The sequence below is a fragment of the Haemorhous mexicanus genome, chromosome 4 (assembly GCF_027477595.1).
Source record: "Haemorhous mexicanus isolate bHaeMex1 chromosome 4, bHaeMex1.pri, whole genome shotgun sequence".
Lineage (NCBI taxonomy): Eukaryota > Metazoa > Chordata > Aves > Passeriformes > Fringillidae > Haemorhous > Haemorhous mexicanus.
The window spans coordinates 821504-942881 of record NC_082344.1 but is presented as its reverse complement, the minus strand read 5'-3'; the positions used below and the strand labels follow the sequence as shown (position 1 = coordinate 942881).

The 121378-nt window shown below is 45.7% G+C and overlaps 7 protein-coding genes across 25 annotated transcripts in view; 1 reads left to right on the top strand and 6 right to left on the bottom strand.

Annotated features, from left to right (window-relative positions):
• Window positions 1-8247: 8247 nt before the first annotated feature.
• On the bottom strand, window positions 8248-16789 carry EPGN (epithelial mitogen). 4 transcript variants are annotated; one of them, XM_059843493.1, is made up of 5 exons: window positions 16648-16789; window positions 16056-16145; window positions 10987-11107; window positions 10114-10266; window positions 8248-9842 (listed from the first exon to the last, which is right to left on the bottom strand). In XM_059843493.1, the coding sequence occupies exons 1-5, from the start codon at window positions 16682-16684 to the stop codon at window positions 9788-9790; spliced, it is 456 nt and encodes a 151-aa protein (XP_059699476.1). In that variant the 5' UTR covers window positions 16685-16789; the 3' UTR covers window positions 8248-9787. The 4 variants fall into 4 exon arrangements, with proteins under 4 accessions (XP_059699476.1, XP_059699477.1, XP_059699474.1 ...); XM_059843494.1 differs by having other exon boundaries at window positions 10987-11104; XM_059843491.1 differs by having other exon boundaries at window positions 16056-16169; window positions 16648-16780.
• Window positions 16762-45040, bottom strand: MTHFD2L (methylenetetrahydrofolate dehydrogenase (NADP+ dependent) 2 like). Of its 11 annotated transcripts, none has more exons than XR_009486094.1 (9): window positions 43845-44032; window positions 41390-41574; window positions 40954-41076; window positions 36443-36595; window positions 35609-35716; window positions 31849-31941; window positions 27722-27847; window positions 20139-20469; window positions 16762-16798 (listed from the first exon to the last, which is right to left on the bottom strand). XR_009486094.1 is itself a non-coding variant. In XM_059843489.1 (8 exons), exons 1-7 carry the CDS (start codon window positions 43982-43984, stop codon window positions 20172-20174), a joined length of 870 nt encoding a protein of 289 aa, XP_059699472.1. In that variant the 5' UTR covers window positions 43985-44033; the 3' UTR covers window positions 16762-16798; window positions 20139-20171. The 11 variants fall into 11 exon arrangements, 9 of the variants coding, with proteins under 9 accessions (XP_059699472.1, XP_059699470.1, XP_059699465.1 ...); XR_009486093.1 differs by lacking the exon at window positions 16762-16798 and adding an exon at window positions 17883-18675; XM_059843489.1 differs by lacking the exon at window positions 27722-27847 and having other exon boundaries at window positions 20139-20239; window positions 43845-44033.
• A 4260-nt stretch (window positions 45041-49300) lies between these two features.
• LOC132325945 (interleukin-8-like) lies at window positions 49301-51275 on the bottom strand. Its single transcript, XM_059843480.1, has 4 exons — window positions 51063-51275; window positions 50797-50923; window positions 50636-50719; window positions 49301-50275 (listed from the first exon to the last, which is right to left on the bottom strand). The coding sequence occupies exons 1-4, from the start codon at window positions 51115-51117 to the stop codon at window positions 50257-50259; spliced, it is 285 nt and encodes a 94-aa protein (XP_059699463.1). The 5' UTR covers window positions 51118-51275; the 3' UTR covers window positions 49301-50256.
• Window positions 51276-60906: 9631 nt separating this feature from the next.
• Window positions 60907-64232, bottom strand: LOC132325944 (interleukin-8-like). The gene is made up of 4 exons (XM_059843479.1): window positions 64053-64232; window positions 63129-63264; window positions 62300-62383; window positions 60907-61735 (listed from the first exon to the last, which is right to left on the bottom strand). The coding sequence occupies exons 1-4, from the start codon at window positions 64111-64113 to the stop codon at window positions 61705-61707; spliced, it is 312 nt and encodes a 103-aa protein (XP_059699462.1). The 5' UTR covers window positions 64114-64232; the 3' UTR covers window positions 60907-61704.
• A 5638-nt stretch (window positions 64233-69870) lies between these two features.
• LOC132326893 (interleukin-8-like) lies at window positions 69871-72754 on the bottom strand. Its single transcript, XM_059845615.1, has 4 exons — window positions 72645-72754; window positions 71858-71996; window positions 70825-70908; window positions 69871-70254 (listed from the first exon to the last, which is right to left on the bottom strand). The coding sequence occupies exons 1-4, from the start codon at window positions 72706-72708 to the stop codon at window positions 70179-70181; spliced, it is 363 nt and encodes a 120-aa protein (XP_059701598.1). The 5' UTR covers window positions 72709-72754; the 3' UTR covers window positions 69871-70178.
• A 2928-nt stretch (window positions 72755-75682) lies between these two features.
• Window positions 75683-77641, bottom strand: LOC132325943 (interleukin-8-like). Its single transcript, XM_059843477.1, has 4 exons — window positions 77503-77641; window positions 77193-77328; window positions 76327-76410; window positions 75683-75728 (listed from the first exon to the last, which is right to left on the bottom strand). Exons 1-4 carry the CDS (start codon window positions 77564-77566, stop codon window positions 75698-75700), a joined length of 315 nt encoding a protein of 104 aa, XP_059699460.1. The 5' UTR covers window positions 77567-77641; the 3' UTR covers window positions 75683-75697.
• Window positions 77642-98271: 20630 nt separating this feature from the next.
• LOC132325940 (ras association domain-containing protein 6-like) overlaps window positions 98272-121378 on the top strand; it is a 47457-nt gene continuing 24350 nt past the window's right edge. For 3 of the 6 annotated variants that reach the window (XM_059843471.1, XM_059843472.1, XM_059843470.1), the window contains exons 1-13: window positions 98274-98493; window positions 107094-107172; window positions 107535-107686; window positions 109478-109569; window positions 109990-110174; window positions 110278-110379; window positions 111396-111447; window positions 111955-112073; window positions 112160-112257; window positions 118548-118672; window positions 119816-119893; window positions 119996-120121; window positions 121340-121378. The exon at window positions 121340-121378 is cut by the window's right edge and continues 136 nt beyond it. In XM_059843471.1, coding sequence (XP_059699454.1) covers window positions 98420-98493; window positions 107094-107172; window positions 107535-107686; window positions 109478-109569; window positions 109990-110174; window positions 110278-110379; window positions 111396-111447; window positions 111955-112073; window positions 112160-112257; window positions 118548-118672; window positions 119816-119893; window positions 119996-120121; window positions 121340-121378 — 1321 coding nt within the window. In that variant the 5' untranslated portion in view covers window positions 98274-98419. Of the gene's footprint in view, window positions 98494-107093; window positions 107173-107534; window positions 107687-109477; window positions 109570-109989; window positions 110175-110277; window positions 110380-111395; window positions 111448-111954; window positions 112074-112159; window positions 112258-118547; window positions 118673-119815; window positions 119894-119995; window positions 120122-120694; window positions 120932-121339 lie in introns of all 6 variants that reach the window. The other 3 variants (XM_059843474.1, XM_059843473.1, XM_059843468.1) reach the window with 3 other exon arrangements.

Below are 121378 nucleotides of genomic sequence, written 5' to 3'. Positions count from 1 at the left end.
ACCGCATGCTAAGGGAGGGTGGGAGCAATTTGCTTTACTGCTCCTGCCAAAAGCCTCTATTACTCCATGTTATGAAAGCTCTGGAGAGGCAAAACATTCCTAAAACCACTTTATTAAAATTAGTAACACCCGAAACTCCCCCCAGTTGTTTATGGACGGCAGGGCTGAAGGAGGCAAAGCAGAGGCAGAGAAGGCTCTGCTTCCTCTGCAGCGTGACAGGCCGAGGGAGGCTTTGGATAGCTTCAGCTGGACAATTCCAGCTGGCTACTGAAACATGGTCTGCTTCCCCCAGAGGTCACGCTGGGAGCAATACTGCTTTTCCACCTACAGATGCAAAGTGTTACGTATGGACTAAGAGCTGGTTTACCATACCCCAGCATCTCTGAACTACCTCCAAAGGCTGTAACACTTCCAGCCCTGTGGCATCCTCGTAGCTATTTGCATATTTGTGCCATCGCAGCAAGGAGGCAAGCACAGGGCCTGCAACTTATTGAACATGTGCAGAGGCAGGGACTCGTACCTCTGTCTCTGCGCTCCTGCTCCTGCTCTTTACAGGGATCACTTCCTCTGTGGATGCTGAGCCAGAGCAGGGCTGCTGGCTCCCAGGCTCCTGTTCCTGATGCTGCAGTCCTGATAGGTACTGCAGGAGATGGGAAATTTAAATGTGACCACAGAGAGAGATTTAAGAGTGGAAAACCACTGATTTCTAACCAAAAAAATGAAAATCAGGTTATAATATTCCCATGCCATGACTGCTGTCCCCCGGGCCTCCTTCCCCCGGGACACATCAGACCCCGTGCATGGCAGGCTCAGCCCTGCAATCCGTGCTATTCCCTTTGCTCACTCTTAGCACAGGCTAAATCAGTGTTTGCTCCTGCCTGGCACCCAGCTAGCTTGTTGCTTTACAGGAGACAGGAGCCACGTTCAAGCTCCAGCCTCTGAACGAACAGGCCACCTGAAGCAGATCGAGCTGCTTTTGCACCATCTCACTCTTGGTGACACGTGGAAACCTCTGCTTGGACTTCTCAGGCAGTGACTTGCATTAAATGCTATGCAACTGTAATTTGTCTTATTTACATTAATTGAAATTTCTATCAATGATCATTTTTGCATTCTGCACAGGACCCTAGACCCCAGGGGAATGTCTGTGTGGAAAGGACAAAAGCTCTGGTGCAGAATAAGAAGACTAAGCAGGCCCTGATCTGCACCTTTTGCATACAGACCTGCCCCTGTGCCAGGGCAGAGCCCCCCACTCCAAACCCTCCACAGGGCACAGGGGGTCCAACTCTCCCCCACAGTGGTGGGCTTTAGGTTTCCCTGAGTTCTCTAAAGGATAATGGAACATTTTCTGCAGGGCTTTCTGCCCATGTACTGATCTGCATGAACCCAAGCTCTGGGTCAACAAAGATTATTTTTATGAGAAATAAAGACAAACTTGCTGTTCAACATTACAAAAGAACCTGATATCTAGGGCAGAGCCTCAGCTCTTCATCAGCACAAGGCATGGTATGCACGTTAAAGTCTGAGATTTTTTATCAGACACAGGGCATTTCTGTCAATATTTGACTGTGTTTTTCCATGTCACCTGGACACTGATCACAGAAAATATCCTTTGGCGTAATAGGAATTCAGCAGACAGCTTAAGCGCTGAAGGAAGGATGTGCAAATAATGAAGCAATGCACAATACTAAACAAATGTATTCCAAGGTTTGGAAGACAAAGGGAACTCGTCTGCCATCTGTGCAGTGTTTTCTTTCAATGCACATACACAGAACTACTTGTATTGACAGAAGCAGTCTCGCTTCAATTCACTGAAATTATGGACAAGGCACAGTCCCCACAAACCCGGGGCAGCCCAGGACTGCAACAGGCTTCACCCAAAATGTGCCTATGTACACACACACACACCGGGGCCAAGTGCCCCTGAATTTCCTCCTCCACCCAGGGTTTTTAACTTTCAAGTAGCATTTCAAGTACATGCTGTTACTGTTGTCTTACTGTTGTCACCTGGGCTTGTATCTCTCACCTTGTTCTTCTTGATTACCACGGTGCTTCTCACTCAAGAAACCAGCACAAACAAATAGGAATTTTCAAGAATCCCACAGCACTCAAAAGCCATAAACACCTCAATACCCATGGACTGAAGGCAGTGCAAGTAGCCTGACTCTGCACCCTCTGAAGGCAACAGAAGCTTTATTACAGCCTGCAGCAGGGCTTGGAGTTAGGCCAGAGCTGACTGGGAAAATCACAGAGCCCTACTTCATGATTAATTGTCTTGAAAAGCCTTCAGTGGAGACCTTCCACCAGTACATTTCACAAATGCTTAATGGTTTAAAAAAGAATTAAACTAACCCTTACTTGGAATCATCTTAAAAACCCTTTTGAAGTCCTTTCAGGCTGCAGTTTGGATGTGGCACCTGAATTACACGAGGGCACCTGCCCCTGCCTGGGAGGCACCGCTTTCAGGCAGGCCAGAAGGATGAAAGGAACTCTGCTGGGCCAGAAGGAAGAGGTCAGGGAAGAAGGCAGGGGGGCACCCAACTGGGTCAGAGCACCCCAAATTCCTCACTGTTGTGCTGAGGTCACGGACACTTCTGTGCAGGTCTTGGAGTGTGTGTCTTGGTGGAAGGTCGTGCCCTCCCCCTGCGTCACTCTCCATTCTTCCTGGGAACAATCAGGAAGAAACTCCGGGTGTTTCTTGGCTCCTGCACACACTTTTCACGCACAGGGGAGCACCTAGCCCATAGAGAACATTTTTTTCCAGCTGTAATCTTGATGGAAAACGTCGTTGGTGATGGAGAAAGGAACTCAGGAGATGGCTGAGAAGTTCCTGAGGGAGAACTTTCATATCTATTTGCACAAGACACGTCGTGAACATGCCACCAAAGAAGTCAAGAGAAGCATTAACAAGGGGAAAGGGCAGGAGCATTTCCTCTTTCAGCTCCTCGGGAGCCCTGCCCGTGTTTCAGGGCATCGGTTTGCTCTGGCAAACCGGAGCAGCCTGAAAGGGCACTGCAGCAGTCACCCATCCTGAGACACAAGGCAGATTAAGCTACCACAGTACCGTGTCAGAACTATAAGACTTACACCCAAAAACTTGTCACCTGAGATGCTGAGTTCCCAAAAGCCACAAAGACAAGGCCAGTTGGAAGCCTTGAGTTTGCCTGCCTGAAGAGCATCCCTCCAAGAAAAGCCTGTGAACATGCAATGCCCTAGCCATTTAAAAAGGTGAGGAAAAGCACAAAATTCTCAGCCACATCTTGCATGTTCTGGCACGGCCTGTAACCGAAGGTCCCCCTCCCAGCCCGTGTCACTGACTCACCCCGCCCTGCTTCCCCCGCCCAGGGGCGGCAGCCCAGGGATGCGCTCAGGGGAAGCGCTCGGGTCCTCCCTGTGGTGAGGCTGCCACAGCTCCCTGCGAGGCCCAGCTGCTGCCGCACGGCCTTGGAATTCGCCGTTGGCATCTACTAAGGCAGCTCCAGGAACAGCGCTCCCGGCCAAAGCCGCTGCCGGGCTCTGCCGAACGGCCGGCACGAGTCAGTAACATTCCATCCATCGCGGCATTTGCCCTAGCAATGGGACACAGACATGGCCTTACCTACTGAAATGGTGCCAAACAAATCCGCTTTGCTCAAGTTACTCAGACATTCCTGCAAAGTTCGGCCCTGTCCTCTCGTGGCTCGAGCCTGGCTGTGCTGTTTGCCAGAGGGAGCTCTGCAGAGGCCTCTCTGCACAACAGCCTTGGACAAGGAGGAGAAAGGAAGGGTTCTTGCATTCCCTGTGCCCCCCCCAACAAAAAAACCTGAATAACAATTAAAAAAAAGGCAAAGGGCATAACAGATTTAGAGTGCCAGGGCCCATGCTGTAAGTGAATTGTAATGCTGCCCTTGGCTTGGGAAGCTGCAGGTGATGGCAGCTAAACTGGCACACAGCAATAGTGCTCCAAAACTGGGCTTCCAGGAGCAAGTCAGGCCTGAGGCAGCAGGGGGGGACACCCAGCTCTGGGCTCACAGGCTGGAAGCCTTCCTAGGGCTCTGCCTAGGAAGCTGCCCCACGCTGGGCACCTCAGGCTGGCTTCTCCATCAGCCTGGCTCCCATCAGCCAGGGACAATGCTGCCATGCACATTTTGGTCAGTCCCGGCCAGGAAACACAGTTGGCATTTGAATATCAGGTATTGCGAATGCAGTAAACTGTGTTTCTCCTTATTAAAGGCCAACATACCTTCACAAAGAAATGCTGCTAGGGAATCTATACGAGGAAACTTCCTTGCCAATATTCACCAGACAAATTCAGCAAGAAGTTTTGATTAGAAATTAGCATTTAAGTGACTCAGTCTTACACATGAAATCCAAACCTCACCTTTGGATACCTTTAACGTTTTTATGAATTAGAAAACTGAGCCCAGAGCTAAGGCATGTGACCATTCGCAAGTGGCCCTTATTCCACAACCCCAAACCATCAAATGGAAAATTCAGAATGGCTATGCAAGACATGCCTCGACTACCAAGTTCATGCCATCCCAAACTGCTCCAGAGAATAAGCATTTAAAGCTCTTTTAACCAATTTGTCTGTTGAAACTGTGTCTCATGGGCTGTTTTTATGTTTATACTTATGAAAAATGGAATTACAATTTTAATTTGACTTGAGCAACCTCTCATTTAGAGGTTTGCTTGCCCACAGGCCATGGGCTTCATACCAAGTCAAACCCTGCTCCCAACCAAACCCAGCCTGTGCCCCAGCTCCCAACCCTGGCAGCCACAGAGAGGGAGCTCTTCCCATGGGCACAGCCAAGAGGCAAAGGGCCTGGAATAGCAGAGCTCCCAAAGCAGCCCAGTGAACAGTTCCCTCTCCGGCACACCTCCTGCAGTTCACCCAGGTCTGCTGCTCACAGAACCTGCTCTCGCTTCCACTCAGTTCAGCGAGAGTAGGAGCAGCCCCAAGTCTAGTCATAGTACAAGATTTTATTGCTGTCATGATAATTAACGGCTACTTACACTGAGATTTTAATGAGTACCTGCACTTTTTTTTCGTTTGTTCCTCAACTGGGTCAGAAAGGAGGAGACCCGAGCGGTTTCCTGCATTTGCAGTACAATAGGGACCTCTACAGGCGTTTCCCTGCTCCGAGCAAGGCTCAGGACAGGTAAGAGCAGCCACACCAGAGCTCTGTGACACACAGATCACGGAGCAGCCAGCACTAGGCTCCGTGCCAGCACTCACTGAGATCAGCAGGGCTATGCAGACCCTGCCTAGAACAAGGCTGGAGCTGACTGAACCCAGCTCTGACTGAACCTGAATCCTTCAGATTATTTATCAAGCAAATGGTCTGCTCTCAAACACTTATGCTTTGCCACAATACTTGTCAGGATAGCTCTAAAAGTTAAAACAAACAGTAAATCTCCACTCATATCACACAAGAGAGAACTGAAATGAATACTCAAACAGAAACTCTTGCTGTTTGCCATCACACTCACGTGTTACCAAATCTGAGCCATTTTTCCCCTCTCTCAACACTTACTGTGTTACTGGTCTACCCAAGCACCAGTTCTGAAAAGAACTCACCGAAGAAGGATCTACTTTTTAAAAAGGTTTGAAGTCTGGCATCTCTCCATCATGTGGGTTTAATCCCTCTTTGCTTTACTTCTCCACAGAACATCATTCTTAAAGCCTTGCTTCCTAGGGATGGTCTAAAGGCAATCCATTAAGAACTGCAACCTCCAGGGGTGACAGGAGTTATTCTGAACTTAATTATGAACTCAATTGCATTACCAAATTAACCTTCTCCGTGTGGGACACTACCATGTATTTCATGGACCAGAAATGAAACAAAACATAACAGGTGTACAGAACTATAAAGGTCTAAAATCTTGCTGAGAAGAATATTATTTTTTGGGTTCGAGTTTTGGGGTTTTGCTGGAGGTGGTTGGGAGAGTCGGGGTGAGCTGTTTTTGGGGGTCTTTTTTGGTTTCTTTTTTCTGCACGAAGTTGAGAGTCACTAGAAAGTGACCAGTTCCACAGCTAGTTCTTAGTACACAAGCACAAGGCAGGACTGCGCTGCTGCAGCAGCACAAACCAGATTTGTACTTGTACTGTAAGTGGGGTGGAGAAGAAACCTGGTGTGTCATTATCTAAATACACTGTGGGTTACTAGGAAGAACAGAAAACCTCCAAGGAAAAACTGTCTCTTACCTGCGTGCCAGCCAACAGTGTGCCCCAGGTGGGACAGGGACACTGTGCACTCAGAGCATCAATCCAGTCCCCACACTTCCCTCCAAAGCCAAATCAAGTGTCTTTAAAGCCATCTTGTGCCAGGCTTGCATCTCACTGTTTGCAAGAGACCTTGCTGGGACCAGGCAAACTGCCAGCCACCCACAGAGCTGAGCAGAAAACGGGAGTTGAATTCAGGGAAGACGTTCCAGGGGCAGCCCAGCACACCAGCACAGTGGCAGCACATGCCAGTGGAGCAGGTTTAGGGCTGGGTGGCTTAAGGGCAACCCAGCTTGAGAGATGTGCTGCAGGAAAAGCCAGGGTGGTTCCACCAGCCTGGATCATTCACAGGGCAAGTGCCCTGTCCTTCAGAAAGGAAGATCCTGGTCTTTGAGGTCTCTGGCTTGCCCTTGCTGAGCTGCTGCCTCCCACAGCTGAGGCAGCCCTGCCTCAAAGTCACACAAACACAGAGGCTCCTCTTGAAATGACAGTTTTTGGCACATGCAGCTGGAAAGGGAAGGAGAAGCTTATGACTCTCTTAATTATGCCACTACAGAAAGAGTCTGAGCCTGATAAATGAGCTAGGAAAGATGATCCTGATCCTCTGACAGGCCAGTTCTGCAGGAAATTCAGCACCGTAAGCAGCAACACTCCATTCCAGGCTGGCAGCATCTGTCACTTATCAAGGAAGGGCTCAGCAGGGCTGACTCCCTGAAGCAATCTGAGGCCATGCAGACTGCCTCAGCCCAACTGCACCGTGAATCAGTCATGCAAGCCATGCCTCACACACAGCTGGAGCCTGCTCTGAGGCTGTGCTTCTGCAGGGTAGGCACACAGCACCCAGGTGGTGGGAACCCTGCGCTGGAAGCTGTGACTCCACTTGGAAAAAGAGAACTAAAATAAAGCAACCAACTTCTTTTCCTTCCTGCCTTGCCTTCTTCCCATCTTCTTCATTCTATTTTATTCTCATGCTGTCCTGACACCAAGTTTCATTTTGCATAGCACAGGCTTACCTGGTGCTCCTCTCCCCACTTTTTCTTCCACTGGCAAAAAAAATACCATCCAACTCTCACTTCCACAGCCACCTTGAGCCTGAAAGCCAGCTAGAAAAACATATTTCACTATGTAGTCTTCTGCTAAATTGTGGCTCCTAAGCAGACCTCCCTTTTCACTTACGTGTCACCAAACTTGAAAACATCAAGTCAGTGTATGCTGCTGCAGGTACAGAATGGCTCACTGCCATGAGTAAATACCACTGAAAAGGCACTTGCAAATCCTGCAGGGCACCTGCTTGGCCTCTGGTATGCAAAGGGTGTAAAAAACATCAGTAAGAGGACATGCAAACACAATGCATCTCTGTCCAACAGTTCTCCTTGGGCTAGGTCAAGTCCAGATGTTCCAACTCATGCCCTTAGAACTTGTGTGACAAGTGCACAGACCCCCTGAGCCAGTTGTGTAGGGTGTGTGTCTGCTCCAAGACAGGCTGGTCCTTGGGAAGTGAATCCAAGACCAGCAGTGTGAGCACACCAGACAGCTCGCCGGGGAGAGGAAGATTCACTCACGTGACAGAAACCCTAAGGCTTTTCATCCTTTGGGTATTCAGCTCCACCATTTTCTCCCAAGACCAGCGAGCAGGATCTCTCACCTGTGTTTTCCTAATGACACGCACATCTTCCATTTCCATGTGAGATGGGTGAAGATGTTTTTCATTTGTGAGCATGTGCAGACTGTCATTTATACCTAACTGCCCTCTCACCACATATGTGTGACAGAAAATGATAGGGCCACTACTGAAAGCTGACTTGAAGATAGTCAAGAGCACAAGTTAGCCAGCAGTGGAACCTAAGAAAAGGTCAAAAGAATGGAAAAAAGCTAGCAGTGCAAAGATTTGAAGGTTTGACTGGAGATGAAGACACAAAGTCTGAGGGATGAAAACACTGGTGTCAGCGTGCAGAGAGTGGTGCCATCCACTGCTCTCCAGCAATCCTTTTTGTGTGTGCATGTGCTGCTCGCCCCCTGTGTTACACAGGATTCCAAGCATGTGTGATGTGCTGTTTTATTTACTGCTATCACAGAGCCACGATGGCTCAGCTACTGATCAGGATGTCCCCATGGGAAGCCCCCTGAACTTCACACCATTGAAGTGCCACATGCACCTTTGCCCTTTCGGACACATTTCAGCATTGTCACCACAGACTCAGAAATACAGTTTTTTCAACAAACAACATGCATCCTTGCTGTCAAAATTAACTCAACCAAGAAACTGAGCTTTCAGCGGGGCACCTGAATGTAGGAGCCAATATTACTCCAAAAGACCTCAAAGTACCAATTGCCTTTCTCTGGAAGATGGCTGAGCACAGCAGATGAGTCTACAATGTGCAACAGCTGAAATGCAAATCTGAGAGCCATCTCTAGTCACATCAGCACTGGCAAACACTCCAGCTGTCAGTGAGACATCCCAGTTAGTGCCATCATCTTCAGAACCAATTTTCTTCCCTTTTCCTTGAACGAAATTTTTGTACCTTCCCAATTCTTTGTAGTTAAGATGAATGGAACCAAGCATCCAATATGCAATCTGTTAGTCCAGGGTGGAACTGAAGCCCTAAAATAATTTCTTTCTTATTTGAGTGGTCACATTGTCCCCATACTGTGCAAATGGAATAGAGAAAGTCTGTTTCCTGGGAAAAACTGTAGTGACGTTTCATAACAAAATTGCATCTTCTCCGGCAATTCAAGTCTTGTGCAGAAATCTGGGTGCAGCAAGGCAATGTTCTGCCTGAAATTCCATGGAACTAAGGAGCTGCTGCAGGATGTTTGGGAAGAGGAGAGTTCTTGGTCACAAGCACACTCCATAATCCATTTTGAGAAAGGTGTCTGGTTGCTTTGCTTATGAAAACAATAAGAACATGCCATGCCCGGAGGTGCCATGGTCTCATTTTCAGGAATTGCCTACTGTCTGTATTCTAATTAAAGGATGGTTTTGAGAACCAGACATTTTCCTCAGTCCAAAGCATTTGTTGTCCTTTATGGCACCACAAGCCCATACTTGGCATCACACCAAGGGTAAAACCATTGGGTTGGGAGAGGTCTGTTGATCCACACACACAGCCAGCAGACAACAAAATCAAAACCCAAATGGTCAGTGGTCAGTGCACGATGTCCAGAACACAGCTCCACTCTGAGGGAGGCGGCGCTTATCCTCCAGAGGAGTAAAAAAAAAGGAAAGCAAAACCAAACAAAACACACAAAAGACCAAAGCAGAACACTGTACGAGTGCTTGAAATGACTGAAAACAGCTAAAACCAACCAGTCCTCCCCACGGCCGACACCAGGCACAGGGCAGTGCCCAGAGGCCTGCCAGTGTCCTCAGCTGCTTGGACCTGGGGACCATCCACCCTCACCCAAGAGAGGAATTCTTTCTTCAACCACACACAGAGCTGTGGGTGCTGCGGGGCTGCCTTGGCGCGCTGCTGTGCCGCTCCCTGGAGCTCATCTCCTCGGCGAGGCCGGGGTGCCCGTCCCACGGCGCGGGGGGCCCTCCTCCTCAGCAGGCAAACCGGTGAGTGTTCCAGCGCCAGGGCCTCACAACGCCGTCTCACCCACACACACCTTGTAGGGGGACTGCAGTTTCCTGCATCTAAAGCAGACACCGGCACGTGATTTGCATCAGCCAAACCTGAAACTGCACAGAACCAAAATCTAGCCCCCTAACTCAGGCAGCCCAGAGGAGCCCCACGGTTCAGACAACTGCACCACTGGCCACACCAGAAATCAGAGGTATAGAGTGTTAGTTCCTTTAAGATCTCACCACAGATGAGTAGCAGGCAAAATCACAATCCCAGCGCCCCTTAAACTCTGCCCACTGAAATTCAGATCAAGGTAATCAGAAGGTTCCAGATTTCCCATACCTCTTTCTTACATAGCAGTAGATGATGGCGAGTATTCCGCTGGTCAGTATTCCTATCCCAATGCCCACAGCAATGTAGCGCTCATAAGAGTTATGTGCATATGAATTTAGTGTTAAATGTTCACACCTCTCTCCATTATAACCTGCGAGGCACCTACAAAATAAATACACATCATGCAAAAATCATTCAGAGCTTGTTTTGCTTTCTATTTTGAGCATACATTAGTTTTCAGCAGCTTCAAACAGATCACAACAAGTCTCAACCAAGAGGGGCTGAACCTGGTGCTCACTCAGAACCTCTTCCCTCCACCAAGACTACCAGTTGTCCCAGTTTATCTAGGTTAAAGCTAGCTTGAGTACCCTGCAGTCACAGCAGCAACGCAGTCTAAACATCCCCTGGTTGTGCAGGGTGTGGACCAAGAGCATTGTGCTCTGCTGATCCTCAGCTGCTGTACTGTCTCCAGAGGCCAAGGCTGCCCACTAAGCATCCTAGAGAACTGTAAGGTTCTGATTGGTAGGCAGCTATGGAGTAAGGCAGTTGGAGCTGATATTTTGGAAGCTGCTGTTCCCTTCTTAATACTCACTTGAACATCTATTGATTCCTCTACTGCTTACTCCAATACCAGCTGTGATTGGAGTTGGCACTGTGGCAATGACCTACAAAGCTGGGAACTCCCCCTCTCCCTTCCTTGGTTTTACACTAGCACAACACTGCAGCCTTGTTAGCAGTCCTGAGGCGCCACAGCACTCAGGTCTGTGACAAAGCATAATCCTGCAAATATCTGACAGACACTGTGAAGCTGCACATGCAGCACACAGAGAATCAAAGCCAGTGCCATTTTTGAAGAAGGATATAACAGAAAGCATTCCTTACTTGCATATGGGCTTCCTCAGTTCGCTGTGGAAGGCGCAGAGCCCATTGATACAATAGCTGTGGTGCTCCTCAAGGCAGGTCTGCATCAGCTTCAAGAGCTTTGGCTGCTCGGTATAATCTACTGTGAAACAGAACAAAGCCATGTTACTTTTAGGACAAAACATTGTTTGAATGTATTTTCACACCTGGAGCAGAATAGACACTGTGCAGCAAACACTCTGTATGTCATTTTACTGTGTGGTGTCCCCTGAGCTGGTTCAGTCAGCACTGAACTGAGCAAGCTTCCCAGACACTCCAGCACAGCTTGGAGAAAGCACTAACTGTAAATAAATCATCTGCTCTGGAGGAACATGCACAGAAATGACTATAAGATATTAACATGGGGCAACACCAGCACTATCCAATCTGCAATCCAATCAGAAAAACTACCCCAGCAATAACAGGGGTTTAGGTCACAAGGAGAGCACTGCATTATTTCTGTATCCTTCCCAGTCTCGATTCAATTTATAGTTCATTTTTTCTTTTCCTTGTCCCAAGACAAACTATTGCACTTCTAGTGCTCCTGCCTGCCAGCTCTGCAGCCATGGGTGAGGATGAATGGTGGGACTCTTCCCTCCCTTCTCCATGGTTCAGTGGTAGCTGAGTGTGCCATGACAGTTTTAAGCTGCCAAGACTGCCTGGATGGTTTCTGCTGTGCAAAAGCACAGTCCATGGCCAGCAATGTTAGAACTTGTGCTGAATTCTCTACCACCGGGTCAGCAAGCACACTTCTCACACAGAAAATGCTACCTTATTCCCCTGTTCATGGTGGTTCAAATGGGAATAAAGAAGTCACAGGAACAGGGGCACAGCAGGTGAGGAGAAAGCTCCAAAGCTTTGCCATCACTGCAGGCATCTGTTCCAACTGGTCTCTCTACCCAGTTCCAGAAATCACTGATGGGGTGCAGTGTCCAAGAAATGACTTGCTATTTCAGGGGACTGCCTCCAGTGACAGCTGAAGGTGATTTCCTAACAGAGGGCATGTCAACAGCAGCTTTCAGTTATGACCACAAGAAAAATAACATCTTGCAGCAAGGTGACAAGGTCTGCCCAACAAAGGTGACTCAACAAAGGTAGGCAAGCAAAACCCTTCCTGACTAAGTGCTGAATCAAGGTCTGGAGATGGTACTATCATGGAACCATTGCCACGCACACAAGCCTCGAGCCTCCTTTAGGGCAACTTGTGATCCCATCACACACTTTTCAGGATTAACAGCACCAACCCCCTAAATTCCCAACCAAATTCCAGTCTGAGCCATTTAACAGCAGGAGCCTCCTTTGTGTGCTCTCCTGATGAATTTTGGGGTTTTTTTCCTTCCTCCTCTCTGCAGCTTTATCTGAGGTGACAAGCAATGGCAAACAGCTGCTCTTGGTAGAGCAGCTCTCAACTTGAGCTGTGAACCATGTGGTTTGGACACCCAAAAGGCCTGATGCTACCACTGACACTCAGATCAAACCATTCCTTTGAGAACAAGGTCTCTCAAATCTGACAGAGTAACCAGACTCCCAGCTAAGCATGAGACTTGGAATAAGTGACAGTTCAGGTCTGCTTGAAAAAATAACATGCTGGCTTACTGCACTTCCTGAGAAAAGCTAGAGAGGTGGGAGAAGCAAATCTTGTTTTAGAATGACCTTCTAATGGCTGAGAAAAGGGCACCTCTCCTTCCACAGAGAAGTTACCCACAAGTTTCTCTTCACACTGCAGGGCCTAGAAGCACAATGCAAGGGAGGAAGTTGGTGCTGGCTAAATAGGAGCTCTAGCATCCAGCTCTGGCTCTTTGTGGCTGCCTCTGGGAAGGCTGCTGAAAAAACCTCTGGAGACAGACTTGTTAGCTAAGAGCACAGTCAGCAAAGGACCAGGCCTCGGAGGGACAGACTTCAGGAAGAAGTTAAAAAAGGGCAGTTCCCATGAGGAAAAGACAGATTTTGGGACAAGAAATGGATGACCTTACTGGCAGCACAGGAGAACTGCATGCTGTTCTCTGATGAGGAAAGCACAATGGAAAGCATGTGGCCAGCAGAGGTGCAGGGCTCAGCATGCCAAGGAGATCCAGGGCGACAGGGACTCACAAAAGCCCACTCTGGTTAGGTCTAAAGTATCTGCAGAACAGCTACCTAAGCTCTGCAGGGAAGAGTTTCAAAAACCAGGCAATGGCACATGCACACTTTTCCCAGGAGCCTCCTCAAGCACTTGGGCACCAACTGTTTTGAATCGCCATTTCAGCACAAAGTGCACTAGAAAATCACTGAAAATACCCTTCAATGGGAGACCTCAGGCAGCATTTCCCACAGCCCAAAGCACCACTCTCCTGCTAGGCCCTGAGAAGGTGTCTATTGCACAGGTTTAGTTTTTCATTTCCATCTCTTCCACGAGGGGAAGAAAGAAAATAGGTACAAACTCACCCCCCAGAGGCACAAAATCCCCAGCCACCTCTACCCCAACTTTAACCAGATGGATTGCCACATCCCAAAATCCCGCCTGGCTCACACCACCTCTGCCGAAAGGTGGCAGACTTCCCCCTATCGCCATCCGCAGGAAACCTGCCTTTGCGCAGGCACAGGCGCCCCTTCCCTGAGTGCCGGCGTCATTAGAAACCCAGGTCCTGCCTAGAAAGCACTTGAGACAAACCAGCACATTCCTTTGTCCCGTCAGGAGGAACAGCTTGGTGGGTAAGATCAGCTATTAAGTCTACACACAAAAATTCCATGTGCTAATTATTTTGACATTGCAAAAGTACAAATTACCTCTGAAAGAATGAGTCTCAAAAACAAAAAGGATGATTTCCTAGCCTGCCCCAGAGCATTATGTTAATTCCTATCATACTGCCCGCCTAGACACTAAACAAGCTGTTGAATAAACAGGTCCATGTGCCCTTTCATGTCACGTGAGGAGAGAGAAACATGCCATGTAAGCACTTGACAGCTGCCTGCAACTGAGTCATTCATATAGATACACCTGGCAAGATCTGACATGAAATCAGGGTTACAGGTACTTGGAAGCCTGGGCTTGCCAAAACTAACAGACTGGCAACAAAAGGAGCCAGCCAGTAAGACCATGACAGCTCAGTCTACAAGTATGGTGCATCACGGAGGAAAGGCAGTGGGAAAGAGGAGGCAAGAAGGGCTCAGTCCCAGCTCCAGGGCCTCCTTTACAGGCTGCATGGAACCAGCTGGTGGCAAGAGATGCCATGTTTTTCCCAGTGCAACCAATGACTTTCCCTACCCCTAGCTGCCCATTTTGCCATGAAGGCCATGCCATGCCAGCTCCCAGCTCCTCTCCATGACCTTTCTGCCTCTCAGCTAATCGCTGCACCCAAAATTCCCCGGCCCCAGCACTGGTGACAAGTAAAGCCAATGCAACATAAAGGGGGAGATAGGATCAGATCCTGCATTGGAAATAGCAGGCAAAGAGATTGAGCAGAAACACATGGTTTTCCACAAACAGCCCCTCAGTCCCCAGAGGGCTTGAATCCCACAAGAAACCGCCAGTTTCTCCAGTGATACTGAACCAGGAATTCATGTTCTTAGAACCCAGTGTGACTGAACCCTGGCAAGTAAATCTTACCACAAACTCAGGAGTGCACAGGAATAGAAGGTATCAGGAAACTGGAGAGATTCAGAGTGTTTCTCTGGTATGTTTTTAAGAATTTCTTTTCAATTGTCTTTCAGAAAAGGCTGTTTATTAACTTTTCACTGGCTTCGTAAGAGGTCCACCAAAAGATAATTTTAACTCCTTGTGTAAACGTGTGCTTGAATGTTCGTGAATTTGATTCTACCTTTGAATGGAAGTCTCAAAGGAAAACGCTGGTGTCCAGTTGACTACCACAGGTCCAGCTGCCACAAAGGTTCACAGACTACTGCAGACATGGCTGTGACCCTGTAAATAAGCCTCCTCTTTGTTGAAACATGACCTACTGCTCCTGCTTTCTAGAAACAACACTAACAGGGCACTTAACGAGCCACAAGGTATTTCCACTTCATTATCCTCCTGTATGCAGCTCTGCAAGAATCGTGTCACTGACTAACCAAACCAGACCACAGTGCTGCACTGATAAAACAAAGTACTGCGGTCAAAAATCAACACCTGACCGACTTCACATGCATACAAGTGTGTGTATACACATTTTATGTGTATACATGTAAGGAGCCCACACATAGAGCATGTGTATGAATCAATGTATATATAACACTGCCACTACGAGAGATCAGAAATGAAAACAAAACAGCTGGACTTGTTATGAGAAAATAATAAAAAACTTATGGATCTACTAAAAAAGGCTTGGAAGAGATCCTGTGACCACTTAGAATTGACAGAAGATTACTTGTATGCAGGCTTATACGCCTTTCCAAGTACAGAGACACTAAGTAGTATTGCAGTTGGATTCCTCTCCTCCTTTACTGACCTGCCAAAACCTCATTCCCAGATGGCACAGCTCTCCGAAAGCAATGACATCACCAGCATCTCAGCTAACATCAAGAATGCAGCTGGCAGGATAAACACAGCTCTGCTCTCAGAGGTTGGCAGGTAAAAGAGCCTGAGTTCACATTTCAGTCAGGAAACAAAGGAAGAAGGGAGAGAGCCAGCACTCCGAGGAGGGCTGTGAAAGCCCAGACAGCCAAAACCAAAACTGCAACAAAACCAGAAACTACTGAGTAACAACTCACGACAGGCATCGCTCGAAGTTGTGCCTGTTGATTCTCACCTCTGCGCACTGAGGTGTGTGCTGAGGACAGACAGAAACCAAGCACCAGGTGAAAGTAACAGAAACTGGCATCAGACTGAACTTGAGTCAAATGATCCTTCAGCTGCTCATTGCTGAGCCTAGCCCAGCTGGGTGGCAGCCCTTACTCCGGAGAGGCTTTGAAGGCTCCATGAAGAAATCAGCTCGTCTCACAAATCCCACAGTGTCCAAGGGACAGAGCATCACAGCAGCTAGCATCACAGATTTTGGTAATGTTTTGGTTTGTTGGTTGGGTTTTTTCCCCCTAATTGACATATTAACAGAGACAAACAGAACAAAAACAAATACCTTCAGCGTTGTTTTTTGTCCAATTATTCCGTAAGTCAGTGCTGAGGGATGAAGCAGTAATAGCTGACTCTTCACTCAGTGCCCCCATTGCTGTGTAATGCAAATAGATGCTTACTGGAACAGAAAAGCTCAGTATATCTATTCAAGGTTCACTTCATACAAGATGCACTTCAAACAAACCCCAGAGAAGGCAGTAATACAATTCATTTAAAACACCCTCGCCTCCAACTTCCTTTTGACACAGCGTCATTACGATTGTGGGACAACAAACGATGCCTTGCAAGTTTCCCAAAATACAAATCCATCCTATTTTCCAGTCTATCATCTTGCACAATTTACAGCATAGATACATGTCACATAGTACAACCTTACACCTATTTACCAGTTTAAGACTCTTTGCAAGTAAGCTACTTAATTACACCCCATCAGTTAAAATTTCATCCAGGTTTCAAATGGCTAAAGCAGCTCTGCTTCCTACGTCTCTGCACGCCTACCACCCCACCCCACCGCCTAGTTCAGAAGGAGAAAGGCTTTGTTTCTGTTTAACAAACCCTGGCACCTCACAACACAGAAAAGCTTCTTCCAAACCTACCTTTCAGCAAAATATAGATTAGCATTCCAAATGCCATGGCAGGCAGCTGCTTTAACACCTTCTCAGGTCTTCTTTCCAGGTGGCTTGCTTGCTCTGCTTATCTGTGCTCCCGTGTTTTCTCTTGCACTTATACGCCAGGAAGCGTCATCTCCTGTTCTCACCAATCAAGAAAAGGTGCATCTGGTAACAACCTAACCCCCAGGGCAACCACACATTTATTTAGGAAACTGCTATTATCTAGCAATGGCATCAGGTTTTCTTTTGAAACCCTGGTTTCCTATTACCTGTGGGCATAAAGGTGCAGTTTTAGAGCGAGACCCAGAATCTGACAGTGCACAAGAACAAGAAAACAGCCAAACAAAGGCAAGCCAAACAAAACACAACAAGAAAAGGTGGTGTTTCCTTCTCTTCACAATGTAGGTCTCGTATTACTTCCAGCAGGATATTCACCCTCAGGATGCTACACTGGAGTTCAAGTGCAGAGACCTGTCCCTGCTCTGCTGATATTCCTCCCCTGGTCCTCCCTGTCTCTCAGTCCCTGCCATCCAGAAGAGGAACTGCACTGCGGGAACAGCTAGTGCCAAGATTAGGAAGTGATCAGGCACAAAGATAATGGATGGTGTTCTTCATCAGCGGCAGGCCTTTGATCCCAGGCCCTGCAAGCCTGAGGGCTGTGCTAATCACTTTCCATTCAGCGAGGCTGGGCACAGCCCGGGAAGCCAGGTAGCCCACTGGCCGGTGCCAGGCCCAGGACTGCTGGCTAGAGCTGCGGGGCACAAGTCCAGACCTGGCCAGGTACAAGCAGTGACAAAACACAGACTGAAAGAGCAGGTAAGCTGTTGCCTCCTACAGCAGAAAACCCCTTCACTTCTGCCAGCAAAGCCCATCTCGGCCTCTCCAAGAAGTGACTGTGATTAATGCCAACACTCATGCTTGTTACACGGTGTTTGCAGGGTCTCTAGAACAGACCTGCCAAACGTTCTTCTCGTACTAACCCACTCTCCACAGCTCCAAACACTGTCCAGCTTCCTTGGTCACAGGCAGCTTGGAACAAGTAGGACTGGTCTCTCTGAAAGGTACTGATGTGCCCAGACTAGAGCAGTTCATTGGAAAATCCCGGTTCAGTAACACACCAAGACATCAACAACCTGACTGACCAAAGGAGAGCTACACGGTTCACCTCAGCAACAACTCTCACTCAACTGTGAGCTCCAAGCGACAAAAACATTTCCCAGTTTTCAGATTTTAAAACCCAAAGTCTTTTAATAACTGCCCTGCTAACTCCAATGGGCTCATGTCCTCCCTCTCCAAGGCATTCTCCTCAGTGATCTGTAGGATTACATCTAACCACTTCACGTGTTAAGGGAAAAAAAAACAAGCTAGTTATGCATATTTTAATTATGCCTTTTGCTGCTCATGGACTGCATTCCAGGAGGCTTTTCCCTTCCTTTGCTATCCCGAATTACTGCATGCCTGCATACTGATTGAGTGCGACTTGCACACTCCCTGGACGGACAGGAGTGTTTATGCCTACCCGGATAACCTCTGCTATCAGTCCCAAGCAGGGATGAGGTTGGTGAGCCTTGCTTTCAACACTCAGCTGCACAATGGCAGTTTAATCTGGCCTGAATCCGAGGGCAGGCTTTGTCATGAGGCGGCACAAGGGGTGCGGTAGGCCTGGGACAAGGCTGCAGTGGGCAAGGCCGCGCTCCGTCTGCCCTAGGGCATTTGGCCTTGGACAAACCTTGACCAGGTCGGGCACACCAGCGTGCTTTCTGCGTTGTCTCATGGGCCCTTGCCTCTGGACGTTCCTTCTCCCAGCAGAGATCACTCTCGTGGACGCCTCCAGCAACTCTGCAGACAGCATGCGGCGGAGCCAAGCCCGCGCCTCACAGGCTGGGCTGTAATGCTAACCCAGCCAGCGCAGGATAAAGGGAAAAGGCTTGCCACGCACAATGAGCTGCTTGGAGGGCATGACACAGGCAGGCTTGCTCAAGGAACACAAGCACACTGCCTTACGTGGTTACTCTGCCAAAAATCACAGAGATGATCAGAGTTAAACCAGAGAAAACAAACAGCAGTGCAAACAGATGGACACAGCAATGACTGCGCAACACGCAATAAACAAAGGAAGAGCACGGCCATGCCCCAAACCACATCAACACCCTCCAGCAAGACCAAGGTAAGAGCGAACAAGTTTTATTCCATCTTTCAGTCATGGGTTGATGAGTCCAAGTACAGTCTCCATAGGTACCTTCATCCTCCTAACACTTACATTACCACATAAATTTATATTACCACCTGCATTTAAAAAGACAAGCAAGCGTCTGCATCATTGGCACCGTATATTTAGTAATAATCCTGTCAAACTTCTGCTAACACCGTGCTAAAGGAAACTCAAAATCCATCACAAGAACAGTCAGCACGGAAATGATGCTCCACCTTGACTTCTTTATCACAGTAAGGGCATTTTTCCCTTAACAGCAAGAGAACTTATCCACAGTCTTTTTCCTTCCCCTTCCAAGTTCACTATAGCCCAGTACCAAACACCTATGGCTCCAGATGAAAATAAACTAATAATCCTGACTCAGATAAAAACACGTAGCAGTCCAAACTGTCTGCAACTGCCTTCAGTGGGAATGTCACCCGTGCACACACTCAGCTGAACTGGCATCCCAGCAGTAGCTGTTACAGATCCCTCCAGGAAACAGCTTGGGGAATAGAAGCATACTCATCCCATATGCTCTTCTCTAGCCAGCAAAGTACTGTGGCCATTGAAGCCAAGGCTTACAACGTTGACTAAAAAAAGCCCTCTTGAAGCAGTTTTGAAAAATAAGAGAATAATTAAATGGCTTAAAGTTCAACACAAATATTTCATGAGGGATAAAGCTTTGGTTTTCTCCTCCTCTTGATCTCCTGCCACACTACATATGTGGTACGTGTAGAGTAGTTTTAACTACGTTCCACTCAATTCCAATCAATTTCATTCCATTCCATTCCATTTCAATCAAATTCAGCCCAATCAGCCAGTCAGGTTTGGGAGGTTTTTGTGAGATGGCATTATTAAGCACCAAAGCAATTTGCCCAGACATGGAAAAAAATTAACTGCAGTCTCAATTCTAGCTACTTATTCATGCTTACCTCTTGCAGCTGCTTCAAGTCAGAATTTCACCAGTGTTCAAGCTTATTTGACTCTCTCAAAACATTTACTGAACAACTGCATTCATGTCAACATTATGCCTGGCCACTGCTGGGTCTATTTGTTCAAAAAATGTATTTAAAGACCCTGAACTACATCCAGAGTGCTTAGTGACCTCAGAACCCAAACCATGTATTTGAAAGATAGCTAGCATGTCTTAGTTTTTATGTTGTTTGAACAGGTCCCAGGTGTTTACAAGACCTTGACAACTGCCCCAATACATAGGTAAAGTTGTAATTTACACTTCATTCTTCAGTCTCAAACACATAATTGGCCACCACCACCAACATACCTGTGTAGGCTGCATTCTCCAAGTCGATTTTGCTCACAATAAGTCAGTAGGAGGTAAGACAAAGTATCTGAACATCTTATAAACCATCAGATTTAACATACCTGACATGAAAAAATAAATACAATGTAGAAATAAATATATTTACAGTAAAAAATAAGTGTTTTGTGTATCAATAAATAGAACAACTCAGATTCTTCTTCCAAGGTAACCCATTTGCTCTAGTAAATGAGCTTTTTAGCAACCAGGAGTGTGTTCTTCAGAAGCATTGCAACAGTCATAGGTCCTACCCCTCCCGGCACCGGAGTGATAAAGGCAGCCTTCTTCTTCACTTCTAAGAGAAAAGAGAAAAAGGCATTGAATAAGAACGCTTCCAAACCTTTTTTCCCCACATATGCATCAAGGGCTGTGACTGGCAGGTACTGCTGGGAAGGGACCAGCCAAGGCAGAAGCTTTAGTGCAGCCAGGGCAGAGATGGAATGTGGCCAGCACCGGGGCTGCAAGGTACTTCTCCTAATCTGAATGCATCACCCAGGGCTAGTTCTGGGCCAAGGCTGCACAACCTGTTCAGCTGATCTACCTGCAGCACCTTGCCCTTTCCCCACGGCAGCACAGGCACTCACACAGCCCGCACTCCGACAGATGGAAGGCTAATCCCAAGGAACTCTTATGGTAAGGGAAAACATTCACACATGTGACGCAGCTGACCAGCTGTCCCAGGAACATCTGTGTGACACGAGGTCAGGACAGGCCCAGGAGAGCAGCACGGATGTACATCACCCCCATCTGTCAGCTGGGACACCACACCAGCAATATCCAGGAGAGCTATGGAAGCTGGGGATGCCATTCAGTGGGTAAGGAGGTGACACCCCCCAGCTCTGTGTTCCTGAGGAGCAACACACAGAGCAGGAGGCTGCTGGCACTACTGCCATTGACAGCACAGCACCAGCAGCTAAGTCACCTAGTCAGCCTCTGCTCCCCACGTGACAGAGGACACATAGCTGACACCATGAATGGTTTCAAGCCTCAGCACTTTTTGGTTCCCCACTACAACCTTTTCTACCTGGCTTCTCACATGCATGCCACCTGTGGGGCCTTGTACTCTTCTGTGATTGGTCAAAGCACCTCAGCATTCCGTGCTCATTTCCCTTCAACCATGTTCACCTGTTTTACACAGCTGCACCCATTAGGGATGAGGCTCAGCCACAGCCCCATTCCCTCTGTCCCATAATCTGTTCTCCTACAACACAAGCTATAAAGACACTCTGAGATCATAGAAAGAAATATAAAAATGGAGAGGGAGAGAGTACAATTCTGTTTCATTTGTTTTTCTGCTTCACACTAGAAGCAACAAAGGAGTTCACTTCAAGAAAAAATACAATTCTACTTGCAAAATTCCCACAGCAATTTCAGCCATAAACACCCAGTTCCTCCAGAAAAGAATTCTTTTTTAGATTGTTTTCACTAGGGTGCCTAGATTAAACCAGGATGCAAAGGGGCAGGTCCTCCCAAAGTACCACAAAGGAAAATCTTACTGATGAATTAGGTCCAACCATTAGCCATGTTAGACTACTCAAATTCAGTATACACCTTAAGTGCATTTAAATTAAGGTGTTTGTATGAGGAAATTATATAACACAGCAATAAACCCTGGCTTGATCTTCTTACCTACTGCACAAAATGCCATTGATCAGAATTACAGGCTGTCTGCAAAGGAATTCTGCTCAACTTTGTAGGGACTCACCTCGTTAATACTGAGAGTCAGGGTTTTTTAAGGGCACCTCCATGAGAGGTTTTTTTGTTTGTTAGTTTGGAGCTTTTTTTGGCTTGCTTAGTAATAACTTCTTGGTAAATCATTCCCCACTTACAGAAGCTTTGCCTTTTCAAAGGCATACACAGAGGAGACGACTGAGCAAGCACAAGTGACACAAACACATTCAATTCCACTGAAGTCCCTACAGAGCAGACTCTGCCTGGCTATGAGAAGAGATTAAGAGACTGAAAACTAGGCTTTGGAACAAACAGGATTGTTTGTTGCTTGCTACTGCTTTAAGTGTATTTTTCTTCAGTCTCTGGAATCTACATGGTGCTTACCTGTCAGGAATAAGGAGGCCTCAAAAAAAAATATTACAAAAGAATTTGAAAAATTGGACATTGGGGGTTTTGGGAAATGAGATTCACTAGATTTGAGGAGCCAGACATAAATTCATAAAATGCTGTCTGAACCTCTCCCATGGCAGGAAACTCACGAGAGCATTTGCAAAGTTAACAGCAAATACCTCACCGAACTAAAGATCAACCCTCATTGAGGAGAGCTGGTAAATACAACCAGGAGGGTTTTAATTATCCTGCTGACTGGCACCACCAGATATACTGCTAAAATACATGGAAAGGAAGTCAGGGTACAACGCGGTTTTTCTTCAGATGTAAAATTCAACAAATTAATTCAGATGTCATATGACAATTGTTTCTCAATATTCTGAAACACAAACAATTAACCTTTTCAATAGTCATATTATTTTGAAGTACCTACCACTTCAAAACGGTGCCTAGATTTAATACAGTTACTATGAATTGTCAGATTAGTGTCATAACTACTGAAATGTACCCACATGTGAAGAAAACACAGCCATTCACACAGAAAATACTGTAGGCACTTCAAACTGAAATATATTTGTTTCCATGGCAATGTTACCTACCTCCTTTTTGTGGTGTTATTCAAACTACTCCCACCTTGCCTACAAGGAGGACAGCCCACAACCAGACCATGCCTTTCCATAGATTTCCTCAAGAAAGCCTTCCAGTGCCTGTCAGGTCACTGTCAGGTACAGCCCGCATTGCCTGTGGTGTTAGTAACCCTACCCAGCAGGAAACACACAGTGCACTGCTTTCCCAAGTTGTTGGGGAATTCCTCTGCCCATATTCTACCATTATGGAAATCCCTGTGGCTAAGCATGGTAGAAGCCAAATTTCTTGTCAGTTAGCATAAAACCACCCAGATAGCTTATGCACAAAAGCTGATCCAGAGTCTTGAACACACAGCAGGCGTCTGTGCTGGGGAAATCACCATCTGATAAGTTCCCATTGGTAAGAGTAAACACAGATATGGTGAGTGCAATTTTCCAAGATGAATGCCAGTGACCAAAGGGGGAAGATAGCCTGGCCTCAAAAACATCAATAGACTTTCCTGGTCATGTGAAATAGGCCAAAGCACAGTTCTCGGACACCCTGTCAATGTGTGACTGATCTCATGTAGGCAGGCGAGGTGCTGTGCTGTCCGTTCCATCAGGTCCTGCTTCTGCTTCTCAGGAATGAAGTAACTTAGTCCACAGCTCTCCTCCTGCTTTCTCCAGATGGGTACTGGTCTCTCAGACCTTCCCCTGACAATCTGGAAAATGCAAATTAGATGCCTATGGGGGAGGAGCTGCTATTTTGCAGCTCCTGTAGAACCTTGAAATCTTCCTTTGATTCTTCAGAAGAAATGAAATGTAGATTGTTTCCTTGAAAAACAGGATCCACTGCTTTGGAGACAGCCCTTCATTCCTAGGTTCCTTTAAAGCTGAGGACATCACACACCTAATAGGGTTAATCACACAAACCAATGGCAAGTCTCAACCTGAAGGCAGTCTTGTGCATCTGCATTAAGTGATGCAGAGTAATTCCTGCCTAAGCACTGTTTCCATATGGCTTTACAAGTCCCTGTAAAGATACACCAGATTGCTGCATCCCTGCAGCGCTACCCAAGTGTGAAACAACGTGCTCAGCTGCCACACTAGATATCCCATCTTCTGCCCCACACATTCGGGGATTCTTCTCACTTTGCACTGCGGGATACCAAGCAGCAAGCATCTACCCCACTTCTCAGAGTTCCTCCTTTTTCTCATCCTTGCTCCTCATATCGCAGCTATTTTAACTGCAATACAAAGGAATTTTGGTGCAGTGCTGTAATTCAAACAGCGTGTGTATCAGTAACACCCCTGAACAACACCCTCTTCTGTGCAGGACAATCTTGACTGGCCACGCAGCAGCTCACTGACCCCAGTTAGGCAGCAGCCTTCTGGCTTCAGTCACAGCCTAACACCAACCTTGTGATTCATTCCTTGCAGTCATGGAGCACAACAGGCAATGAACAGGCAATAAGGTCTGCAGGGCAGCAATATGGCAACGTGATCACACAGACTGGGCCCTTCTTCACAGCAAAATAAAAGCCAGCTCTTTGAAATAAACTGACCAAGGAATTCACTAGGGCTACAGCAAAAACACCTGGAACATCCACATTCTGTTTTCGTGACTGCTGTTTGGGAAAGCTGCACAGGGAGCTAATTTGGAAAGGACTCAAGGAGTGAGGAGCAGCCTATAGCCAGGCAGGTATCACAACGAACGCGGAGAGGCAGCAAACAGCAAGAGATGCAGCGGCTGTCACAGAGGCCAGGCTTCCTGCACACTGCTGCCCAGGCACAGCTGAAGGATCACCACTTCCACTAATTAATTAGATTTGAAGATTGTGGTGGGCAACCGCAGTCAGAGAAAAAGCATAATATAGGCCCATCACCTTGGACCACAATCAGTTGTTGGGGCTCTCTTCTGCTCTTCAGCACTGGGAATCCCTTCCGGCTCATGGTGGCACCAATTCTCCACAATCTCTTTCACACTGTCCAGTCAGAAAGAACAGTTCTCATGTGTGAAGCCACTCATACCACAACTATGTCACCTAACAAATATCTCACAAAAAGGATTTCTTTTCTACATAGGCATCTAATGAAAATTCAACAATCAGCACTGCTGTTTGTCAAAAATCTGGAAGGAATCGTAAAGAAATACAAGCAACCTTGCTTCCATTGGTATTTCCAGTTCCACTTGCAAAGGTGAGCTACTACTGCGGCGTGTTACTACCCTGCTCTACCAGTTACTCCTGGAAATGATGCTCCACCCAAAAGAGCTGTTTCAGCTAAATGTTCCTCCCTTGGCATTACAGTTGTGCCAACAAAAGCGTATAAAACAGGGCCGAGCACACCCACACGTGCACTACACGGCTCAGAGAAACACATCTCCCTTTCTGCCGCTGAAACCGGCTGCCCCAAACCAGCTGAAATGGCACCGGGGATCACACAGGGATGCCACTGCTTCTCCTCCTTCCTAGCACTTCACTCTTCCTCATGAGGCTTCCAGAAGGCAGGACAGCCACTCCCGAGAGTGCAGAACTCTGAACATGAACAGGGACTCGCCACGTGCTGTGGTGGTTTTACACGGAGAGCTGCACAAACAGTTGAATATATCCCTGCAGTACCAGGCTGGGTATCTCAGTGCTTGGCAGCTGACCTCCACATGCACAGTGTTCTCCTGTCTTGCTCTTTTAGATACCTTGGAACTGCACAGTCAACCACTCCAGACCAAGCCATTACTGGTTTCTGATGTGGATGCAGTTTGGAGTGTCAAAAAGAGGACATGTGGAGAAATGGGAAATCACAAATACTGCTTACTAAAGGCATTCTGTTATTTTCACAAATTTGTACGCTGAATTTAACAACGAAAGACACAAATAAGCAGAGTTGAGATGCATTCTTTTGTTGTTAAAGAGATACAAATAACCTCTGCTCCCTCACTTAGCTCGCAGAGATTAGAAGATGGGATCCAGCAAGATAAGCAACTGAATCACAACACCTTCCATCCACCTAATAAAATTAATTTCCACTACAGCAATGTTTCAGCCAGATGACCTAGTGAAGGAAGACATTTGCATCTATTTTTGTAAATGCAATTTGAACTCTGATTGCACACTTAAACCCCTCTCTCTCCACAGCTGGATTTTTCTCCTAAAGAAGTGGATGAAGAGACAAAAGATACTGGTGGGCTGTGTGATGCTACACAGGTGCCACATGTCAAGCCAGCCATTTACGTGCCTGGCTTCAATCTGCAAAAACCATTTTCATTCCGGCTTAAATATAGATTCAGCCAAGTGATCAAAGAGGGGAAAAGGATAAAGTTATTTGCTACACAAACATGCAGGCTTGTTCCACTTCCTAACTGCCAGATCAAGTACTTGCCAAGGGTGGTTTACTTGCTAGTCTTCAGAACTGTATACACTGGGATGTTTTTTGTTGTTGTTAAAGATTTAGTGAAACTTTCACCGATACCAATGAACCAACAACAACTTCCCTTTGGCAATGCACAGAGAAATGCTACTTGTAACTCCAGTGGCATAATCCAAGCTCAAGTTCCTCCCTCTTTTTTGGATCTTCCCTCCCCCCAGGTGAAATCTCAAGAACAACCCACAGCAGACATGATGAGACAGATACAGTGCATTGCTGAAACTCTGAATCACTCCTGCCACTGAATCTACACCTTTATTGCAGACACAAGGTCCCGTGTTTGAGGAGAAACAAACAAGAAGGATGCAGGTTCACCTTTCTCAAAGTTACAGCTTCTGTACTCCCCTACCTGCTAAAGCTAACCAAACACCTGGAAATTCTCTGTACTTTAGTTCAGCTCTGAAAACAGAAAATAGAACCTTTTATTTGTGATACCACAAATCCAGGCAGAAAAAGAAAAAAAAAAATTTCAAGCTGTCCTCCGAAAGATTTGTTTTCCTGGAGCTCTGTTTCACACATCCAGTTGCACATTTCCCAACACATTCCAAGACAGTCGCTCAGCTACACTCATGCAGCTAATTTCACAGACTTTAACAGACAGGTAACAGGCATGATGAATAAAAGCAGCAGGGAACTTAAGGGAGTGATGTAATTAGAAATACACACAGCTGGCTCAAACCATTCTGAATATAATTAGGCTTTGAAACATTATGCCAGCCAAGATGTTAATAACTGTGAAAAAAAACCTGTGGGTGATTTTCATACTTATCAAAACAAGGAACTGTTGAGAACCATTAATAATGCGGGTAAATGCTGCCTAAGCTTCCCACACTCAACACTGCCAATAGGTGCAACCATCCTGCTATTCCTGTCTGGAGCTCCTCCAGAGCAGTTACATTGTGAACTTGCTCTGCAACAAGTTAAACATAAAAAGATCAATGTAACAACAATTTTTATCTGCTACGCTTGCCTGGACCAAGATATTAAACACTTTGAGATGAACCCTCATTCAACTTAGCATAAAGGGTATTTCTACAGCCAAGTTAACATTTTCACAGACAAGTGTAGAGGAAGAGCACAAAAGGAGGCTTTGAGAAGCTATGGTTTAATAACAGTTGCTATGAACAGCAGGAGACCCTATGCTTGAGAAAGAGCAGACATTGTTTCCATTGATGACTTTTCAAACATGTCACAAACACAAAAGATTAAAGGAACTGGACACAAGCACCTTCTACACCACTGCCAGAAGAGCTCATCTGTATCTCTTAGAGTTTGCTGGTGCCTGTAATTAAAAGTAGCATAGCACTTGATCTCCTAAGTAACACCCATTTTTAATAGCAGATACCCGTGTTCTTATTTAAGTAAATAAGTTACAAAACATTCCTGAAAACATGGTCTCATTTGAGACACTGCCTAGTCCAAAAATCTATCATGAGTGAATCCTATGAACTTCAATATATTTATACAACAGATTTATATGAAGAGTGTTTCACTGACCTTCAAAGTCCACATCCCCAACTAATTTGGTTTTTCCTGTAAGAGGATCATGGATATGGTTGATGCCTACATCAATCACAGCTGCACCTTCTTTGACCATATCGGCTGTAATCAACTTGGGGATACCTGGAACCATAAACACATTTCATTACCCTGGCCAGGTAACCTGAGGTTATCGCTTTTGAGTGATATCAAGGGGTGTGCATGCACAGCTCTGCATGCACAAAACAGAATTCTACAACGTTGAATGTTTCTTGATACACCCCACACTGAACACAACCATTTCTCCATTGCACACAGTTTGTTACTACTACTTGAGAAAGGAGAAAAAAAAACCACAAAAAAACATCCCACCAGAAGTTGTGCCATGGGATTGGTTTGGGGTCAACAAACACACTCAACCAGTAAGCAATTTGAACTGTTACAGTAATCCCAGCAGACCACTCTGATCTTCCACAGGGACAACACACCATGTCTTGCTCTTGACAACAATTTGGGAGACCTCCGCCCTTGACCTGGGAGGCCCAGCCTGGGCATTGCACATCTTGTGGGCTTCATCTCTGGGGTGTCCTGGAGTAGGAATTTTTTGCTATTAAGAAATTCCGGCTCAAACAGGCACCAAAAGCCACCACAGCTTTTTCACACGTGCCTTATTTCTCCAGCACATTTAAATGTGAAGCTTCTTGATACTCATCATGAATATGTGCTTCAGTCAGGACCCAGAAAACCTAAAAGGTCACCTCAAAGTCTAGCTAATGAAACACAACCATGGCCCTGTGACTCCTGTCAAGAATTACTTCCCTACCATGCAACCTCCAGCTTTCAGTAGCGGAAATTTCCAAACTAAATATTACAACTCACCTTGCTTCTTGAGCAACTCCATCACCTTTTTGTTCTGAGAGGAACGTTAGAGTACCTCCAAAAAGGGAGTCTGAACTCACCCCTCCCCACCAAAGCAGCTTTCTCTCCGGTGGGGAGAAGGCAAAAAGGAAAAGAAACCAAATCCATACGGGTTGAAACTGCAGTATTTTGGAGGGAAGCGCTGGTGTAAAATGCTCTGGCTCCATGTGCAGTGCTGGAGCACTGAGACACAGTCACTTGGATACAGACAGTACCAGGGCACTCCTTGCTCTCCATTTCTCACCCCCCTATAAGACACCCGCTTGAAACTCTGCTTCTCATGTTGAGCAAGCCAAGATCTCAAACTCCTCAAACTCTTTCCTAGCCCGAATGATAACATCTGACTGCATCTCCTTCATCCCCCTCTGATGTAATCCATGGCAACCTGGCTGGTAATTGGATAATGCCTCAGCCTTATGGGGGTAAATGATCTGTGTGTGATAGGGCTGGAAGCATATTAATGGAAGCTGCACAGTTACACGCTTTGTAACATGGTTTGAGAGTAAGCCAAATACCTAATAGCAACAAATGAACTAACCCCCAAACCAAAGGAGCATATCTAGCTACTTAAGCCTACTTTACATACCGAGTAGGAAGGGATAAACATTGGGGTAGGTTTTCCTAAAATGCACTGACTGAAGAAAATGGAAAAACCTTTCACTGGCAATTTCTGCAGAAAATGATTAATGACATTTCAAACAAAGGAAAAACAAGGCCCTACCTAATCTGAGTTTAGGTGCAAGAATTGTGCATTTCCAAGGAAGCCTACCAGCATAAAGGGTCTGATCAACCAGCACTTCCTACACAAGAAGGCCACAGATCATGTCCTGAGGGACACAGCAAGCAGTCCAAGCAGAAGTTCATCTGGCATTTGGCACAGTCACTACTTTTCCTCTTTATCCCCTCTCCAAAGGTAGCAGGCAGATGAGCCCTGTTTCTCTCAGCAGGCTGGAATTCCCAGACAGCAGGAGCAGAAAGCTGGCTGGTTCAAGAGTGCTGCTGCTTCCATCACAGCCCTGCCTGTGCTGAGGTGGCTCTAGGAGCGCCGCTGGGTAAAGCTGCACTTACTGCCATGGGGCTGGGCTGATAGCAAAATGAACAGACTGCATGGGATGCCTGTACAGGCAGGGATTGCAGGCCAAGAGGGGTAACCCCTCCAGTGACATACAAAGTGTCAGGTGTGCTTAACAGCAAGCAATGCCTTACAGAGAAACTCAAAAGCTGTGGGGTATTGAAAGAGATTTTAGGGAGGGGTAGGCTGGACAGAGCAGCACTGTTGGAACTTAAAATTCAAGGAGTCAAGATTCAAGGAGTCAAGTAGGAACAAGAAGAAGGGAATAAATTGCATAGATAGTTGCAATCCAAATAATCAGGAAAATTGGTGCCCTAAGCCTGGGGGCAAATGAGAGACAGCACACAGAGCCAATCCTTCTCACATTCAGGAGTAATAGAGAAAAGAAGCACCTGATCTGAAGTGCTCCCAAAAGTATGAATGCAAGTGAACAGGAAAGCACTCAGAGGTGGAGCACCAGATCAGAAGGGACTCACTGCAACAAGTCACCAATCAGGAGGCAGATGGCTCTAGTAAAAGTCACACACAGGAAAAGGAACCTTGGTCTTCCATGAAGGCACATGCAAAAAAAGCTCTTTTCCATTTGCACATCCTCTGCAGTGGCCTGTAAAAGCAGCTGTTCCAACCTGGCAAGGCACAAGTTGCAAGAAAGGTAACACTCACTGAACAGATCACCCATTTCCGGGGAGTGTGTGATCCCAGAGGTAAAATGCACACAGTTCTCATGTAACAAATGGAAGCTTGGAGTGAATCCACCTTTGTAAAACACAACTTTCCCCAGAGCAATACACCGGGGCAGGGCTGTGTGCTGTTTGCACAACCTAGCCCTGGGTTTTTTCATCATTCCAAGTATATCTCAAGTTGTGTAATGAGCGTTGTATCACGCTCCTGTTACAAATCATACAAGGAAAATAATGGGAAAGGTAAACATGGCTAAATGGTTACTGGACCATTTAACTCCAAGCACAATGACAAACCATGTTCAGCACAGAAATCAGAAGAAATGATTAAACTGGAAGCAGTGAAATTGGATGAAAAGTTACTGGTTTATTTCCAGTTAGCATACCATTGCTGTCTTTTATTCACAGTGGTGAATTCTGGTCAGGCCCACAGTTGAACAATTAGATGTCGGACAAATAAGTTGTTTCTTGATCCTGGCCTGCCTTAGTAAAGAGGCAGTGAAGTCAAACCCTGAAGGAAAGGGCATCTCACTTCAACAGGAAGTGACAAGCTTTAGACAGGTACCTGTCCATCTTCAACTAGAAAATACATCAAGTCTTGGGTATTGAGGATGAGAAAGAGGGGGAAAGGAAGCAGAGCAGAGGAAAGACACAATCCTCTTGTAGTCCTACAAAGAGGTACAAAAGAAGGATGATATCCCTGAGCCACAAAGGGACTCAGAATTTCACCAAGGTTATACTAAGTTGGATCACTCGATTTTTAAAAATTAATTGGTATTTCTATATGTATTACCTGTAAACAAATAACAAAGGCTGCTTAGAAGCAGAGTTCTGCTTGTTTCCTTGGGATAGATTAGTTAAACTCCAAGTATTTCAGTTAACATTGCTTTAAGAGTACAGACACTGATCTTTCAGTCCCCTTTCTCTAGGCAGTCAGCATTGTCTTTCTCTTGACACGATAATGGCAAAAGAGAAAAAACACCAGCCATTACTAACATAGGGCATCCAAACCTCCAGTTAATTTGGCAAGGTCGGCCTTAATTCTAACAGCGGGAGAATGATACCGTGGTTTTATGAATGTAGGCTGCAGCTGATGTAAAGAAATCCTCCTGTCAAAATTTAAATGACTCATGATTTTTCCATGGCACAGAGAAGGTTTTAATTTACATAATTACACCTGTATAAACGGTGCACAGACTGGTTCCCAATCTTGAGTTCACTCCGAAGTCTCCCTAAGGGAAAGGTGTCGCATGTGATGAGAACCAGTTTATGAGTCTGCAAATGTGAAGGGCAAGAACAAGGAGCCAAATCACTTGCCCTTCCTACAGTGAGAAATCCTACCCACTGCAACATCCTCGGTGAGTACTGATTATTCAGGGAAATGTGAAACAGCCAGTGCCACAGACACAGACTGCAAAGCCCTCTTCTTAGGTTTGCAACGCTGCAATTGGAGCATTAACACCAAGCAGTATTACCTGCAGCAACTATTACTATGTCAGCAAGCTGTGTATGGATCTTGAGCTGCTCTTTCGGGGTGTATCTGTGAGTAATGGTCACTGTAGCATCACCTGAAACAGAAGAGAAAAACCATTATTGTCAGATAAAGGATGCCATAAAAAGCCCAGAATTTACCTTCAGGCACATTATTGGTACATTACCAACAGAACAGATGATCAGATATGTCTTGGGATGTGACTTTTAAATCAGCATAGGCAGAACAGTCACAACACTTGCTGCTCACACATATGAAAAAACATTTGTTATTAAAAATTCTCCCAGGATTAATTCATTTACATTCTGTGGACTCAACTCCCTTCCATGGGAAGGGAAAACCCTCCATAGCTTCGTTACATTCAGTGGAACTCCACAAAGCAAACCCAGCACAGAACCCAGTGTCTGTTTTCTCAAGCCCAGTGTGTAGAGGGTGCCACAAGACTCAGCTGTTGGCCACACACAAAAGCTTCAATACAAGACCACCAGCAGAAGCCCAAGAAGCACACATCCCTTCTGCCCCTGCAGAATGAACTCTCCTGCTAAGACATGAAAAACCCTTATGCTGTTTGATGGAGATACAGAGGAGAGGCCACAACATGAGCAGTCACGGGGAAAGGGTCTGAAGCCTCCTAGTGCATCCAACAGCAGGTGTGGTACTCCCTCAAAGGCTGCCCAAGCAAGCAGCAAAAAGAGCAGCTCTCCAAGACGAGTCCTTTGAACCCTCTCCGCAATTATTTGTACCGCACGGCACTCAGGTGTTATGTACCCCATCTCTGCCTTCCACTCAGACACCCAGGCCATGTTACTTGCAATTGAACTAAAATCCTTTGTCTCCTCAGACATTACCATCACATCAGCTTCCTTTGCAATGTGTCTGACTGGTCTCATCTGTGCCTCTCATCTTATTAACTGTCTCAGGCATCTCATCTTCAACCTTTCTGTGCCCTGGCTTCACTGCTCTCTCCCTCTTTTTTTAATCCCTCTTCTTCAGGCTCCACAGTACACATCACCTCCCCAAAGACAAGCAGATGAAAACATTTGCAGATAATGAAAACAGAAAAGTACAGGCTAAAAAAATAATCCTCCAACATGTGCTTTAAGCAAAAGAAGTACGTCTTGCCCAAAATCACAACCATTACTCAGCATAAAGGTTGAGAAAAACCAATGGATACAATCCAAAGTTACAAGGTTATCTCTGAGGGAAAAAAAGAGGCGCTCACTTGCTTCTAAGATTTTACTGAGGAATGTGTCTGTAGTCAGCTCCTGAAACCATGTAATCGCTTTCACTACCAAAAAGGAAAGGAGAAAACAAGGGGGGGAAGTACCCCTACCTTGAAAATAGCAACCCAGAAGCTTACAGACACCTCAGAAAGGGGAGGTTTTTCCATTGATTTGTGATCATGCCCAAACAGAAAATAAATAACTATTTTTATACTGCTACTTCTGCTGAAAGAATAGGAATATATTTAACAATTAAGATCCGACATCATACTCCAAAGCCAATTCCCTACCTTACAAAACAGATAATCTCTTGACCTGCCTACACAGAACATTATTTATTTTGGAAAGGGTTCTCATAGCTTTTCCATCTGATCAGACATTGCCACCTGGAGGACATGAGTGTATCTACATATGAAACGTCACAAATTATGACAGTCCCCAACTTTTAATTTTTGTTCATAATCTAGAAAGAAAACCAACAAAATGCACAACAAAAAAAGGAAGAGTAGTACCATATACACCCACCCCCTGCATGATTTCTCAATCTAGAAAAATTTAATCAAATCAGCCCAGATGATGAAAAAACTCTTTCATGACTGATAACCTGAGGGTTTTTTTAGCATCTCACTGCAGGTCTTCTCTGGTCCCTATCCTGCTGAGGTCAAAAAACAAAGAAAACTGAAACGATGGCCTGGTCTCCATTTCTTTCCATGTGCCATCCAGGCCAATCTCTTGCTGCTCACAGCAGAAGCAGAAATTGAACTCAAGTGCAGAAGCTGAAGCAGATCTTCAGGGAGAGCCCCATCTGAGAGTCAGGCAGTCCAACTCCACCAGATCACACCAATACAGAAGTACTCGCATCATGTCCACAGCACTTAGACAATCCCAGCTCATGATCAGAGAAGTACGTGTTCCTTCGTTTTCTCATTGCCAGCTGCTTTATTCTGTGTGCCAACACTCAGTATTAGAGTTTTCCAGTCTGCTACCTGAGAAATTAATCCGTTCCTTCAGATTAGGCAAAGAGAACTTCAGTGAGTTACCTCTTTCTGTATCTAGGCTCCAGTGTCAGCAAGGGCCTAACTGACCATTCTTCTGTCCCTACACCACATGTAAGACATACTTAGAAGCATTGGCAATGCCAGCAAGCAGGCTTTCAAGGGAAGTTTTTGACATGCCCGGAACCAAAACATTAGGAGAAGACCATGAAGCACCACAAAAATCTCAGGGACTGGCCCCCCAAAACAAACTGCACTACCAGACAGTCAAACAGGAACTAGAAACCCAGGATACAAGACAAACTGAGTTGTGGATCCAATCCACTCAAAAGCTGGAAGCTGCAAAGAGTATTTAGTTACAGCTAAAAAGTGCCCATGCAGCTGCTGAGGGTTTTGCAACAAGCTGCTGAAAGCATCACAGGTCACTAGGTCTCCTCATTTCCAGGTGGAAAACTTGTAAGTAGCTCCTAACATGACCTTGTGTTCCACCAAGCCTACTTCAAACATCAGCTGCACTGCCAATAACAAATGTCACCCAATAATTGCAGCAAATGGCAAAAATGCCACTAATTTCCGTGGGAATGAGGATGAGACCAGAACTATGCACCAATGGTAATTACAATCCAGGCACAGAGAAGTTCCACATAGCAACTTTCCCACAGAGGCTGAATGGAAAAACCAACTCTATGATTAGTATAAAGCTTTTAGTGTTTTAGTATAATAATAACAGATTTCACTCTGCTCCAATTAAACAGGCCTGGGATTAAACGTCCACGTTTACCTCATTTGTGCACGCCACCACAGCAGTTCCTAACATCAAAATGAAGTTGCAAAAGGGCAGCATTCTATCTGAATTACATTTGTTTTAATTTCTACAGCACAATTACAGCAGCACACGTAGGCTTCAGTAATTCGAATTACTTAAAAAGATTTCCACCACAGCACTCCATTTCCAGGGGGATATAAACTGCACTGCAGAAACACCCCCCAGGCCAACAAGTTATCGCGGTACTCACGCTGAAGAATTCCTCGCTTGGTCGTTCAGGGATTTTCATAAGCAACACCTCACAGACATAGCACAACTCAAGGGTCATGCCACACCTCGTTTATTCATACATAAATGTGTGTGTGCATGTAAAAATACATGTGTGCTCACCTACGTATGACAACAAAATCCCAGCTGAACAAGCGCGAGGGTAAGGCATACAAACAGCTACACTGTAAAACCATCACCAGAGCCTCTGCAGCTCTTCAAGGCCTCACTGCCAGTACTACCCTCAAGGACCAGTTGAAATCGTAGCTGTTTCAAATGGAGGAGGAAGTGATGACTTAACACCAGAAAAAGTCAAGTCCAGAAACTGCCCTCCTGAGAATAAGGCAGGAAATGTGTTAGCAAATTTATTTTCTTGGTCTGGCTGCAAGTGTTCACAAGTGTCAAAAGTTTCTCTTTAATCTGAGTCCTCTAGCCAGCCTTATTTTCAGGACTCCACAAATGGAAACATTGTGACAACATTCCTGGACTTACCTCCAGGCCTTTCGTGCTCTCCATCAGTATGTAAAAGCATTGAAATAGGCATTCCAACATTTTTGGATCTCCCGGCTACAAGAACATTTTTTCCAAATGTTTGTATTCCTTGCAGGAAAAAAAAGAAATAACAAGTTAATTTCCAGTATTTTGATATATCTAAACCTTTCTTCTCAATCCCCACGACACACCACAATTATTTGCGGTTGTGGACTGCTGACATCAACATGACTTGGAAATTCACAAGGCTGAACTTGAGGGATGGATCTAGAAAACAACTTTCAGCTTTCACCTCGGAGAAAGAAAACTGACAGCTCATTCGGGGTACCTGAATCACCCTTACTAAGAAGCCTTAATTTCCTTGCTCCAGTCAAAAAGGGAAGCACTTATGTCTACGAGTAAGAACACGTCCAATCTAAATAAAAAATTACAACTATTGAACACATGCATTTTTTTATCCCCTTCCAGTACTGAATTAAGTGCTCCCATTTTTTGTTCTTGCTTTTCCCCCTTCTCTACAAGAACTGATGCACCTCATCTTCTATTTGACAAATAGAACAACAACAGCACAGAAAATTTCCTGCAAAACTGTGAAATCCAGAAAGTTACTGAAGTGTTCCAGCAAATACTACTGTCTACACTTAAATAATAGCTGTGCTAATGGCACAAGAGCCTGTCTACTTGGCAGCTCCTTGTTCAGATTAATGCTCTAAGTGCTTGTTCTTCAATCAGCCCAAAGCACTTAGAGAACCCTGACCTCCTAGGTCACATCTGATTTCATCCCTTGTTCACCTCCCAGGATAGGAGGAGCTCCAGGAGAGCAGAGTCTCTCACCTGTCCGTTTGATGATCTCCCAGACGGCAGCAGCGGTGGCGGGGATTATGGAAGGCTGATCGAGACACAGCCGCCCGATGTTCATGATATGGAACCCATCCACATCCTTCTCAGGGGCGATGGCGTTGCACACCGTCCGCTCGTCGATGTGACCTAGGAGACACACAGCCCTCAGCTACAGCTCCTTCCCTTCTCAGGGGCCATCAATGCATCATCCCACAGCCCAGACCTGGCCAGGGCCATCCACTACTGCTCTTGATCGAACCAACTGCACTCCCCCTTAAAGGCAGCTTCACCTTTCCAAACAGTTCACTGAAGATTAGGTTAAGGCATTTGTCACAGTGTTGATACAGCACATTCTGTCAAAATATGAGAGCCCAGTACACAGCTGAGAATGAGGACAGTAACTAAGAAATATTTCAGGAAGCCACTTCTGCAACATATAATTCTTAAACACGAAGTGGCTCAAAAACCCCAGCAAACCACAGAGGAACAGTTATATGCATTTCCCTGGTTTCTAAGGCCACAGAGGATACAGGAGGTAATTTTTAAACAAACTGATGGAAATCTCAAGCTGTAGTAACTTTGAAGGTCTTTCCTTTTCCAACAACACTCTTTTTTAGTCAACTGTTAATCAGTAGGACCAAAACATATCCTGCCTCATTGGAAAACCAAGAATACACCAAACTGTTTGATATTTGTGATCTTAAAACACTGAATACGGCTTAGATGGCATTGCCCACACTTAATTTCATATTCATATGTACTCATACTGAATATTTTTCACATGCACTAAAGACACAGGACAGCTCTGAAACTGCTTCAAGCTTATACTGCAGAAACATTAGTACTGATCACAAAAAAATGTGTTTGCCAGACCTCCCCCTGCAGAGTTACAAATCCAAGCGTAAACCTGGAATAGATAACTCCCCAGAGGAACACCTCCACAAAACATCCCATACTAACCCAAAAAGCAAACTGTGTTCAATTACTGACCCACAGCCTGCTGAGAGCCTCAAAATGGCACTGACTGACCCACAGCCTGCATAAGCCAGGCCTGTTGAAAGGTTTTGTCTGGGAGAAAGCCAAGCTCACCCCCAAATTGGGTAAACAGGGAGAGAGCCACTGACCCTCTGTGGGTTAAGGAGCAGTTTGTTACTTAACCTCCTGGGAATTCGGTTGTTCCTCCCCAGCACAACTAAGAGTGAAAAAAAGTACCTTCCCTAACCCTGACGAGTAGGCTGGGGGTTTATCATTTCCATCTCACAGCAATTGCTTTTTGCATCCCTTCCAGGACCCATTCTAGCCACAACCTGAACACAATTGTGCAATCGTGTGCTAAGATGTCCCAGTGTCTGAGTCAGAGCACTACAGGAGATTTAAAAAAACCAAATAAAGGAAAATAAGCATCAATAAGGAAATTCAGACATTGCCAGTAAAATATTTTAGAGCTATAAACAGGATGTTTTAATGTAGTAGGTTTCTGTGGTTTTCCATTAAAAGGAACTAGATAATTAAAAGATAAGCATGCTGTAAAACTAAAAGCATGGTTATCTCCTGTTAAAAGATTTCCAATTAGAAAACCCCTAGAGTTAAACCAGGCTGCCATGATTTACAGTTTATTTCTCCATTTTATCATGAGAACAAGTTTACTTTTGAATCCTAATGAGAAAACACTGCAGAAATTAAGATATTAAGTACATTGATGAACAAGTCTGTCAGAACTGAAACTTGCCTCACAGAGACTGAAAGCAACCATAACCCTTTTTCTATGTCAACCTGGGAATTAAAGAAAACAAAGCCAAGGAAGAAATTTGGAGTAACCTATTAAATGGCTTTTGCAAAAGAGAGCTTGTTACCCTTAGGCAAGTTAGCTGTTCTTCCAACACAAACTTGGCAGCCATGCTTTGCCTTGCGCCTGGGATGAGCAGAACTCTACTCTGAAAAACACCTCCTCCACAGTCTTTAGCTTCCCAAAACCAGACAGCGGACACAATTATGATAAAGGAAACAACAAAAAAACCATAGTGCTTCACATGGATATTTTCAACATTCAAAACTGATTTGCAGAATTCCAGAACAGGGTTTACAGTAGTGGGAGGAAATGCAGCTGCACCGCTGGGGACAAGTAAGCTGTGAGCCAGAGAAGAAGCTCCCACACACCTTAATTTCCAGAGGAACAAAATAATTCCTTAATTATCTTACTGTCAGTCTCATAGAACATGAGCTGATAGCCATACCAAATTGCTTGCTGTCATTACAAGCCACTCTTCAGGCCAAGTTAGTCTCTGCACTCCTCTCTTTTTTCAGCTGAAGTTGCAGGACCACATTGGGCACCACTGGCCAAGCATTTGCCCACAGAGAAGCTCCTATTAACACAACAACTGCCTCTGGTGCTGGCACACGGAAAATAAAGACTCCTCTTCAAAAGGGAGTACTATCGAAAATAATAGTGTAGCACAAAAGCATTTGAAAAAAATACTGCATGGTTTTTCATTTTTTGTCTCAAATACATTCATATTTTGTGGCCCTCTCCCAGGCAATTCAAACCAACACAAAGGAAAAGCTGTAGAAAACAAATCACACGAAATGCACTCAAAAGGTGCACAGAAAATAACTTCTCCTGAGACAAAGACTACAATCCTCAAAGTTAAGTTGCCCCATCTTACAACAGTGCAACAGAACAGAGCTATTTCTGATTCCCTTTTTAACCCAATGTTAAACAAAAGCTACACTTTGTGTGGTTTACTGTCAAAAAGCCCCCAAGCCCACACAACAAGCTCAATTCTGGAATAAGGAGCCTCCACTGATGGAGTTTTCACAACTTCTGGGCTTGGTCTCTCTCCTAAAAGTCAAATAAAATGTGGAAAATGAGCTAACTTAGCTTTTGGCCATTTTGTTTATTAAGTTCCTTCAAGGAAAAAAAAAAAATCACTTATCTGAGTTATGTTGTTAGAGAATTACATTATAACTCATGGAAAGCACTTACTGAATATTTCCAGCTCATGACATTGCACATTTTACTTTACTATACAGACACTGCAATATTGACAAAGTGCTGCTATGGATTAAATTGCTGTAAAGCTTTTCCTAACAAAAGCAACAGTCATGCCTGTCTGATAGGTTGGAGGGAGGCTAATTAGTCTTCATGTAGTTATTGTGACAGGTGTGTCACTTCTTGGGAGCAATCTCCAACCAATTTTAGGACTAACCCTTACTTAAGGACTGAAGCATTTCAGTGCAGAAGCATCAAACATTTCAGCTGACACAGCTAGAATTACCATCAGGCTTTTTTTCTTTCCTCATGTTGTCCAGGTTCAAATTGCCTACATTTTGAGACCAAAAGCTCTGAACTGTGCACTGATGAAAGCAGACTTTAGTGACCTGATATCCTCCTCATAAAAGCATTTCTATGAGTGGTACCCGCACCATTCCCCTGACTACCCTCACCAGCAAGACCTCCCATTTTTGGGGAACACTGGGAGTCCAGGGTATGAGCCTGCTTCCTTTGCTACAGGCTTCAGACAGGATGATTCCCATCCCCAGGCTGCAGGTGCTCCACCTTCTGCAGTTCTCATGGCTGCAATTAAACCTGATGATAGTTACATCACCTGCTGCTGCAAACCTCTGTCATTGGGAGAGATGTTCCTCCAAAGGAAACCATCCACATTCCATCAGCTCCCACCTTGAAGGCCAGGACGTGGCTCCAGACTTGTGTTATACTTCCACCTTGTGGCAATTTTATTTCAGTACACAGCCCGTATCGGGCAGCTTTCATGTATCACCAAGTGCAAACCCTCCTCACCATGAGCACTGCTGCTTATTACAATACAACCAAAGCATTTTTTCCTCCATAACTCCCAGTTTGGCTGGGTTTATAGATAAAAAAAATTTCAGTTTAGTTCTTTATTCCTCTGCAAGCTTTATCACTGCAAAAATACCACTTGGCCTGCTACCCTCCCGGTGATATTTCAGTGAGATTTTATTATAAATTAAGGGAAGGTAAATAAAACTCCTAAAAATTTAGTTAAGGCTTTTAGGACCTTCACACAAACACCACCCGGAACATTAGGGCCAACAACGAAAACATAAATGTTTAATGTTTAAGGCAAAACCTGGAATCACTATGAGAAAGACTACAGCAGCACCTGCTACATATCATAATGTTGCATGATATAGAGGATGAAAGCAGGGATTCAAGGCAAACCAGTGCAACAACCCCAAAAATTAAAGAAGATGAAACTGGATACATTATGTTAAATGCCTTGAAACACCACTGTGACAGATCATTAAAAAAGGCAAGTTTTACATATGCAATTATTCTCAGGATTTGTTATTTTCTTTAAAACTAACTGCATATTCAACAAAAATACACCTCAGCTAACCCTCCATTATGCAGTCCTCTTTCAGGAGTTTCTTTTGGCCTTAAGGTACACTTGCAGCACAAAACTGTTAAACTCTTTCCTCTTACATGGACAGTATAGGAGGAGTGGGACCAAGATGTCACACACCTGGGAGAGGTAGCTGAACTAATAAACCACTAACTCTGGAATCCTTGTTGAGTTTTGCTGTCATATCCAAGAGCTCTTCCTGTGAAATGTCTTTAGGCCTCAGTATGATCTCACTAGAAATGCCTGATAAAAACAAAAGACAGAAGACATATCAGAATAAGGCTACAGAGTGATGAGCTTAGTTATTTAGTCCAAAAATCTGTCTGAGTCTTAAGAACCATTTCCAAACACTATTTTAAGACGCAAAACCAAACTTACAGCTCCCATTCAAATAACATTAAAAATACTTTCTTCCTACATCTATGCAATTCCTTAGTTCCATCAGAGAAAACATGGAAGAAACCAGTGCAAAATTTAATTGAGACACTAAGGGGATCCCTCCTGCTTTATTTTTTTTCTCCTTAAAGCTCACCAAAGGAACACTCGTATGACATACCCACAGCTGCAGCTGCCTTTATCTTGTTCCTGACATAGATGTGACTGGCTGAATTGTCTCCTACCAATATGACAGCAAGGTGAGGCCTCTGGTTCCCAGCAGATATCCACGACTCCACATCCCTCCGAACTTCTTTCAACACCTGGTGCGCCAGCTTCGTCCCTGAGATAACAGTTGCTTCATCACTATAAAGATAAAAAGACACAATATTTAGGGCTAAAATTGCACTGGGAAGAAGACACCTTCAAGTGTGTAATCTACCACTTGGAACACTGCCAAATGTTTGGATTTAAGTGGTGGTATTTTAAACATTGCTTCAAAAACATTAACACACTACAAATCTACATGGGAAGAGAAGCGCTTTCCCACTTGTCACAGTTGAGACGGCCACAACACACAAAGTACCACTACACAAGTTCAGAAGGCTTTAAGCATTCACCCATACAGAGTAACACCACAGCTCTTCACAAAGCTGCAAGGGTCTGCTCCTTCTTTTTCAACCTTTTATACCCTCACGGTTCATGCACGGCACCTGTGTGCCCTCTGCTCCCTGTGGTGATTGGTCAGTGCCCCTGGCACTCCATGGCTCCTTACCTTCAACAAGGGTCACCTGCTGCTCACAGCTGTAGCTAGTCAGGGATGAGGCTCAGCAGCTCCACTCCCAATTACCACAAACTGTGTGCCTACATCCACCCTGTTACCTGAAGAGCGTGGATGTGCCATCAGTGCCCTTGGAAGAGGAGCTCACCGGAGGAGCCACAACTCACTTCCCAACACCCACAGCCAGCCATGTAAACATACATGAACCCCTGCAGTTAGGAATAAAATATGAGGGTGTTCTTACACCGTTAGGTTTTACTGGTTTAAGGAAAGTTACTCACTTCCCTCTGCAAATTTCCCTAAAAATTGATTTGACGTAGCGCTATTTACACTATTTTTTGTCCAAGCCTCAATGATACCTTTCTCCTATTTCCTAGCTGATGGGAAGGGAGTCGGTAAATAGCGCTTCTCACCTCTGTAAAATATAAAAATAGCAAATACTGAAATCTGTTGATGCTTCTTAGGTTTAGAACCTAAATAAGTCCTTTGATGGATATGTCACACAAGAACTGCATGAACAAATAAATCACTGCCTGTACAGAAAGCTAACACTGCAGCAGGCTCTTCAAGGCATTGAAACAAAGTCATGAATAATTATTATTGTAAATTTTACACACATAAAAACATTGACCAGGCACTGGTCAATGACAGGTTTAATGATAGATTTGTGACAGATTTCATGACCAAGTTAAATGACAGACTTAATATGTGTTACTGCACCATCCTGTCCCACGGTTATCCCACCCACCCAGGGATGCTCTTACTCGGAACCCAGCATGGATTTACCACAGAAAATTCTTCTTGTTCATGGACCTGGTGACTTGCAGGCCATGACACAAAGCAAGATCTGCACTGTTATTTTAGATCAATTTGTACTCTAAAAGCCTGAGATCACATCCAGCATCACAAGAGGACATGTCCCACGCCCCTTAAAAACCTCTGGAAAATTATTGGTGCAGGGACATGGACGTTTTGCAGAACTGGAAAAAACAGTTACTAGCAACGCGGCGCAGAAGCAGGATAGGCACTGGTCCAGAAATACAGCTCTTTCTCCCAAAACTGGCAGAATCAATTCTCAATACACAGAACATCCAAGGGGTCAGATGCTTATTTCAATGGCTGTCCAGCTCACTCACATCTTTTCAATCTTGAAATCACAAAGATAGTGCTCTCAGCATTGGCACTTGAGATGTGCTGAATCTCTGTAGTCAGCTTTCAGCCAGGTCTTAACACAATTACATGTAAATGAAAAGGTTCATAAGCAGGAGCTCAGAGAGACCCTCCCATGCACACCCAGCCAAGAGCTCAGAGCTGCAGTGCTGCAAAACCAACACCACAATCCCTTTGCAAACAGTGCAATAAATTAAACACAGGGGTGATTATTGTCAGGACACTGATCCCTAGTGCACCAAGCATGCCCTGTTTGCCAACAAACAATGAATATACACAGTAATTCTGTATAAATCCCCTGACAGGCTCTTTAAGGTACCAGGAGCAAGCAAACTCGCAGATTCCCCTCAGGGAGGGGGCAGGAAGGTCACATTGCGAGAGTTTCGTCAATTCCAAGGGCACCGCTTAAATCCCCGATGGATCACCAAGGCCAGGGCCACGGCCCGCTCGCCCTGCGCTCTCCCGCTGGTTCTTCCCCGTTAGCCCGGGAAGAACCGCGGAACTCAGCGGGGATCGGAGGGCATCCACCCCGAAGGGCGTTAGCGGGGGACCCGAGCCCGCCGATCCCTCAGGCGTTTCCCGCCCTTGGACCCGCCGCGCCATGAGGGGTACGAGGATGAGGAGGAGGACGAGAAGGAGGGAGGAGGAGAATGACGAGGAAAAAGCTCCGATCGGCGCAAGGTACCTGGCGGCGCTGCGAGGGAAGCTGCTGGCGCTGCGAGCGAGGGTTCGCCACCGCCTCAGGGGCGCCCAACCCGGGCGCAGCAGCGCGGCAGACGAGGAGGAGGCGGAGGAGAGGGACAAGGCTGTGGTGGCCGCCGCCATTTCGGTCGGTCCCCACCGACGGAAGCGGCGCCGCAACCAAGCGACGGCAGGCGGGGCCACCGCCGGCCCCGGGATCGCGGCCAGGGCGGGCGGAGCTCAGGGACGGGCGGAGCTGAGGCAGGGCAGGGCGGATGCCGGAGCGCGGTCGGCGTGACGGGGATTTGGAGCCTCAGGTCACCCCTGTCGGCGGGACAGGGACAGCAGGAGCCGCGCAAACGATGCCCCAAGCACGGGCTTGCTGGCTTCCGACAGCTGCTGTTCCCGTGGCAATTTGGGGTGGGCAGACACAGAGAGCCACGGACAGGCATCGCGGCTGCCCCTCCGAGTTATTCCCCGCACCCCCGGCTTTTCTGAGGGGGAAGCCTCAGGGAACCGCTTGCAGCTTGCATATTGGTGACTTCTGTCACCTTCAATGGCTGATTTTATAGTAAAAAATCGTCTGTGCACAGAGGAAGGAGAAAACAAACCAAGATCTGAAATAGCGTATAAAAAGTATGCCAAAATAATAACAGCACCCTCGCCAGCCTACTGACAGCGGGAAAATTCCTTTATAAAGTTGGGAAAAGCTCTGGAAATATGTGTCAACTTAGTGAGGCTTCATGTTCGGCTATGATCCTGGCAAAGTTTTTGACGAATTAAATGTTTCCAAAAGCAATGTGGCTCAGGTGCTTCCACAGACAGTGCGCATGCTGCGTTTTAATGGCTTGCCCTTTCTAAAACACTATTCATATCAAATTATACCCTAGATAAAAACACCCCATTGTCCCCCCGCCCCTCAGCACCGCCCGTCCCTCAGAATCTCACCCGGTCCTGTTCCTTGTCCCTGCCCTTCCCCTCGTCGCTTGATTGAGACACCGCTGCCACCTGTGCGGTCCGGCCGACATGGCTGCGGCCACCTCAGGGCTCTTCTCCTAAGGCTCCGCGCCGCTGCTCCCGGCTGAGGGGCTGGCCAACCTTCCTTCGCCTTCCTCCCGGCGCCCCGGGCCGCCTGCAGCGCCAGCAGCGCCCCTCGCAGCGCCGCCAGCTTGGCGGTGCCCACCGGGGGGTTCTCCTCCTCGCTCCTTCCTCCTCACCCTCCTCACCCTCCCCGTCCCCCTCACGCTGAGGCGGGAAGCGCGCGGCGGGCGAAAAGGGCGGGAAACGCCTGAGGGGACGGCGAGGAGCATCGGATCGGGCCTTGGTGAGGCACCGAACGGGGCACAAAGGTTCTGGAACTGCTTTAAAAGGTAATAACAGTGAAATTGGCAGAAGAAAAGTAATGATTTTAGAAAGTAATAACGGGAAAAACAGTGATAAACATTTGTAATGCCATTCACAAATATTACTGGATCGTTTAGATCCAGTTTTCATGCATGTTTTCAAGTAGAAGCAATCTGATTTATCTGAAATGGCAGTTTCCGTATTACAAAATAAGTGATAGATAATAATAACTATTCCTACTAGAAGTAGTAACAATTCTTTCTATATAGTGACAGTCTCCAAATTCTGTCAGATATTTGCAGAAGTGTGTGCTATTTAGACTTTTCCACTGTTTTTCATCATTAGGCAAGAGAACAGAGATTTTCAGCTTCTCTTAAACTGGATTGACATATCTTAATTTGGTTTAACTTGTCTTTTGGGTTATTCTGAAAGAATGATTAAGAATTACAGATGTTGCCAAGAATTCTAGTGTGTAGTCTAACCACACATTATAAATTCTGTGTGATAAGGGGATCTTCCTGTGGCTCTTACCTTAAAGCTTATTCTATTAAAGGGGAAAAAAAAAAAAAGAAAATCACAAATCAAAATTATTTTTTTCTGATAAGAAATTGTCAAAACAAACCCAGCACGTTATGTTGCTTTTACTTGGGTATGCAGATGAAATTAGCACTGCTACTGAAGTCAACAAAAGATGTCTATATCAATTTAAACCAAATCAGTCCCACACTGAAGTTCCCAGCAATCCTCATACCTTTTACGTCTGTCCTCTCGTCACTTGCCAAACCGTTCTTCAGCTGACTTGGGTTCTGATAGATCGACTCACCAGATGATTTAAAGATTTGGGATAACACTCATCTATAGGCAACCCCAGAAACTGACTTCACTCCGTGTCAGTCACATAACTAAAAAAAGCCCCAGAAATTTTATGTCAGGTTACAATTTTCAATGTGCTTTTCAAATTAAAAGTTCAGCAAAGTGTTGCATTGCCGATTTTATCTATATAAGCCTCTGTAAGATCGTGGCTTCAATACACTTATTGAAAGTGTATTTTTCCAAAGCGTCTTGAAAATTGTGTAATCTCCAAAGAGATTACGCTGGTATTGGTTGTTATTCCCTTCTATATCTTCGCAATGTTACCATATTCTTCGTGGGGAATTAGACACGCTGTAGCATTAATGTCCCACAGCGACAGAGTTCCCGACTCTTCGAATCTGATTGGTTTTTTGGTTTTGGGGTTTTTTTAAACGCACAAAGTTTGTGCCTGAAATTTGAAAGTCTCTACCTTTCCCTTGCTGAACTTTTGTGTCTTCTGAAAGCAGTTCCAGAACCTTTGTGCCCCGTTCGGTGCCTCACCAAGGCCCGATCCGATGCTCCTCGCCGTCCCCTCAGGCGTTTCCCGCCCTTTTCGCCCGCCGCGCGCTTCCCGCCTCAGCGTGAGGGGGACGGGGAGGGTGAGGAGGGTGAGGAGGAAGGAGCGAGGAGGAGAACCCCCCGGTGGGCACCGCCAAGCTGGCGGCGCTGCGAGGGGCGCTGCTGGCGCTGCAGGCGGCCCGGGACGCCGGGAGGAAGGCGAAGGAAGGTTGGCCAGCCCCTCAGCCGGGAGCAGCGGCGCGGAGCCTTAGGAGAAGAGCCCTGAGGTGGCCGCAGCCATGTCGGCCGGACCGCACGGGTGGAAGGGGAGTCGCCTGGGGACACACCGAGAGATCCAGGCGGCGGCGATGCTGAGGGGCTGAGGGCGGGAGAAGCTCATCCTTAAGGTAAATCTCCCCAGTCCGTGGGGGAACTTTAAGAAAACCTGCCTCCTATTTATTTTTCGTGCCAAGCCGTTTCTGCAGAAGGCATAAGAACTTGCTTTTTATTTCTGTGGAAACACCTTTAGGTGTAGTGCCTTCATTTGAAATGTGTTGAGCTACTTTAGTCAAATAGTAGTGGTGAAAACCCCCAAACTCTTTAATAATTGTTGCTGTCTTGGAGGGTGATAGCTTTTGGGTGTACTCTTTCTGTATGGAAGAGGATAGTGAGCTCAGGACCACGGAGCAAGGTGTTTGGCTGGGTTTTTGCAGAAGCAGGTATTCCTCTATTTATGGTGTTAAACGGAATATGTTTTTCCAGGACTTTTCGTGCCTTCCTAGACAGGTCTTTACAAAGGACTGACATGTTATTCAAATGCTGACAGTCATAATTTTTGAGCACCCTTGTAGAGTAAGCATGTTTATTTTCTCCAAGAAAGCATGGTCTGCAGCTTAGGAGAATGAAGCAACTTCCCAGTCATTCCTCCAAATATTTTATGAACGTTTTCAGTTCATCAAGTTCATTACAATTTGGCACAATGTAAGCTAATTACTCAGAGCTGGAACTTTACATGGAAACCAAACTCTCTTTTCAATTCCAGAGGGAAAACAAACAAACAACAAAACAACAAAAGCAAACAACCAACCAAAACAAAACAGAAACCCAAACCAAACCAAAACACCCAAACAATTTCAAGCGTTAAACGTGGTTTTAAGGTGCAATGAGAGGCTTACTGTGACTTTGTACATCTGACTTATGTACAGGAGCTTTTGTGAATCCCTTAGGGTGCTATGAAGATTAACTTTATTCATGCTCAATACCTTGAGAATTGCAAAGAACAGATGATAACAATTCCTGAGCCCCATGAGGACTTTAAAAACCTGGGAGGCTTTTGATGTGTCCTGTTTTACCAGCATTTTTTCTTGGGCAATGTCCTTTCCTGCTGAAAATTGGGTGGGAGGCGAAAATCCAGAGTTGCACAAGATATTCCCATTGCTGTTTTAGTCAATTAACTTGCATCTGAAGAAAAACATATGACAGAGAACAGAATGGAAGAACTGTAGAAGTTTTTACTGAGCCATGGTTTTCAAAAACAGCATATTCAATAGGCTTCTATTGCTGCTGGTAAATTATACCTTTCGGCTTCTGAAAAAATCTGGTTATTGTTAGTGTTTTAGTCACAGCCTTTGGTGTGTACTAGGCAGGGAGAGTGAAAAATCTGTCTTGGGATTTTGCAAATATCTGCTGCTCTGGTAAAGTGAAGCTGGATGTAGCTCTCTCTGGGCTGCTCCTGAGGCAGACATGGTGTGACAGGGCAATGTGGTCATTTCAGACAGACACCAGTCCCAGGGGGAAAGCCATTATGTGTGCAGACACGCTGGAGCTTGTTGAGAGGTGGCCAGTGCAGGCAGGACTTTCTCATTGTTCTGAAGAGGGAGCAACAGTCTCAGGTCACCCTTAAGTGGCAGGAGAAAAAAAATGACCATTTTTTTTACAAGGAAAAAAATGTACAAGGAAATTCACAAGGAAACGGAAGAACTTATCGTACTCCCTACCCATGGGTGTGTAAAGGAGACAGATTTCCATATTACCTTCATTTGTCTGTCACACGTTCTGGGGATGAGCCAGCTTTCCTCAGGTGTCACAGGAGAGCACTCATGACTCCCCCATGTCAGCAAGGCCAGGCTGTGGGTGTGCTTTCAGATAAGGTTTTGTCGGATTTCCTGTGGATTTCATTTCTTTTCAGTAGATTTGTCTGTCACTAACAAGTACCGTGTACCTAGTGACAGAAGAGATGGTTTGTCCTAGAAACATGTGCTGAGGAATCCCAACATGGGGATTCTTGGCTTTCAGAAGTGCCAGAGATCCTTGCTACAGCTGGGGCCTGAACCATTTTTCTTCTGGAAACAAAGTTACTGTTGCAAACTTTTACTGTTTCCTACCTTAGCAAACACTGTTACTCCTTCCCACCCAGCAGAGTGCGTTTAACTTGAAACACAGCCCACTTCCAGGTGGGCTGAAGAACAGTAAGAGTAGAAATTCCTGCAGATTGCAGGGCTGTGCCTGGATTCAGTAGATCCATCCTGGGCTTAATCTCTCTTCATACCAGCAGTTCAGACCAGCTTCACATCAGAGGGTTTAAGTAATGTGCCTCTGAATATAGAAACACGTTTGCTTGGCACAAAGTGCCCCTGACACTTCAGAGAGAACTGATCTGCAGGTGTGTCCAGGAATCCCTGGGTACACAGAGGTGGCTGCTTCCCTGCATCCCACTAGCCCACAGGTACACAGCTCCATTTAACATGGAATTCACAAATCCCAGGATGTTTTTCGACAGGAAAACATTTTTATTGCATCGTATATTTCATTACATTATCATGAGAAATCCACCTCTTTGCATACAATTTTCCAAAGCAGAATAATGAAAATTAGTAATTCTTTATGAGTTATGACACTATGTCATACAAGTAGACAAAAAATGTCTAAGTCTCTCCAGAACATTTACTGTTCCTTTACATCTTGTGCACAAATACCAAATCTTGTAATGTAAACTCATTTAAAAACCAACAAATAACCAACCTCAACATTATCTGGTTAAAAACCAAACCAGTCATGGCACAAACCCCCACAATTTCATAGAAATTATTAAACCCTTCTAGGTATTGAATAGGGGCAAAAAGACTTCAGGGGCAAAATTTGTGATTTCATTGGACATTACATTGTGCAAAAGGGTCCGAGGTATTCTGCATTAGAGGCTGGAGAGTTGGAGTAAGAAAAAGAGATTCAGCAAAACATTCTTGCCTGAACCAGGTTTTATTCCCGTGTAATCCTGGACAGGCACTGAAATGTTAAGTGACAGCCAGCACTCTCATTATTCCTGATGGAAGGGTTACCCCCAAACATCGGCACAATCCATTCATCATCTTCAGGATGGGCCCATCTTCTTTTCAGATATTCATGCTGTTTTATAGGAACATACTGGCAAACAGAATTTGGCAGGAAGGAGTTTGCACAAAGGTGGAGCAAGTTCTGAGAAGGTTGCTGAGAGGTGTCCAGCAAAGCTTCCACTGTCTTATCAGATGATTCGATCACTTTATCTCAGTCAATACAACCATGCATAGGATTGGGCAATAACAAATAGGAGAGAGAATGAAACATGCAACACCTGATCTACAAACCCATCAGCACTAGAGAGTTGAGCTATTGTGTTCTCATAGCATCTGTTTCCTGGGATCTTGTGGCGAACAGGTAACTTCATTCTGAGGTGTTCCTTCCCTCACTCACAGCGCGTTGGGTGAACTGCAATAGGCAGAATTCAAATCATAAAGCCAGTCAGGAAAATTTTCCGTAAGTTTTCTTGCATAGACCAGATAATAAATCCCATAGAGGGTGTGGAAATGATGCCTGATGGTGATGACGGAATGTACTGAGGCTAGATTTGCAATTAATCAGGCATTTGTTGTGGATCCTCTCCCTGACAATCTGCTGGGTTGTCTCTTCCCCAGCAAAGAAGCCACTTTCTGGACACATTTTTGGTGTAACTAACCAGATTTCCCTACAGGAATCAATAACAGAATGTGGCTCGTTATTCTTGGGTTTGAACCCCTCCAAGAGGTAATTCTGGCCCCAAGCGCTGGCCACAGCTGGCCCGGCAGGTACCTGCGGAGGATCCTGGTGACCAGGAGCTTGACCCAGGGAGCGACGGGGTCCAGGCAGATCATCTGTCCCTGCTTCGTCGTGGCTCTGCGGGGGAGACAGGGAGGGGGTGAGGCCGGGGCCGGTTCGGCTGGCCGGGGCCGAGGCCGGGGCCGGGCACTTACATGACCTCGGGCACAGCGCAGTGCGGTCCCTCGGCGAGGAACTCCAGGCGGGCCAGGCGCCGCGGCGGGATCATCTCGGACACGGTCCGCACGCAGCGGCAGCGCAGCTCGCCGGCGAGCGGCGCGCCTGGCAGGGGAGAAGAGCCTTCTGAGCCTCGGCTCCGGGGTCCCCCGAAACCCCCCGGCCCCCGGACGGGCTCGGCCCCCCTCGCAGCCCTGCCGAGGCCCGGCCGCGGACGGATGATAACCCCGGCTCGGTCGCTTACCCTGGCAAAGAGCGGCGGCGGCCAGGAGGAGGAGGAGGCGGAGGTGCGGGTTCATGGCTAGTGCTGGCGACGGAGAGGGTGCAGGAGCCGGCGAGGTGGCCCCCTTTCCCTCTCCTGTTTTTATTCCCTACCGGGAGCTGCCGGGGAATTTCCCGGAGTGGAGCCGGGGGGCAGTACCCCGTTGGCCCCTTTCCACCAGTGGGTGTGTGCCGCTAAAGGAGCAGGGCGGAGAGAGAAGAGCGGCTGCTCCCGGCACAGCGGCTCCTTCAGGTCCGGGAGCGAGGGAAGCCTGGCACTGCACCGTCCCGAGAACCGCCCAGGGTCTGCTGGGACCCCATTCTCCCAAAGGAGCGGCGGCTTTTTGTGGGCGCTCTCCGTTGGCTTTCAGGGGGCAGGGTGCTGAGCCAAAGGGGAATTTGGGTTCTGGAGCTTGCCTTGCTGCCCAGCCGCGTGCAACCACGCACTCTTACTCAGTGGGCATTGCTCTCCTGAGCACCCCTTCATTCACCTTGATTTTGAAACCGGAAATCTTTTTTTCCCTCAGATTTCCATACCTACACTCCACTACTGAAAGCCTTCTGTTCCACGCCTTTGCACACAGCGGTCACTCTCTTTCTTCATTCCTCTCAAGGCATCTTGCTAAGTTCAGTTATAAAGAAGCAAAATAGCAGTTTTCTATGAGCTTTCAATGCAAATGAGATGCAGGTTTTCTAAATTTTTTTTACACATAGGTTTAGATCAGTTATGCTCAGCACACTTTCTTTTGTAATGAGTTTTAGTACAAAATAGAATGTTGCACTTTATTTGTCTTGGTTTTTGGTTCGGATTTTTTTGGGTTTGGTTTTTTTTTTTTAGCAAATCTGTTTTCTTGCACAGACTTTTGTGAACGTGAGTGGGGTTCAGCAAATCAATTTGTTCCAGGGTCAGGCTGCCATATGTCTTGCCCCATCTGCCTGATTGCCTCAGTTTAGATGTACTGTCTGAGAACAAAACCGAGTCAGGATCCAAAACAGATAAGATACAGCGTGTAAAGCAGTCCTAAAAAGGGATTAAGGAGATAGCAGCAAAGACTCTCATTCCTGGGCTCAATCATCTGCAGCTCAGCTGCTTCCTACAGCTGCTGGCTTTGTCCCTCAGGAGATCAGCCCTGCAGGAAGATTGTATGTCACAAGCAAATGGTGATTGCCCCATGTTATCAGGAAATATCTAATGACTAATTTGGACCCCTTTCCAGATGCAGCTTGGTAAGACATCCTTGGGAGCATCTGGCTTTTAGGTTGGTCTTAAAAGGAAGCTACGTGGTCAGCTTAGGTGCAGCCACTAATCAGAAACCTTCTCTGAGATCCCTTGAGATCCCTTGAGATCATGGAGGTGGAATCACCATTCCCTCCAGGTTATAGCCACACAAGCCTGGGACTGCGAGTTCCCGGTACGGCTGTCCCAAGGAAGTGCCATGTTCTTTGCAGGAAGAAGGATTTGCCCAGCCACAGCAAACTGAGGCAACAAGCAGGTAGGATGGTGCACACTCTGCTTCGGGGCATTGCAGTTATGGTTGGCAGATCCAGCTCGGAGTGATGTGGGGAGCAGATCACTCATCGTCACTCGTGTCAGCCAGATTACACACTGCTCTCGGACAGGACACATGAGTAAGGACAGCTTACGTGACAGCACTTGGCTTTATGCTTGCATGCCTGCTCACAAGAACTGACCCATCAGACTCATTCCACAGTGGTTACTGCTGAGGAAATTCCAGATGTCTCCCAGGGTCTGGAGTGTGAGGCTGTTTTTAGCCATGGAGCAGCAATGTGTGAAACTCTGCAGCCAGCTCTGCCTCAAAGCCCTGTGCCAAGAGCAGCAGCAGTCAGGTCATGGACATGCTGCAGTGCAGCAGATGGTACAGAGCCTGGTCCTCTGAGTCAGGGCTTGCACAAACAGGCCTGGAACAAGGGAAATGGATGTCTCTGGGACTATTTCAACATGCAAGACCATCTGCCTGAGCAAGGCTTTGTACCTGCAGACTTCAGATTGCTTCTAGCTCCCTTCTCTGGGAATGTCAATAAGGTCTCTTCAGTCCAGATGACAGCAGCAACAAGGCTGAGCTGTGGAGTGACTCTCTTCAATTGTGCCCTGTTTCCCTTCAGCACCTTTGGCAAAATGCCTTTAGCAAGTACAGAAAAGATAGGGAGCAGACAGCATCACTTCAGAAAGCTGAGTTTTTCCCTGCCTACTGCCCTCTTTCATTATAGATAAGTTTGCCATGCACTGAGTGCAGGTGGAACAGCTGGAATCATGAAATGACTTGGATTGGAGGGGGACCTTGAAGGTCATTTTGAATTAAGTTTAAATTAGTTATTGTGAGGGATGGTGTCAGTGTAGCTGGGACAGAACTCACCACAAGGTTTGTATTTGCCTTACTGAAGCTCCCATTCAAGTCACCCAGCTCTTTAGCAGAAGCTGCTGTGTGAAGACACACCAGGATTCCGTGATTCTGAGAAATCTCTCAGTGTCCTTAGCCTGGGTCTCGGGGTTACTGGGACACAGGAAGCAGTCCCAGCTCAGGCAGGCCCTGAATAAGTGCATAAAGACAACAAACCTCATGGCTCAGTTGCTTTCACATTATCCAGTCCTTAATTCATACATGCAGGAAGTGATTTGGCTCCTTTGTTTCAGACTTTGGCTGTGTGCCTTTCCACAGCAGGTATTTATTTGGCTTGGCACCTGTAGTGGGAGCCATTCACTGGCAGCAGGCCCAGGAGAGCTACAAGACAATTAAACAAGGGATGTCTCACTTCAACAAGTGAGGACTTCTCCTAAGTGCACGAGAATTACTTTGGAGGATGTGTCCCAGATACAAGTGTAAGGTGAACTTTCATCATGGCCTAAAAACCATTTAACATGGCCAATCTCTGAAGGAGCAGTCATATTTCCTCCAGGGTTTTTATTAGGAATTATTTATGTTCTGATCTGTAAAATGTTGAGTCACTGCTACCTAGTACAGACTAAAGTCAGAGGGTATGGACTGCTGATATCCTCTCATGTTCATTATGTTACCTTTTTTACCTATACCAGTATGTTCCATTGTATTCCCTGGCTATGATGAGGTGCTGCTCCCTAGCACCTATGATTCCTCCTGTGGATCCAGCTCTGTCATGAAGTACAAACATATTTGCTGGAGGCAGAAAGCAAATTTCAAGCTACAGTTTCGTGCAAGATAAGTTTTATGTCTATCAGATATTTCATTTCCTTCAATTTCTCGGTGTGTTTCTCGAGTTTTGAAGTGTTTCCAGTCCGTATGCCCTTGAAAATAATAGCAGAAGATGTAAGAGATGGAAGTGTCCTGGTGTTCACCTCGTGTCATGGAGAATCCCAGCTCCATTTTGCCAGCTGCACCATGGCACACGTCACACATTGTTGTGTGCTTATTTCTGTAATACCTTTTGAGATAGGAAAATTCACATTTAAAATGATGACCTATAGCAAATGATGCTCAGTATCTTCCTGCCTGCCTCCCTGCATCTTCACCTAACTTTAACCTTCAGGAGCCCTCGGGGTTTTTTTTGTTTCCCTTCCCCAGAGTTAGAGGTTTTTCACCCATGCCCACTGCTGGGAATCAGAGCGTGAACATACACACACACACACACACTGTTGATTGCTGAAAGGAATGTGTTTGTATTACTCAGGCATTACCTTGGCAAATAGAAGCTGTTGGCTCTGAAATCCCTGTGTTTGGCCATCATTTCTCTGTTTTTCAGTTTCAGGTGCCAACTGACCTTTTCTGAGATCACTGATGGGACTGCAGAGACTGTGGTTTCACTGTCACCTTACTAAGTGGGACTCCTGGACACACAACAATTCCCAAAAAGTGAGTGACTGGTGGTGGATTCACTGGTTCTGGTATTTTACACCAAACATACAAGGAGATAGGAGGGGCTTTATTTTGAGTTTGGGACCCAACTCTTCAAGTAATTTGCTCTTTCTGCTGAGGGATAAGAATCTCCCGGCTTTTTAGTGGCAGGCATGATCCTGGACAAAGATTCCAGCCGTGTGACTCCTTCCACCCCCACAGAGTTGTTCAGTTGATAAGCCTTCGAGGTCATCACAGCTTCTGAAAGGCAGAAAGAGCTCCTCTTGGCCTTACCAGCAGCAGAAAATGCTCTTCATCCTGCAAATTGCCTGCAGGCTTTTGTCTTTGGGTCTGTGTGAACTTCGTAACAAAGATTTCAGTCAACTTGGAAATGAGCTGTTTGGAAATAAATACATAAAAATTTGTTCCATCTGCAGGTAGCTGGAAGTAAAGAAAATACGAGTCTCTTAAAGAGTAAACTATTCACCCCAAAAAAACCCCAGTCCAGGGCCCCAAAATCAACGTGTCCCCCAACATGGCTTAAGGCAATTTCAGATTTCAGACTCAGTGGAGCTGAGTAATTTTTGGGAGTGTGCTTTGAATAGTTGTGGTCTTTTGGTTAAAGTGATGGCATCACTTGGGAAAACAGTGACACGAGACATCTGACCACAAGAAAATGGGAACACTCTTTGGAATAATCACAAAATCTTTGAAGTCTTCTCTCATGGCACCCAGACTTGAGTCCTGTCTGTTACTTTCATTGCTTGTGTTGCAATGAGGGAAAAATGAAGAAGTCATACTTGACTTACACCCTAGGAGACACCGAAGCTGCCATCACAGGGAATGCTTCCTTACAGCCCTTTGGGTGCCATGTGCAGGCTCAGTCTCCAGTGTACTTGGACTCTGTAGCAAAATGAATGGGATTGTTCCTGGCAGCAAAAAATGGCTGCTGTTTTTTGGAAGGGAGGAAAATAATACAATGATTTTTCTTAATTGTTACTGAATTATCCAAAATATCCTACAAAGCAGCAAGAGGGACAAGTATCCTTTCAACTTGTTATAGGGAGGTGTTTAGAGAAGGAGCTGTTTGGAGGAAACACACTGATAACATTTTTGGTAATTGTGATCACTGCTGAGTTTACTGTCAATGGTTTTCTTCCCCATTATCTCATATTTCTTTCTTTTTTCCCTTCCTTTTTTTAAATATCCAGATAGTGGGACTCCAAATTTCTTCAATACATGCAGAGTACTGGACCATGCCAAGACATTGTGCTAAAAGCTGTGGCAAAAAAAACCTGAGCAAAGCATTTTTTCTTTCTTAAGAACTAAGAAATTGAAATTGCTAGTCTGTGCTGTTGTCAGGAGTATACTGAGGTGGCAGGAGAGTATGCAAGCTTGGAGCATTCCATGGAAAACAGGCTACTGAAAAAGGGCCACATTTGATTTAATTGAAATTCTGCTTTTTTACCTTTGGTTGTCATCTAAACAGTGAAAGTCCCCATAAAATGAAATTGATCAGGACATTGACTGAAAAGAATAATTTCACTTAGCTCCAAATATTATTTTGCTGTGAGCTAAGATTAGTTTAATTTAGATGAACTTTGCCCTTAGTGCTTGAATTTTACAAAATCATTGCTTTCTAGTGAGGATTTTTTTGGTTTGTTCAAATCCACATTTTTCTAGGGGAGCACTGTTCTGCCAGCAGCCTTTCCATCTGGATGGCCCTGGATTGTATTCCTGGTACACATCATTTGAAACAAACTGTACAGGGTACTTTTCATGCATTTTTTTCTTTTTTTAATGGTCATTTTAGTATCAGAAGACATTGCATGCACTCCCTCCTCCTTTCCTCCAAGCAGGAATAGTATTGTGAGAATTTTTTAACATGGAAATGACTCAATGACTCCAGCATTTGGCCTGCCAACAGGTCAGGTGTGTGCAGGTGGATTGACAGCTCTTTCCCACGTTCCTTCCTCAGCTGAGTCTCCTGCTGACCTCGGTGAAAGATTTGTGTATGCAAAAACCACTCGGGTTTTCCTTGGTGGTAACGAGGAGTGGGTGAAGCTGCAGCGTTCAACATGAAGCAGCTACAACAGAGCCTGTTTTCTTTGGCTCTCCTCGTTGACATTGTGCTCAGGCTGAGCGGTGCTTACGTCAATTGCTTCTCTTTTGCAGGATGGTGGGCTTTGCTCTCAGAGGTGAAGCACCAAACAGAGAAGAAAGCAGAAGAAGAGGAGCTGATGGAATTTTTGACTGCAGGGATGCAGTAAGTCAGCAAACCTAGATTTATTGGCTTTATTGTTGGTCTGCTGCTGGCAATGTCTGGCTCAGCAGTGAAGCAGCTGGGTGGCTGTGCATTCCTTTACTGGCTATTGATAAGTCAAACACAAAGCTTTCAAAGAGTTGGGATTTTTGACAAGTCACTTGCTCTTCACTGTTTGAATTGAGTGACTTTCACATAAAGGTCTGACACCTGCATGGACAAACTCTCACTTTTCAGTAAGAGCAATAGAATGCAGGGGGTCTTCCAAGTTCTGCTCTTTGGTCCTTTTCTGGGCTTAGTATATCTTGCTTCTCCTGTGCTTTCTACTTTTGCAAAAGCCTGACCAAAGGGAGAACAAGAGTCACTCTTCTGTTGCTCATGATGATCTGCTGCTATGGCAGGTGGCTGTTCTTTTCTGAGTGCCTGTGAATAGCTACTGGGTTTCAGCTAGAAACCTTGCCTTTTAACTGCACTGAAATTGTTTCCTCTGTGCCTGTGCTTTTGCCCCACACACATTCTCACACGTTCTTATTCCTTCGAGAAGTTCTGCATCAAGTAAAAAAGAAGTCCATGTGGTCCATGCTCTCATTCACATGTCCTGTCTCACTCTTCATGAAATCTGCCACAGATGCTTTAGACACACTTCACACAGAAACGGTATTTCAAGCTTTTGCAGTTTTATTGGCATTTTGGCTTTAGCACAATTCAGCTGAATTCTGATTCTCCCGTCTGCCTGCAGACTTGTAAAAAGTGTGACCTTGAAAACAGAGGGGGAAAAGAATTGTCAGTGTTTTGGAAGTCTCCTTATTTCAGTGCAAGCATGTTATATATGTCTTTAATAAAAGAATCAGGGCCAAGGGAGTGGACTTATTCATTTGCTTCTCTTATGAGCTATGAAGCTTTCATCATTCTGGAAAATTATTTCAAGGAAAAAGCTAGAAATCGTCAATCTTAGGAGTGCAGCAAGAATGTTACTTCATGCTTAAAAGTTACTTTTGTATTTAGCTGAGTCAGAAAAGCTGCCTAACTCTCCTTTTCAAAAACTGAAGGCTCCTTTGGAGGTAAGTTGATTAACTGGGTCCAAATATGCTCTCAAGCTACATGCCTAACGACTTCTTATTTCCACAGATTTTTGTAAGGTGACTATGTATGAAAAAGTTTTCTGTAAAAGGTAAAAATATTAGAATTTCCCCCGGTTCATCTGTCCTCTAGCACGGAATAGGAGAAATCAACAGACTGATACTGGAGTTGCCAATGTGCACTTTGGGAGGTGCAGTCTTACCTCACTTTTCTGCTAGCGTCATTGGCTGAGTCGGTGGAGATGGGTTCTGGGAAGCCTAGTGCAACCCTTTTCTTTCAAAAAAATGTTGTTCACATTCCTCATGAATTTGAACTTCCATGGAATAAGATAATTGCGTGTATCAGAAGTTGATGCTTGTTCAAATAAATGATATTTCTAAGTGATGAAAAGTTATTCAGCATAGCTATGTTGAAATCTGCCCACAGAAGCTTGTAGAGACGTCACACTGCTGCCTGTTTCATGAAAGGGCAGAGGAACCAGTATCAGTGAGCCTGGTTATACCTATAACCTTCCAGATTGTTCCACAGAATCTCCCTCTCCAGAATTCCACTGGAATTGTGAAGTAGTCTTTGCACTGGCTGACACTAATCGTTGTCACTAGAAGTAATGCAACTGCAGGTAGTATGAAAGTTCATTTTCATGACATTTTTCAACAGCAGAGATATCAGGGTTATTTTTATAGGTGGCAAAATTCTAGTTTCACCTGTGCACACAGAAACAAAATGCCTATTTTCTGACCCCAAAGTCTCCATGGCAGTTTGTGTAATTTCCAAAGGATCCATTTCCTGTAGAGTTGCTCATGATATCTTGTTATAAACAAGAATCAATTCCTGAAACAAATCTGCAATATAAAGTCTGTCCTAGGCATAATTTTCCTGGGAAAATGGGATTTTCCCTTGTTGTGTGATAAGAGCAGAAGAAAAGCAATCATTTTAGAATGGGAAGCAGTCCATAATCAAAAGCAAGTTAAGCATGTTTGTCACCTAACACAAAACCAGGATGTTTACGTTAGCCAACATTATATTTATGTTAGCCAATATTCAACACAGACAGAGAAATTGAGTCCGAGAAATTCATGTTTGCATTCCCTGTACTTCTAAGGAAGAGTTGGAAGTGTTTTTCAGGGACTTTCCAGTATTTCTCCAAATAACTTCCTCTATAGTTTGCAGTGTTTATACATTAGAGAGAAATATACTTTCGTTATTGCAAGGAGAGCAACCACAGACGCTCAAAGGGACAAATTGTAGTTGTCCATACAAGAGCAGAACTCCAGCAACCAGGCACGGGAAGGGGAGTTTGAGGACAGGGAAATGACCGGAGGTCACGGCTTGGTCAGTTGATAGTTGCCACTTCTCTTGCCCCCCAAATGAACCTGTTGGTGCAAGGAAATAAAAGTGGTTTGAAGGAACGGTGAAGTAAGGGGCCAAGAGCAAAGGACAGAAAGGATATGCAGACACCTCTGCTGCATTTCATTATGTGGAAGGCACTGAAATGAAAGGGAGGTGATGAATGCACACGGCAGCTGTAAAGTGGACTGGCCTCCTGACAGTCTTGTAGAAAGACAGTTTAGATGCTAAATGAAGTGACCGAGGGGAGCAGAAACTTTAATGAGATTGGGAAAAGAAGGAGATGGACAAGAGCACGTAGTTAGCTGCAGTGAAATCTCAGGGTCCATCCTTTCCTGTGGTGCAAATGTCCTGACCCTTAATCACCGGCTGGCCAGCTGCCTGCTGTGTAACACAGACGTACAGGTGTACCCCCACAGACACTGACTGCAGCTCTGCATGTTTCCAAAGTGTGCACTTCTCCCCCGTGGCTTCTGCATGGCCTGAGAGTTGGAGGGCCACAGGGCACGTTGTTCAAAGTGGCAGAACTCTTCTAGCTGATGCTAAAATAACAATGGTGAAGGAGAGGACCACCCTGAGTTTACTGAGAAGGGACTTCAAGAAAAAACAAGCCAGAGACAGCTGTCTTATTTTATGATCAAAAAGTTACCCAGCAAAAATCCCTCTGCTGTTTTATTACTATCTAGATTGTAGATAAAAGTGAAATAAGAGTTTGCATCCCTCAAATAAACAGTTACACTCTAGTTATAAACAACAGTCTTTAAACTTATGCCCTTTCTCTCTTATTCCCTGATTCTGGAAAGTTTTTAAGAGAGGGAGAAGTCATGTGCTCAGCACAGTGCATTTCAGGGATCAGTATAGGAAGCACTTGTCACACCAGGTCAAGTGCTTGCTCTTTGGGTACCCAAAGTAAAGGTGTCAAATTGCCCTGTCTATGGTCAGATAGTGGCCTTTTGTTGTAGTAAAGATTTACCTTTGTGAAGCTGAAGTGGACACTTAGTGGTGTTTAGGCATCTGGGGGTAAAACTCTTTTATCTGCAAGGGAATAAAAGAAGGGGCCTTGCCCTAGATAGAGCCCACCAGTCCCCATAGATTGAGAACAGCCTGAAGAGAGGAGAGTGAGCCACTTAGCCCACCTTAAGAGTCTGTGTTAATGTAGTCAGGAGTGCCAGGCTACCATAACAGGGGGAGTTATGGCACCACGGACTTAAAAATATTCATTTCAGTTCCAGAAATCAGGCTGGCAAAAATAAAGCAGAATATTCAAATAAAGCAAATGGAGATTTAAAAGATCAAGCAGAAAACAAATGTTTTTTTTAATATATAAAACTTTTAATAGTACATTTTTAGGAATAATTACACTCTCATAATCAAACTCTAGGTATGTAAAATGCCGTTTTTTCCATCAGCTGATGAAGTAGCTAATTAGACATACAATCTAGTACAGAGTAATGAGATCGTGAATATTTCTCCAGAAACAGATAGCAGGAATGAAAAATCTGGTAGAAATTAAATAAATTATAACTGGTTTCTTTCTTACGTAGAAACTGCTCAATAAATACATTTATAAATACCACAGAAATCACAATCCATAAATACCAAACAGAGTATTACACATTGTACAGGTTAGGTTTTTCAAGTGAGACCTTACAGTTCACAGTCTGGCCACAGGCTGGCTGTGGCTCAGGAAGCTGTTGTTAACACAACATACTGGTGCGCTCCAGGGGAGCAGGAGGGTTCATCAGTTTGCTGGTGAAATAGCAAAATGATCAGGCTTAGTGTGAATAAGCTGTGCTGCAGGTGCATTGCACCTCACTGCATGTTTGGCTCAAGTGGCTGCCAAGGGTTCTCCATCTCCTTCAGCAAACCACTTTTCCTTCAGTGGCCCGGGCAGCATGTCCCATGGACAGCACTGACCATGGCAAAAGACTTCCTTAAATACACACAGTTAAATAAATAGGTAAATAAATAAAACCATCCAGCATTAACATCATAACACTGATGCAGGATGTGGAAGATGGTGCACTGCTTGAATGACGCTTTTCTCAAACATTTTTCGTGACAGAGGAGCAGAAGCAGTTCCCAGATTTTTTCTGTCTCGGTGTTTCTTAGAGAGGAGAGTCAGAATTTTGTTCGGCCCTGTTAAGAGGGGAGGGAAGAGGATGATTTAAAAGAAGGTTCAAGTTACCACAGGCTAGCATTGCACAAACAGTTTAGGATGCGGGGTCTCTTTCCTATTCTTTGTGCCATCTTGAAGCACAGGGAGAATAAAGTTGATGTTTTGAAAGCAACTGCTGAAATCCCACTGTGTGCATGCCTGGTGTCCAGCTGGGAAACCTCTGCAGCATGAGCTTCTGCAGTTCCTCACAGCAAGAACCTCATTAGCTCAAAAATAGCAACTAAGTAAGAGAAAGATGACTTTTTTTAAAGCCTTATTTTTCAAAGGGAGAAAAATATTTCTGCGCTTCCCTGCAGACGGAGTTGCTGGTAGTCAGAGGTTTAGTACTGACACACCAGCTTGAGCAAGGACCCTGAAGCACAGCTAGAAAAACTATGACTGATTCCAGAGTTAAGCAGGAAGCTTCCCTGTTCTTTAAATCTGATTAAGAAAGAACGGGAAGTATCGCTATGGAATCCTACAAACTGGCTTTTTCTGGGAGGTTTGCCACTCAGCTGCCCAGACAGAAAGGTAATGGGACTTACCTGGCCAAAATAGCCTTTACAATCAGCTGTACCCAGGGGGCAGTGGGCTCCAAGCACACCTCTTTGCCATTCTTCAGAGTAGCTCTGCAAAACATGGAACAAAGAAAAGTCAGGAAACTACTACACGGCTTAATTTTACTCACAGAATGTAATCTTGCATTTTTAGATCAGATAGTATAAATTCATCCTAGCTACTCTAGGTTAGACTTGGCTGTTTTGCTTTATACAACTGAAGAGACCAGAACCATCCAGAATTGTGTGAGTCTCTGTGTCTGCTCTCAAAGCAGACACACATTCCCAAAAATCTTTCCCTCTATATGCGAATACTTGTTTTGTATTTATGTTACTAAAGCTTTCTTACACAATTATTGAAACCTCCAGGGGTGAAAAGGTTTGTTTGAGCAGAATAAGAATTTTAACATTTCATTGCCTTTGTGCTGTTCAGACCAGGTTAGGCTGGTTCATTGTTTCCCTAAATCTGCCTACTGGAACTTAGTTTTTCTCCTTGAGTCTGCCTGCCTAATAAATGCAGGATTCAAACTACATCATTACCTTATGCACTAAGAGCTGACAAGTCCATGAAATTCACATTCTACTACTTGAAACATTTAATGTGTTTCCTGACATCTGAACAATGGTCAGTTCAGGAATATGTGCGGTCACAGAGGTGGTGAAAAACAGGGTGTTTCACTTAAAACCATCCCTCTCCAAATAAAAGCCAGGTCTGGCTGCATGAGGTCGTCATGCTGACTGTGGTGCAGCCTGAAAGCCCTGCAGCAGTGGCAGCAGGGCAGGGGAAGGGGTGGGAACCTCTTGCAGAGCTACTTACATGACTTCAACGTTCTTGCAGTGGGGGCCGCTCTGTGTCAGCTTCACATCCTGGATGGATTTCGGGGGAATGAACCGGGAATGAGTGGCTATGCACTGGCACCGGAGCTCTGTTCCCATCCTTGCCAGGGTCCTGCCTGTGAGCAGAAAAGGCACATTGGGCTTTGACAGGTGCTCCTATGGTCCATGCATCAGACATAAAGTGCAGCTGCTCTATCGCAACAACATTCTCAGTTAAACCGCTGCATTTGTCCCAGCTGCCTAAATCCTCATCTTGTGGGGAGGGTTGCTTAGATTTCAGGGGAAGGGATGCCCAATACATTGGAAACTAAACTAATGAATCTTTTAAAAATGAGCCCACATATTTTGCAGTTACTAACCATACTGATTACACGGTATGGTTAATGGCATTGTTTTAATATCTGGATAAAAAAACTTGGCCATTCTGCAGAAGACAGAGCCCTAGATTTGTTCATTACTTGGAGGTTTGCCCATGTTTCTGTGTTCAAATTGTTTGCTCTCCCTTTCCAACTGTGTACTACTTGCTTGAGATGGCATGGTCACTAAGCAACAAATATGAGATGATAAACTGTTATTTGTGCGGGAAGGGAGAGAAACATTAAAGCACTCCAGAGCAAAAATCTGTCTCTAGCCACAGAAGAACCTGCCTCTAGCCACATACACTTCAGTAGAAACAGAAATAAAGCAAATGCAAGTCGCATCCTTAAAATATTTCCCACAAGATGTCAGTAACTCTTCAGTCTGAGGTCTACATGGTAGATTCCTGACTGAAGAGAGGTACTGAAAATCTCTCAAAGGACACTAATTTAGTGAAACAAATAGAAAGCTGCCCTGCAAGGACAAGAATCTCAGTTGATGCCTCGGCAAATCTGCAGCCAGGGGGACTTTGGGAAGCTTTACTTACCTTGAGACACAGCTGCTGAGATCAGGAAAAGAGCCAGGACAGCTACGAGTTTGCCGTTCATGGTTGGACAGGAGTTTCTCGCTGGCCTGTTTAGGTCTAGTTCTGTGAGCTGGAGTCCCAAAGGATTGTTGATGCCTGCTGTGTGTGAGGACTGTTGATTCCTGCTTATATACTGTTTTGTGCCCAGCCTCTGTACTCTGCTGGCATGGAGATTGCGTTAGAGGAATTTCCCAGATGCAGTAAATATGAGTCACATGACTGTTGTGAAACTTCTTCCTAGATGACGAGGAATTATTCTGCAGATACAATTAATTCAATGCATTAATTTATTAAAATATGTCCACGATAGTCACGCATTCCAATCACTTTGGTAGACTTGTACATTTTGTGCTTTTTCTAAAGCATATCCTTATTTAATAATACAACATTAGAATGGTTTCAGTTACAGTTATCATAATGATATAGTACATTAATATATAATAATAATAAGTTGTCACTTATTATTATTTTCTTCAGGGTTATAACTGTTCTTTGTAGATGTATCAGATCTATACTTGATATACTGAATTTCTTATTCCCACTTATGGACACGGCTTCTGCTTACCTGATATGAGCCACCAGAGTAGAATTCAGGCAGTGCTGAAATTACTCAGAAGTTCTTTGCTGGGTCATGATTTTACCTCAGCATTATTTTGACATCAAAGGTTTTCATTTAATTATTTTCTTTGTCTGTTCAACGGGCATGGTTCAAAGTAAATTCATCACTAATTCTTTGTGGCTAATAAAGGCTGCAGTATTCAAAGCCTTCTGCAGGAAGCAGATACAAAATTCTGAATGAATTTGAAAATCATGCCTGTTCTTTTCACGTTACACATGTCAATAGATGATAAACAGAGGAAGCTTTATGTACAAACTAAACAGCATGACCTGCTGAACACAACTGATTTTGTTTCATCTGTAATTCCAGACATTTTAAATAAGTATTTTCTGAAATCTTTTCAGTGACAGCAGCTCTAGGTCCAAGCAAAGGGACACAAGAGTGAGAGCTATGGCAGAGTTTTCTGTTAGGGATCCTTGTTGTATGAATGCTGAGCTTTTATGCTCAGCTGTGGCTGGGGTTAATACCCTGCAAGGGAGACAATTCCAAGGGAGGATGGGGTCAAATGCTGAACTTTTTCTTGAGTTAAGATCTATATTTTCAAACCCAGCTGGAATGAGTGTGATTAGAAAAAATCCCTCTGTTTCAGTGCAGTAAAAACACCATCCTTTTGACATGATGATTTTGCTGCTTGTTGTCTTCAAACTCAAAGCTTTGCGGTTTTGGGATCTGTGGATTGAATGAGGTACTTTTCCCCAAATCTGGGGACTTCATAAAAACTCAATCATCTTTAGCATGTAAAGCATTGCAGTTTATTTACAGTAAAAATGGAATGATTTGCCCATAATTTATTGTAGTTTCCTGTGTACCACTTATCACTAAGTTGATAAAAGGAACTTTGTGATAAAAATTCATTTGTTTCCCATCGCTGTGTGAGCTGTCCCAGGAAAAGATCCAGCAGCTTTGTCTCTCCTGCCTCTTAGTGAGTATTGAGTATTAAGTTGGCAAAAGATACTGACTCCTGATGGTGCAGCTCCTTAGCTGTGTCTCAGAGAACTTCAATGAAAAATACGTTTACTTCTCTGAAGGTGTGAACCAGGACAGGGTTTTGCTAGGAACTTAAGGTCATATTTTATTGCTAGTGTTCTATTATGATGTATGTGCTGTGTTGTATTAATGTGTGGTTTCACTGGTGCCAGATTGCAGATGTTCAAGTTTTAACCAGTTTACTTGGAAGGTTCTGCTGGTTTTTTTTTTCTTTTGAGCTCTCTCTGTGTCTCCACATGTGTAGACACACACAGAGGTTAAATTAACATTTGATTAGAGATCACACTTTTTTTAGTTACTACTTGCAGCCTTATTATATAATTTTGGTGTGTGCTGAAATGTTAGTAATATCTGAGGAAATAAAAGAGAATTCCCCTTCAAATCCCCAAGTGAAATCAGTGAGTGCTTGTGCTCCTGACCACCAGGCGCAGCTATTTCCTGCGTGCGGCAGTAACGGATCTGCAGAAATCCCCAGGGCAGAAGTGAGGCCAAGAGTCTGCTCCACCTATGATGAGCCCTGCCCTGAACTAAGAGTGAGTATCTGTCTAAAAGAGCAGGATGTTTGTAATGGAATAGAAATCCCTGCACTTTTCCACCAAAGTTGCAGTTTCATTGGGGCTGTGTGAAGGGAGAGTAAGAGAGACAATCTGAGGCGTGAAAACGTCGAGGCATGAGATCAAGCCCGCAGGCCAGGCACTCCTAAGCTGTGTTTCTGGGAGTGCCATGCTTTGCCCAAGCTCTCCCTACATCCCTTCAGCGCTGTGCCCAGGATCTCATCCAGGCTTTTGCCATGACAACTGCAAATCCATTATGGGATTGTGGCAGCTCGTTTCCCTGCCAGCCATCAGAGATGACTTGTGCAAACAGAATTGCTGCTCCTTTGGAAGGATCGCGTCACTGGGCGAGCTGATACTGCCGCGAGCAGAGAGCATCCGTGCTAAACCCTGTAAAAAGCACGCTGGCAGGGAACAAAACAACGCTTACACAACAGTCTGACTACTGAAAGACTGCTGAAAAGGAAGCAAATACCTCCCGTGCCTATGTTCTAAGGCAGGATATAGCTTGTGTTCCCCATGTTGCAGGATGGAAACTAGTGGTTTGTCGTGACTCATCAGCTTGTCTAATAAGCACAAAAGTCAAAAGGGCATCTTTAGGATCTTGACTGGGACCCGTTAATCTTTGCATGTAGCAAAGGATGCCCCTACACAAGAGACACTCTAAGGGGACTCAGATGTACTGAGGCTGATCTTCAGTCCATCACTAGTTTGAGTTGCTCCAAGTCCAGAGGAATACTCCATCTCCTGGGATGATAAATTTACCCTGAGAAAATTAGGAGTCTGTCTTGTTTTAGGCAAATTCCACCCTCTCCCCTGAGAAGTTGTGCACACAAGACCCAGAGGCCCAGGAGGCCAAGCTTTTCTGGAATGAGGGTTCAGCCGGTCTGTCAGCTCCTGCCTCCTGTGTGTCCTCTGTTCCAGCTGCTCTTGTACCCAGGGAAAATCTCACTCTGGCCTCTGAAACCACCTCCTTTTCCTCACAAGGGCCTTGGCACTCAGCTGACATTCTACTTGAGCTGCAGAGGGCTGAAGGGACAAATACAGGAGCTAGGAAACAATCGCTTCTGCTGCTCAGAAGCTGTGCCCAGTGTTGTGCAAACACTTGTGGAAATCTGCAATGAGGCAAAGGTTAGGGAACAGACATGTAAAAAGCAAAACATCTGCTGGACATCAGAATTGCTATAGGAGGAAGTGATAGCAAGGAAAAGGAGAAAGGCTTAGGTCAGCTTGTGGGGTTTTTCAAACTTCAGGGTTTAAATACAGATGGTTATGTAGCCTTAGATCACAGGAAGTGCTGGACTTTCCTGAATCCCTCTGGAATCACAAAGTAGCAGTACAGCTTTTAGGTTGATTTGCTTTTTAATATATGTATTTATAAAAACAGCAGTATGTTTCTGCATATTCATTTTTGATATGTATTTCAGATCTGCTTTAAAAGATTCAATTCTATATTGTAGCTTTCACGTAAAGAATTATTTTGGATTAAATTAAATGTCTAATTTGCTCCAGCTCAACATGAAAATGCATTGAAAATACAAATATAAGGCATAAAGTTATATAAGAAAAGGATGCATTAGTATCACCTGTAGTGTTAACATAAAATACTAGAAAATATTAACAAACATACCTACTACAAACAAAATTTATCTCCCTGGTATGAACAGAAGAGATACTAAATCCACCTAGAGAATTGTTAAGTACCAGCACCTGGGCTTTTCCTGCCCTATAAGGCTGCAGTTATTGCTCATCTTGCATTTGACTCACATCAGCTGGGCCAGAGGCATTTTCTGACTGTGCAAGTAAGACTGGAAGTGGCAGGAGGAAACTCATGGTGAGTTTGAAGAAGTTTGTGCCAGGAACTTCTGATTAAATTAGAGGCAGTCAGTGGCCATAATACACATCACATCTTCATCTCTGACTCTCATAAGTGAGATCTGTTTGGTATAACAGCTGTCATATGTGAATTTGATGATGCAATGGATCTCAAGCTGATGGACAGGTAAAACCTTGCTGCTCACCAAAGCCTGGTGGTGGGGCAGCAGGAAGGAACACCAGATGTGTTCAGTCAGCTCACGGATTCACACCTGAGTCCAGAGCTGCTACGGTGAGGGGGCTCCTGGGGGTCAAACTTCAAACCCCACCACCCACCCTGGGGCTCACAAAACTGACCCCCTAGAGGGCACTCATGGTGTTTTTGAGTCCTCCATCACTCCATAACCCATGTGCGTGTGTCTGATGAGTGCTGCTAGAATCTGCACTTCAGCACTTTCTACTTCAGAAATCAGATTTGTATGGCCAGCCATAAACAGTGCGAAGCAAATCACTAAGACAAAACATCTTTTTGACTGTAGAAAGAAATTAACAATCAATCAATGGGAATTGATGCATCAACATTAATGTTTAGCCTTATAAACATTCCCCTGGACCCTGGAAGAACAACACAGAATAAATATGTAAGCTTTTATAAACCCTTATATAACCCTTAAATAAACCCTTTTATATAACAAAAAATGTGGTCTATAAGGGTGTCACACAGGGCATGGTGCTCATAATGCCAGGGTCACAGGTTCAATCCCCATATTGGAGTTTCACTTAAGAGTTGGACTTAATAATCCTTCTGGGTCCCTTCCAACTCAAACTAATCTGTGAACTAACAAAAGAGAAAAAAATTGGCCTAATATTTTCTGTTATATTGAAGTAAATAATGTGTTCTTTTCTTTGGAAAGATGACTTCTAAACTGCACTTGGTATAAATGTGTATGTGTGTCTCTTTGCTTGCATCTTGCTGTCTGTGAGTGGAAGCTGCAGCACAACAAACAGAAGTAACAAGGGTGATGTAGTGTCTCTATTTTTAGCTGCTCCCTTCTGAAAGCTGTGAGCTCCCTGTCTTTACCCCGAGGCTTACAGTGACTTGGAACTGTTGATGAGACAGGAGGTATTTCAGGTATCAGCCCATGCTTGCTTGCACCTTCCTTACACCCAGTGAAACCCCATTTAGTCACTTATGAGCACTCTTCATTCCTGATCTGGTATTCCTACATGCACTCAGCATCACCCCAAGATCTCTCTCCTGTGTGCTGAAGGTCAGCCTAGAATGTGTTACTTCTGTAGGAGCTCTGTAATTTTTTTCCTGTGTCAATCCCTTTGGCTACTTCCTGCAGGGAATTTCACCTGGTAGTTTGTTGCCTAATCAGTGACTCTCCCAAGGTCCTTCTGCAGTTCTTTATAGATAAGCCTTGTTTTCACATCATCATTTAGCATCGCCAGAGTACTTCAGCTCATGGCAAATGACTTTCCCAGATCCTGTGTGGGACGGCCAAACCCAACAGGACCCCACACAAGGTGGTTTAAGAACCCATGGGTGATGTCCCTTCATCAATGAAAATTGGTCTTTTCATTCTGCCCTTCATCTCTATGTATTCACCTGTTACTTATCCATTTCCAAGACATGTTTCTTTGCCTCATTATTTCCAATGTTTAGTGAGGGCTGTGAAAGGATCTCACAAAGGCAGTTTGACTCTACTTTTTGCACCTGCCACATCCATGTCTTGTTTTCAAGACCTTCAAACAACTGCATCAAGTGTGTGAGAGATGACTTCCTTCAAAGCTACACAGATGCTTCTTTATTATGTGTTTATTTGTGTGTTTGCTAATCGTATCCATTCTGTTTCTGTTTAAGTCAGGTCATTTAGGGTAACTAACTTCATCTTGTTTATTCTCATCCTTACAACACTTAAACACTTTCATTAACCTTGAGCTCCTTGATCTATCACAGACAGAAGTTTAGAGAGAGTGACAGCGAAGAAAATGACATGAATCAGCAACCGTCTTAGGGAAAGAAAAACAATCAGCTGTAGTGATGTAGCAGAGGGGGCATTGTCATCAGAAATGATGGCATTCTCAGCAGCAATGTTTTCTCTCATTTCACATCCTTGCAGAAATCCAAGGTTTATTCTTCCTTGACTTTTCTTTGACTGGTGACTCAACATTGCCCCTGGCTCTGTAATTAGATTAAGTATAAAGTGAATTCAGAAATTAATTAAAGAAACAATCACTATTAATACAAGCTAAGGGAGAGCAATAAGTGCTCACAAGTGACTAATGACTTATTTTTACTGTACTCACCAAATGACATTTGTGCAAAGAACAAAATAAAAAATCAAAACTGTTCCTGCATTAACTCGTTCAACAGAAAGAACTTCTGTCTGCCTGTGTGCAAAGTAGGGATTTGACCATCCCTGTCTGCAGGAGTGAAAGTCTTGGAAATGCCAGCTGTATGTCTGAATTATACCCAGAAAGAGGAAGTGAGTTTTTGGGACCTTGATTTTTGGAGGTGTCAGCAGAGGTTTAGGTACATCGTAGCCATGGCCTTTTGGGTGGTTTAACACACCAGGAAGATATCAAAGGAAACCTTCCCACTCCTCAGGCATGTAGAAATATTGCTTTAGAGAGAACTGATAGAAAGAATTACCTATGCCTGAAGAGGGTGATCATTTGCATGCCAAGAATTTAAGTAGCCTTCTAAAATGAGGTTTGAGATGCAGGTGTTCTAGGAAAGGGAACAGCTCACCTGGCCAGCAGAGCCTTCACAGCGAGCGGGATCCAGGGCGCAGCGGGCTCCACGCACACTTCCCTGCCATCTCTCAGCGTAGCTCTGCCGAGGAAGGAGCGCAGGAGTTAGGGCCAGGTGTGTCCCTCACACTTCTGCCAATGGCTGCAAACTTCTCTTAGCCAGTAGGTGAAGGACCTGTTTGGTTTTGTGTTATATATTTGGGAGTTTTTATGAATGATGTCAGTGCAGGTGTTTATGCTATAATCTTATAATGAGCCTAATGAATTTTCTATTTGGTTTCAGTTCTCTATCTGGCCATGTTTTAGCAGATCTTTCAGGAACATAATTATCTAGAAAAGTTTTTTTTAACCAAGCCTGGCTTAAATTACCAATGCCTAGTGAGGTGGAACGGGATGCCAGGCAGTGCTGCACAGAGGGTGTAATTGTACAACCATTATTTGCTTAAGAAACCATAGTGAAAGCATAAAAGCCTGACAGAGCCTTTCTGTTTACTGACTGCTCCGCCCTGGTTCCTGTGACTAGTAACAGGAGTGGTTTTAAATGAAACTTACTGTATCTTTTATTTTGTACCCACATGGAGTGTAATCTGAATTCCCCACTTCTCAAACAGGGAAATGCTCCGTGTGAAATTCTGGCACAAGAAATAACTTGGGGCCTTTCAAACTTTGCCACATGCCGAAGAAATTGTTTTAATTCATGTCAAGAGGATCAAGTTTGTGTCTTTGATTGATTCTTCAATGTCTAAGTTAGTAACTGTGCTCTGTGTTGTGGGAATCTGATTCTCCCCTCTGATTTGTTCATAAGTAAGATGACAGAAAAAGAATTAAAATACTGTATGGAAGCTGCTTGTAACACTGGCAGGGAATTAGCTTGTTCCTTTGGACATAAAGCCTCATTTCTGATACTGGAAGTCTCTGAGGCTTTGCTAGGGAAACATCCTGCCATTCAAAGTACTTGAGTAAATAGGATGAGAAATGCTGGGTTGGTTCCTCCTGTAGGAAGCAAGGTGATGTTTAGGAAAAGAGCTCACATGATTTCCACATGTTTGCAGTGAGGTCCTCTTTGGCTTAATCTCACATCCTGAATAGTCTTGGGAGGGATGAACTTGGAATGAGTGCTTATGCACTGGCATTGGGAGCCTCTTTGATCTGTCTTCTCCAGGGCCTTACCTGTGGAACAAAATTCTGTTATCTCTGGGTACATGAACAGCGTCTTTATTTGTTCCCCTGAAGCAAACCGCATTCTCTCCTGCAGCCTCATTCTTGTTCCTCAGACACTCTGGTTTGCTGCACGGTGAGATAAAAGTAACTGCATCTGCACAACAAGCAGCTGCATTTTCGGAGGTTTGATGTGCAGGTGCATTTGAATTCAAACTTGGATTGCTAAGGGTCTGCCATGATCATCTGCTCATATTCCTTATTCTTTCTTGCAAACGGGATAATTCTTGCTCTGTCATCAACCTGCCTACTAAGAATGAAATTGCAAAAAGGATAAAATCGTCATTTGTAAAAGAAGATCTTTATGGACATATTTAGGGGAAAAGGGCCTGTTTTAATTCAAGCACTTAATAAGATCTAGAGACAACCATATATTGTGGCACAGGAATAAATTCATTTGCAGACAGAAGCATATTTTACACCTGGAAACATCCACAGCATCCTAATAGGTACAAATGATCCTTTTTACTTCTGAATGACAGTTTACTGAGGATGCACTTCTCTTGCAAAAAGTCATCATGGACACAGCATAAGCCCACTTGCATTTGCATGTGAATACTTATTATTGTTTACATGATTTTTAAGAAATAATTTTCTTACCTTCTGACCCTGCCATTGAGACCAAGTAGAGAATCAAAGTGACAGCAACAGATTTGCCATCCATTGCTGTGCACGCTTTCTTCTTAACAGAGGTCCTGCTCTGGTGCTGTTTCCCATCAGGTTTTATAGCTGAAAGGTGCACTCCCAGCAGCCTGAGTGCTGGGACGTGGGTTCTGCACATGGAGGTTTCCTAACGCGTGAGAGTGTTGCATAAGAAACCCAAACCTCTGTGCAGTCCATTCAGTGACACTTCAAACCTCCCTAGCTTTTGCCCCTACATATTTTCAATTATTCTTTAAATTGTTGCTGTTATCCATCACTTTCTGGTTGCTTCTTCACGGGTTATTGGCTTTAGCCAACAATGCTAGGCTTGCACTTGGAAATGAATATAACATTACCAGACATCTCTCCAAGCCAAAATAGAGACTTTTCCCCTCCTCTGTGAATATAGAACTTCTGTTTAGCTCTTTGCATCAAGCTTAAGTGCCTTGTGCAAAAACATTTACCCAGCATAATTACAAGAACTTTTCATCCCAATCTCCCACCCTATATTTTGATGTGAATCGGATGAAGTTATTTAGTCAGTGTTTTATGAAGACAAGACTCAACTGCTTTCTCTTGCTCTCTGAAAGGATTTTGTCTTTTTCAGTTTGGCTAAAGGAATTTAGATGCTTTATTCTGTACTGAGAAGTCTCTCTAGTCATTAAGCAGGAAATGATGAGCTTAAAATGACTGAGGCATCATCACCAAAGTCACTTAAGCTCTTCTGAAACTCTAATCTGTTCATAATATGAAAGGAGAAAGTATCTGGCAGTAAGAGCTGTAATGATACTTCATAAAAATAAACACTTAGGAAGTTGCTTGTTTTTCTTTCTAACCTCATGCATTTAGAATAATCACAGGTGTTTAAGACAGCAGATAAACACGTCTTACAAGTGACTTCTACTGGCAAGGAAGAGCAGCCCAGTCTGGTGAAGGTAGACACCAAGTCAGAAGAGCCACAGTGCTTCACTTAGCAGTCTCCAAGAGCACAGAAACACATTTTTGGAAACATGAGAGTGGTTGTTGTTTTTCTAAGGAAGGTATTCTGTGACTGCACACAGAACAGAGAAGTGATATGTTGGCATTTTTACCCTCAGAACAGCGTCTCACCAATGAGCCTATGGAGGAAGGTGCAGATGCTCTGCCCAGGGTCCCACAGGTGCAGCCATTGCTGACATTTTGGGCAGAAGAACTGATGAGAAATGCCCTTTCTCAGCTGTGGCTCAGCTCCCAGTGACCTGACTGGGATTTTGCTGGTGGCAAAGGTTATGTGTATCTGCATTACACTAAAACTGATGCCAGTCCTTTAGAACACACCCAGACTTTAATGGCTGTGCAGATCAAGTGGTCTTTCCCAACCTCTCCCCATTCTTGGCTGATACTTGCGACATCCTTATCTGCAAATTACATCTCTGAAAGAAGATATCTTATAAAAATCCCTCAGGATTACTTACAGGAAGGCTTAGACTTGTAAGACAAGTCTGAACAAAGCCTGTCTCCTTGAGAAACCTTGACTCTTTCCATTCTGAGGACTAGCAGGCTGTACAATGCTGCGCAGTGGGACAGGGGCAAATATGGGGACAGGGAGGAAAGTGTGGTCAGAATAGTTATCCTCTTGCACAAGAACTTGCTTAAACACTGCCAAAACCTCCCTTTATCTTTTGCACCATGAGCAAACATGAGCGGATTGTGCAGAATATGGAGTGGCTTCTTGTTGGAAAAGACCAAACCTAAACAAATATCAAAATATTTGCTCAACTTTCCCACTTCACGAGTGTTTGCTGCTTGAATTTCAACATTCCTCTGTAAATTGCTCTGCTACAGGTAGGTATAAGGCCATACAATTGGAGCTCTGTTTCTTAGGATTTCACCTGATGTAGTCCTCCCTCCTAACTGGAGTTAGGGAGGATGCTCAGTGACTTTCTTATTGTTTATCAGATTTCCCTGTTTCTTTAAGCTGATGAAAACCCTTGTTCACTGCCACGTTCTCAGGTGCTGTGCTGTCAGAGAACCACACTGCTATGGCCTTGTGATTTCTGTGACTAACCAGTATTTGGTCATTGCTATCTGGGAATTTTATCATCTAGACTTCTGGAAACACTGACAGGAAAGAGGAAGACAGTAGAAAACTTTCATAATTCCTCTCATTATCTACACTTTAGAGAGGTAGCAATATGCTGTTTTAATTTGCTGGCTCCCACAACTCAGATCCTCTCCTTGTCCTTCTTGGAACCCCTTATGTGATACAAACTGAAAGAAAATGCTTCTTCTTTTTTCAGGTCTCTGCTCCAGCAGGGAAATTAATAACAAACAACACTGAAGTGAAAACATTTCAACAAGCATTTATTAGGTAGGTAAACATAAAAAAGATTTAATAAATAAATAAGTAAATAAATAAATAAATATTATTCTATAAATAAATAAAGTGCTTTTTTTCTAGCCAAAAGATGGCATTAAAATATATGTTTATACCTTCACAGCACTCATTCACAATAAATAATATCTTGAAAATTATGACACAAAACCTGTTGTTCAAGAATTTAGACGTGTTAACTCTGGAAGCTCCCCTCTTCAGCCAGTAGCCCGCTGTGAGTGGCAGTGACCCAGCTGCAGCTGAAGTTACTTGACCATGCTTTGGTGGGAAGAAACTGTTGCTGGTCTTTTCCTAAACTGTTAGCAAAAAGGGATGGAGTAAAAGCTCTGCAGTGCATGCACTATGCTGTTCCAGCTGTGTTTAGCAAAAATTATTCCAGAATCATCTCCAGATCTCTTCACAAGCCATTTTTCCAGCCTTCTTGTTGAGGTGGCAGTGGTTTCTTTCCTACATAATGAGACCAGTGTAGAAGACTAAAAGTATTGTTGTCAACTAACTACAAAACAGGGAATCCATATTCTAAATGCTGTGCCATTGTGAATGTAGGAGGCAGGAGGAGGTGAGCTGTCAGAAGCTGGGTGAGTGTCTTCCCTATTTTTGCCTAGCTGGAGGAGTCAGAACATTTTTCTTCTTTGTTTTAGAACACTGTCTCAGATTTGGTGTTGGGCCTAGAATAAAAGAAGATGGAAAAGGAAGCTATTAAAAATCACCCATACAACAGGTAAGACTTGCTGGTGTCAGCTGAAATCCACCACTCTGTGCTCCAGTGCCCAAGACCCTGAAAAGCTGTGACAGAACCCAATGGACACACTGGTATGTCCTAACATTCCCAAAATGATTCAACAGCAGTGAATTTCCATAGTTTGATGCTTCACTTCACAAGTGGAGCCTGATTTTCCCCCCACTTATCTATGCGCCAGTAGTTTGCAAAACTGATTGCTGCTTTCTGCCCCTGCAAGGTGAGAAAACCAGTCAGTTAATGCCTGGATCCTCTGAGCACTCGTGCTGCGGGTTTCCAAAATGCTTCTGCCTTAGGGGAGAGGAAGGTAACCTTCGCAGAGATGTGTGGCACAGCGAGGCTTCAATGGCTAATGCTGTAATTAAGGCTCAAAGCAATCACGGTGTTTGCAACAATTAGTGAACACAAAAGGTAATAACTGCCCGAGGAGACAGAATTTTAGAGCACTTCACACCCGTGTGTGTTTGGTAGTTCAATTAAAATACCGGTTTTCAATAAGCTGTGCCTATTGAGGAGAGATGACTCACTTGTCCAGAATTGCCTTGATGATCAGCTTCACCCAGGGAGCAGTGGGCTCCAGGCACACTTCTCTGCCATCTCTCAGGGTAGCTCTGCAACAGAGGAAAGGAAAAGGGCTGTTCAGTGAAATCCAAGGTAATGTCACCTTTCTCTCATAATAACATCATTGTAGGCATACACTGACATGTTCCTCTTTAAGCTATATAAACTGAGGCTGTAGCCTAACAAAAAGGGATTTTTTCACTGGTTTAGTATCTTCTCATATCTGTTTGATGCATTTAACCATCTGCAGGACTCTCCCTCTCTTCAAAACTGCTTTTTTCCCCCAACTGGCTTGGTATTTGTGTCAGTCTTTCACTGAAGAGTTAAACCTTGCCATCTTGATTCTGAAATTGTACTGCCCAGTCCAGAGGAGCTACCAGTCCACTGAAACTTGGTTACTTACAGTAAAAGTTCTAGAATAACTGGAACAATTTGTATGCTAATGGTAGTTTTTTTCATTGACTTGAGCAGGAGGGTGATAATTTTTTTTACCTAGCCCTTTAAAAGTATGTTTTTATCTCTTGCTCAGTATGGCTCCATGTATTTTCACAAGCCAGTGGAATTCAGAGTTTTAGAAATTTATTTGCTGCCTGATGACTGCAAATGTAGGTCAAAGTATTCCATGTGCTTAAAAAGTAGATGTTGGCAAAACAGCACACAGTTCCCAACACGCAGCACATCCTCTGTAGGAGCAAGGAATGTTGCTGTCCTGCTTTCTGAGCAGCTGCTTCTGCCGGCCCCTCTCACGGCTCGCAGAACACTTGCACCCTATCGAGAGCAAAAGCTGCTTCCTTCTTGTTAAGTAATCAGGAAGGTTTTGCAAAACACTTACATGACTTCAACATTCTTGCAGTGAGGTCCGCTGGGGGTGAGGTTCACGTTTTGGATGAACTTGGGATGGATGAACTTGGAATAGGTGCTTATGCACTGGCACCGGAGTTCGATGGCCGAGCGTGGCACCAGCTCACCTGCAAAACAAAGACGGTGGAGTGGTTCACTATTTTCACAGGAAGCACAGCATGGGGTTTTTTGCTGACAGCATTAGGAGAGCCCTTTGCTGCACTGGTGAGACAGCACAGTGTCTCCCCACCAGCATTTGCTCTGGCCATTAGGCAGCAGAGCTCGAGGAAAGGTTTCTTTACCTTGTGTTCCAAGGGCTGAGATCAGGAGCAGGATCAGCACAGCAGCCACAGCCTTGCCAGTCATGATGCAAGAGAGCGTCTTCCTCGTGTGGCCTGGGCCTGGTTCTGTGGTGGAGTGAGCTCTGGCAGATGCCAGGGTGACAAGTGCCTGTGCTCTGGGGCAGGCTGTGTTTATATCCCGCCGGGGCCAGCCGGGGCACTCCGGCATCGCGGGGGGAGGTCATAGCCGGGAAACTCCGAACCTGCGAGATGCTGCTGAGCACTGAGTCACAGGTGAGTGGGTAAGCCCCTTTCCCTTGGTGACCACAGAACTGCTTCTCACTAATAGAAAGCACTTGGTGAAGTAAAGACATGTAGAGTTTCCTGTACTGAGCTGCGTGGAGTCTGTAGAGAGTTTGTAATTTCTTGGAATAATTTTAGTCTCTACTTGTGTCCTCCTTGTGACTTTCTACCACAGCTCAAAGGCATTTGCTCTGGGATTTTCTATCTCTGTGTCTTTGAACTTCAATTTTATTTTTTTCTGTTGTAAGACATGACAGAAGTAGGAGACAATAATTCTAGAACTATAGATACTAGCTCTCCATGTCCTTATATTCATGTACATTTAAAAAAAACATTTTTATATGCTGAGATAACTTTACCAGAAATATTTACAGTATTCTTTTGATGAATTCAAATCCAGTTTCACTGAAGTAAGCAATAGTACCTCTGAGACTCTGTAGAACCATTGAGAACACACAGAATATGTAAATATGATACAATGAGTTGCTTTGCCTAACCTAAGGTGGATTTTGGTTTTTTGAGGATGACTGCTTCTTCTGAAGCAAAAACTTCTTAGTTAATTGCTGCTTTGAATTTGGGCAAAGGAAAATTCAAAAAGCTGCTGTAGGATTCTGCTTCTGAAATAAAGCGAGGCACTTTTGCAAATTTAAATTTGACCCTGTAAAGAGAAGATTTCTTCTGATCATGATGAAAATAAAGAAAACTGAAGATGGGATCATGAAGAAGGATTATTCAGACATTGTCTGAGGTGTTCAACCATTTCTTTTAACAGTAGAGACAAATACAATAATACAACTTTGCCTTATTTGGGTTAAACGTTAAGGACTGCCATTACTGTTCCTCTGCCAGGTAATGGGGAAGTCAAAGGAACAAAGCACAGGGCCAAATATGAATGAATGTGGGTTATTTTTCTCTGACTGATCATGAAGGTCTCAGAGATTTACATATGCCAGACTGAATTCCAGTTACTCTTACCATGTCTATCACTGCCTGTAATTTATCAATTGCCTTAGAGCACATGATCTGTACAGTAGATATTCCAGAAACCATGGAATTAAGCACCTACCTGGTGTGCCTGTGACTTTACAGTGGGCAGCAAATACAGCTGGATTAGCTAACAGATAAACAGATAAACCCCTCATCACAGCCCTTGCTTGTCTGACCTGAGGTCTGCCTAGGGGTTGTCCTCTTCAACCATGGCAATCAGCAGGTGTCTAGGAATGTGTAAGGAAATACTAAGTGTCTTTGAGGCTTATCCCTAGCAGTCTGATTGTGGTTCCATTTGCTGCCTCCTGATTCTCTTACAGGATAACAAGAAGTAGATATTGATCCCTACCCCTGATTTCCACTGGCTCCATACTTCTGTAGGCCTTTATGGTGTCTCCAGGTTAGCCTCTTTTTACCAAGTGTGGTCCTGTCCAACAGACTGGGTTGTTTGTTCCTAACTCTGGACTTTTTATTTTCCCCTCACACTCTATTTCCATGCACAGCAAGCTCTTTGCAGAAATGCAAGCTAGAGCCCCAATGGAAAAGTCTTCTAGCCCGCATACAAGGAGAAAATGGAAGGATGAATTGCAGGGCCTCAGGAGTGTGGATTTTTTCCCCCAAATATTTCCAACAAACTGTTATTTCTCTTTAATTTCACAAATTATTTTCTGTATCCCAAGTAAGAAGTTATTCATTCTGGACTCTGTATGCAATGAAGCTTCTATCCTTCGTCCTCTTTGTGCAAAACCTTCTGCCTGTTTGGTTTTAAGGAAATGTCATTTCTGCTTTCTTGGTCCAGACAGCAGATGTTTGTGGCTCTGTGTGTCTCTACTCAAACATAAAGAAAGGGCTTAGGTGTTTTACGTCTATCAGAGACCACATCATGATTACAGCATAACGAATCTTGATATGGAGCAGTGGGACAACTGAGCCCTGTTCTGGAGGCTGTGCTTTGGCTTGTAAGCTATGAGGTAGGGAGCAGAGTGCTCAGGAGTGGCCTGCAAGAAACTCTCAGTCCACAAAGATAAATTCTCTCCTGTGATTACAGAGAGAAGTCAGAAGAGATGAACTCTGAATGAAGAGGTCACATGTTTTATTGTAAACTTTGTGATTTGGGCCAAAGAGAGCAGCTGCAGTTCCAATTAATCTAAAAGGACCTTGTTTTGGAGACGTGGGGTGGGTCAATTAAGAGCTGCTGGAATCTAGCTCACACACACTCTGACTGAAGAGAGCCATTGCTAAGCCTTAAATATGGGTGTCATAAATGATATCTGATATCCTCCAGCTGTACAAACACCTTTTTGTGTTTATACACGTAAGGGTCATGAATACAGCTATTGAGAAGCTTCCACTTTCTTGGCAGAGGGAGCCTTAACAGCTACCAAGTGATAAGATTTCTGGGTACCGATGCTTATCAGCAGTGTATGACTCTCAGGAATGCAGGCTGTCCTGTGTCAACTTCTGACACTGGTCCAACAGTCCCTGGCCAAATCACATGGCAAAATGGTACATGCAGGATTAGCTCAGATCAACCTGGGGGTGCTACAGTAGGCATGGGACTCAGTAATTCCACTGATCAGGGCTTCCACATCAGTTATACTATAGAGAACAAAGGGCAGGAGAGAGGCTGAGGTACCCAAGTGAAAACACTGCAGTTTCTCAGATAATTTTCTGTGTGCTCCTGCCCTTCTCTGACTTGAGTGCCCAAGAAATTTACATTTCCTTATGCCCACATGAATAGTAAGGAATTTCTTTCCCCTGGGGGGATCCTTGCAGTGCCCTGTCCTCATTTCCCTCAATGACTGCTCACTATCATCTTTAGTAATTATGCCTCATGCCTGGAATTTTACATCCAAACATGTAAAAGATGATTTGAAAATTGCTGAGCAGCTGAGTCAGTCCCTGTGACCTGATGGGGTTTTTTGAAAGAGTGTTAGGTTCCACAGGAAAGGGTAGTCCTCTTTTGCCTTACATTTCCTTTAGGCAAACTCTTCCTCTTAATTTCTTATTTTCTAGGAAAATACTTCAACATCTTTGTGGTATTTTTCCTGGCAGTTGGGGTATCTAGTTTCATCTGTGTTTTAGCAGTGAGATGGTCTCTACTGTGAACCTTTCCTTGGCTGACTTGAGAGGTCCAAACAAGGAATTCATTACAGTTACAAATGCCATAACTCTGCCTTTTCCCGCTATTATTCCTTATTAGATATCAACAAACCCCACAAGATTTTAAATTTGCCACTTTGACACGGAATGACTTTTACATGAAAAATATAGAACAAAGGGCTGTAATTAGAACTGTAACCATTAGATTCACTTTTATTATCTCTCTTCTGATGAGCTTCTGCAATGTGTGATCAGTCCTGCGCAAAAACATTGATTCTCCTTTCTTTAGTTACTGTGCAATTCTGCAAGCCCCGCTGGTTTTGCTGAGCCCTCCATCTCAGGAGAGGGTCAGTGAAGTTTGTGTGGCTGCCTCCTCACTTCCTGAAACTGCTTGTGTTTGATATTTGCCCTCATTTAAAAAAATGGAAGTAGCATTTATTAATGTTTAGAAGTGCTGGGTATGGAGTGGAGGGTCTTTGCCAAATCAGTCCTACACTAGGCAGGTGTGACAAAGGTCACTGTGCGAGTGGTTTAAGAAATGAGTATTAATTAGTCATAAAATTGCACAGTCTTCTGAGAACAAGGCTGAGAGGCAGAGCTCTGCTGGACCACAGCACGACTTCCTCAGAGCACAGGAGATGATGATCCCTATTCCTGTATTTTCCGTGCAGCCCGTGATTCTTGCTGCAGAGAAGCGCAGTTGCAACATCTCAGCTGGTGAATGGTTTTTTCCCCCTGCCCTGCTGATGAGATCTCTGGTTCAGGGGCAGGTGAGGCACCTGGAGCTCTGTCTCGAGAGCACATGGCACATGTGGAGTCCCTGCTGCACAAGCAGCTGCTCCAGGAATACACAATCATATCACACACCTAAAGTCATTGCTAGCACTTCTTTCTCTCTCTCCGGAATTTTCTGTCAGCCACGTTGATTTCCCAGTGTTCATCCTGTGGGCTCTTCTAGGTCCTGGTGCCATGCATTTAACACTCCACGCTTGCAGCTGCACATCCAAAATTCACTGATGGTGATGCTGAGCCTTGCTTCAGCACTCCCTGAGCTTCCAGCAGAGCATTTGTGGTTTACTCAGAACTTGATTCACATTTTTCAGCACTTTGAAGGGCTCCAGCACAGCAGTTCTTCCTTTCTGTGCCCTTTGGCAGATTCACAATACAACAAAAGCCATTTACTGATCGAGTTTGATGGAAAATATCTGTCCTTGTGTATTCCTGGGTTTTCCCCATGTATGCAGCAACTGGATAGGAAATGAAATCATCTCCAAAAGGGGAAGTAGTATTGGGGGGCAAAAAAAATGAAAAAGAAGAAATGGACAGGATGCTGTCTGAAACACTTTCAGGGTATTCAGGCTAGTCAGCAACTTTTTCAAGGAACAAAAGAGAGCAGTTTAATTTTAAGGAAAAAACTAATTGCAGTAGGAATACTCAGGGACTTTCCAGTATTGCAGTATTGCAAGACATGGTATCAGCATGGATTGTCTTTCCTATGAGATAGATACCTTTTTTCATTAATCATCATATGTAACTGAAAACCTATTACAATGCATGAACAAAAGAGTTACTCAGAAAAATATTTGATTCAGTGTGACAAAGCCAAGACTTCCAGGACTGTGCAGGAAGAGTAGCTGAGGATAGAGGAAGGACTGGAGAAGATCCTTGGGAGTAGCACTTGCTTATGCTCTCTTCCTAACCCCCTGGCCTCCTCTTTGCCAGCCTATATCCCTTCAGCTGTCCCAAAAGGAGAAGCCTGTGCTCTACGGTTTACCTGCTTGGGAGGGAAGGATAAAATAATGACAGCTTTTCCAAAGATATCGTATTTTGAAGAATTTAAGCAAAGAAGAATTGGCAACCTTATGGTACATTCCATGGGCATTGCAATTTCAATCACCCCTCTTCTGGTGTAAATGGGGAATAAATTAAAATCAGTGGAGTCACACCTCAGCACTGGATGTTGATCCAAAGAGAACAAGGTCCTGAACTCAGAGGCACTGAGATGGTGTGAAGCACAACAGCTATGAGGAGACAGAGGATGCATTGGCCTCAAATTCCAGCATCTACTTTCCCTGCTTGGGAACACTGTGCTGGAAGGTAATGTTTTACAGGGAAATCAAGTCTGATTTTTCTTGTCACTGGATTTTCCTCTTCTTTCCTTCATTTCGTGTTGTTTCATTCCCATATGAAATGGAAAGCCCCAGGGAATAATTTACATTGTATTGATTTGTTGGGAATTCCTGCCACAGAGAATTTCCTTTAGCACCAGTGAATTTTGTAACACTGGTCATGAGGTAGCAGCAGGTCCAACAAATGCTTCAGGTATGACCTGTTTGCCTTCTCCCATTCCTCACAGGTATGTAACAGCAAACCAGAATACTTGTGTGACAGGGAGAGTTTAGGAACTTGCACCTTGGATTTTTCCAAGCACTCACAAGTAGCTCTCAAGATTTTTAAAGGCCCAGTGGTATAGACAGAAATCATATTGTTTTAAGCCTCTGTAGATTGTCTGAAGAGTTACAGCACTTTTGGAAAGCAACACTATATTTGTATAAAGCATCTTGGATTTTGTGAACTTAACATTTAAATTGCCATTATTCAGGAGTGTAAATCTCTGCCTAACGATCTTGGTATTTGTACACTGAATCATATCTCCTCTGCACCTAACTTCCTAGTGCACTTGTAATTCACCCTGCTGCTTTGGGAGAAAAGGATGAAGCTAATAAATAACTTCTCAGAAGAAAGTGACTGGACATTTTGAGGTAGTGATTTGTAATCACTTCCCACCCAGATCAATCTTCTTCATCAGAGGCAGATCCTATCTCTGCATGACTGACTTATGTCTCTGGGCCTGATGTTTACCAAACCACCATCAGCCAAGATCTCAGGTGGCTTGCACAGTCGCTGCTAGAACTCCAAGTGTGTTTATACCTTTAGCAATTCCTAAGGCATGTTCTGAACTTTGAAAAGCTCTACTCTCCTTCTGCCATTCCCACCCTACCCTCTCTTCAGTATTGGCATTTGTTTTTCTGGGCTTGGATTCTCTTTGCATTAAAGGCATATCCTCCTCTTCATTTGAGGAGAAGTGCTTGTCATTTGGATTCAATGAAATGTGGAAATTACTCTTGTATGTCACTGCTTCTCCTACTTTCAGCACTGAGCTAATTTCCTCTTAGAGGAAGGAATGTGATCAGAAGCCAGGAATTGACCCACTTTTGTGTAGCATGGAGAGCTGCATTCCTGTGTGACACAGAGCATCGGCGGTCGATACCAAACGCGAACATCTGAATATCTAACGTAGATCACGGATATAAACCTGAGGCAGGCAGTTTGATTTTCCCCAGCACCTTTTTCCCGGAGGTCTGACCATACCTGTTTGTTAGGTCCAACCAGCTGAGGTATCCAAGCCCAGTACAATTAATCAGGCAGCTATCCATTATGAGCACAGGCACGGAGCCGAATGTTTAATCACCTACAGAAAACCATATCCCTTCCCCATTCCTCTGAAGTGCAATAACCACCAGAGAGCTTGGAAACTGCTAGGAGTCATGAGCTTTGATGCCAGCCACTGCTTTATCATTTTCACTTCTGAAGTGGCACGTGTGACTGCATGCCAGCTGGCAGCCTTTCATAAGGTTCATCCCACCAATCACACATTTTCTTCAGAGGACATTTCTGTTTCTCCTGCAAAACCCCCATTATTTCAGCAGTTTTAGAGGACAGAAACTCCTTGGCTGGTAAGATGTCCTCCAGAAGAGTTTCTCATAGACTGTCAGAGAGTAAATATGAAATGCAAGATGCCTAGGACCAGTTCTTCTTGGTTAGACTTCATGCTTCATCTACTTTTTGGCTTATAGGAGGTTTTAAAGCCTCTCTCCTGAAAAGGTTTTCCCCAAGTATTCTAGTTTTACTGTTCTACTTGAGCCATTTGGGAGCTCCAACTCTTCTCCTACTGCACAGGAGCTTTATTGCTACTCCTGTGTGGAGTGCACCTTCGGTGCTGATTGCACATGAAGTGTGAAGAGTGGCAAAAGTCTGCACGAGCATAGCAGGCCTGGGAAGCTCCTACAGCTGGGACACAAAGAGTTTTCCAGCAAAAGTGTCCTAAACAGCAATTACCAGGCCTGTAGCAGTGGTAGTGCACAATTATTGATTGGTACATCAGGATTTGGTTTGCACTTTAGTGAGAGCTATGTGACAGTGGTTTTGATCAAAGAACAGTTACTTAACTGAAGTTTGAAAACAATTTCCTTCCAGCTTATGTTGCAAGATGAGCAGGATGTTCACTTGTTGGCTTGAACGTCACTGTCCACCTTTCACACAAGTTCCTGAAGTGCGTTATCGAGGTGTGGGAAATAGCTACAGATCACACTTCAGCTTGCAGCCCTTCTTATTATAAACTTCAAGTAATAAAGCTTCAGTTTCAAGGTACAGAATTGGACAGGCAGCAGAAAATGAGTTCTGGAGGGTTTGTGCAGCCTCATTAAAATTTTTTGTCTTTTATGTCCGCTTTCAAGATAGGCTCCATTTATCGACCTTCGAAGCCCCGAAATGAGCACTCAGAATGAAAAAGCTGCTGTACTCTTTGTTGCTCTGGTGTAAACAATCTTGCCATGATGGACAGTCAGATCCTGTCCAAAGCCTTCTGTCACAGTAGAATTTTTCATATGTACTTTCTGGATTGGGTGGTTTGTGATCCCAGTTTACAAAGTTGTGTGTCATGGTCTGAACTCATCCCAGAGCACTCTGAAAGTAATCCTTGCAATTCTGTATAAGCCACTGCATGTCCTATCCTTTTCAAAGGAAAAAGCCTATTCCAAAAGGAAATGCCAAACATAATGGTAATCATTTACCAAAAGTAATTCCAGATGAAAATCATGTGTCTGGAGCAGAACGCATAAGAGCAAAGCAATTTGATTTTTAAACACATTTTTTGAGTACTTGTGTTATTTTTTGACAGTAAGAAACATAGCCCAAGTGACAGAAGTTCAGACAGCTAATTGTCTCACTTCTGAAGATACCAAAAATCACATTTTACTCTTTAAGCAGAGCATTAAGGGAAGTTCTGTTACACCATTGTGAGTTCCTTGGAGTCCTCCTTTTATTTGCTTGTCTTTTTTTCTTCTCTGAAAGACAGTTCCCAATCTACAGCTATTGTGCTGTTTTACTATGTTTTCAACAGATTAAACCAAAAAGGCATTGAGGTTCTCCTTAACATGCAGTCACTGTGGATTTTCAGTGGAGGACTTTTGGGACTGACTTGGAGATCTGGGAAGAGGACGGGCGGAGATTTCTGAGGTGCTTGTCATTACAGACAGGTTTCCTTGATTTCAGGGCTGGTCATTTTGCTTTTAGTGTGATTCTTCTTCTTTTGAGGGGATCCATTTTATAATCTGACTCTAGGACACCAGTGGTGAAATAACTGAGGAGGTGGAGCAAAAGCTGTACTGCAAAGGTGGAAAGAAGATGCCAGGACAGGAAAAGAAACAAAAACATCTGAATGGCTTCCCCAAAACTGTGCGTCTTATTGTAATAGCACTGCCTGGAAAATTATTTACTGTGATCCGTTGCATGAAGCATCAGGGACACTGGATTAGCTGGCAGAAAATATCTGAAGGATCAGTGGCAATGGCTCTACAGCCTTTATGAACCAAGGCACCATGAATTTAAATTATACAACACAATGGAACTTCAAGGCATAATGCCATTTTTATCACAGAACTAGCCATACTAACATAATTGGCCATACTAACTGTCATTTCATGACAAGTAGGGTCACGTTTGCTCTTCCTGCTAGGAGCAGAGGGTGTAAATTAAACAAGTTCTGGCTATCTCTGACAGCATGCTGGATCCCTGAATCTCAGCAGCAGCCAGCGAGGGTATGAAGCACTCAGTGCTGCTCAGGACGCAGTCAGACCATACTGGGATGACTTTCAGTGCACATCTTCTCTCCCAGCTGGAGCACTGCAGCTGGAGCATGCTGCTGCATGTGACTGTGATGGCACAGAGGGAGAACAAGCAGGCTGGAGGCACAGGAGCAGCTGCTGCCCAGGGGAATTGCAAAAGGCCACTACATTGCATCTTTGCTGTTTTTGGGGCCTTATCCTCAAACCTGTGAGCCATCACCCATTTCAAAGTGATTCATTGCTGGGACATCCAAAGGGCATTTTCATGCCATTCCTGTTCTTGGAGGCAGGAACTTGGTAATGAGTTCCAGCAAGACAATCAAATCCTCCCCGCATCATGTTGCAATGTCCTGGTCCTGCAGTGTCATCCTGAGAGCCCTGTGAGCGGCGTCACCTCTGCCCTGGTGGCACCCACGCTAGGACAGTGGCATTTTGGAAGAGATGTGGTGGTCCCTCTCTCAGGAGAGCCGGACATCATCCTGGCCAGGAGCAGGAATTTTCCCTAAGGCTCAACCCAAGGATATGAAATCACTTTGTGATGTGCCTATTCTCTGGTGTGGAATGCAATGCTAACTTTCCTCAGGCAAGGAAAGGCTGGCCTTTCACATCTAAAGTGTTACCATCGAATAAATGGTCTGATTTTCACATTTTTAATTACACTTGGAGTCGTTGGGTATCTGGGAAAGCAATAATCAAAAAGATTTCAGTATTTTGCTTTCCAAGTGTGCCTGTGAAGGACACTGCAGTGGATGCAGTCCTTGCAATGCATTGTACTGCATGGACCCATTAGGAATTTTCAGCTTTAGGCAAGTCTGTTGTGAAAGAACATTATAAGGACTACCCAAGACAAATTCAGCAAGTAAATGATATTTATTGCATGCATGTGATTTGGAGGATGGATCGATTCAGGGAAAAGACAGCCGTGTGCCTAAAGAGTTAACCTGGAACTGCGGAGATTTCAGTGCAGCTCTTGGCTTTGGAGCAGAGGTTTGTGGCTCTGGGATAGTTGATTAAGCCAGGATTTGCCAAGTCCTGATCAAAGATGAGACTGTCATCCTCAAAGTCTTGCCAGGGCAAATTAACCACTGCTGAAGATCAAAGTTTTATTTCTTTGTGCCTGACTTCTCCTCAACACAAAAACATGGCTGCACAGATTGAAGGTGCCTGTCTATCAGATGAGTTTGAGTTACTGAGGCTTTCAGAATCATTTCTAGAGGTTCAGAAAAACAAACACTAAAATATACAGTATGGAGAAAAGTTAGTGGCCCTGAGAACTTCATTATTAGTATTTTGAAATTCATATGCATGTATATGCATTTTTAAAAACAAGAGTAGAGGATTGCCATGGATTACGTGAATAAGGAATCAGCACAATTCTCAAACTCAAGTAGTACAGACCTCAGACAATGTAAGTGGTACTGGGCTTTCTTTCTTTCAAAAGTAGGGTTTGGGAGTTACCAAGCATACTTGGAAGCATGGATTTAGAACACCTTTGAAAGGAACATCAACTTTCTTCTGTATGTTTTGTGTGAAACAACACAAAGTATGGGTACATAATCTTATCTTTAATGTTTCAGGCACTTTAACCCTTTAAAAAGAAATTGTGACTCAGGAAAGTAGTGTCTTGCTTTCTTTGTTTCTGTGACACATCTGCCTTATAATCCTTGGGAAAGGACTCAAGCAGTATATTTCACCCTCAACACAATTCATAAACAAATAAACTATCACAAGATAAAGGATTTGAGGTGGATTATCATTTCGTTCCACACCTGGGAGCCAGGAAATTCAGCCTCCAGTGACACACTGGTTTCAACGCAGCCCATTTTGTTTTCCTAGTAGCCTGTTACAGACACCACCTGAAAGCTGAACTTCCTGCTTGAAGCTGACACAGGTATCAGCCCTTTAATGAAGGATTTGCATGATTTATTTCTCTTCTCTTCTGCATTATTTGTCCCAACACATTGTTGGGGATTGCAAGGGTCTTATTCACCCCACTGAAGTCACTGAGGTGATTTCCCTGTCCCACTTTCCTCTTCTGTAATCTGATAATTTTCCTCCCATTTTGCATGATTAACAAGATCCCCAACGTGAAAAACACTGTCAAGACTTCCTGTTGGCATGTGAGGCATTCCTTTCTTGTGGGCATCCTTCACCACTCTTTGGCTTCAAAGACTTAATGGCTCTTTTTCAGAAGGTGTGAAAGAGGTGAATATAATAAGCATCTGATCATTTAATATTTCACTTCTAAAGGTCCAGGATGAAGAATTAGATGGCCAGACACCACTAAGAAGGGGGTGCTATCGCAGGGTACCCACCGAGAATGTTACACAAATCACAATATTTAAATTTTTCCACATTTATTTTCAATTGATTTTGTACCTTCAGTGAGAGGGCACCCAGGAAATACTACCAGGAGTCAATGCTCAAGTTTGCAGCAAGTGGGCAGGTTCTGGCAGGTGGATATTGGGGCCCAGGAAGGACCAGCTGCTCCCTAAGGCACGGGGAGCCAAGCACGCAAACCCAGCAGGCTGGGCAGGCACCCCACTGCCCCTGCTCCTTCCCACAGAGCCTGAGCAAGGAGATCCTGGCAGTTCTGGGTCCAGCCAAGAGCCCACATCAGCAGCAAAGTTCAGGGCAATGAGGCAAGGCCCAGTGAAGCCAGAAAACCAAGAGACAGGGCAGGCACCCGGATCAGTGCTGCCCATGGCCAGGCAAACTCGAAGCTGAGGCTGAGCCCAACACAAGCACTCCTCCAAAAAAGGTCAAAAGCAGGAAAATTGCCAAAGCCCAAGCTTAAATGAGCCTCTGGGCCCGTGGGCAAGAGGGGATGCATGGAGAGGACCCAGGACTATGAAGGTAAATTGCTAGAGGAGTTTGAGGGGTCATGAAAGGATTTAGCTGGAAATACTGAGGGAAGAAAAGACTCAATGGACTTTCCTCCTTCAACCTCCTTCAGCTACAGACTGCAAACAAGCTTCAGCTTGTGATACCTTCTGTGACCTTTCTGCATGTCTGACTTTTTCCTAAGTCCTCTGAACAGAAATAAAACTCAAATCTTAATCATTTCTGAAACAGCAAAGGTAAAATACAGAAGCTTTCCTTCAAGATACAGCACATCAGAAAACCCTTTCCTGGATCTCCTGGCCTTCCATCTTTAAATGACAGCTGAGTTTCAGGCACATATCTCTGATTATTTTTTTTTATTTGTCTTGAATACATGCCTCAATGTAAACAGGCCTTTACTACTTTCCTACGTGAGGTTCCTTGCTCAGTGAGAAACTGAACAATTTTAAATCACAGGTGCTTGCTCTAGGCTGGACCTTCTGTCCCTTGGCAGTGGTAGCAGAAAGGACCTAGTGTGCTTCCTGGGCCAATTGTTGGCTGCAAATACTTTTGGTCTTTCTGAAAGCCTGGGTGTGATGTGATTTTCAGAGGGAGCCTTCTCTTCTTTTTGTCAGCTAGGTATATTTGAATCTGCATTGCTCAAAGTCATGTTAGTGTTTGGAAAAATCTTTGTCCATGGATCTCACTATTTTTTAGGGTTTTAATAATAATACTTCTGTCACTAATGGGGAAGTTTTAGACTAAATATCTTCATGCTCCCAAGTAAGAGGTGTTACGTAGAGGCAGCTCTTTACAATTAATAGCTACTGCACATTCTTTCCCTGGGAAATTGCTTTTTCTACTCTAGCAAAAAAGAATGAAGAAGTAGTTCCTCCTGACATCGCACACAATGAGCTTAAATATTTTCCCATACATTCTGGTCTGGCTTCTATTTTTGAACAAGGTACAAGACAGTAGCAGGGCACATTGATAACCACCAGAAGGGTTGCCAGTGAAATGCATGAGACGTGTATAAAAACACCAAAAGTAAAATGGTTACATCTTGTAAAGGCGTTGAACTGCACATTTAAAAGCTTTCCTATTGATTTTCGGGTTCTGCCCCAACAGTGTCCAAACATGGACATGAACTGTGTTCTTGAGGGTTGCGTTTTCCAGAAATACAGCAAACTGATGCCCACGTGACTTTCAGAAATGATGACAAAGAGATACTCACGTTTTATTCTCAGATTAATTTCTGAAGCTACCCTGGAAGGAACCTGCAGCAGCAAGTCCCTGCGTGCACACACAAACCACCCAGGAAATAGCAAGCTGCTGACTGCCCAGCTGGGCCTTTTCTCCTCAAGACAAGGGCTGCGTTGTGGTGTTAATCTATTTTGAGGCTTGTGCTTGAAACATTTTGCTGCGTCAGTTTCAGACACATCAGCCTGAACCCAGAAATTGTGAGGTTATCCTGATGGGTCATAACTAGTCAGAAGCCTGCAACTTTTAACGAGGTGCCATTCAGCGGCCAATGCAAACAGCCTCCAACAGACAGGCAGAGCAGCAGCTGGGATAAAAAGCAGTTCCTCCACTTCCTGCAGGTGACCCAATGCTGGTACACCTCCCAGTACCAGTATCTCAAACATTTTAGATCCAGTTGACAGGATCCCTGTTTGTGTGACTGCAGTGTTTGATGGGAGGAGACACGGTTTCCTGTCTAGGAACTCACAAATCTGCAAGCTAAAAGATATTTTCCCGTTCACAACAAGGGCAGAAGCAGCATCCTGCCCTTAGGACAGAACAGGCTACACTGGCCATGTCCATTTCTTGTTTTGTCCAGGACTCAGCACTTTTGGTGCAGATTTTTTCCTTTAATAGTATTTGGCTTTTCTAGGAATATTGGGATTTCTCTTTCAAGTGCTGCTTTAACACCTTCAGCCAAGCAGGAGCCTGTAGTACCGTATTGTCCAGGACCAGTTATCTTTCCTGTCATTGCCCACTGTAGATTTAGTAACCAAAACTGAATTCTCCATGCCCTTTTCCTGCCCTTATTTCTTGCGCAGGAAGATGTACCAGTATCCCTGGTGGGATGGACCCCTTTTTTGAGTTCCACATCCACTCCCGCAGCCCCAGACCCTAGAGGGGCAGCCCTTTGGCAGGGAAACTGGTGTGGGTGTTCAGCGTGTGCCACGCAGCGTGCGGAGAGAGCTGCACGTCTGTCCTTCCTTCTCTGTTCTGACGCGGCTCGCTGCATAAAGCGCAGGGCAAGGAAATGCAACAGCAGCGCTTCTTAGGGCGGGCTTGCTGGGAAGGCAAGTTGTCCCCGTGTGTGTTTGAGCGAGGGGGTGTACGACAGAGCTGTGAGGCAGCGCTAGCCACGCTCGGAGCACGCTGCTCCAGGGAACACCGCGGCTCACCCCGCGGGCACAGCGGGAGAGCTCCGGAGCCCGTCAGGCGGGTGAGCAGCGCCCTCTCGTGTCCATCAGGCTCGGAACACACTGTTCCCGGGAACACCGAGACTGACATCCCGCGGGCACAGCGGGAGCGCTCCGGAGCCCCGGAGCGTCAGGCGGGTGAGCAGCACCCACTCGTGCCAGCGCTATCCACATACGGAACAGGCTGCTCCCGGGAGCACAGAGGCTCACCCTCCAGGCGCAGCGGAACCGCTCCGCAGCGCGATCCGCGGGCGAGCAGCACCCCCTCGTGTCCATCCACGCTCGGAGCACTCTTTTCCCGGGAACACCGAGGCTTATCCCCGAGGACCGGCAGGAGCTATCTGCGGGCGAGCAGCACCCCCTCGTGTCCATCCACGCTCGGAGCACTCCTTTCCCGGGGACACCGAGGCTTATCCCGGAGGGCCGGCAGGAGCGATCCGTGGGCGAGCAGCGCCCTCTCGTGTCCGCGGTCCGGCACGGCACCTCGCCCGGCCGTGGCACAGACAGTCCGACGGCTGAGCCAAAATGTCTGTCTGTCTGTCTGTCTGTCTGTCTGTCTGTCCGGACCGGGTCACGCACACCGAGTTCACACCGCCCCAGCCGTGTTCGTACGTGAAGGTTTTGCTCTCACCTGGAAGCTACCGCTGACATTTACTGCTCAATGCAGTTTCTGTTTCTGCAACACCTTAGGCATAATATTTCATGCCTGAAACCGTGTCCATTCCTGCGCCACTTGGAACCTGCACTCTGTGCACAGACCAGGGCGGGCACAGCTTCCAGTTACAGTCCTACGGACACTCTGCAGCTTTTTAGCTGACTGACCATCCTCTTGTTGGAGATGGGCTCTGTCAGCCAGCATCCTGTGGTTTCCTGCGTGCTTTTTAAAAGCTAGGGCAGCATCATCTCAGAGGCTGACTCTGCACTCCCAGTGTGCTCAGATTCTTCACTTGTAAGGACATGTGTACTGGCTGGAATCAAAGTTTTGCCCGTGGGGCTGAGAATGACAGTTTCAGACGGAACAAATTCCAAATTAGAAGACACACCCTCCCAAAAACTGCACAGGAAAGATTCTTTCCAGAATTTCAGCATCTCCTAAACATCTGTTGACTTGTTTATATTGCCCTTGCACAGGCACAGGCAGAGCTTGTAGTCCAAATCAGATAGTGGTTTGATACTCCACCACATTCCATGGCCCTCTCATCTGGATTCGTTTTTCCAAAGCCCCTCTATTCCAGAAAGACATTCAGATGTCCTGAACACTCAAATCAGAGTTTAGCCCCCTTAATTCCCCTAAAGCCTCGCATAGTTTGCTAAATGTGAGAGCCAAGCATGAAAGAGGGTTTGGCCCTTCAGATTAGAGACTCTATTGTTTCCTCCACTGCTGCTGAAATGCCACCGCCTCTGCCCTGGAGGGGACCTATAAATGCCACCATAAGCTCTAGGACCCGAAGAATTTGGGCCTTGAATATCCGAATGGGAAGAAAAATGTGATCCATACAATTAGACACTTGGGAGAAGGACATGAATTTGATGCAGTAAGTATATAAATGAATTTATTCTCAGTAAAATGTGCTCAACGGCACGATGCTCCAAGGGGTTATTTGATACTGAAAGGGAAAAGCAGCATTATGGAAGGCCAGGAGTGACACAGAGCAGGCAGCTGCAGTGTCTGAGGGGTGATTTCCAGTGAGAAGACTGAGCTGAGTCGAGGAGTGTCTGTGTCAGAGCATGAACCTGCTCAGAGAGGAGTCACAATGGTCCCCTCAACGCACCCAGCTCAGGGCAGAACACCAGTGAGTCAGCCTGATCTGTTCTGCTTTGCACTTTCTCCTCCCCAGTGCCCTCTGGGCTCATGTTTTCAAGACTGAAATAATAAGTAAGTGCTATGGATGCTTCTGGATCATCTGCTCTGCTGTCTGTATAGATCTCTAATGCACAGATATACATAGTTCTCTCCGTGAACAATTTTTCTAATGCTTCAGGGCTGTTGCTAGCCAATATTCATTACAGGGGCATTTTTTAGGTCTCGGATGTGGCTGGTTTCACAGCTTCCTGGCAATCTGAGGTGTCAGTGGCTGGATGTGTGCTCAGCAGCACACAGAGCAGAGCTGTGTGTCCTGCAGAGAGGTGAGGAATGCCTGCAGTGCACAGGGGCTGCGAGGGCAGGAGCGTGGGCTGCTCAGGCACACTGCCACTGCCGCCATTCCCCGGTGCCCACCAGCCTCTGATTCCCTGCTGCTCAGGCAGAGCTGCAACAAGAGACAGCTGTTTCTCACCCTTTCATTGCACTGATTGGTACAAATGTAAGGACCACTGGCACTTAGTTCAGAGTGTTTTGCTGCAGGGACAAACTGTCCTCCTCTGTACAGGAGGAGCTTTGATGTGTAACACCTTTCACAGTGAAAATGCATATTTATACTTCATCTGAATGGAAGTATCAGAAAAACTTGGAGGTTATTTTGGAAGGATGTCTCAGCTGTAGCAGGTGAGTCTGCCCTTCCAGGAATGATGGTAACAATTGCAGTTCAGGATTAAGATCTGAATCCTCCCCAGAAGTCTAGGAAGTGACTGTTCAATTGAGGGGAGTTCTGGACAGACAGTTTTTACAGAAATAGAAAATAGGAGACAGTCCACATCATGAGTCACCTGCCTTAAGGAAAAATTAAAAAAAAAAAATTGTAAATAGGAAAAGGGAGTCAGGAGATACAGTCACATGGCCTCAACTGGTCATTTCAGGGGAGTGACTGAGCATAAAAGGATCCTGTATTGCACTGGTGGGTGATTGTTGTGTGGGGATTGGGAGGGCCGTGATAGCAGCTGTCAAAAGTACGGGAGACCAAGGGTTTTGTATTTTGAAGACAGAAAAATCCAGATACACCATGACCTACAGAAAAAAAAAATTGGACAGATTATGTTTTATGGACTTCAGAAAAATGCACATCTGAAAACCCTGAGTGTGGCCAAGTCACAGTTTTCAAGTGCTGTCCTGGCTGGGTGTGATGAGGCGGTGATTTTACTCCTGGCTGAGCTCTGGTGGGAGTGACAAGCTGTGTCACTCCTTGGGACAGGGCAGTCCCCTCTGGGTCTGCCCTCTAGGATACTTTGTAGCTCCAGGCAGTAAAAATCCGGGTGTACCTCTATGAAGTCCTGTCCTATTAAATGGATGACTTCATGGGTGTGGGTAGGCAGTGACAGCCACGAGGCATGACTAAAGGTGCTGCAGATGCTTAGGTCAGACCTGCCCATCCAGCAGTGGCTCCTGAGGATAACAGCGAGACCTGCAAGCTGCTTTCCATGCAGGCAAAGGTCAGTGTTTGGTAAGCTCCAGCTCTTGATGTGATATTTAAAACCATAGTGGGTGTGCTGCTGCCAACTTCAGCTTTGCTTTCTTTCTCTTCCTTAAAATCTCGTGGCCCTCAAATCCACCGAATGGTGTGTGTGAGGGATTATGGCCTGTGGCAGTGCATTAGCCTTTGTGTGCTCTTCATTTCTGTGCTGTATTTCAGTATCTGAGCTAGTATCTGTTACCCAGTTTCTGGTTTCTGTGCTTATCAGTTGTGGCTCCAGAACACGTCCTGGCACACAAGTACTGCTGTTGGCACTTGGCTGTGATGACAGAAAATAATCTTGCTAAGGAGTGGGAGGCCCTCTGCAGCCTAAATTCAGGTTTTAATTCCTTGATTTGTTCCTATGATCATGCCACTTCTCTGGTAGCGTTTGTAATGAGAATGAAAGAATTGATCACTAGTTTTTTGGGTTAAATGCAGGTCTTTTCAGATGAGGCTCTCCTTTTGCATTAGAGTAGCTAGCTCAGAAAATCCTGGAAGAATTTTCCGTCCTTGAAGTTAATGAGTTGTCTAGAAAGAGGCGTTTGCAAACAGGATTAGGGGCTTTCCTTCCCACTCTGAAACAAAGGAATACTTTGTGTTTATCCAAGTCCTTCCACTGAAGTGCAGCACGTGTGTGTGATGCTGCCATGGCAGCCTGCTTTCTGTGATTGTCTACTACAAAAATAGAACAGGAACCTCTGTTTTTCCCCTTAGAGGTTCTCTCCTATCTTCAGCAGTGTGTTTGTTAATGGTTGGAGGCCAAGTTATGAAGTAGCTCAACTCCAACTTCCAATTACTTATTAACCTAAAATTACTGAGTTATTAATCATGCAAGGAGCAGAACTGGAGCACGGCCTGCAAAGACTCCAGGATCATCACATTCCCTGCCTGCTCTAAAGAAATGATTGTTACCCTTTCACTCAAGAGGTGAAACAGTATTACCAAGTTGTGACTTGTTCATAGATTTCCAGGGCATGCAAACTATGCTGATTATGAAAGACGAAAAAATAATTGTCTCTGTGCATTGATGATTGAATTTTTATGAAAGGGATCAAAGCCTTCTGTTTCTTGGAGCTGGCAGTAAAGTAGTTCCTGCTCTGTGGCCCTGAGGACCTGTTTCCCCTCCCCATACCTGCTCCCAGCCTGCACTGACCAGTCCTTCCCAAGTACTCACCGGGTAATTTTGTGTGACTCAGATGAGGTCAGAACTTGCCCAGTGCTAGGAAGAGTTCAAGGGTGAGAGAGAGAGATCTAGAAACAAAGCAGAGCCACACTGCCCAGGCCAAGGTAAGGACCAACACACCTGGTGTAACTGGAAATGGGAACTGTAGGGTTTCATTACAATTATGGGTTTCATTGCTTTACGGTATTAATTTCTTACAGAGACATCTTTGCATTAATCTAAGTACTTTAGGCATTGGGTTTTTAAAACTTGGTGATAAACTTAAAAAAAACCCCAAAAACCTAAAAAAAGCTATCTCTAGAAACCTGAGGTTTTGTTTGCTTTTTAAGTTGAAAAGTTTGGGGTCAGGATGAAGCCTGACTTATCCTTGGGGGAAGGGGAGGGTTAACATCACATTTTGCTATTGTAAGCCAATGGTGTGGTCTTCAGTCATAAAAATACCCGGGTACCTCCTGGTGCCCAACAGCTTCACGGTGTGAGTGTCCAGCGGGGTGGCAGACCTGTCAAAAACAGGTATTTGACATTTTCTTGGGTTAGACACTTGAAGTGGTCAGGCTGCTATTGCTCTCTGCTCCAGCTCTCTGATCCCAGAGCACCAGGCAGCACACTCAAGTACCTGAAGCTGGGAGAGGAAAAACCAAACCTCTGGTTTTACAGCAGTTGGGAAGCTGTGTGGGCTTGTGCTAAACTGACCCACCTGAGATGGAGCAGCTCCAGAGACTGAGCTTGGCACAAGGCTCCAAGCCCCAGCACAGAGCTTCCATGCTCTTGTGAGCTGAGTTAAAAGACCTTGTGTGCTGCTTCCCTCCTGTTTTCAGTGATTCTCAGTGTTGTAAATACCAATTAAATCCTTGTGTCAATATTTTCAAGGTGCAAAGCCAGAAACTGCAACACAAACTTTAATCCCAAACACCGGGCTTGCTGTGGTGTGTGTTTGGCAGCGTGTCCACCTCTGGACAGAAATATGCCATAGGATAGGATGAGATCAGGAATCAAACATTTCAGTATTTGAGTCTGTTCTGCCTCTCCCTAACACCAAATTATATAAAGCAAAAAGAACTTGATGTGAATCAGTGCAATAAGATGGGCGTGAAGGCAAATTCAGGTTTCGTGTTTTTCATGCTCTTCTCTGTGCCCCAATAACTTCTGGTTTTGGGGTTGATCTGGTGAATGAATTATTTGCTGGAAACAGATGGGCAAACAGTATGAATGGTGAAGGTGTGTCTTGGTTCAATTCTTTTTTCTAGCTTAAGCATCTGCTTATGCAATTTACTGCTGAGCAATTAAAGGAAGAGGCCATGCTTTCCCTCTTACAGATGCAGCTCTTGCCCAGAAATGTTCATATACAGTTCAGCGAAAAGAACTGTGTGGGGTTAAGGGATCCAGCTGTGCTGTCACAATTTGTCATAACGTTCTAAATCTACAGTGTATCCACAGTGGGGCATGATCTGATGGGTCATACCAGTTATTCCCTCAAACGCTGAGGATGGGCATGTATCTGAGGGAAAGCATGCTTTATCCCATGGATTAGGAAGCAGAAGAGGCTAAAGCCTAGCAAGTGCTTTGGGCACAGGGTGTCTCACGGCTTGTCACCAGACGATTCCAGTGGGTGGGCAGGTTGCCTCCCTTGGTCAAGTTAGCGATTAAAGCGTTAACCGGAGCCTCCTGGAGGTGGAACCGTGACTAAGGGCGGGCTCCTGTCAGCGCTTGGAGAAAGGAAAGTGGTAGGTAAATATTCCCGACGTGCACTGAGGTGCGGGGAGTGTCCTGGGCTTCCAGCATTCCCAGTTTGTTAAGCAAAACAGCAATTAACAGCCCGGAGGGTCCCGAGCGGCAGCGGAGACGGCTGTCCGCGCTGGCCATGCTGCCATGCCCCTTTCGGGGCTCGGGGAAAGGCATGTGAGACTCCTGCTGGGCTTCTCCGGCTCGGATCGCCCGGCCAGGTGAGTGCCGAGGGCGGCTGGCTCTGTTCTGCTGCGCTCTGGGGGAAGCGAGGCGCTTGCAGCCGCCCGGAGCTCCGGGCACACTCCTCCGGGGCACCGGGGTGCCGGGGGAAGGAGAAATGCTCGACAGGAGTTCCCAAAGGCCGTGTGAGAGCCGGCCGAGGCTGCGGCGGGCGGCCACAGGTAGCGGCGCTCCTCGGCGTGCCCGCGGCCAGGAGCCCGCCGTGCCCTTCATTCGCTCCGGGACTGCTCGGGGAGCGACATCGGTGACCTTGCGGCCGCTGCAAACGGCCCGTGCCGCTCGGCCGCGGCACAAAGTGACTTCTCCTAAAATGGGGTAACACATCCCTTGCACATTCGTTTGAGAGGGATGTGCAAGGGATGTGTACGCGCTCCCTCCGCTGGCAGTGCCCGAGGCAGGGAGCGTGTGCGCGTCCTGCGCTGTGCCTGGGAAAGCCAAGGGGCCGTATTCGCATAATCCAATTTACTGCTGGTTTTGTCAAATCCCATTCCGAGCCTGCCTGAGCAGAGGGCTTATGCTGTGATTTGTACTCAAGGAGTGCTCTTAATGCTCTGTACTGAGCAGCTAATTATTAAAATAAGGTGTGAAGAAATCTGAGAGCCCGAGAAAAAAACAAAGCCCTTTTTTTTAGTGGGGAAAACACAGTTGTTCGGAACAAGTACTTTGTTTTAATTACCACCTTTTTCTTTGGTGGTAGGGACATCTAATGCAAGGGAAAAGAACAAAAAAAGGGAATGTGAAGTCCCATAACTGGAGTATGTGACTAGTAAAATTATTCTGCTGATACTGAGTTTATCTATCTGAGCAAATCTTAAATTCATCTTTATAGAAACCAATCTGGATTGAAAAATTTGCTAAATTCCAGCCACTTGTGAGTTCAGAAGATGACTCAGCTGGAAGTGGTGTTGTGCCTGTGTACAAAATATCCTACGTGCGTGTAGTGGATAGCTGAGTTAACAGGCAGCTGAGCCTTGTGGTTTCTGTAAAAGAAATGGAAGAGGTTCACCCTATCCTGACTTCCTGTGGGTTTGGAAGAGCTTTGGGGAGCACTGAGTTACAATACCTAGGGCTCTTTGCTGAGCTTTGGGGTTTTAGTTTCTCTAGCAGGGGCAGAGGCACTGCACTCTGCGGGCCTGTCTTCACATATGGATGCACCAGAAAGCACATCCAGGCTCTTACACAAACTGAGCTGCTGCCTTGCTGCTCCTCTTGGCTCACTTCTGCATCCTGGGTGTCCCTCTCCTTCCAGTCCTCCGCTGCAGCTGCCTTTTTTTATCCTTGTCTAAAAATCTGTGTAGCCATTTGCTCTCAACTTCAGCTTTGTCATTCCTGGCCTCTACTGTCCCTGGTCTGAACCCCTAAGTAAATGACTTAAATATCACTGTACTGAATAAAAGGGAGCAAGTCCTCATATCTGCCTCTGCACTGACACTTGGACTTTTTCTTTGGGGAAAAAAAGAAGCCCATTTCAGGTAAGATATGAATCTTACATACAAGTACAGTTCATTACCTTTGTGAGATTTGTCTTGTGCCCTGACGTGTTGATGCTCTTGCAGCTTTGAAATGTGCACTGGTCTGTTTTCCCTTTGCTTTTCCTAGACTCCTCCAATAGTTGCAGTCCTCCTCTCAGTTTGCAGCTCCCCCAGTTTTCACGTCCTCCTGACTTTCCCTTTGCTTTCCTTTCTTTCCTTCACTACGTATTTCAGGCTTCAGTCAATCTTCCTCCAAGCATTAAGTTTCTACTTGGCTGGGTCTTAGGCAAGCAGTTTAGTACAGCCAAGATCCTACTTCCAGGTGTAACCTCTCTGAGCAAATTCTGCCCTTCTAGTCCAGTTTACCATAATGGTAAAGACACCTGTGTGATACCAAGTAAGTTCAGGAGATGGCTCTGAATAAATGGCCCAGGCAGATATGGTCGGAGTGGCTGGAAAATCAGCACGGTTGGGTTAGTTCAAATCAAAGGGAGCAGTGCAAAAGGCATTTCACCTCTGTTTGCTTCCTCAAAAGGACTACAGGGAAGTGGCATGGAAAGCAGCAGGTGATGGGAAATGAAGCAGCTTTGTGGATTTAGGGAGTGCCAGTGCAAACATCCTGGCATCTGTTGTGTCAGGGACTGGTGCTGGGGAAGGCACTGCGCCATGGCACCCACAGGTTTAGGTCTTGGCTAAAAATAAGCCAGAATGTGCCCCTGGGAAGGGTCCAGGGAGAAGAGGCTCACCTCTGGGGTGAGCTGGTGGTGTGGAAGTGTTTGGTGCAAGGCTGATAAGCACAGCAGGCCACGTAAGTGAGGAGAGCAGTGAGAGCTGTGCCTCTCCCCCAGCCACAGGAGAGAAGGCTCTGTCCTGGATATTGCGGCCGTGAGGGAGAGAAAGAGAAAGGTGTTGCTGAAGAATTGTCCCCATCACCACCCACTCTTCCAGTTAGCTTTATTTTCATCATTTTAATGGCACCTGGCTGATTTAAAGTCTGTTTGGGGTGTTTAAGGCAAATAATTTACTAGGAGCCATCCACTGTGTAGGAAAACACAGTGTCCATCCCTTTTGTGTGTGTGTGAAGGTCACTTCTCTCCATGTGCAGAGATCAGCCTTTTCTTTCAGATGAATCATTTTAAGGCCAAATAGTGTAGAAAAGAGTGCAGCCACAAGCAGTGGAGCAGTGCTGGAGCTCTCCAGTGTCTCTGCTCTACAGTTAATAGAGGTGACTTGGCTATCCACTGCTCTTAACATGTTGTTTCCTGACAGATGTCAGGAAGCTGAGGTGTATGTTCAGTTCTTCAGGTGCCAAAGTACACAAACTCCTCTGCATCTTGCAAAAAGGGCTTGAAATTACACTGACACAGGCAGCTGCTTCACTTAGAGGTCTTAAGTAAATCCCATAAAATCAGATTTCAAGGTGTGGCCAGTGGTTACTCAAGTCATTTCAGAGGGAAAACCCAAGCAGTGGTATACAGCAGTGTATTCCTCACACACAAACTCGTGTCTGTACAGAAGTCCCTGGGCTTGTTTGGCTTGCAGGTATGGTTTTGTCTTGATGGATGTCACCCAAAGGACAAAGGGAGTGCTGCTCCTCTCAGTGAGCTCCTGATAGAGCGCTGCTGGAAACACCAGCTGCTCAGGTACAGCTCACTTTGGTTGTGCACCCTGCTTTTAGGGGTTATGAAATATCTTCCTGTATATTTTGTAGGGTGGAGATCATGGTTTTTACATGCAAAACTTCTCATTTGTCCACATATGTTGTTTTTTAGAAGCTATTCATCTATGATTATGGAAAATAGGGGACATGTAAAAAAGCAGCTCAGTAGTACAGTGCACAGAGGTGAGGTGTTTACTCTTTGCCCAGCCATGGCCTCCTCAAGGTTGAATGTTCCCTAAATCAGTTTTTGGAAGGCTGCTTGTTGTGGGGACTATAGACAATCAACTACTTTGCAGGCATCTTTGACCAGGCCCTGTCCAATGCAGTCTGAAATCAGATTCAAGTCAATCCCCTGGCATAAGGGACAGTGGACATCGAGTGCTGTGAGCCAAATTCCTCTGTCATCATGCCCAAATAAGAGAAATGGAAGTGGAATGATCAGCTTCCAGGGCAGTCTTTGGACATGTTACTGCTTTTCATGGGATTCTCTGAGGGTTTTTTCCCCAGCCCTGTGTGATGCCACTTGTTCAGTTAACTCCTCAGTCTTCCTTTTATTCTGGTACCTGAGGGTGAAGGAAAGAGCCTAGACTCCATAATTAAGTTTATTGAGGAATGCATTGTTGAAGTCTCGTGGCTCTGGCTCGTTGCCTGCATAACAGGCTCAATCCCAGCATGGAACCCTGTCAATTGTATTGCTACCTCCCTGAAATTACTGTCTTGTTCTCTCTTTGCTATTCCACTTGCTTTCTTGGTGTGCTGCAGGACACTGCTGACCATCACCACTCCTTCCCTTGCCTAGTTTTAGGAATCTGGATGAGGGTGCTTGGCAGAGTCACAGTGTGTTTTGCTGTCCCTGGGTCATGCCCTGGCCACAGTGGACACGTGGATCCTGGCCAGAACCTGGGCTGCTGTCTCAGGCTGCTAGCAACTCCAGCATAATCCTGGAGTTGAGCGAGTCCTAAAACTGCTTGAGAAAGTCCTGGTAGATGTAGTGCTTGGGATTTAAAGAACTGTTATATACTTGATGGGAATGGCTTATGGCTTTTTTATTAGGAGTGGGAAATACTTGGGTTTTAAGGCTAAGTATGAAGGAGTCAAAATATGGTGTAGTGAGCCCTGAGCTTGACTGTCCCAGCCTGTGTCACTTAGCCAACTCAAGTTTTGTGCTTGATTACTATTCCATCTTGTGTAGTAGCAGCAGTGGATGCATTTACTTTTTTTTCACCTTTTGCTTAGATTCATCTCTTCTGAGTAAATGAAGCAAGTGACTATGAAGGCACAGCATCTGCCTTCTGTTTTCATCAATGAAGAGAAGTTCGTAACCAGGTAAATTATTAAAACCCTGAATATTGAATGAGTTTGCTGCTGTCTTTCACGTTATTCCACATGTATCCTTGACAGGGATCCTGTAGACAGCTGAGTCTGTAGCCACAGCAATCCCTACCACTTAGTTAGTTTGAGCTGTCTACAGAGCAGTGTTGGCCTTCACATGGAATTAAAAGAACAGAGCATTAAGCCTTAGGCTCTGTGGGTTTTGTTCCTTAAGGAGAACAGCCCTTCTAGAGGATTCTGAAATAACATTTCAGGTTAGGGAAGAAGACCTTCCTGTCTTGGAGATCTGTTGGACTTGACCCCAAGTTCCAGAGTTGAGCTCAGCTTGTCTGCAGCTTGGGGTTAGGCAGCCCTGGGTGGCAGGGTGTCTGCAGAAAGACTTTTGGGCTGCTAGCTCTCTGCTGTGGTCAGAGGAAGTGTCTCTTTCACCTACTTGTAGAAAAAGCTTGGAATTGCACTCTAACTGTCATTTGTGGGATGATTTTCCACAGTTCAGTCTCCCTGGGAGGATTTTTTTTCTACTGCTGCCCCAAACTCTGAGCCATCTGGCCTTGAGCTCCATCCCCTTTCTTAGGGGATTGTTTTTCCCCTGGTGACAAGAGCACAGGAACTGGAAGGAGAGCTTCTCCCTTCTCCCTTCTCCCTTCTCCCTTCTCCCTTCTCCCTTCTCCCTTCTCCCTTCTCCCTTCTCCCTTCTCCCTTCTCCCTTCTCCCTTCTCCCTTCTCCCTTCTCCCTTCTCCCTTCTCCCTTCTCCCTTCTCCCTTCTCCCTTCTCTCTCCCTTCTCTCTCTCTTCCCATGTCCATCGTTCTTAGTCTCCCCATGGGAAAGAAACTACCTGTGGACTCAGCCAGGGATGGGTCTGCAGTGGAGTTTATTGTGCTGCAGGAGAGATTTGTTCCTGACTCCTGATACTTTCCTGTGTGGCCTGGGCAACGCTGCTTTCTCCCTTTCCAAGGAAGGGTGTCAGGGCTTTGTCCAGAGCGCACAGGCAGCAGAGCCATCACTCCCTTTTTCTTCAAGAGTTCCTTTTATCCTGCTGCTAATTTGGGATACAGTGCTTTTGTGTCAGAGGGAACTCATGTGTGTGAACTTGGCATGCAAAAGCCTTTGGAAATGTACCAGGTGAACCAGAGTCTCTGGGGCTTCACTCCCCTATGTGCTTGCCTGTTCATGTGGTGAAATGTGCATCCCAGTTGAGACCTTTCTGCATGACAGCCATGGTTTAAACTTTCTTCACCTTGCATCAAGGGAAGTAAGGCTTTCAAGAACCACTGACATTCCATATGCACTCAGGCTTGCTTCCAATGCAATTTCCAGACTGTCATCCCTCATCTCTGCCTTGAATCTGCTGTTACACTGCTTCTCTTCCAGTTCTATCCTGCAATCTTGCTGATGGGGCAAGCTTGCTGTTTGGGAATTGCACAATGGCTGGATCAAAAGGCTGACCAAAGGTTGTGGGATGATTTGGCTGGCTGAACCGCCGTGTCTCCAGCAAAACTGCCATAAATATTCAGGGATTGTGTGTAGGCCTTGGGCAGGAGAGAGCCCAGGTGAGCTGTCCTGGCTTAGTGTTTCCAGAGAGCAGCCTGGGCTCTCTTGTGGTTCACCTCTGGGGCACCTGACCTTGCAGCTCCTTTGCATCCCACCTTTGCCACTGAAGAAAGCGGTGAATCTGCAGTGCATGTTATGTTCTTGGGCTGACTCGTTCTGCCAGTTACTTGGCTTTGGTTTCTGTTGATGGCTGTGTTTGGCTCTTGTCACAATAGCTGCTGATTTTCCAGATGCCAAACTCAGCAGAGATGGCATCTGTCTCTAGGTTAGGGCAGCAGGAAGATGTGTTACAGTAAGACTACTCCTGGAACTAGGCTGGTGCACATATTCCCTTCTGGGGCAAAAAGAAGGAAAATGTTTTTTTTTCTCTTATGTTTCTGCTACACAAGGACAAACAAGTCAGAGTGAGCTGCTGTTAATCTCTCCCTCAGGGCTTTTCTAATTGCTTGTGTGGTTTGTCACTGTTGGTTGCACTAATGCAAGGCTGAAACCTGAAAGATTTACTTACGCAAACTTCTGAGGAAGGTAATGGCAAGTTTTTCTAGACAAGACAAGAAACTGTGTGGAAATCTTGAGAGCTTGCTCTGAGAAACAGGATCTGCTTCAGAGATGACCCTTACCAGACCACTTAGTGCTGTTAGTCTATGATTTTATTTGCCTTTGCAGTCAATATGGACTAAGAGTGTGCCCCAAATCCTTATGTGTTTCTAATCCATCTTCTGGGAGCTCACCTTCCCAACTTCCTACTTGGAAAAAACCTGGGAGATAAAGCTGTCAATAAAATGATTGCCAAGTGCTCTGAAGGACAGAGAGTTGAGTTTGAAGCACCTCTGGAGCAGGATCAGCAGGTCTGTCACAACCTCTGTCAGACAGAACTGCTTATCTATCTCCTACTTGCCTGGTAATCCTGAGTTGCATCTGGAGCTTGCCTGTGTACGAGGCCAAGGCGTGCTTCATCTTGCTTGTCTGTAGCCAGTTCTGTGATCAGAGCTGGGCTTGCATCTGACTCATATCCAAACCTCCTTGCATTCCCTTTGGTGGGATGGCCTGAATGCAGTCCCTCACAGAGACACAAAGAACCTGGACTGAGCTATTCCAACCCAGTGCAAAGAAGGGCTTTGGCCACCAGTATTCTGAGGACTTAAGAACAAAGTAAGTTAATGTTGAAAGCCCTTGTTTAGAATCCAGTTGATAAAGCTAGTTGAAAGTATTTTTTGTGTGTGGGGTTGCAGTAATGTAAAGTAAATAATTTACATCCACAGAACTAGCAGGGAATGCAATGAACCTTGAGTTCAGTCCTGCAGCCCCTGTCCTCGTGTTACCTGCTAGCTAAAAGCCCAGTTGATCTTTTCCCTTCCCACCGTGGGAAAAGGCTCTCTGAAGCAGCAGGACACTCTCCTGTTTGTTAAGTGGAGAGGGAGGGATAGGTATGCCAGGGCAAGCTTTCCATGTTCATCTCTGCACAGCCTGGACATGTTACCTGCCCTCCTGGCTGTCCCTGGCTCCTCTCTGGTGTGTGGGCACCTGGGCCCAGGGGAAGGCCACATTCCTGGGGCCTGTCCCATGTGGGGCTGTCAGTTCTCTGGGGCACTTCTTCATTTACAGCTGGTGGAGGAGTTGTTAGAGTGTTTCTGATGGTACATGAGTTCTGAACAGCTCCAGCAGCTCTCTGAGGAACGTGTGCTGCAGTTTGCAGGTGCTGTGTGCTCCAGCTGTGGGCCTGCTGTGCCAACAGGCACTGTTTGGAAACAAACTCAGTGTCCTCACACATCACTGTGAGGCAGGACATGAAACCATTGCAATGGTTAGTCCACAAGGAAGAATTTGTACACTTCCATGCAGTTGTTCCCCGTGGTTAGCCACCTCTGCTGGTGGGAATTGCTTGCTTGAATTACAGTCTGAGCCATCTTTAGGTGGTGTGGGGAAGAGTGTTTCATTCTCATGGCCTTGAAATGCATTTCCATGAATTCTGTCATTGCTCAGCCCTCCATAGCCTGAGCTGCAGCTGGCTTTGTCTCCATGGCTCCTTGCTTCTTGGCACAGGTTCTCTTCATCTCCTGCCTTTCTCCTCTCAGCAAAGACGTGGTGAAAAGCTGTTTTGTTTCAGGCAGAGGGAAATAGAAATGGTAGACATCCTGTATGTGTTTGGAGGCAGGAAAAGTATCTGAAGCAGTATGAGAACTGAATGGAAGCCATCATGCAGGGAAAACCAAGTGTAGCCTGGTGAAAGCAACCTGCAGCATTGGTGCTTGGGGATGTTGTTCTGTTTGCTTCCTCCTCATGCCTGCTACAGAGGTGCAAAGTACAAGCTATGCTGGGGCAGCATTATTAAGGTCATGTGAGAGTGACTAATTAATTTCCTCTGGGTCTTTAAAGAGCAACCTATGAGCAACCCAGTAACTTGGCAAAACTTTTCTCTCAGAAAATGAAGTATGGATCATTAATAAACCTATACAAGGATGCAGTGGGTAGCACAGTTATGGGGTGTTACCCTGCCACATACCACCTGCATTTTACAGTGATGTTAAACAATTTTTTTTCCATTGTAATCTTTATTCTAGAGAGCAGCTCCGTTCTCTTCTGAAGAATTACAACTCCTACTATTCAGATCAAGAGAATCTGCAACTGACATATAATCAGGTAAGGATTTAGGGGTGAGAAACTCCACTGATCTGGACATCACAAATTGGTGCTCTCTTCTCCTCACGGCACTGGACTGCAGCTCCACTTGCTGTGGTGTTGTTGTTGCACAACATGTTCCATCTAATATCATAAACCAGAACTGGTTTCCTGAACTGATCAGGTCAGCCTGCAGCTTTGGCTGTTTTGGAAATTGCTCAAAACTGAGGTTATGTGTTCTTCCAAGTAATCTGTGCCAGGGCTGTGTCAGCCTCAGTGATTTCATTGTATTCCTGTTACTCTGAGGGGAGACAGATTATTATTAGCTGATTACTTTTACTCCATTATTGTGCAGCACTGACTATGTCCCTGTTTTTCTCCAGCCAGAAGGAAGCACCCCCTTCATTGAAGGAATCCTCTCGATATTCTGGGGCGTGCGGCATCCTATCCGGTTAAAGATTCAGGATGAGAAGCAGATACCCTCTTTTGTAACCCTGAAGTCTACAGAGAATGTGGGCTTCTTCCCTAGTAAAAGGTAATGCTTGGACTTCCCTGGGGAGGCTAGCATTGCAAGGTAGCTCGTGCTGTGCCCTCAGAGGCTATGGCTGGCTGCCCTGGATATCCCAGATTCCCCAAAGGCCCTGGTGGTCCCTGGACAGCAGAGCCTTTGAACAGCCTCTGCTGGGCAGGAAGGTGTGTGCTTGTAGCATCTGGTTTGGCCCTCAGCCTGAGGAGCTGGAGGAGGCTGCTCTTTTTCATGGGAACTGACAGTTCCTATACAAGGAGTGGGAAATTGATGTATATAAAAATATAGGAAAAGAGCCAAACAACCCCACCCTGTTTCCATGTGCACCTGATACTGGTAGCCCCTGAGAGGGCTCGTGTTGGTGCACACACTGAAGCATGAAGCCAGAATCTGGTGGGTAAATGGGATTGTCTGTCCCAGCTTCCATTCCCAGGTATGTGAGGTCTAGAGCCATTGCTGCTTGGGTGAAGTTCAAGTCAGGCAATGGATACTGGCTCTGTCTGTGCAAAATTTGGTGTAAAAACCCCTTAAAATGCCCACAGACCAGGTATTCCAGCTGCTGCCAATGGCATTTTCTATCCCAGGGTGTTGTGCTCAGCTGATACAGGTACTCAGTGTACTTTTTCTTTGTTTTGAACACTGTTTCCCCAGCCTTGGTTGGTTAATTTGATGAGCTGATTCTGAGTCTTGTAATGCAGAGGCAGAGCCAATGTTCACCCTGAATGACTCCCTGATAAATTGAGTATTGCAGAGTTTATTTTTCTAATGACTTATTGTCTTAGGTTGCATGTGGGGCATGTTGGAACTGAACTGGGGATACAATTCTTCCACCTTTGCAGCTGTGGAGTTCCAGTAAAGCCTTCTTCCCCATCTCTGGCTGCTGAAATTCAGGGATGAATTTTGACAGGAATAACTAGGAAAGACCCTGAGTTTTAGGCAAATCTGGCTCTCAGTTTACCTTGACCAGGTCTGCTGGTGTGGGGTGCACCTGGCTGGCAGGGCAGTTCTTTAAAAACTTCTGGCTGCTGGAAATCTGTATGCTAAAGTAAACATTCACTCAGGATCCCAGAAACCTGGGGCTGCCCTGACATGCTTTAAGGTATGCAGAGCAGCTTGGCTGTCTGATCTTAAAGGAACTTGGTAAATGTGTGGAATACAACCAAGATCTTGTTTGGCATGTAAATTGGGGGTAGCTGAATATTGTTGGGAATACATATATACATATACATGTGAAATTCATTTTTAATATTGCACTACAAATTGGTTTCTTCTCAGTCAGAGCAGTAACTGGATGAAGAGCTTGTGCTGAAGAGTTTAGGCCATGATTTATGGAAATATTGACAAGAATACAGGTTTTCTGAAAGGCTGGATGGAACTTCCTGCTCTCATACACAGCTGGTTTGGACAGCACAAGGGGCTGTGTGTAATTTAACCTGTGTAACAGTCCTGTGTTCTGTAACTATTAAACAACAATATGTGTGTTTTGTGTGCCTGCCTGGTAGTCTGAGTCTGATCAATCCAGGATGTTGCTGTAAAACAGATCAGGAATTCCTGCAAGTTGTTTAGGTTGTGTCCTGGCTGATGTTCAACAGGCTTTAAATGGGATGTGTTACATTTGGGATCCCTGGTCATACTGCATTTTAATATGGTTTTGTCATGACTTAAACTGCAGTTGCCATGCTGAAGTCGGTAAGTTGAGCAGGGATAGGAATGTATGACATGACCCCTGACCACAGGATAAACTGCAGTCACCGAGTTAATGAGGAGCAGGCAATGATAACTTTGTGTTTGGTCTTTCAGGGGAATGACTCGCTGGGGGGAGTTTGATGACCTCCATCACATCAGCGGGGACACACTGAACTCGACTGAGGAGCAGCCAGACCTCGAGCCAAGTTAGTGTCAGTGCTCTCAGGTTAACCAAAAATTCTGTGCTCTGTGACAGTGCAAAAGGCCCCTCGCACGTCAGCCCTTCCCTGCCAGCAGAGGGAAATCTCTTTGCTCTGTGTCACACGTGCTGCGAGCTGGGGAAACACCCACCTAGGGCTGCTTAGGGCTGTGCAGGCGACTTGGTGAGCAGCCAGTGGCAATGAGCTGTGCTTCCATCCAAGAAATCATTCCCAAGGGAGCAAAACAGCAAACTGCAACCCCTGCAAGCAGCCTGTTCTTCATCGTATGCCTGTGCCTTGTTCCTTTCCTGCTCCAACCCCCCGGAAAATAACAAATAGTAAACAGTAAATGAAGCCCTTCACCGAGAGCCTCCTTCCTCTGGGGTGCTGGCAGCTGCACACGATGTGTGCTTCCATTCTGTCCAGGTTATCCGTGCTATGAAAGTCACACACTCAGGACCAGGAGGGAGCAGGAGCTCGACTGTGCCACCCTGCCCCGGAGCAGCAGCGACGCCACGGCCGTGCGCAGGAGGAACAAGCTGCCCACCATCACCAGGACAGAAGTGGAAACTCACAGGTTCTCTATCAATGGCCACTTCTACAACCACGAGGTAGGAGATTTTAGGCTTAGCTTTGCCACCTGAGGGACGGGGAGCCCTGCCCAGTGAGGTGTGCCTCACGATCACACTGTGGTGTGGCTGTTCCTGTTCCCAGACATCAGTTTTCACTCCAGCTTTTGGGTCGGAAACCAAAATAAGAATCAACAGCCAGATGAGGACCAGACAAGTGATAGAACAGTTGCTCCGGAAGTTCAAGGTAAGTCTGCTGGCAGGAGGAAGCGTGGCCGTGTTCTGGAAGCATTCACCGGGATGTGCACTCCAGCACTGCGGGAGAGATGGGGAGCAGCTGGGTGAGGCCAGTGCGTGGGGCAGAGTGTGAGAAGCCCAGACGGGCACTTTTCACCGCGGCGGTGCTGCCCTCCCGCGGACAGCCCCGGGAGCTGCGGCCCGCGGAGAACAGCAGCAGTTATCCCAGCTTTCGGGGTAATTCTTGCTCTGAGAGCCCGGCGTGTGGACAGATGGGAAGGTTCCAGCTGAAAGTACTGCTCCAGGCCAGTGCCATGCTGTCTGAAACTACTTTTTTTTCTTAATTTCCTTGGAACCATCTCCCACAAGCAATGTCATATGTGGCCAGAAGTAGCTTTGCCCTTACTGCTGCAAATTTCTCAAAAATCTTGTTTTTGTACTGCTGCTTAGTGTTTAATTTATACTTTAATGGTCTTAAACTTCCCATTTAACTTGTCTAGAGACTTCACTATTGCAGAATTACTTTGTGTGGTTAGAAGGACTTATGAGTTTCTTGGAAAACTTCTAGGAGTAATAAGGAAGGGAATTACAGAGCAGGGAGTAGAGTTGTAGGGAATAAAGTGCAAAGTGTTCAAAAGCTCTGCTGTTTTCTGAATGTGGCTGTCAGGCACGAGGGTAGGTCACAGAGGTTTACCTTGATGGCAGCACAAATAGCAGATCTACATGTGATGGGAGAATAAGCTATAGGCAGCAGTTAAGGATGCTGCAGGGAAAGCAGGCAGGAAAGATCTGGGTTTCCAGTGTGTTACTGATTTGGGCACGTGGGAACACAAGGGTTAGGGCTGGCCCAGGGACAGTGAACCTGGCAGCACAGCTTTCTGTCTTATCCACCTCCAGTGTCTTTAACTCTTGTACAGACAGGATCCCTGTCTCAGACTTTGATCCAAATCTCTGAGCTGAGACACACAAGGGAAATGCTCTGGGAAGGTCTGTGAGTCTGAATGGAATTTCTTTTCTTTTTCACAGATAGAAAACAGCCCCCATGAATTTGCACTTTACGTTATCCATGCATCTGGAGGTAAGCCAGCCCCTGCTGCCTGATCACTTCAGCTCCGATCATTCTGTGTGTGTGTGTGGAATGTGTCCCTTGGAGTAACAGGGCTTGTCCCAGGCCTCTGTCCTTGTTTGTGCACTGTGTGTCTGCTGTGGCATTTTGCCTCCTCAGGGACCCTTCTGAGATGTCTCCTCTGGAGAGGAACAGCTGAATAATTGTGTGTATTTCAGCTGACAGCTTTGCATTGCATATGCTGAGTTCAAAGTACTCACTGTTCAGTGGAAACAGGTTACTTCCATAGCAGCTTACTCTTTTCCAGAGAAGGGGGATTTGATCTTAACCAGTGGGAACACCGGCGAGAATAGGAGGGAACTGGGGGAGAAGGTATTTTAAATGGCACAATATTAGGGACCTGTTAGGGATCTGGTAATTGCACTCAAGTCAGATCCTTGTCAGGAAAAAAGACTGCAGGTGGTAGATGGAGCCCCTGTGGGATGTTCCATGTTTTATGACACTGCTTGTACATTCCAGAAAAGAAGCAGCTGAGGAGTAGAGATGTTCCCTTGCTGCACAGGCTGCTGCAGGGGCCCTCTGAGAAGGCTGCCAAGTTCTTTCTCATGGATGGGGATGTGGAAGAGATCAGCAGTGATGTATGTATATCCTCGCTTCTCATAGCTCCTGGAGCTCTCCTCAGTGACCACAGTTACTAGTGCCTTTCTTGTCTCCTCCTTGTTAGGTGGCTCAGTACATTTCATTCCATCTTCCCTTTTTGGAATCCATTCTGCACAGAATAAATGAAGAGGAGGAGCAGGAGATTCGACAGACAACTGCAAGGTAAACAGACACAAAATGAGGTGTCACAGAGTCCAGGGCAATCTGTACCATTGTGCCCTGCCTAAGAGGAGAACGTATGGATGTAGCAGAGTGCAGGTAGAACACTGTGATGGGAAGGTTGGAGGGATTGGGAGGGTTTGTAATCCTTTCCCTATCCTGCTGCTCTAAAAGATTCCATAATTAATACAGACTACACACTACAAGAGTGGGTCTTCAGAAAATTTGGACCCTCAGGGAAACTTCTCTTTATTGTGTTTGCTGTCTGCTTCTGAGCCTTTGACTGGCTCGGTCTGTTCTTGCTGCTGTTCCCTTGGAAAGGGAAAATGCAGCATCACACATGGTACCATTTTGGTTCTGAAGCATTTAGGCCACATCAGTGCCAGATGTAACCTTAAAACTTGGGGTGAGTGTCAGGAATCCCCCTGGCAGTAGCTCAGAATGCCCCACAGGTACAAGCCAGAGGAGGTCCCATATTTGTGAGCCTCTCCTGAATCCAGAGGCTACAGATCTGTTACTGCATGATGGGCTGATAATCATGTTGAATCAAGGTGTCAGGAAACGTTTAGAAAATATTAACCTTGCCTGCATTGGGAAAGTTGGACACGGCCACAAAAGTTGGGAATGGACCCACATGTGAGCAGCTGGCTGGAGTTTGGGCTGAAAGTTTGCAGAGGTAATTTCAATGCCTTCTCCCTCTGAGGTACGTACGAGAGAAGAGGCTGATCCAGCAGCACCTGCGCAGTCGGAGCGCGAAGAAAACAGAGACCACGGTGTGATGGGACAACACTGGGAACGCCCCTGGGAATGCCTGGGCTGCTGAGGGGCAGTCCTGCTGCTGCCTTCTGGGGCTGGCACTGAGCAGTGAGGGTGGGAGAAGTCCCTCCTCACCATTAACCCCTGCAACGCTGCGGTGCAGGCTGCAAGCACCCACGGAGATGCGCTGTGTCACCCAAACTGCAGATGCTGGATCTGACTTGGAACTTGGGCAAAAGCTCCCCTGAAAAGCCCAAGGCTTTAAATCCTGCTGATGTGTGACCTGGCACCCGGAGGCTGGCGTAGAAAAATACTGCAATAACCAATGTGCTGATAGAAAATATGCAAACTAGGAATGTGGTTATCCCTCTGTTAAAGAAATGTTCTATCATATTAGCAGAAAGCTTTTCAGCAGAGCCAAGCGGCAGGAGATATTTATGTATTTAAGATTGCAGGTAGAATGTCCTTTTAAGTTATAAAACACTCATGCAAGATGCCTGAAATCCACTGGCTTCAGGCTGGTGGATGCTGAAACTGCTTCAGCTTTGAGCTGCTGTTAGAGAAACATAACTGGAAACCCTCCCACTTAGGAGCTGCTCAGCTCTTAGCAATGACAGGGAATTTATTGCTGAAATACCTTGTGCACTGCCAAGTAAGAGCTGACTGAACACTGCTGGCTCCTGAAAGGCATCTCAGTGGTTTCTGTAGCTGGAGCTGTTGATGGTGTTCCTTCCTGAGTGTTCTGTTTGACAGGGAATGGAGAGGTGCTCAGCGAGAGGCTGCGTGTCACAGCCACGGAGGGCTGGGCCCACGGCCTCCCCAGGGATGCAGTCTGGCCCCAGCCCAGCCCCACGCGGGGCACAGCAGCCAGGTCCTGACACAGCTGTTGGGTCCTTCTGGCTGAGCTGTGTTCCATGTTAGAGCTCCAGTTACAGAGATGGAAATAAAATAAATCTGTGCCCGGCTCCTTGTCCTCCTGCATAGCTGGTTGTCTGTACCTGGTGTCTGTGCCTTACCTCAGCTGCCTTTGTCTCATGCAGGTAACAAATGCTTGTGAGGGAGGACAGGCATGTGCAGAACACGTGGCCTAGAAATTGTATGGAGTAAATCAAACTGTAAAACTTTACACTGCCTGAAATCCTGTTACTGGGATGGGAATTCAGAAGGTAAAGGCCAAGGTGCTGATATTGAGGCTCCTCAGGTTGCAGCAAGTGTGTTATTTCAAAGTTACAATTCTATAATCCTGCCCAGGAGAATGGTTAGGGACAAGGGAGCACAGAGGGCAGAAATAAAAATAATTCACAATTAAGAGGTAGGAATTAAATAGGCCATTTTTGTCACCATCTGATGTTCAAGACTTGAATCCTTTTCAATTCTCTTGTCTTGCTGAACTGGGACTGAAAACTTCTGGCAGACAGCTCTGGGACAGACACAGAGCTGGTGCTGTTGGCCAGGATTTCAGAGTAAGTGCAATCATGCTGTGACTCCTGGGGGGCTGGTTCTTTCTGAGTGCTGTGCTGCCTAAATGAACCATTTCTGATAAATACAGGCAAGAGCAGGGGCAGAATCTCTTCCAAGGTATTCCGGGACACTCAAGGAACCACAGCAAGGACACACAGGTGACAGGAAATGGGAGTCACTCGGGTTTGGACAGACACGAAGCCATTAACCACAGAAACAGTGATTGCAGTCTATATCTTACCTGAATTTGTCCACTGGATCTCATTTGCACTTACACTTCACAAGCCTGGGATTTAAAATGCCTTTCTTTGTTTTGTTCTGTGGCTATTTGGGATAATATATTTCCTACCAGAAGGTGGTGGCCACAGCCAAACCCTGAACTTCCATCACTGAGCTTATTGTTTCAGTGGATTTCCTTACAGGGATTCAGCCTTCCTCTGACTTAAGGTGGCTTTTTGTCACTTGGTTTGCTTTAAATGCTCCCTGTGCTCTTTGTGTCACTTGTCCAGCGAGGACCTTCCCATGAACTGTGCAGCTCCTGATGCCGACAGCATTGGATGAGTTTTGGACCCTGGAAAAAGGAAAATCCTTGGGAACAACAGTGTCAGGAGGGTGCCTGATGTGTGTGTGACATGTTTAGTGCTCATTAGGCAGTGACTGCACTCGCACTAATTAATGGGCACGAGAGCAGCAGGCCGGGCTCGGCTCGGTTCGGCTGAACTCGGTGCCGCTCGCAGGGTTCGGCCGTTCTCGGCTCGGTTCGGCCGGACTCGGAGCCGCTCGCTGCATTCGGAGCTCAGCTCGGTTCGGTCCGACGAGCCTGGTAATGTTCACCTTGGTTCGACTGATCTCGTGTTGGTTCGGCTTATCTAGTTCGGTTCGGCTGAACGCGGCTCCGTTCAGCTGACCTCAGGTAAACTCGGACCGATTCGGCAAATCCCGGCCACATTCGGCCCTTCGTGTGCACTCGGCCATTATCGGCCACACTCGGCTATTATCGGCAAATCCCGGCCAGATTCGGCCCTTCGTGTGCACTCGGCCATTATCGGCCACACTCGGCTATTATCGGCAAATCCCGGCCAGATTCGGCCCTTCGGGTATACTCGGCCGTTATCGGCCACACTCGGCTATTGCCGGCTACACTCGGCCACATTCGGCTCTTCGGCCAAACCCGGCGTTGCTCCGCGATACAATGGCGGCCTGTGGCCGGGCGCCGCTGGGCGGCCTGAGCCCCGTGAGGGGACAGAGCGCTGGGACAGCCGCCTCATGGCGGGTCACCCAGTCCCTGCCCGCCCCCCCGTCCGCCGGAGCGCGCCCTGCCGCGCAGAACGCGGCCTTGAGGCAGGAGCGGGGACAATGCCCTTGGCTGGGCAGCCGCGCGGAGCGGGCGGACGGTGCCCTCAGGTGAGCGGCCGAGGGGCGGGAGCTGGGCCGGGCTCGGCCGGGCCCGTGGCACCCCCAGCGGGACGTGCGGGCTTTGGGCCCTGCGGCGTGGGACGGGTCTGTCCCGCGGCTTGCGGCTCTCTGGGGTCCTGTTCCGTGCAGCAGAGCCCCTGCTCGTCCCCGCTGCGTGGCGGCGTTTTACAGTGTGAGAGACAAAGCCCGCTCTTAGGAGTTTTTAGAGGTTTGTCAAGGGATAAAAGGCAGCGCTTGGGTGCTTGGCTGTTTGCCAAGAGCGCCCGGTTACCTTAAACCGTGCTCTCTATATACTGTTACATTGCAGTGCTGCATGCAAATTCAGTAGCGTTTATACATATTCTAACAGTCCTTTGAATTTAAATGGTCTTTCGCTTGGTTTTAACCTTTCACTTGTCTTCACGCCATACTTTTAATTTTTTTAAATTTAATTTTTTATTTTATTTGTATTACTTTAATATATTTTATTTTTTTCCTGTTGTGCCATGCTAGTTGTTTTTTTTTTTCATTCCCTGATAACGACGGTCAATAAATTCTTCCCTTTTTTAGGTGCTCTGATTTCTGTTTCCATCATCTTGTGTTTCAGATAAGATAGTCCCCAAATGTGGGAAATCACCTAATTATTTGACACCATTTTCTGAGTTAGTTACACGTAGAAGCATTTTAACGTTTCACGGTCTCTATCACACTACAGTCCTAAGATAGTATTTATTACATACAATTTATAAAATCTGTACAGTGCATATATCAACTGAGAGATTGTACTTTATCAGGAGCAGAAATTACAGACTGTACTCTCTCAGGATTGTTGTGGTCAATAACACCATGCCAGAGCTAACACAGAAATGCCCAAGGCAATAACTTCATTTGTTATTGATTATTCTGGGGTGGGCTGAGCTCTGTTTTCCGGGAAGCAGCGGGCTGGATGTCCCTGTGCCCACCCCGTGGGTCCCAGAGAGAAGCTGCTCCTGTGGCTGCAGCTGAGGGTCACTGGGAAACCTGAACAGTCCTGGTGGAAACCGATGGAAAACCAGCTTTTGTTGGGTTTTGGACTTGACATTTTCCCCGATCTGTGTGTTTTGCCTTAGGAACCAGGAACTGGGGACCAAGACATTTTGTTACCCTAGAAGGGACGAGTTTATTTGTATTTATTTCCTGACCCACCTGGAATGATTTGGGTTTCAGTTGGCACCTGAGAGCCTCTTTTTGTGTCCTGGGTGAGGTCGTGGCTCTGAAAGGGGTAAAAGTGGGAGCAGGAGGGTGGGTAGAGAGGAGAGCAGTGGCGGGGGTCAGTGAGACTCTGGGGATTTGCTTCTGCAAAGGGCCCTCAGTTGCTTGTTGGGAGTCCTGGGAACAGACCTGGGAGTCCCTGGGAAACGAGGATAGTGCAGCTGGAGAGCTGAGAGTGGAGAGTCTGCAGTGGATGTTGTCTGGTCAGTCTCCTGATGTCCCGTAGCTACTGCTGGGCTGGCACCAAGTCACCTCCTGGGTCTGGACACCCTCAAGGCAGGGGTGGTTTTTAAATGTTTTAAATGCTGCAGCAGCTGCCTCAGATGGGGTGAGTGTGAGGATATCCAGCTCTTCCTTAGGGCTTGGAGCATGGCAGGGTGCAGAGCTCATGTTCAGTCTTGTTTAAACACTTTCAATAGCAAAATATTTAAAAACAGAGGCTTTGAGGAAATAACATACAAGAGTCTGTTGCAAGCGTAGGTACAAGGTGTCTTTATTAAAGACCCACATTGATGGATGTTTTGTCAAACCACTCTGGGGACAGAACGTGTCCCAGAAGTTCATTAACCCCTTGTGTTCTGCTGGTGGGGCAGTGTCTGACCCCCGGTCTCGGGGGCTGTGTGGCTCATCCTCCCTGGAGCAGGGTCACCCGGTGAGGGTGAGCCACGGAGGTTCACTAGTTGGAGCAGGTGAGGATCTCTTGGTAGTTGTTGTTGCTGGCTTTAATGTCACAGCTGCAGCATTCCTTCCCTGCAGCAGCACTTCGAGCTCCCCTGCTGGGCAGGGAGCAGCTCTGGCCTGGGGCTGTCAGTCTCATCAGTTCCATTATCAAAAGGGGGGGTGTACTTTTCATTTTTTTAAGTATTGCACTGGATTTTGGCATGTCAAATGGCACTACCAAAACAGAATTGGAACAACCAAACTTGGGGACTCTGCAGTGAATTCCTTTAATGTGTTTGTGTGGGTGCAGGAAATGCCAAATCCCAAAGCAATTCCACGCCTGTAGCTTCAAGTGCCACATCTTTAAAACCAAGTGCTCAGCGTGGGCTTTCTTGTGTCCCAAAAGCAAAAACCCTTTCTCTGTGAGGTTTTGGAGGGGTTTCTCTTTGGGATTTCTTGTGATGCAGCACCCTGGGTGTCCCTTCCTTTGTGCAAAGTCCAGTGGTAAAGGATTGAATAACTGACCTGTGGGGTCTGGGACAAAAAGGGTTCTGTTAAAATTAGGCAAAGAATGCAATAAGAAAAATGAGCTTCCTTTTAATGTCTGAAATAGTTAGGAATAAAAATGCTGGCAAAGGGCACTTTTATGTTTGAATTGGTGTCACCTCTCATGGATAAAACCCCGTAGTGAGCAATCAGACCAGAAAGATGAAAGCTTGGATCCTTTGACTTCCACAGTGGATTAATTTTCTTTTCCTCCTCTCTTTCAGGACAGGAAAAATCATCAGACTCCTGCCATCTTTGCCAAAAGGTTCAGTGTTTAAGCAGCCAAAGGCAAGAGGCTTCAGCACCAGGGGTCTGTGCTGCAGGACTCTGGTCCTGCCCACGCTGTGGGGTAAGTGAGAGGGACACAGGGTTCCTCTTTTCCTCTCTGCTGGGATTGACTGCCATGGGAATGCCATTTCTGACAGCCCAGTCCCAGGCTGCTGGAGAAGAGATGAATGCCAGAGCTCCTTGGGGATGATGGAGTTGTGTTTGGTGTGCCCAGAGGGGCAGGCTGGGCATTACTTGTGCACCTAAGGACTGGTCTGGGGTTCAGGAGCTCTCCGTGTATTCCCAGCTCTCCCAGGGGTGGCAGCTGGTGCAGGGCTGAGTGACAGCCTCTGGCTGGGCTGGGGGCAGGCGCTGGCCCTGGCACAGATGCGGGGGCAAGGCTGGGAGCATTTGGGAGCAATGGGAGGAGAATGAGGGATGGTGCTGGGCAGAGTGGTCAGCCTGTGCTCATGTCAGTGCAGCTGCTCAGGGCACTGGCACCTGGGAACAGCTCCAGCGCTCCTGGTGTCCAGGGATGGGGTCTGAGGGAATGGGTTTATCCGTGGCTTTCCAGGTCAGCAGGAACAAGGGGACGTGTCAGAGCTGTGTCCCATCAGGCTGGAATTCTCTCTGGGAAAGCAGGACAGTCTGTGGACTGAGGAGAGTTTCCTGCAGGTGCTTAGGTGAGCAATCCAGGGAAAAGGGAGTTCAGGAATTGCATCCACTGCTGGGAACATTGCCTTAGCTCTGCTTAGTTTGTGTCTGTGAGAATTGGGATTTGGGTTGGACAGGTGCTGTTGGGAACAAAGGATGGAGTAAATCCTCTCCTGGGGTGTGCAGTGAAGGACTGAGTGGGAGGGAAGGGGAGTACTTATAAATGATATCAATATTTCTCCCAAAACTGGGGTGGAGCAGTGGGGGGGTGGTTGGGTTTGGTCTGGGCCTTGTTATTCCTTGTGCAGTTTTTAAATTCTGTTGGATGATTTACTGTCCAGTATCCTCCTAACAAAAACTGAGAGGAATTTAGGTTCAGGATTAGAACTTATGTCCGTTCACTGCGAACTCTTGCCAGGGCAGGAGGAGTGGGGTGATGACTGCTCTCAGCAAAGGTTACTTGTTAATGCTGTGTCAGGTGTCCCTCAGTGGTGGGCAGGAAAGGTGAGGGTTTGGATCAGGAATTCTGCAAACAAGGCCTGTGTGATGGTTGATTTGTTGTGTTTTCCAGTGAGCCAGGGCTGGCACAAGGACTCGTGCAGGTACTGGTCAGGCACCAGAGCTGCTGCCCTTTGGAGCCATTTTAAAGGTATGATCATAGAACATTTTGGGGGCTGTTTTCAGAATTCTGGGTCTTAGAATTCCTGTCCCCTGCCTGTTGCTAACCCTGAGACATCTGCTCTGGTTTCAGGCTGTCCTTGCTGGAGCACCCTGGTCCCTGCCATGCCCAACCCCCGAGACACGGAGAGAGCCCTGTCCAAAGTGACCTTTGCCACCTTGTCAGGAAGGTGGCAGCAGCCCTGGGAGCGGGTCCGAGGTGAGAACTGGGTGTTGGAAACTGAGGAGTGTTTATCTGGGGGTGGGGGGAAAGGGGGCAGAGTTTCCATTCCCCCTGGAGCTTTCCTGCTGGGCTGAGGCAGCACAGGGAGCAGAATTAAGTGTGCACCTGCCGTGGGCATTGCTGGCCTTGGTGTCTCTGTAGTGCCATCAGACCGTGGCAGTTTGCTGCTGCCACTGCCACCCCACCTGGGGGCTGTGCCAGCCCCGCACAGGAGCTCCAGGGGTGCCTCTGTGCTCTGTTGGGAATGTGTGCTGGGAATGTGCCTCATCCCTGGGAGTGTCCCTTTGTTCCTGGGCTGCCAGACAGAGCTTTGGGCTCGTCAGCCTCAGAGCTGGATTGCCCAAGTCACTGCCAGGGAGCAGGACAGGGAGGGCTGTCAGACCCCAGCTGGCAGTCTGTGCTGTGTGTGCTGGCACTGCAGGGAGTGAGTGTCCCCTTCCCATCAGCCCAACAGATCCCAAGGGCTCCTAGAGCAATATTTTATTCCTTCCTTCCCTTGGCGATAATTTAATCTCCACCCTGCCATGAGCAATTCTTTGATTTCTCTAGGAGAAAACCTCAGAGCAGAGACAGTTTACAGAGGAGGCCAGAGCTGTGTTTGGAGCAGAGAGTGCTGAGAGCTGCATCTGCGTGTGCTGCCACAGCCTGACAACAGCCACATGGAACAGCCTGGGCAGCAAAAGGGATGAGGGGGAATTTGTGATTCCCCAGTGAGCAGAACACAAACTCACAGCCATTCAGGCCTGACAGTCCCCTCCAGCAAGAGCTCATCACACATCCACAGAGGTAAGTCCAGCATCTGAAAAAAAAAACCAAAAAAGCAAAAAAACAAAAACCACAGAAGAAAAAAGTGATTTATTTTGCTTTAAAGTTATTTCAAGTTCTTAAAGCCCAACCAACATTTGCTCTTGATTTTGGTTGGGTGATTCATGAGCACTGGGCATAGATGATGCCATTCATTTAGCTGAAAACCTGGTGTAATCTAGCAGGGACACACGACATGTTCGTGTGGGAAAATGTGAGGGGATGTCAGGGGGAGTGAGGCAGCATTCTTGGGGGGATTGCTGATGTAATTGAAGGGAGACCAGCCGACAATTTCCCTGGGAAATCCAAGGCCTCTCAGGCTCACAGCCAGGGCTCTCCAGAGCTGAGGGGTCAGCACTTGAGACTCACTGTGTCCTCCTTCCTTGGCAGCAGCCAGCAGGGAAGGGAGAAGAGGATGCCTGTGGGATG

Coding starts and splice junctions, on each gene's coding strand:
- LOC132326893 (XM_059845615.1), bottom strand. CDS start 72,708: ATGGATGGCAAATCTGTTGCTGTCACTTTGATTCTCTACTTGGTCTCA. Junction 71,997..72,644: donor CTCAATGGCAGGGTCAGAAG/GTAAGAAAATTA, acceptor TTTGTTCCACAG/GTAAGGCCCTGGAGAAGACA. Junction 70,255..70,824: donor GTGAAGGCTCTGCTGGCCAG/GTGAGCTGTTCC, acceptor ATCTAATTACAG/AGCCAGGGGCAATGTTGAGT.
- LOC132325944 (XM_059843479.1), bottom strand. CDS start 64,113: ATGAACGGCAAACTCGTAGCTGTCCTGGCTCTTTTCCTGATCTCAGCA. Junction 63,265..64,052: donor CTCAGCAGCTGTGTCTCAAG/GTAAGTAAAGCT, acceptor TTCTGCTCACAG/GCAGGACCCTGGCAAGGATG. Junction 61,736..62,299: donor GTAAAGGCTATTTTGGCCAG/GTAAGTCCCATT, acceptor CCCTCTTAACAG/GGCCGAACAAAATTCTGACT.
- LOC132325945 (XM_059843480.1), bottom strand. CDS start 51,117: ATGAACCCGCACCTCCGCCTCCTCCTCCTCCTGGCCGCCGCCGCTCTT. Junction 50,924..51,062: donor CGCCGCCGCTCTTTGCCAGG/GTAAGCGACCGA, acceptor CTCCCCTGCCAG/GCGCGCCGCTCGCCGGCGAG. Junction 50,720..50,796: donor TGCGCTGTGCCCGAGGTCAT/GTAAGTGCCCGG, acceptor TCTCCCCCGCAG/AGCCACGACGAAGCAGGGAC.
- EPGN (XM_059843491.1), bottom strand. CDS start 16,684: ATGGCATTTGGAATGCTAATCTATATTTTGCTGAAAG. Junction 11,108..16,055: donor GACAAAAAACAACGCTGAAG/GTATTTGTTTTT, acceptor TCTGTTTCACAG/TAGATTATACCGAGCAGCCA. Junction 9,843..10,113: donor TACTGCTATGTAAGAAAGAG/GTATGGGAAATC, acceptor TGTCTGCTTTAG/ATGCAGGAAACTGCAGTCCC.
- LOC132325943 (XM_059843477.1), bottom strand. CDS start 77,566: ATGACTGGCAAGGCTGTGGCTGCTGTGCTGATCCTGCTCCTGATCTCA. Junction 76,411..77,192: donor TGCAAGAATGTTGAAGTCAT/GTAAGTGTTTTG, acceptor CCTCTGTTGCAG/AGCTACCCTGAGAGATGGCA. Junction 75,729..76,326: donor ATCAAGGCAATTCTGGACAA/GTGAGTCATCTC, acceptor CTTTTATTCTAG/GCCCAACACCAAATCTGAGA.
- MTHFD2L (XM_059843481.1), bottom strand. CDS start 43,984: ATGGCGGCGGCCACCACAGCCTTGTCCCTCTCCTCCGCCTCCTCCTCG. Junction 41,077..41,389: donor AAAGGCAGCTGCAGCTGTGG/GTATGTCATACG, acceptor TGTTTTTATCAG/GCATTTCTAGTGAGATCATA. Junction 20,470..27,721: donor TGGGGATGTGGACTTTGAAG/GTCAGTGAAACA, acceptor CTTTTCTCTTAG/AAGTGAAGAAGAAGGCTGCC.